Source organism: Pseudorasbora parva, chromosome 2 (genome assembly GCF_024679245.1).
Source record: "Pseudorasbora parva isolate DD20220531a chromosome 2, ASM2467924v1, whole genome shotgun sequence".
Lineage (NCBI taxonomy): Eukaryota > Metazoa > Chordata > Actinopteri > Cypriniformes > Gobionidae > Pseudorasbora > Pseudorasbora parva.
The window spans coordinates 61272401-61416579 of record NC_090173.1 but is presented as its reverse complement, the minus strand read 5'-3'; the positions used below and the strand labels follow the sequence as shown (position 1 = coordinate 61416579).

Here is a 144179-nt window from a genome sequence, read left to right as displayed (position 1 = left end):
CAGGAGCACATGCTCAACATAAAACCCACATGTGCACACAAGACAGGACAGGCATGTGACAGTTGCAGCACATGTACTAAATGGAACTGGTAACACTTTACAATAAGGTTCATTTGTTGACATTAGTTAAAATGAACTAACAATGAACTGCACTTATAAAGCATTTATTTATCTTTGTTAATGTTAACCCTCAGGAGTCTGTTTTCGGACCCTTTAGAAGTTTTGACATGCTCTGACATTTGTGTTTTTTTCAGTTGCTTATAAACACTTTAATGGCAAAAGTTTCATTACACTGTATTCACCACAAACTGGGCTATCATAATATGTGAGAAACACAAAGAATGTACATCCTTGTATTTTTGACAGAATGTGTATGCATAGTTTTTGGGAAGAAAAAAAAGGTTTTGTTTTAAAATGAACCTACAAAAACCAAAAAGCACATTAGATATGCGGCCACAAAACTTTTGACTAATGTATGTGTTTGCCTAGTTTTTGCTTCAAACTGATGTGAGAATCATTGTGCCTACTTATTCCCATTATACGATATATTGATTTACATTTTGTAAGACACTTTTTCTTTACAAAGGCCATATGTGAAGAGGGGTGAATGATCATGTATAATGCTGTGAGTCACACCTGAGAAACAAAGGAACCCATAATGCCCACATAATGAGCTGCATAATGAATGAGCTTCAGGTATCTGACTGAGTGCTAAGCAACAGGACAAAGGAAATATATTTTGTTGTAGTTTATTTAGAATATAGTCAACAAAGGCACATTACAAAGGCCTATTATATTTTAAATAGGGATGTCCCGATCAGGTTTTTTTGCCCTCGAGTCCGAGTCATTTGACTTTGAGTATCTGCCGATACTGAGTCCCGATCCGATATTTCTATAATACATTAAAAAAAATAAAGAAGAGCGAAAAAACGAACGAAAACGAGGATGTTCCTTATTTTTTATTTTATTCACCTTATTTTAACATTAAAGAACTCTAACAAACAGAGCACTTCTGTGAGGTAGCTTGAACAATCAAGTAATAAATAACATAAATTCTTCACTTTTGGATTTTAGTGCAACAGTAAATATAAAAAAAGTCTGGGACCGGATTAATTATGTTGGTGTGAAATAAACAGTTATGGAAACAACTTCACTCAAGAGAAGCCGTCGATCTCAGCTGTCACTCATGACATCACACAGCCGTTTTTATAGCATCAAATAACTAACTAAAACTAAACTTATTTAAAAAACGAACACTTGAACGGAAATCATCGTGACGATAACTGCCTACAATGACATAAATTAACTTTGGGGAAAAAATATTTGAAGTGTAATTTGATTGAAGTATAATTAACAATGCTTTTCAGGTTTTTATAGGTCTAGTTTTTAGGTAGAGAAATGGAATAAAGTAGGCTAATCAAATGTAAAATAGCTGTATATTTAACAGTTTAAATTAAAGACTAATCCTTACAAAAGCTATTCAATCAAGAGCAGTGAGTGATTCCTTATCTTTTGTTTGAGATTAAACAGACAGCAGTAAAGGCTACTGCTCCTTTAAGACCCAATTGAAGGCTCTGCGTCGTCTTTCTCGACTGTATAAAGTCCTCTTAAGGCGTATTAAGGCTATGTCTGCTTGGATACTTATCAACATGGACATGTTGACATACTTCTTGTGTGAGTTGGTCTGTTTAAGCACAAGACTTGAAAGAGAACTCAACATTTGCGCGCTGTGAGACGAGTGCGCGCTTTAGGATGATGCACAGACAGGGCTGGACTGGGGCTAAAATTCGGCTCTGGCATACCCAGCACATCTGGCCCATGAGTTTCCCGTGAATGTTTTTGCTGGGGTTGGGACCTTAAATTGGAGTTTATAAATAAAACTAGGACAAGGACAAATAATCATAGATATTATCAAATTTGCTGCAAATGCAGATAAACTTAATATAGCGTTTTTTTGTCACACAGATGATTTTGAGCTAGGATGCAGTAAAGTAAATTGACTTCTTTTAAATGCTGTCATCATTCACTCACTCTCATGTCATTCCAAACCTGCATGACTTCTGTGAAACACAAAAGAAGATGTTTTGAAGAATGTTGGCAACCAAGCCATTTTGGTTAGGCTACCCTTTGAATATTGTATGAACAAAAAAACAGACTCAAATTATTTTATTTTATGCTACACAGAAATAAATTCATTTAGGTTTGGAATGACATTAGGGTGAGTAAATGATCACATTTCTGGGTTGAACAATCATATTTTTCAAGAGTTAACACATCATTTAAGTAAGACACTGATATCTATCTTTCATGAGGCTATTAAATTTCATTAAATCTATTAAATCTATTAACAGTTTTTAGAACAGACTTTAAAACAGTTTTTAGAACAGACTTTAAAACAGTTTTATAGACTGTAGTTTAACTGTAGGCCAGTTTCATTTAAATGTAAGATCATGGTAGTCACAGGGTAAAAAACATAGACTGTACAAACCTTGCTCCTCATTATATGGCTGTATGGTTTCTAAAACTATATAAAACATATATAATAAACTATTATATTTGTAAGTAAAATGTAAACACCTGTAGAACATACAAAAACAGCCTCTAAAGGTGATTTATATTCTGCAATATTAATTTAAGTAATAGCAACATTTTTAATAAATGTTTCTTCCAAAATATCATATTTCTTCTCTGTTAGTAGCTGCAAGGTAAATTGTGGTTCTGCTAAAGTGAAACGTTTGTGTGTATTGCCGTTTTCCACTTTACCTCGTCTTGAATACATTCTCGCGGCTGTTTTCAGCTGATTCAACACAGAGCCTGTAATGTTCCCATATCATACGATTGTATAAAACTAAATTCGGAGTCAAAGTGCCGTATAGAGCAGCATTTAAACGCAGCGTACGTTCGTCAGCAGCTGCGCTGTGCGGATATTTGCCTTTTGCAGTTCCATGCGCTCAAATACTAGCCTAATAAATAAATAGAAAAATAGCGACTAATATGGAGGGGAGGTCTCTCTCGCATCGGCTTGTCAATTCAGAAGACAAACCAATGGGCCGCTGTCGCTGCGTGTTGTCAGTGGTAAAAAAAAAAAATACATTTTTTAAAACACTACCGGCCCCAAAGTGCGTCGGCCCACCGGGCAAATGCCCGGTATGCCAGATTACCAGTCCAGCCCTGTGCACAGAGACAGATCAACGCACGCGTTCTCATTAGCGTCTTCTGGCGAATATCCCCGGGTCATGACTGTGAAAATGACTGCTCATATTCAAACATACGGCAGCACTCGCATGAATTTTTTACGTTTTTCTTTTATTAGCGCTGTTGTAATGTATCACTGAGGAGCCAACACATCCATTTACAGAAACATACATAAAGCATTATTTTCAAGTTACAACCCATATTATTGATGCGTCATCAGATGTGAGATGAATCGCGGTGCAAGTGCGCACCTTTTACACGGCACCCCTGCTCATCTCACCCCAGAATATACATATATATCCGAGTCCTGATCGGGATGTAATGTCCGATTTCGATCGAGTCTGAAATCCCGATCGGATCGGGAAATCCCTAATTTTAAATTATCAAAAGATTTGATTACACTGCAAAAATTTATATTATTATTATTATTTTATTATTGTTTCTGAAAAAAATTAAATCAGGATTCATTCTGCCAATGGGGTACGAATAATAATCTTATTTCTGTTTGGGACAGAAACAAGATTTCAATTTTCAACAAGATTATTTTTCTAACCTGTTTTTATTTTATTTTTTAGACTAGAAACAAGACAAAAATGACAAGCATTTTTTGCAGTGTACTATTTTAATGTTTTTTTTAATGCAGTTGATATCGTGATATTGAACACAATTCAGTATCCAGTAAATACAAATAACTGAATAATTGGTAATGATGAATGTTATAAGTAAAATATTTGGGATTTAAAACAACATAATGCAATTATGATTTCAAAAAATATAGGATAAGTTCAAGTTGATTTGGTCATTTCAATGGCAAAATGTTCTGAATCATGTGATTTAGTAAATTGTATACACTGTCGTTTTGCGTTTAATATTCACAGACACTAACAGAATAAACTTACCTCACCATCATCGTTGCTCTTAGAAAAAAAACTGTTTTTTCTGAGGTAAATTATTCCACAATCATTCCTCACCGCATCTCAAACCGATGTAAAGTGTGTTGTAAATGTGTTTATTTGAGTTTAAGTTTAGTTGATGTGGGCGTCACTGTGTTCAGTATTTGAATCTCAAAAGAATGCATGCTCCGTAGGTGTGATGCATTGGCGGATAATTAGACTTTGTAAATTGTACTTCTCATTTTAGTGTAAACTCTACATAGTTGTTTAGTGGAGTGTTACGTATTGGTGGCCCGTACAGAAATGTTCTGTTTCTTTTTGGATTTTTTTTTACTGTAGAATTCTGTAAATGGAGGAGGAGACAAATGTAAATGTTGAAAATCTTACACCAGCTGTAATATTCACTGACAACCCTGAACATAATGTACCTGAAGTAAGTAAAGCTAGGAAGTCAACAAGTGCAGATTTCACTGCAGGCACCTGCAATGTGACCAGTGAAATATTATCTATGCTTATTTCATTGTATATATCAGGTGTTGATGTTGTTGATGATGATGATTGCTGTGTAGTGAATGTAAATGTGGTACAAACGACGCAAGCACAGATTGATAAGCTCAAAGTGGATTTATTGGATCTTAATTCAAAAGTTACATCCATTGAACAGGAATGTAAGCACTCGGCTGACACTGAAACTAGTTTCCGGGAGGCAGTGGACAATGGTTTAGCAGAGTTGGAGGATTATTTCTGGCACTCCATGGAAAAGTTGGAGAGAGCTGAGGCTGATTGTTTCTAGTGAAGAGATGTAAGAGGGGAAAATAAACTGAAGAAATTATGTTTCACCAGTACCCCTTCTCTCTCTAGATTATAGCCATACACACAAACTACCTCCATTTCATCCATTCACGAAGATAGAACTCCTATACCAGCAACTAGAGTTAAATTCCCCCCATCTCTGACTGACAATGCTATGTATGATATCTCTCATGTGTCTTCTCCACTCACTGATGTGCTTAACCCTCCGGTTATTCCAAGTTCAACATCCTTCTGCAGAGGCCCCCGATTCAGCTGGAGTTCCCCATCTTTGGTGATTCCTTTGAGACTTTGGATGTGCTCAACTTCATTGGCCAGTGGAAAAACCTTCTGGATATCAAGCTATTTTCCAGTGTGGAACTGGTTGGCACCCTGAACATGGTTCTGGGAGGAGCTTCTTTAAAAAGCAAGGTAACAGATTAGCAATCTTTCAAAGAGGTATTTATGGTTGCGTTTCTTCCAGATGATTACCTTACAGAGGAGGAACATAAGCCGAGGTCTCTGAATTCTCTTCTCTTGGTTCCGGTTATAGTTTAAGGTAAAGAAGTGAAGACAGTGTTGTATACAGGGAATACTTACACACTGATGCAGGAAAACATGTGGAAACTGCTAGGAGAATAGGCTTCATTTGACACACCTGTTTCCCCTCAACGATTCATCATGGCAGATGGAAAAGTGCACCAGTTATTAACCAGAAAACCATCAGCTATAAATGACATGATAGAGTATGCAGGGTTGAGACCTATATAATGAAAGATGATCACCTGGCCTTTCCCATTATAGCTCGATTGGATTTTCTGAGGATAACTGAAGTCATTGTGGATGTCAGTCAAGGTAGATACGGCCTGAAAACGGGGAAAGGATATAGTATATACACTATCATTTCTTAACTGCCTTGGTTAATTCGGCACTGTCTACAATGCCGGTGGGTGAAAGAGGATCCCATACTGTCAATGTGAGTCTTTACTATGCCTTACCTCACATCTGGGAACCACCACTTACTACCATGCACACTGAGGCTACTCCGAGCTGGGACTCCGACAATCAAGAAGAGTTGCTGAAGCTGATGGATACCTAGCCTCACACCACTTCTAATGTCTTTAGCAAAACATCAGTGGAACATCACACAATCATCCTATCTGATGAAATGCCGATAAAATCTAGAGAATATAGGCTCTCACCTTTCAAGAAAAATATTATTGATGACTAGGTCGACCAAATGCTAAAAGAACACATCATTAAGCCATCCTGCTCTCCATGCTCATCCCTGGTCCACCCAAACCTGATGGATCCTACAGGTTCTGTGTGGACTATAGGTGTCTATACAAGAAAACCACACCTGACGCTTATCCAATGCCACTTATTTATGACATCTTGGAATCTATGGACAGCACCACCTGGTTCAGCACATTGGATTTACAGCCAGGATATTGGCAGATGGATATGGAGGAAGGGAGCAAAGAAAAATTTGCCTTCATCACCAACCAGGGGCTATTCCAATTCCGCTTCATGCCGTATGGGTTCTTGAATGCCGCTGCCACATTCCAGAGGCTTATGGAGAAGGTGCTGGCAACACCTGTTTCGGAACATTCAGGAACATTCTGTTTCATATATATAGATAATATAATCATCTATTCATGATCATTAGAGAAACACATAAAACTCCTGAACTCCGTAATGCAAAGACTTGACCAGACATCTCTTACCCTTAACATGAAGAAGTGTCACTTCTTTAAAAGACAGTTAAAGTTCCATTGTCTCAGTGAAAGGAGTGGAGGTTGATAGTGTAATGAAAAAATGCTGCCGTTGCCCAGTCTTCCTCCCAAAGACCTCAAAGCTCTTTAACGCTTTCTGGGATTAGCCGGGTGGTACCACAAATTCATTCTCCATTTTGCTGACTTCACTGCCCCTTTGAATCACCGGAAAAAGAAGGGAGTAAAATGGGACTGGACTTCTGAGTGTCAAGCCAGCCTTGATACCATCAAAAAAATGCAACAACACCTTCCAGTATTGATGCAGTCTAACCTCAGCCAATCTTTTAAGGTGCATACTGACTCCAGTGATGTAGGCTTAGGAGACATTATCACCCAACAAAAACCTGAAGGGGAAAGAGTAATAGCTTATGCTTCTAGGACATTATGAGGAGCAGAACTAAATTACTCTGAAACTAGATTACCTCTGAAAAGTGTCTGACCATGGAAAAATGGAGGCATTACCTTGAAGGGAGGCAGTTTGACATTTACAGTGATCATGCTGCTTTAACATTGGCCTTCAATAGCCCCAAGACCTCCTCTCAGTGGACTAGAGCATGTGAGCCTGTGGAGAGAGATGCAAACTGTATGACCATAACGTCTAAAATACACACTAGCTGAAATTTCTATAGCACAAAGTGGTGACAGTACTATTGACGCCTGAAGTCAGACCCCAAAATCAGGAAGGTACAAGACCAACAGATTACCTTTGAGGTCCACCAGGGGATGTTATATCATCAGCTACTGGTAAAGAACAACAGAGACAAATTCCAATGGTTGTTCCTCAGGCATTAATATCTGGATTTCTACACTTTTTTCATGACAACTCTCTGGGAGGACATCTGGGTTGTCTAAAAACCCTGCTGAGGCTCTTGGAGGTGGCTTGGTGGCCAACGGTTCGCAGATATCTGGCAATATGTCAAGAGATGCGATATCTGTCAAAAATATAAACATGACAAAACACTTACCTCCTTGTTATAAGGGTTGGGCATCGAGAACCGGTTCCAACTTGGAACCGTTTAAAAAATAACGATTCCATTGGAATCGTTTAGAAAATTTGTTTTCGGTTCCGATCATCGGTTCCAAACGCGCAAGTTTTGGTTTCCATGGCCACCTGATTTACGGTGCTTGCGCGCCCGCTTGTTCTTTTAGCCTGGTAAACGGCGCTCTGAAGTGTGGATTTATTTCACTTTTAAAAAGCCTGGGTCGGCACAGTGCAACTAGTGTTGTCAAAAATATCGATACTGAAATATCTGAAAAGATACGATAGCCTGCTCAGTTTCTACAGTATCGATCCCAGCTGCACCCTCCTCTCCTCTCCTTCTCTGACCGACAGCGAGATGACGCGCAGCCGCACTCAGCCTGGTTACCCTCTGAACACGGCGAACGCGCGTTCTGCTGGACTTTTCCCTATGACAGCGTGTTAGTGTGTGTGATCGGTCTGAACTTCGCGCGGGATTGCACATAATTCTACGAATCCCTCAGATTTCAAGCTCACATCTGAAGCGCACACACACACATACCGTAATAAAGCCCCCTCTGACATACAAGTGCAAATATTTGCTTATTTTTCCAGCTTATTATTGATCAAATACAATCAACCAAATTCTCAGTGCACATTTTGAAGAGTATTAATGTAAACACAGTCGTAAACAATTCAGGAAGAAATGAAGAATGAGTAACAGGAACAGTGTTCAGGATCCATGAGTGCGGCAGTTCTTAAAGGGACAGCAGTCATTTGTTATTCAAAGTCAAACTACAAAAAGACAAACGATCACACTGCTCTTGACTGATCAACGTGTGTAACTTTAATGGTTTTATATGAAACTATTTAATTTTTTGCAAAATACATTACCCAATGTTATTTTCAATTTAATTAGCCACTTTGCGTTTTTTAATTCAGTTTCTTACCTGAATGTTAGACCTACCTGAAAAAATAAAGCAGTCTATTTCATTTATATATTTTATTCTATTTTATTTACTTGTGCTATTTTTTGTAATATGTTTATTTATTCTTATATAATTACTGTTTAGTCATCTTTTTAAATTCAATTTACCATTCAAAATCAAGCTTCCTTGTGCTGTGTGTAAGCTATTGCAACACAATTACCCCGTTGTAAAAAATACATTGAGTTAGCAAATATTTGTGAGAGAATTTTAATAGTAATTGATCAATGTTTATATGGGAGAAAAATCTTAAAAACTTTATCATATAAAGTGATCTCTTCAGAAGAAATGTTTGATTGCCTAGACTTTCAAAAGACAGACAAAAAAAAAATTATATAAAAAATATCTAATTGACAGTATATGCAGCGTTTCCCCCCCGTGGTATTGAAAATAGCAGTGAGAAGAATCGGAATCGAGAATCGAAAAAAAACGGAACTGAAAGTAAGAATCGGAATCAGAATCGTTCAAATCAAAACAATGCCCAACCCTACTTGTTATAGTTGATTACTCCACAAAGTGGTAGAGATGTTGCCCCTTAGGCGTAGCAAGACACAAAAGATTGTTTGAATTATAAGGGAATATGTCTTTACTCATTGGGGGTACCCAAATACCGGAGCACAATTTACCTCCAACATTCTGTTCGAGTTATGCAAAACCTGGGGAAGTATCCAAAAACCATCCAAAAAAGAACGGTAGAACGTCAGCAGCAAGCCAGAAGAGCTATATATTACAGTTCCAGATGGAAAGATGCGCAGTTTCAGTGGGGTGATATAGTCTGGATTAAAACTCATCCTCGAGAGGGAACCCCGAGAGTTCCCTTTCAAAAGCTTCACTTAATGACGCACTAGCTTTTAGCGCTTTGGGAATGAGAATACCCACGCCGCTGTGCATGATGGTCTCTGGACTCCTTGTGGTTGTGTAGGTGTGGAAGAAGGTGTGGTACAGGAATGCAAGAAGCCTCAGACATTAGCTTGCAACGTGGATGCAAGGACATGAGAGCCTGGCGTGGCATGAGCATCCAGAATTTAAAATCTAATGAATGTGTGCGGACCAAACTGCCGCATCACAAACACTTTATAAGGGGACATCCCTTGCTAATACAATAGAGGAGGGGACCCCCCTGGTGGAGTGAACCCTTAATCCTAAAGGCGACGCTTGAACGCGCGCCTCATAGGCAAGAGCAATAGCATCCCTGACCCAATCTGACATGGTTTGTTTGGTGGCACGGCTATGTCACTGGTGGAAAAAACATCTTTTGTCAGAAGTTTGTCAGATGCTGACTCGAGAGGTTCAAAGGGGTCTCAACCAAACCTTTGAGGACTATAACTAAGTCTCATTAAGGGATCTTGGTTCTTACAGGGGGCCTCAGTCGTCTGGCCCCACAAATGAAGCAAGCGAGCAGAGGATGTCTCCCATGTGGCACCCCATCAACCAGGGCATAGCAAGCCGAAAATGCTGCCACATAGACCCTAGAAGTGGTGTGTCTGCTGACAGCTTTTCCTGCATAAAATCCAGAACTGAAGCAACCTGGCAGTTGACTAGGTCTGCCTTATGTGTCGTGCACCATCTTTCAAAGACACAATTTATTGGCATATATTCTTCTTGTGGAAAGAGCTCTATTAATTAGAATAGTCTAAATAACATCAGATGAAAGTCCAGTTTCACTCAGTTTGTGACCCTCAGGGGCCAAACATGAAGGCTCCACAGGTCGGGCCTGGGATTAAATATCTTACCGCTCGCCTGAGACAGAAGGTCCTTCCTTGCCGTCAAGGAGAGACATTATCTCCAAGACATTATCTCTCAGACCCTTGTTGGCAAACCCTGGTTATAACTCCCGGGAGCAGAGCGACTGGAGGGAAGGTATACAGGCGCATTATGGGCCATGTATGGGGGCCATCGCATCCAGACCCAGCAGAGCTGGGTGACTGAGAGAGAAGTAGAGGGGACATTGTGCTGTCTGATAAGAGGTGAAGAGGTCCACTTCTGCTGTATAAAATTTGGTCCAGATCTGCTTGATCACTTCTAGGTGGAGTTTCCATTCCCCCATATGTAGATTCTGTCTGGACAGTAAGTCTGCCGCCACATTCAAGTGCCCCGGAATGTAAACTGCCTCACTATTTTGTTCAATTTGTGTGAGCGTAGACCTCCCAGGTGATTTATGTAAGGAACTGTTGCTGTATTGTCCACCAGCACAAGGATATGACAGCCCCTCAATTGGGGGGAGAAAGTATTTCAGGGCCAGAAATACAGCCATCAACTTGAGGCAATTGATGTGCCAACTGAGCTGATGACCCTCCCATTTCCCTTGGGCTGGTAGACCACATAAGATCGCACCCCAGCCCATCAGGGAGGCGTCTGCCATTAGCATTTTGCGACACGGCGCCCCTAGAGTGGGCCCCGAGGCAAGGAACCAAATCCCAAACTACCCCCAAATAAGTCGTTCTCTGGGCTTTTCTGCATAGAATCCAAATTCCATGGATCGGTATATATCCGTATACATCCGAAGTGATACCAGATCGGATGTATGTTGTTGCCGTATACTTCCATGCTACAGCCATTTGTTGCCATGGCAAGTAATCCCATCAGGGTTTTTTAGGAGACATTTTCACACCTCTGAGCAGCTTTGCCTCCCATCCCCTATTGGTCTTTCAACTCAAACTGGATTGGTTGTTATTTTAACCCTCTAGACGCCACGGTCGAGTTTACTCGACAAGATGCGTTACTGAATAAAACGGCTGACTTTGTCAAATAGGGTGTCAAATTTCATTCAACCTCCTCTCCACTAGATGGTAGACATGTTGTACTTCATCCCTGACTCATACAAACATCATGATTCTATACAAAATATACGAGCAAGAGCGCATTGCAATCAGTGTAAACTAGGGCCGGGACTTTAACGCGTTAATTAAGATTAATTAATTACGTGACTTTAACGCGTTAATTAATTACGCAAAAAAAAAACGTTTTTCAATGTTTTTCAATGAATGAGTTTCGACGGACCAATTATACTGGAACACCAACTAGCGCTCCGGAGTCACGACAACAACAAACCATGTGAACATGAACGAAGCTATGGAACGAAGAAGCTGATGAGACTGCTTTGCTTGGCCCCGTGGATGGGAAATTTTGATTTAAAAAATGAAAGAATGGAAGCGTTGTCAAGAGCATGGTTGTGAGCAAGCTACACAACAAGGAATTTGCGTATCACCGCAGCACATCGAGCCTCAAATATCACAAATATGCTTTTGCTAAACTTAATGGCAAACATTGCGCTGGTCTGCTGGACTGAAACAAATAAACAATATTTTGTTGATTAAGCTTATGTATTCAGTCATTATTCAATGGTATACTAAAAATACATGTGAAAAATTACTTCTCATTGTTCTCAGGTCAAATATTTATATTCAATTAAAATGCGATTAATTTCGAATAATTAATTACAAAGCCTCTAATTAATTAGATTAATTTTTTTAATCGAGTCCCGGCCCTAGTGTAAACAAAAGCGGAGCTGACGTGCGAGTGAGCCGTTTTCTCAGAGCATTGTCAACGTCAGCGAGTATTTGCATTAGATTATTATTACTATTATTATTTTCTAATGGCATCAATAAAGCTTACCCATAATGAAGTGTTGGGTCTTCTATTCGCGAACCCTGATTCTGAAGGGAAATATGAGATGACGGTGATTCTGACAGTGAAACTAAACCTAACGTTACACTAAAGCACAAACGGTGGATCATTTGCCCAATGTAGATGGTCCTTTGCCCAATCTCAGTGGTGAGAATAATGTTTCCCGGGGTCCGAGTGTTCATCGCGAAGTTAGCAGGTGTGTTAGTGTTGGGAATGAGGCGGCCGCAGGAGATTTTTGCCGCGCTCACCATGAAGCGCGCGTCTTCTCACCGCGCACCTCTCCGCGATCGGGGCGACAGTATTGTGGTGGAGACTTTATCTAACGCCACTGGGTATGTTAGAAGAGGTCGACGTATTCATAAGCAAGTTCAAGGGCAACGTGGAGGCAGGGTGGAGAGTCAAAATGACAATAACACTGGCCGTGGCTGTGCACACTCGGCGGCGCGTGAGGCAGATCTGGACGCGAGCAGACGCGCTGACATGGGGCAGAGGGGCTATTATGCATAATATATAATATATATGTGCCCTATATATGGAATCAGAGTGCTTACTGTATGTAGTAAATGGAAAATCTCTACAGCAAAAGGCAAACCGCTACATGCATTCGGTTTGTTTCTACCATTTATTAGTAATGATTTACACAGTTTGTTTAATATTTACCTGAATATTCAGTATTGTGCAATATAGCACACAGAAGGTGAGGGACATTTTGGGGGGAAAGAAGTGCTGCATTTTATCATTTAAACATGTGGCTTTTCATGAAAATTCTATAATCCAAGATTGCCACCACGTTATGACGTCATAATATGCAAATTAGATGGGAAAATGTAATCTCTACATAAACTTAGGGTCCTCCTAAATATTTTTCTAATTTACAGAAAGTTTCTATCTTTTATCACTTTTAAGATATAGCCTTTTGAAATTAAGATGTCAAAATCGAACGTTATAGGAAAAAAACTCTGGCGCCTAAAGGGTTAAAACCACTCCCAAAACCCAAACTGCTATTGGAGGACAGGACACATTTAAGACCCAGTAAAGTGATTTTATTGGTTACTTTTAAAACTAAGCCCACCCTAGGCCTTATAGCATAGTGATATGATTGGTTATAGGTCAGCTATGCAGATATTGCTCAAATATACACACCATAAACCCCACCCTCCTTTCCCCCTAAAGGAAAAATACAAACAAAGAACAATTTACAAAAATCTAAAATATTTATTGAGGTATATAAAACATTACCAAGAGTAGGGGTGTGCCATATCATATCGTCCACGATAATACCGGTATACATTTTTACATGATAAAAAAGTGGCATATCGCGATATCAATGATAGAGTGAAAGAGTGAAATTTCACGGGTGCCTGTATATGTCCATATATGTGAGGTTTCCGGGTATATCTAGAAATATACTGTTCCGTGTTACTCTGATACGCTTTTTCCCACATACGTCCAGTAAACCTCAAATAGCACCTATTTTACGCATTATGCAAATTAGCTTGCGCACGTTCTTACATTAAATACAGGATTGTTCTCAGTTTAATGCAAAGCTTAATGAATGAAAATTACTTATTTTAAAACGTAATTCAGAGACTGAATGTCTAGTTTGGCAGTTAGTGTACCCTGTGATTCTATAGTTGCAATAAAATGCAATAAAAATGTAAAAATGCAATAGCCCACCCATTGGTATCACCAGGGTTGGTTGGAGTGAGCCTTTTTTTTGATGCTTTCAGTCTTGATTCAGTATGAATTTATATGTAGTATATACTATTGTACATAATAGGGGAAAAAAATGTTGCATATTGAGCATTTATCATCTCTACTAATGGCTTAGTGTATAACATTGTAACTTTATGCTAAGTAATGTTATGTTAGCTATATTAGGCAGCTACATGTGGTCTTGATACATGCTTCATGAAAACATAAACCAAATAAATGTATAATCAAAATGAAAGATGACCTGTCCAGCAGAAATACAGCAGCAATGAGGCGTTTTTCAGGTCCCTCAGTTCTCACCATCGTCTAAAAGCCACGGAGATATTTACTCACGTTTGATTTCTTTGTTTATCCAAAGACTTTCTGTGCATTGCCTTTTCTCGTACTGTCTTCCTTTTTTGCATTGTTTGCCTTCGCTGACTGTAAAACCCGGCACTGTGAGTTTTGAATGCTCCTTCTCTGCCATTATTTTGCCGAGGTTTCTTGCCTCTTGAACTGCTCAAATCAAACGAGCGCGTGCATGTGGGCGGATCCTGGAGCGAAAGCGGTGGTCGCCATGGTAGCGAGAGAGAGTGACAGTCGCCCAAGCCAATCATTTGTTTCGTCCCGAACGGAAATAATGAGCGGTGTTTACTGCAGAGTAAAAAGTCCCTCGGTTTTATACTCTCCTTTTCAGAGAACTTACATTTCAATTAAGTATTGACATATAAAGAAAGTTTAAACAAATTCGGACAAAAGTGTTTTAGATCAGTCCTACCCTACCTTTAATTGACAATAATTATTGCACAAATAGTATTTAGTACCAAAATATCTCCTCAAAAGATTAAATACATATTATTTAACTAAAATAAAGAACATTTATTTATAAATAGTTACGGTCACACTTGACCATCAATGAGTATGAGTGTGAACAATTAGTGAGGAATACCTGAGGGCTAAATACAAGAATAACATTAATGTTAACAATGCTGCATCTCTATCACTCTCCATAATAAAACCATCCTGTGAATATGGCTGACTTAATAATCAATGCACACTATGCTGTATTGTTTACCAAAACGTGCTGCAAACATCTGTATAGTGAAGCTGTTGTGTATCCCCAAAGCGTGAAAATGCGTGATCGCCAATGCGTCAATGCGTGCGCCGCCGGAAGACGAGAGCATGTTGCAACTCACTTTTCAACGCCTCTGGCTTTAACATTAGCGCCAAAACACTATTTATTGTTTGAGTTTTACATTAAAACTTAAAAATAAAATAAAAGCTTAGCTTTCCCTTACGAAAGGAAAATATATTTACCAATATATCACTTGCAATATATTATAATATATTGTAAATACATGGAATAATATATTGATGGTATTATACAATATATTATACATTCAAAATATACAAATGATTGCCGCTTTCATATATTGCAATATATTGGAGAATATAAATATTAAATTCCATATATGTGAATATATTGCCTAATGTATTACATGATATTTTCCAATATATTGCAATTTGGCGTGAGATTAGGAGGGGGAGAGTGAGAGCGTGACACAGCCTGAAAGCGTGAGTCTCACGCCAAATACGTGAGAGTTGGCAACCCTGTATCATTATGGTATTTAGTACCAGCAAGATGGTTTCTACCCAGGGCCCAAAATTTGGTGCTACGCCGCTGGCCAACACTATTCAAAACATGTGTACAAATACAAGTGATTTCACAAGGAATAATTGTTTAAAACTATAAGTGTAGTTTGGGAGGGCTTGTCTGTTCTCTAATGTAGTGCCCTGAGGATGTAATCGAACTGATTTCATAGGCTGAATGAAATATGTAACGTCAGTGGACTGCTGAAATACTGCAGATAAAAAGCATTTGAATGGTTTTGCAGTTTTTCATTGTATGTGAAACAAGATGGACATAGTAAAATGGAAAGAATGTGTAGAGGTAATGCATGGATGTGTTATTACGGAAACTGCTGCTGATGTTTAGTTACTTTATTACAGCAAATCATTTGATCTTCAAAACCAGTTTAACCAGGACCACTTAAAACACACACACACACACACACACACACACACACACACACACGCTGTGTGTAGGTCATATGCCTTGGCATAAACGATGCCAGAGTGTGTATTTTGACCTTACCGGAAAGTGAAGCACAGAATAGTTTTTTGTTTTTTTTTTTGCTCTCAGAATTAGTGAGAAAGAAAAAAGAACTTAAATGGTTTTAGCAAATGGCTGCAATATAACAAAGAGTGAACTATTTAAAGGGGTCTGATCACTCTCCGTACCCACTGTATGTGTATATACACAGTGGGTACGGAAAGTAAATTGATCCCCCTTAAATTGTTCACTATATATATATATATATATTCCTCCTTAGTGCCTGCGCGGATTGGTCAAATGAGGTATCTATGTAAATATATATATGATCACGCTGCAAGTAATGGCGCAAGTATGTCACCTCACATTTCACCTCACCTCACCTTGATCATCTGTCAAATCATGACATAAAGAGGTTTAAATAAAATCATCAAAGTGAAAGTCTCAGAAGCACAAAATGACCAATGAAATCACAAAAAAAGTTACGATGAAACACTCACCTCAAATCATATTTGTAGAAGTTTCTTTCTGTTGCTCTGAACTGTTGTGTTGTAGTCTCTGAAATGTCTGTCTTTTCTATAGAACAAGGAAATGTTTTCAGGTAAAATGTGAGAATGAGAAAAATGTCAGTCAGATGGCGGCACTCGTAATCTCTCTGATCTGATTGGTTATTCAGAAAGGCTCACTGTTCTGGTAGAAGTAGTTTTACAAGTTTGTGAAAATGTGCTTTGTACAAAACAGGCGGGTCAGTGTGTGTTTTCTTATTTTGCATTTGAATTTGAAAAAGGCAGAAAAAAGAAAACTGCTGTTGTTGTGGCAGTTTTTTAATCAACTCTGAATAAACAACAAATCTTAATAAAGATGGTTTATTTTTTTCAAAAGAAGAGCCAACAGTCGAAGCGTTGCCTGCAGATTAAACTATTGAGTGTCCTTGTATACCCTTTCCAAGGTCAGCATCTCTGCCTCCTTCTGTACTTTTACACATACTCAAATAGATGTCCCTTCCATCTTGACACCTGGACCCTCAGAATTAGTTCTACCCTGAGACCCTAGGGTCATGTGACCCATATTTAGGTGGTCAGTGACCTCTAAGGTCATCAGTTGGTCACTGTGTTTCCCTCTGTTGATTTTAACTCAGTCAGGCATAACAAACAGAAAACACATGCATAATGATTATTTGATATATGGATAAATGTGAACAATAAACTCTCGTGCATAATGATTAGAATTAATTTTCTTCTATGATTACATTTTTTTTTCCACCACAGCTGTTTATTCACGAGTTTGTGTGCCCATATAATCGTAGTGAAAGTGGTGAACAGATTTGGCTTGCTGTCTGCTATAGAGGGGCTCGGAGAGGATATTCTACCCGAGCTCCGATTGCCCCCCATAATAGGCAAATTGAATGAATAAAATAATGAATGAATGAGGCATTTATATAGCGCTTTCATATGTACTACTGTACACCCAAAGCGCTTTACACTTGTGTCAGGGATCTCTCCTTAACCAACACCAATGTGGTATACAAAATTGTACAAAAGGAGGAGCAGGGGAGGAGGAGGGATGCTTCAGGAACTAAAAAGGGGAAGAGGTAAGCTGCTGGTTTTATATCTTGGTATTAATTGAAAGATTAGATGGGCGTACTCCTCCCGAAATTACGTTTATTAACTTCACTTTGTATTTATAGTGTAGTTTAGTTTGGGCATCGTTGATCCTGAATACCTTTTATTTCTACATTTTGCTTTGATAGTTTAGTTTAGTGGTGGTTAAATTTAGTTAGATTTGTTTTGTTTTGTTCATTTCTTTTATTTGGCCTCTACTCATGTTCGCCCTCCCACCTTGGTTCTTTTTTGTTCTGTTTGAGTGAGGTCTGTTCTTTTATTATATGTATATTTTTTTTGTAAAAATTATTGTAAATACTTTAACAATTTATCTTTTTTATTGGGGCGGCAGTGGCTCAGTGGTTCATGTAGGTTGTCTACAAACCGAAAGGTTGGTGGTTCAATCCCCGGTTCCACCTGACCAAGTGTCGAAGTGTCCATGAGCAAGACACCTAACCCCAGCTGCTCCCGACGAGCTGGATGGCGCCTTACATGGCTGACATCGCCGTCGGTGTATGAATGGGTGAATGTGAGGCAAAAATGTAAAGCGCTTTGGATAAAAGCGCTATATAAATGCAGTCCATTTACCAGTCCATCTTCTTTTGGCACTGAGCAATAAACCTTTTTCTTAAAGGAAAGCCGACTTGTTTCCATTTTATTGCCCTTCCTCATGTGGACACCCGCACAGCTGGTAATAAAATGTTATATTCCAGTTAACCCTAGACAAACAACAAAGGGATGTAACATCAGGAGATAAATCAAGTTAATTAATAGGAGGAATGGGCAGTATTTCAGATACATGTATTTGTGTCACAATTCACCAGTGTGAGTGCCCGTGATCACCACCAGAGGGCACTCCACCCCGGACTGTCACTCCAATCCAAACTACATTACCCATAATCCTTGGACTCATTAGCACTCCCTGTTTACACCTGTGTCTCATCACCTCATTACCTCTGCCTATATATACCTTGTTCACTCTGTCATTCATTGCGAAGTCTTGTTTAGTGTCACAACTGCATTTCTGAGCGTTTCCCTGTTTTCATGTATCTTGGTCTTTGATTTCTTGCCTTCTCTGTGGATTACCCTTTTGCCTGTTCCTTCTGTTTTGTTTGCCTTTTCGGTAGTGATGGGCAGACCGAGGCTTCGTGAAACACTGAAACAGTTGAAGCAAATGTGCCGAAGCTTCGAAACAACACCCGACACTCGTCTCCATGACGCCATCTAGTGGACACTTGCGTGTATTTATCTGAAATAACCTTGACAGTGATCTACTACTAACAAAACAAAAAACACGTTTTTAACATCTGTCTGACAACTACTTGGCTTTGTAACCTGTAGCCTCCTCATTGTAAATAACTTTAGTCTTTTGTTTTTGTTTTTTGTCATGAAAAATTAAGATTATTAAAAAAATAGAACGTGTCATTTGTTACATGTATACATTTTTATTCAAAAATATGAATTGCTCTGCTGGTGAAGGATTGGAATTATTAAAAAGATTATTAAAAGAAATAAAATGTGTCATTTGTTACATAACATTTTTATTCAAAAATATGAATTGCTCTGCTGGTGAAGGATTTAGTCAACTTGTGTGTGTGTGTGTGTGTGTGTGTGTGTGTGTGTATATATTTCAGCCTTTGAAAAAATTCTCTCACAAGACGGGACACTTGTTGCTGGCATGCACAATTTTTTTTTTTTGCAAGTACATACAAATGAGGGAAAATTACTGAAAATTAAGTTAATGGATCATGCATTCTGGGCTAATAAAATACACACTACACACATCTCACTTTATGTGGTGTTTCCAAATGGAAACGCTCCCACACCAGATGTAGTGTCTGTGACATCTCTTATGTGGAGCCTCCATATCTAGACTATCTATATATATCACTTAAGAATATCTTCTAAATCTATATATTCTATATTATATATCTATAAGTCTAACGTAGCCTATATGAATGTGTCACTAGCCTTTATCTATCCTAACTATCTGTCGCTGTCTATACCTATCAGTCAATATATCTCATTTAAATCTAGCTTAAATATAACTAACCAAAGTGCACAAATCTCACTTATATCACAAAATGTATCTTCTCAAAACCCATGAGGTGAAGATGGATTATCTTCACTTTTAAAATGTGGGAATGGGGTTCATTTAGCTGTGTGACTGTGTGGTTTGTTCCCGCCCCTTTTAATCAAAGCAGTCTCGACAGGCGCACCTGATGAAACACTTCAGTGCTTCGTTTAGCGGTAGTCACGTGACATGGGTGTGTCGAATCACAGCTCGGAGCAGCGTTTCGAAACATCTGCGCTTTGGGATCTCGACACAGTGTCGAAACGTCAGGTTCGCGTCAGCCATCCCTACTTTTCGGACTGATTTACTGTTATGACCTTTTGCCTGTTCTATGGACTACGACTTTGGATTACCCTTCAATAAATACTGCGTTTGGATCTCCAACCTTCTGTCTCAGAGCAGTTCGTTACAGAAGACTTCGCCAACATGGATTCAGCAGTATGTCTCGTCCGTCTATGCCAGGGAACTCACTCACTCGAGGACCACATCATAGACTTTTTGAACATTGCAAACTTCACCAACCTCCCGGACTTTATGTTGATTGACTTTTTTTGCCATGGACTCAACAAACAGTTACAAGGCAAACTCGTCCATGATGGTCCTCGAGGGTCCCTGAGTGAGTTCCTTGATTATGCCCTTCAGGTAAGCGGCTCTGCTTTCACAGTGGGTGTCATGGAGGAGGATCATGACATTTCCACTATATCTGCCACGCATGTGTCCTGTGACAAGATGGCCGCTGAACCGGTGTCATGGGACAAGATGGCTGCCGAGCTGGTGTCCTCTGACAAGATGGCCGCTGAACCGGTGTCATGGGACAAGATGGCTGCCGAGCCGGTGCCCTCTGACAAGATGGCCACTGAGCCAGTGTCCTGTGACAAAATGGCAGCCGAAGCTGTGTCTTTAGACACCACTCAAGAACCTTCAGCCATCATGGACATCAATGCAGAGTTTTCATAAACGACACACATGAAACCAGTAAGGTGGTCCCAATGCAAGTGAGACTGGCATCCAGCCTGGAGGACTCACCGCTGATGTCAGTGCGTGCAAGTGGCATCCCTAGATCAGCGCTTTCCAACACACAGGCTTCTGCGCTCTCAGACCTTCCAGAGCCTGGTGTCTTCTCAGCGGACCTTCCAGAGCCTCGTGCCGTCTCAGCAGACTTTCCAGAGCCTCGTGCCGTGTCAGCAAACCTTCCAGAGCCTCGTGCCGTCTCAGCAGTCCTTCCAGAGCCTCGTGCCGTCTCCGCAGACCTTCCAGGGCCCCGTGCCATCTCAGCAGACGTTCCAGAGCCTCGTGCCGTCTCCGCAGACCTTCCAGAGCCTCGTGCCGTCTCCGCAGACCTTCCAGAGCCTCGTGCTGTCTCAGCAGACCTTCCAGAGCCTTGTGCCGTCTCAGCAGACCTTCCAGAGCCTCGTGCTGTCTCAGCAGACCTTCCAGAGCCTTGTGCCGTCTCAGCAGACCTTCCAGAGCCTCGTGCCGTCTCAGCAGACCTTCCAGAGCCTGGTGTCGTCTCAGCAGACCTTCCAAAGCCTCGTGTCGTCTCAGCAGATCTTCCAGAACCTCCAGCCACTGACCCGAGTCCAGAGAGGGCTCCGGCCCGTGCCCCGAGTCCAGAGAGGGCTCCGGCCCGTGCCCCGAGTCCAGAGAGGGCTCCGGCCCGTGCCCCGAGTCCAGAGAGGGCTCCGCCTCCTGCCCCGAGTCCAGAGAGGGCTCCGCCTCCTGCCCCGAGTCCAGAGAGGGCTCTGGCTGGACCAGCTGCTCTGCCTGCCCCGCCATGGGGGTCTTCAAGACCGCCTGCGCTGCTGTGGTGGTCGTCTGCTCCGCCGTGGGGGTCTTCAAGACCTCCTGCGCTGCTGTGGTGGTCGTCTGCTCCGCCGTGGGAGTCTTCAAAACCGCCTGCGCTGCTGTGGTGGTCGTCTGCTCCGCCGTGGGAGTCTTCAAGACCGCCTGCTCTGCTGTGGTGGTCGTCTGCTCCGCCGTGGGGGTCTTCAAGACCTCCTGCGCTGCTGTGGTGGTCGTCTGCTCCGCCGTGGGAGTCTTCAAGACCGCCTGCGCTGCTGTGGTGGTCGTCTGCTCCGCCGTGGGAGTCTTCAAGACCGCCTGCGCTGCTGTGGTGGTCGTGTGCTCCGCCGTGGGAGTCTTCAAGACCGCCTGCTCTGCTGTGGTGGTCGTCTGCTCCGCCGTGGGAGTCTTCAAGACCGCCTGCTCTGCTGTGGTGGTCGTCTGCTCCGCCGTGGGGGTCTTCAAGACCATCTGCTCTGCTGTGGTGGTCGTCTGCTCCGCCGGGGGGGTCTTCAAGACCGCTGGCTCCGCTCCGGTCTGCGCCAGCCTGGTCATCTGCCCGGTCTGCGCCACCCTGTTCATCTGCCCGGTCTGCGCCACCCTGGTCATCTACCGGGCCAGCTCCATTCTGGCCTCCTGCTCTGCCTGAATCTCCAGGCTCTCTTCCACTACATGGGCCTGGCCCTCCATCCCGCCCCCATGTCCGCCTCCGCTCCACCTCCCTCCTGGACAATTTTAGGAGCGTCTGGAAGCCGCTCCTTTGAGGGGGGGGCTATGTCACAATTCACCAGTTACCCTTTTGCCTGTTCCTTCTGTTTTGTTTGCCTTTTCGGACTGATTTACTGTTATGACCTTTTGCCTGTTCTATGGACTACGACTTTGGATTACCCTTCACTAAATACTGCGTTTGGATCTCCAACCTTCTGTCTCAGAGCAGTTTGTTACAATTTGTCTCTTTCCCCACCATTTTCCTTCATTTGTGAGACTACGCTTCCTCGCCATAGACCGAACTGGAGAAACCAGTGACTTATGTGATGATCCTGTTGGTGGACTTCAGCTCAAGTATTCAACACCATCATTACAAATCTCCTCCTGTCCAAATTAACCCAACTCTATGTGCCCTCATCTAATCCGCACTTCGAATGCACTCTAGAGGACCAATCAGGATCAGCTTTCTTTGTCATGTCGCTGGACTGCTCTATGACAGCAGGAAAGAGAGCCAAAAACACGAAATCGCCGAAGATTAAACAATGCCACGCACTGCAATGTTCATAAGTGAAAGAATCCAAAAAAATCAAAGATATTTGATATTTGACTTTGAACAAAGACATATGTTTTACTGTGTTCCACCCCCCTCTCTCTTATCATAGGGGCCGTTTGGGATTCCTAAAGCCAGAGAGATGTTGAGGGGCTGTAGGCCAAATGGTGCCACACCTGTAGTACAGTGGGGGAAGTTTGCTCTGATTGGTCAGTTTGATTGTCTCAGGGTTTCAGTCACATGGTCAAGGGATGGATAAAAGAAGATTGCAACTGTTGCTTGGGGGCTTTTTCCTCTGACGCTGTCGCTTCTAGGGGCCTTCTTTGGCTCTTCTCTTTGCTCTCTCTCTTTCTATCTCTCTATCTCTCAGGTAACATTCTATAGATGCTGGGTACGATTAATGGTATAAGTTTTTATCATCTCATTCATAATAGTCTTGTGAAAAGTTGAATAACGTTAATACTTGAATTGTATCACAATTTCAAGTTTCAAGTGTTTCTATGTTGAATTTGTTTGTCTCCTAAGTGGAAAACTATATTTCCATATAGCTGAAGTAAAACCCTGTACAGGAGCATAGAATTGCCACTTTGGCGACAGTGTAATTTACACTTGCATGAACCATGAAAATGCTTTGATCACAGCAGGATTCAGTCACTCTGACTTTTGCACTTTATCATGCTCTCTAACACAAACATTGGTGGGGGGAGATGTTGAGCCAACCACACCTCACTCACACACTCATGCTGGCTGCCTGTTCAACAGGACCAAATTTGCATCACAATTGTAAACCCTCCTCACCATGTTTGGGGCATGATTTACACATAGCCACAGCTAAATGCGGTCACATAGATTTGATCTTCACACACAAAGTCAAATCTACATCTGCCTCACAAAAATTCTTTACATCTAGATTGTATTATAACTGTGAATTTCTTCCAGTTATTATTTGTTTTGTTTCTCTTTAGATTTACTAATTCAGTTCATTATTATTTGTCTCACCAAGTTAAATATCAAAATTTACGTTAGTATTTCTCCTTCTTACCTAAGTGCAAACATTTATTTGATTATTGTATTGTAACAATGAATTTGATTTGAAGCATTTCTGAAGCTTATTTGATGATTTGTATTTTGTCCATTTGACTTAAAACAATGTTTTTGGACATCCATTCAATGGATTCTCTGTATTTGGTTACACTGAATACTTTGTTGATACTCTTCATGAAAAAAGGGTTGAAAACCAGCAATGATTGTTGTTGTGTTATAATGCAATTTATTTTTAATGTTTCCAGAAACAATGTAAGAGCTTGTGAGATCTTTTATTCTCAACCTTGACCACTTTATTAAGTATATCGATTTAAGGGCTTATTGCCAGAGACCATTTGAATCTGACCATATCAAACTTCTGACCAATGACAAATGCCATGTATGCTTTTGCTCTTTGTGGTGCAATATGTTCTTTTAATCACAGGATCCCTCCTGGACAAGTTCACATCCTGTGTCCTCAGGAAGAGGGACAAGCGTTTGCTCTAACCTTCAGTGACTGTTCTCTCGAGGTGTGAAGTATTCAATGGACGTTTTGCATATCAAAGAAGGATGCAACACCATTTGATGGAGCCTTCCCATGGAGGACTGCATTGAGAAAAAAACTGAACTGGCAAACTGCTTTTGCAACATTTCTGGATGACAAGTCTGAAGATGACATCTACACACAACTGGAAGAATGTCTTTGTGTTCTGTGTCACCTTTGGACACTTTATGAACGTGGCCAAAGGTGCCATGGGAGGACTGAAAGAATCCAAAATAATCAAAGATATTTGATATTTGACTTTGAACAAAGACATTTGTTTTACTGTGTTCCACCCCCCTCTCTCTTATCAGTGGGGCCGTTTGGGATTCCTAAAGCCAGAGAGATGTTGAGGGCCTGTAGGCCAAATGGTGCCACACCTGTAGTACAGTGGGGGAAGTTTGCTCTGATTGGTCAGTTTAAAAGCCCCGTTTCCACCACAGGAACTTTACCCAGGAACCAGGAACCTTGGGTGGTACTCGGTGTGTTTAGACCGCAGGAACCAGGGTCTAAATGAAGTTCCGGGTAAATATTTCCCCCTCCAAACGGCCCTGCTCGCGGGGTAGTACTTTTTCAAAGTTCAGGAACTTTCGAGGGCGGGACTTGGGCGCTGAACATGCTGATTGGTTGAGCTCACGCAGCCTTTTATTTCAACAGGCATTTTTAAAAGTCTTTTGCGAGGTTCGGTCTACGTTCAGTAAATATCAGTCTTGCTCTCTGTCTGATGGCGCGCGCCACGTTCGTCTAAGCCATCTCACGTTCAATGTCCGTAATAGCTGATAATAATATACATTGTCATTTTAAATCTAGCTTTACAAGCTTTCTGAATATGCTGCATGCTGCTGAATCTGCATATTAGTGCTCTTTTCTGTCGTTGTTAATTACCTCTTAGTAAACCTATACATAACCAGCAAAAGCACCACAGCTTGAATCTCTTCCATACTCGTTATTAATTATTTTTCACCATGTAAACGACCTGACTGATTACTTTTAAGTGTGCGTCCTTACATGACGAGACAGCGCGCCGCACTCATGTTGACAAGAGAGGAAAGCTCATTTTTCTGAGGGGTAACGTTAAACTTTTTATTTCGTAAGTTATGAAGATAATGTTGGAGTAATGACACAGCGTATATTGCCCCGGGCAGTTTTTACTTTAACTGCGCCTGACAGAAGGAATTTTTTTTTTCTGAGATGATTATTACACTTTACAACAGATAAATAGCTTATATAATACTGTATTAGTCCTGGTGGCCGTTAAGAGTTGCTATGGCTACAGTTAACACATTCCAGCTGCTGGAGAAAACAGCGGCGACATTTTTGATGCGGCAGACAAACTGCATGCGACAAAATGATTGCGATTGAAAGTCATCACATGTAAACACCAGATCGGTTTAGATAACGTCTCGGTCGCGCAGTTGCCTAATCTTCTCGTAACTTTAGATCGGGGTGGAAACGCAGACAATTGCAGGTCTGGGGGGGAGAAAAGTTCCTGTAAAAAAGTTCCTGGTACAAATTGTTCCGGGTAATTTTGGTGGAAACGGGGCTTTAGATTGTCTCAGGGTTTCAGTCACATGGTCAAGGGATGGATAAAAGTAGATTGCAACTGTTGCTCGAGGTCTTTTTCCTCTGACGCTGTCTTTTGCTCTGGCTGTCGCTTCTAGGGGGCTACTTTGGCTCTTCTCTTTGCTCTCTCTTTCTATCTTTCTATCTCTCTCTATCTCTCTCTCTCTCTGTGTGTGGTAACATTCTATACATGCTGGGTACGATTAATGGTATAAGTTTTATCATCTCATTCATCTATTTTGTAACTATTTTAAGTGTAACCATAACCGGATTTTGTCATTAAATTCTTTCAATTATAAATGATTTGTTAACTAGTTTTGTTCTGGTATTGACTTTGAAGTGCTCCCTATGCAATACAATATAGTCACATTAAAGCAACGCTCTGCCACATATTTTGCTATTGTAACTGCGCTTATTTCCGTCGTTGGTATAAGTTGCAGTGGGTGGTTATAGACAAGAAAAGTACAGTTTTCTACCATCACGCTGATAACGTTTCTTTAGTCGTTCGGCAACCCTGCAGTCAGAACCACTGTAGGCCATCCACCCTTACATAAGAAACCCCAAGATCGACTGTTTTATTGATGATGTTATCAAGGACAGCAGCCCAAATTCCAGCCAAGTTCAGTCTTGTTTTTGCTTTGTTTTTGTTCTTGCTGAGGAGTTTATTTTCATATATTTTCATAGCCAGCAGCGCAAGCGTCCTAATTTCTAACATTAAGACGCAAGCACTAAAGAATAGGTTTGGGTTTTGTAGTGCTTGTATTGAGCTGTAGTTATAAAGCTCAACGGTATATCACTTTAGATTACAGTTTATAAACTAAAAAAAACCTAAACCTATTTACTCAAAATAGTGTTGCTACAGTATGTAGGGTTGCCAACTGTCCCGTATTAGCCGGTATATTGGGCTTAATTGATTTGTCCTGTTTATTGACTGATCTAACCACTGACTAAAGGCCCAGGTATACTTAAAGAGCATATTGCAGGTTAGAGACTCCATTGAGTCAATGTATAGAAAAATAATGTAGGAACTAGATTTTCTTTAAAATATACATATAAATGCGCTAATAAGGCTTTTGGAGTCGTTTTGCTTGTGAGAAACTTTTTACTTCCGCATCTAAAAACGCCAAAACCGGAAGTGACATAACGAGAGGGAGTGCGGTGAATTTCAGCGATAGGAAAACAATGGATCGCAATGACAGTTCGGACGCTGTGGAAATTATAAATGTTTATTAATACTCATATGGCAGACCACAGCCATGCAATTATGACACACAATAAGGGACAGGCCAGGATTAGACAGAACAACGAGAGGAGACAAATTGAGTTGTTGTGTGAGGTGAAACAGTGGAGAACAGAACAGGTTAGTGTTAGCTAATGATATATAACATTATATACGCTAGCTAACGATATGAAAACTGTGCTCAGATTACAATACTGGACAGATTATTATCATGCGTCAGACTATAGCAAAGCTGGTCTTGGTCATCCAGGAGTATCGATTCTTACCAATAACAGAAATAAGATTTGACCATCAGGCACAAGTCACACTCGTTAATATCCGTCCACACTAAACGTTTTGTGATATAACGTTAGCGGCGTCTCGTCACGACTGATTTGGTAGTCAGCAAATGTTCAAAAAACAAGACTTATGGGGTTCACACCAGACGCGAATAAATTGCACGTAGTTGGACACGAGAACATTTTGAGTTTACTCACGTCATCCCCTCTGCGGAACCACAGCCCCTATATTGTTATTATGTTTCATGTTATACTTTATTCATTAATTCTATGTTATGGGTTTATTTCATGTGTGTGTGCAACTCAGCAGAAAGTCTTGTCTTGAGATATCCTTCTCTAATATTATATCATTCTCTATCATTATATCCTTCTCTCAGCCGGAGAGTTAGACTGAGAAAGCCAGAGAAGAGAAGAGCAGAAGAAGATGAAGAGATGATGAAGTGATGTTAAGAGCAGAGCTTGTTAGATAATCTTAGCTGTACGTTTCAATGCTCTGACTTCATCTAGATGTTTCAATACTTTGTCTGAATGTTACACTGCGTCTAACCAGTGCGATTCCCACAAGTGTTATTATACCAAGAGCAAAACTATGGAGAATCACTGCCTCACATCATCATCATCCTGCGACGATAAAACCTTTTTCTGATCTCATTACATTCAACAACAATACAGTCAGAAAAACATTAAAACATAAAAGGACAAATTAATAATAAAAAATGATAAATCAAATGACTATTCAAATGATAATACAGTTAAATATAAAAACAAAGAAAATAAAATCATTGTGTTATCGCTTTTGTTTTTTTGTTGTTGGCTTACTCTCAATGTGAACTGTATTATTGTGTTATTAAATTATTTCACTAATACAATCAACTCTGAATTGTGTCATATTTACTTATTGTTTCTATGTACATTTCTATGTACTTCTGTGATTTTAGACGCAGCTTTGAACAGGACTTTTATTTTGGTCTCCATGTGTGACATCATCATGCTGCGTCGCGCTCCTGCTGTTGTGATTCTGCTGGAGAAAGGTTTGAGTTTTAAGCGTTTAAAGTCTATAAAGCGACACCGAATGAATGGTGTATTATTAAATGCAACACTGCTTAGCTTTATCTAACATGTATCCGCGTTGTGTGAGTAAAGTAACAGGAGGAGCGTCTCATTTCGCTCTTAATCGTGAATCAGTTCAATCATTAATTCAGTCTCTGGCGAGTGATGAGAGATAATGCCTATAACTGCTAATGAATGCTGATATCTTCAATGATATTACCCCTGGAGTTTCCTTTCGCACGGTTCTGCATTTACATGGCCATAGCCCTTAAACCTGACCAATGAGCTGAAATGTATGCTTTCGTGTAGAGCAACAAAACATAAAATCAGAGCTCTCTTCCAGAGAGAGATAACAACAATTCCTTACATAATACCATATTGGAATAATATTGTAAAGAATTTACAGTGGGAGAAAGTAAATGGTCTTTGTCTCTCATGAGTATCTGCTTACTAATAAAGTAAAATAAATAACATAAGCAAACATTTTCTGGCTCTAAACCTCTCTTTTCTCTATTCAAAGATGATCTAGAGAAGATATGGAAACTATCCAAAGCTCTGTTCATCCCAAAGCAAATAAAACCGTATTTCTATATTCAACCTTTTTGTCCTCATAAGGTGTAAATTTTTTAATGTTTTTTTTATGTTACCCTGGCAGTTTATCTGTATCTGTGTATCGTTTTGTCTCTTTTTGTTGTTTCCATGTGTATCTGTATTGCTTTAATATTGTGATGTTTTAAAATGTTAAATTAAAAAGTGATGAGAGAACAGTAGCTTTCTTTTTTTATTGTCAATTGATTTGCAGCAAATGGTTCAGTGATTCGAAGTGCTGCATTTCTATTTCTACAAATCATTAAATTGCTAAACTGATTAATATATTATGGATCTGTCTAATTTTGTGTTAGTTTCGAGTGTTTTTGTCTAATCAGGTCATCACATATACTCCAAATAAAACCGGAGTGAGGAGAGAAGCTGTTTGAAAAACCAAACACGGCGTCAAAAGGACTTGCGTGTGAAACTTAGATTATCGAAGAGGTGTTTTATTAATATCAAACTGCATCTAAGAATAAAATTGACACCACCAAGTTGTTTAAATAATTGGATAGTAAAATATTCAACAGAGCAGGCCTCCAAACATTTGTTTAAGATAAATCTCTTCTCCTCCAACTAATTTGGTTTGGGTTAATATTGTTCCCTCATTTGAATTGGGAATATATTTTGGGATTTTCTTAGTGGGTATTGTGTAATAAATAAAACCAAAGTGGGATTTAACATTGTTCACAAAATATATCCTGAGAAAACACTCTATAAATGTCTTGATGTCTAAGTGTTTAAAATGAATCTCGTCTTAAATCTGTTTTACTTCATTCAAATGAATATGATTTTTCCAACAACAAAAAAAAAAAATATATATATATATATATATATTAGGGCCGGGACTCGATTAAAAACAAAAATCGAATTAATTAGAGGCTTTGTAATTAATTAATTTCATTTTAATTGCATACAAATATTTGACCTGAGAACAGTGAGAAGTAATTTTCCACATGGATTTGTAGTATACCATTGAATAATGACTGAATACATAAGTTTAATCAACAAAATATAGTTTATTTATTTCAGTCCAGCAGACCAGTGCAATGTTTGCCATTAAGTGAAGCAATAGCATATTTAGAAATACAGTAAATTTCAGAAATTCAGGTAGCCTATAGATAGGTAGACCTTCTGTAAATAGTTTTTCTTAGTAAAACACAATACTTTCAAGCACTTTCAGAACATTGGAAACCCTGACTATTAGAAAACATAACAGGCCATAACAGACTAAGTCAAACTCACAATAACCTTGGCCAAAACATTAAATTCAACATAGTGTCAATTGCATCAACATCATAATAGATAGTTCAACATAAAGTGTACCATTTAAAATAAAATAAGTGCCAGTGATTGACCTCAGTCCCTATTCTTCCAATATGAAAAACAAATCTCTCTGTTGCTTAGGCCACTGTTTGATCAATAGCTTGCACACAACCATGCTCTTGTCGACGCTTCAATCCTTTCGTTTTTTAAAGCAAAATTTCCCATCCAGGGGGCCAAGCAAAGCGGTCTCATCAGCTTCTTCGTTCAACGCTAGTTGGTGTTGCAGTAGAATTGGTCCGTCGAAACTCATTCATTGAAAAACGTTCCACGGTGCGAAAATAGGTGTGGTTAAATATTTTTTTGTGTGTGTAATTAATCTTAATTAACACGTTAAAGTCCCAGCCCTAATATATATATCTATCACTCTCTGGCCCTTGTATTGACTGCTAAACTAGGAGAGATTTAGTGTGGATTTATTTTTCTTTCTGTGAATTATTCTCATCTTAAACAGGACATGCACTGAAAAACTGCCGGAGAAGTGACTGAGATCCACGTGACACTATTATAAAGATGGAGTTTATTAAAGAGGAGAGTGAAGACGTGAAGATTGAGGAAACATTCAGAGGGAAACAAGAAGAAACGGAGGAACAAACAGGTTGGGTTCATGATATTTCGTTCATCCCTATCTTCCTCACTAGCTGTCCAGCTACTTTCGGATCCTCCTCTTCACCTGTATATCCCATTCTTAGGCCTAGTCCACACGGACACGGGTATTTTTATAACCGGAGTTTTTCCTCCTGCGTTTAAAAAAAAAATCCCGTTCACACATGCTCGGTTTTAAAGAAATCTCCGTCTACATGAAAACGCAAAAACCCGCTATCAAGCGCTGTCAAGAGCATGCCACACCAGCAGGCGGCGATATCACCCTAATCGTAAAGGCATATTGGCCAATCAGAAGGCTAGAATTTCATTCTGACGCCTCTGTTCCACAATGTAATAATATACCTGAGCATGTTTCTGTGTCCATGATACAAGCAGCCCTGTTAGCACAGTTACTATCAGCAATATGTGGGCTACGTCCGCCATTGCACAGAATCGTCAACCATAGGGTCGTCAACAAAGCAGTCAGCGGCGAACAATCTGACGTCAAACACAGCGGATAACAGCGCACACTCTGACGTCGCAAGAAGACTTTCTGAAAATCCTCACCCTGGCAGGGGTTTTCAAAAATGTTCGGTTTCAGTGACCTATTGCCCCGTTTCCACCAAAATTACCCGGAACAATTTGTACCAGGAACTTTTTTACAGGAACTTTTCTCCCCCCAGACCTGCAACTGTCTGCGTTTCCACCGCGATCTAAAGTTCAGAGAAGATTAGGCAGATTAGTCCGGTGATGTAGGACTGCGCGCGACTGATCCTCCAAATCAGTGAAGGACATGTCTTACTGCAGTAATCATTTTTGTGTGTACCGATTGAAAGATGGACTATTTACATGAGACGTTATCTAAACCGATCTGGTGTTTACATGTGATGACTTTCAATCGCAATCATTTTGTCACATGCAGTTTGTCTGCAGCATCAAAAATGTCAACGCTGTTTTCTCCAGCAGCTGGAATGCGTTTACTGTAGCCATAGCAACTCTTAACGGCCACCAGGACTAATACAGTATTATTTATAGCTATTTATCTGTTGTAAGGTGTAATAATCATCTCAGAAAAAAAAATGTTCTGTCAGGCGCAGTTAAAGTAAAAACTGCCTGGGGCAATATACGCTGTGTCATTACTCCAACATTATCTTCATAACTTATGAAATAAAAAGTTTACCCCTCAGAAAAATGAGCTTTCCTCTCTTGTCAACATAAGCACGGCGCGCGCCGTCACGTCATGTAAGTAATCGGTCAGGTCGTTTACATGGTGAAAAAAAATTAATAACGAGTATGGAAGAGATTCAAGCTGTGCTGCTTTTGCTGGTTATGTATAGGTTTACTAAAGAGGTAATTAACAACGACAGAAAAGAGCACTAATATGCAGATTCAGCAGCATGCAGCATATTCAGAAAGCTTGTAAAGCTAGATTTAAAATGACAATGTATATTATTATCAGCTATTACGGACATTGCACCTGAGATGGCTGAGACGAACGTGGCGCGCGCCATCAGACAGAGCGCAAGACTAATATTTACTGAACGAGACTTTTAAAAATGCCAGTTGAAATAAAATGCTGCTTGATCTAAACCAATCAGCATGTTCAGCGCCCAAGTCCCGCCCTCGAAAGTTCCTGAACTTTGAAAAAGTACTACCTCGCGAGCAGGGCCGTTTGGAGGGGGAAATATTTACCTGGAACTTCATTTAGACCTTGGTTCCTGAGGTCTAAACACACGAAGTACCACCCAAAGTTTCTGGTTCCTGGGTAAAGTTCCTGTGGTGGAAACAGGGCTTAATACTGCGTTTCAGTGTGGACCAACAGCCGAACCGTGTATAAAAATACCCGTGTTCGTGTGGACAAGGCTTTAGAGCCTCTGATCCATTCCCAGTTTGGGTTCCTTGAGATTTAAAATTTGTATTTGTAATATAATTTTTTGAATTGGCTGCCATGAATCCACATCCCATCCGGGGCGAGAGCTGTGAATGAATGGTGCATGAGTGCAGATAAACATCACACCATTCTTAATCTGTAGGGTTTAATATGGAGTCGGCACACCATTTGTAGCTATAATAGCTTCAACTCTTCTAGGAAGACTATCCACAAGATTTAAGAGTGGTCAAAATTTCCATTCCCAAACATTCTTCTAGATGAGTTAAGAGTCATTAAGAGTTCATTTCACTGGAACTAAGGGGCCAAGCTTAACCCCTAAAAAACATCACTACACCTTAATCCCCCCTCCACCGCACTTTGCACAATGAAGTCAAGCAAGTACCGTTCTTCTGGCAACCGCCAAACCCAGACTCGATATTTTAACACTTCTGAAAAGATTGCAACTTTGGGTTGGCCAAAAGATGTATGGTCATTGTTGCAGTGCAAATTGGCTGGAAAAGCTTTAGAGATTTATTCAACCCTTGTCTTTAGAAGACAGCTGTAAGTACGGTATGGTTAAGCTAAAAATACTTATGATACTTTTTTAATACTTGAAAAAGGTTATGAGTTAGTCCCAGAGGCCTATAGGCAGCGGTTTCATACTCGTAAGAAAAACACCACTATATTGAATTCGCCCGAGACAAGAGGATTATTTTTGATGGTGTACTTCTAGCAAAGTGGAGAATTTTACATCGCTTAGAGAGTTTGTTACTTGAAGCCCAAATAAATGTGAGAATGTTTTTACGGCTGTAAGAGGACATGTTAAAGCAGAGTGTTTGCCCCTGAAGTGTGAGCAGCAAGCCCAAACAAAAGAGATTGCTTTTGTGAACGCGGTCGATAAGTGTGCATTTTGAACCGACTAAAGATGAAGTCAACAGTGTCTACCTACCATTTAGTTTCTAAAGGGGTATGTGTCGCTTTTAGGTAAAGAGGAAGATGCAGGTGTTAAGGGACACGAACGCTGCCCAGTCTTTTGTGTGTGCAGATGTTTGCCCTTTTCAGATCAAACATCAGTTGGATCCTGTAGACTTTTATGGCTCGTTTCCACTGAGAGGTAAAGTTTGGCAGAGAATCGTCCCTTGCGCGTGCGACAGGGGGATCGACAACACAAGAGGCGCCATTTTTAAATCACAAGATTGCAAAACAATGTCGTTGCACAAAACAAAAAGGTTTTTCAGCAAGTCTCTGAGAGAATGGCTCTCGAGGGGTTTCAGCGGACGTCCGAGCAGTGCCACATTAAAAGTAAGAAACTGCGGAGTGACTACCGTAAGGTGAAAGACCACAACAGCCGGAGTGGTGTTCAAAGAAAGAAATGGAAGTTGTTTGATATGATGGACGCCTTCTACGGACACAGACCACTTCGTTGCTGGAGTCGATGACGAAGTCTGTCGGTAAGTTCGTATAACTAGTTGTAACATAAAGTGTACAACGATCAAGGTAAAGCTTACTTTCAATGCACAACTTTAGAGCAGGCCGGTTGTTTGTTTGTTTTGCAAGCCAGTGAGGTATCAACTGAGAATTGCAAGCTATCAAGACGCTAGTTTATTAGCCAGCGGTGGACGGAGTACAAATCTAGAGACGTAACTTACTTAATACAGATACCCTAATACAGCGGTTCCCAAACTGGGGTGCCAATCCCGACTGCGTCAAAGCCCTTCCTTTTTCATTTTAGGTCGAAAAAAGAGTGTGTTTTTTCACTGAAGTTGTGCATTCACTGTGTGCGTGTGAATCCTGGAACGATCACATCCCACCTATCATTTGAGCGTCTGATTTTTTTTTTTTTTTTGCACCAGATTGATTATCTAAAAAAACACATAAATAAAACAATGTAGCAGTGATGGACGGTGTTAGCATAGAAATCTAGACACACCCTAGCGGCAGCAAGTTTAATCTGCCTGTGAGGGTCGTCTAGCAACTCTCAATACCCTTCTGAGCTGTAAACGCCAAACTTTTGTCGGGCCAATCATATCGTGTATAGAGTTGATAGGACGGTCTAGTTGCGTTTGCGTGCTTCTAGTAAACACAGAAGCTGGCGAACGGCGGCCTTTCGAATCAGCTTTGACCGCGACTCTGGAAGACTTGGAGTTAAGCTTTTCTCTGAGAAAAGAACAAAGAACGGCACTGAAGTCATTCTTAAAAAGGGAAGATGTGTTCGGAGTTTTGCCGACCGGATACGGCGAATGTTTAATCTGTCAGCGAGCTCTGCTTCACCTTCGTTGCTCTGGTTGGTTGTAGCGCTATCCTATCGCGTGCAGAGGGAGTTTGAAAGACGACCGTTTATCCCGCCCCTCAGATTGAGCCCTGTCTATGGTGAGTTTCCAGACCAAACATCTTGATGTGGGTCTGGTTTGTCAGGCTAGGACGGTGTGCTAAGATCCTTTAATTAAAAGTTAAACTATCATAGACCGGCTAAAACAATACATAGTCAACTGAAAATTACAGCATTGAAAGTGTTACTCCACCAGAGTGGGCACTTTCATTGAAAGCACAAAGTAAAACTAGCCAACAGATATAGACTAACTATTTTCGCAAAATTACAGGCAGCCATTACCCTCAACTAGTTGTATGATTTTTACAGATAAAGGCAGGTTTCACTGGCAGGGCTTATTGTACTTATTTATTCTTACTTTAGGGTTATTTAATTGATAAGAATATTCGTTAGTTAGCACATGACAGTACAAGAGACGGAATACTTTGTAATACATGACATACAAAATTTTGTTAGTTTAATCTTACCCTCCTGCGCCGTCGTTTTTGTCTTGCCTAGTCTTGACTAGTGCGGTTGTCCGTCTCGTCCTAGCTCCTTAACATTTCCAGAATTTCCCTGTATTTTTCGGCTGTGTTTTTCCTTGCAGACTGCAACCTTTTATCAAACAAAGCTCGTCTCCTCCTTGTTATAAACAGCCACATGCCGAGAAGCAAGAACAAGATCTGCTGTAAGGCCTCCATCGTTCTTCCTCGCACGCACGAATGACGCCAACAGATGCTTTTCGTCATACACCACGCCTATCAAGTGACGTTGATTACTACTTCATGGCATACACCACCTATCAAAAAGGGTACTTTTGGCAGTGGAAACACTCGTCGAATTCATGGTTTACCGAACCGTAATGTACTGTACTGTACCGCTCAGTGGAAACAAGCCATTAGTTTCAGCATAGAGGTTATTAGAGTCCCAGTTCAACCGTATTCATCTGTGGACAGACTTTATGTCTGGTTTTGTGGAGCTAGGTAATGATAAGGCAGGATGGAAAGTGATACCTTCATTAGAAGTAGTTGACTCCCTGTCGACAGAGCATAGTGCTGAATAATTTCTTCAGAAATATCCAAGTGAAGAAAGAAAGATCAGAATGGGTTATGCATCTATGGTCATGCATCTTTATTTGAGTCTTTCTTATGTGCAGATCAGGAGGTTGAGTAAAGGCCTGAAGACAAGTGTCATGTCAGTGATCAGGGGAATGAGGTTGTAGTGAGTGACCCATTGGCATTGACGGTAACTTGTAACAAAAACTTCCGAGTTGAAGCTCAAAAGAAAGGCGTTTCACTTGTAAAATGCTGTAAATTGGCTGACAAAACTGCACTTAATGTCTTATTTTTGATGATATATGGACTACTGATGCGGAAGAGGCATACAAATAATTTTATCGAGAATGAGTTGAATGTTGTTTATCAGGTTGTGCTTCCTTTCATTTTTAATCAGCAGGTAATGCCATTAATGCATGATCATTTGCAGTCGGGACACTTGGGGGTGACAAACTACAACCATGTTTTACAGCATTTTCTTGGTACGGTTTGAAGCGTGATGTGGTACAGTATTGCAAGACTTGTTTGTCATGTTTGCCACCAGGTGATTGGTGGAATCCAAGCCTCTTTAATCCCAGTTTAGATTCATATTCGGACAATCCCAGAATATATGCGTGTGGTCTCCTACCTTCCCACCCTCTAGCATTTCTCTGCTTCTGGACCATTAGCAAATTTTGATAATGCCAATAGATAATGACAAGGCAAGGCCAGTTTATTTGTATAGAACATTTCACATACACAATGGCAATTCAAAGTGCTTTTAAATTAATTGAAATTAATTAAAATAGTGATAACAAATGCATAAAAATACCACGTGTGAGAATTAAAATAAAAACAAAGATAATTAAAATAGTTATAAAGAGAATTTTAAAATAAATAAAATGGTGATAAATAGATCCCTATATGCCTGATTCTACATTTGGATACCCCTATCTGAGATGGAAGAGATGGAGCAGGTTCGCAATGTCTCCTGGACCTTACAAGTCGGTCCAAGACCGGCTTCTGTAGGGGATGTTACCTTTGCCCCGCAGGGCCTCCCCTTTCTTGGGTCCGCTTCCTTGCGAAGCACACTGCTCTCCTTTTCCAATCTCTTCCAGTCAGACAGCCCTTACCAAAAATAATCATCAACAGATGCATAAGAACTAAAAAATATTAGGGGTGTAACGATTCGTTTTAACAACAATTCGATTCGGTGATTTAAATTTTTGGCTAAAAAGTTACTGAATTGATTTCAAATCAATGAATCGTTTCGGATCATATCGTTCTAAATGAACCAATATCGTCCTTAAATCATATCAACAACCTCAAATCGTGATACGAATCGAATCGTTGTTAAACGAATCGTTACACCCCTAAAAAAATATAGAGTTGCAAAGAGAATTACAGGGATGCAAACAGCGCGCTTTTCGGCGCCTCCCGCTTTTTGGGGTGACTTTTGTGACTTTTGTGAATTGTGCAGATCCGACGAGTTTTTAAGGGGTATGTGTGTGTGTGTGTGTGTTGGGGTGCTCTGTGGGCAGGGTTCAGCTGGGAGTGTGTCTGTGAGCAGTGGTTGTTGTGGCTGCGTAGTGTTATCATTGTCGTTGTGGGGTTTGTCAACCGCATGTCCATTCATTTGCTGAAATAAAGTCCTGTGGTAGTCCATACTCTGTAAAGGTGTGTGTGGGTGCCATCCAGGTTGAGTGGGTTTACAGAGCCAGCTGAAGGATGATGAAGGGAAAAATAAATATTGTCCTTTAGCACTCTTGCACCAAGTTTGTTTGGGTGGAGGCTATTTAATGTAAACAGTTGTTTCTGACTCCAGAAGAGATTAAAGTTGTCGATGAAGTTCGCTCTCATAATGCTAATAAAATGTGCTAAAAAACATTTTTTTGTTTTCCAGTCAAACTCTTTGCATTAAAGACTATTGTTGTCCTCAATTGTCTTTTTATTGAGTGTATTATCTGCTGAGTCAAGTAATAGTCTGCTATATATGTGCGACATATGACTTTTATGTAATATATATTGCTTCTGTTTAAGCAATATAAGCAGAATGTTATTATGAAATACTTTACTGCATTAGTTGGGGCTTTCATAATTATATCCTTGTCTTCATGATTTGTAATATACACTCACCTAAAGAATTATTAGGAACACCATACTAATACTGTGTTTGACCCCCTTTCGCCTTCAGAACTGCCTTAATTCTATGTGGCATTGATTCAACAAGGTGCTGAAAGCATTCTTTAGAAATGTTGGCCTATATTGATAGGATAGCATCTTGCAGTTGATGGAGATTTGTGGGATGCACATCTAGGGCACAAAGCTCTCGTTCCACCACATCCCAAAGATGCTATATTGGGTTGAGATCTGGTGACTGTGGGAGCCATTTTAGTACAGTCAACTCATTGTCATGTTCAAGAAACCAATTTGAAATGACTCAAGCTTTGTGACATGGTGGATTATCCTGCTTGAAGTAGCCATCAGAGTATGGGTACATGGTGGTTATAAAGGGATGGACATGGTCAGAAACAATGCTCAGGTAGCCTGTGACATTTAAACGATGCCCAAATGGCACTAAGGGGCCTGAAGTGTGCCAAGAAAACATCCACCGCACCATTACACCACCACCACCAGCCTGCACAGTGGTAACAAGGCATGATGGATCCATGTTCTCATTCGGTTTACACAAAACTCTGACTCTACCATCTGAATGTCTCAGCAGAAATCGAGACTCATCAGACCAGGCAACCTTTTTCCAGTCTTCAACTGTCCAATTTTGGTGAGCTTGTGCAAATTGTAGCCTCTTTTTCCTATTTGTAGTGGAGATGAGTGGTACCCGGTGGGGTCTTTTGCTGTGCGTGTTGTGGCTTCACAAATGCTTTGCTGCATACCTCGGTTGTAACGAGTGGTTATATCAGTCAAAGTTGCTCTTCTATCAGCTTGAATCAGTCGGCCCATTCTCCCCTGACCTCTAGCGTCTACAAGGCATTTTCTCCCACAGAACTGCCGCATACTGGATGTTTTTCCCTTTTCACACCATTCTTGAAATGGTTGTGTGTGAAAATCCCAGTAACTGAGCAGATTGTGAAATACTCAGACCGGCCCATCTGGCACCAACTGCTATGCTCAAAATTGCTTAAATCTCCTTTCTTTCCCATTCTGACATTCAGTTTGGAGTTCAGGAGATTGTCTTGACCAGGACCACACCCCTAAATGCATTGAAGAAACTGCCAAATGTGATTGGTTGATTAGATAATTGCATTAATGAGAAATTGAACAGTTGTTCCTAGGGCTGGACGATATGGCCAAAATTTATATCATGATATATTTCTTAATTTTGGTCGATGCGATATAATTTCGATATCGATATGAACTATATAAAAGCTTTAGAAAAACTACCAAGATCTGCCACAAAGGATGTCTGTACCTACAAACTTCTGACAAATTAATTTGCCAAGTCTATGAAACCTCCTCCTATAAAACTATATAATATTTTAGAAATAAAAACGGTACAAATAAATTAATGTTCACCTTTTATTTGTATTTAGCCTTTATACGAACAAGAAATGTGAAATCACCGTCAAATAAACAAGACTCTCACTTCGCAGACGCAGTATATTGAGCATTTTCTTTTAAGTTTTAAATTTCAGTGAAGAACGATTCATAGCGCTATGGAGCCAGAATGGTGACTTTAAAATTTGGCATCACAAATTAAAATTGTCATTGAAAACAAAAGCAGAACTGAAAAAGGAAACATTGGCATTGAAACATTTGCATTGAAACAAGTATTGGCACTGAAAAAATAAAATTATTAAAATATTACAATCGTATTCTTTTATTGAATTGGGATTTATTTGTATTTTTCAATGACAATCTTCAGATTTTTTCTTCATGTCACTCTTTTTCAGTGACAGTTTTTTTTTACAATGTCAGTTTTTTTTCAATGTCACTGATTTTCAGTTTCAACTTTCTGTCACTGTTTTGGCGTGGAGAGGGGCGGGGTCTGAGGGGAGGGGTAAGTAAGAGGCGACTGCGTTGGCCAATCAGCAGTAACCTTAGTTTTACTATCGTATGAATCAGTGGAGGAATGAGTTTTGACTTGAACACAAGCCTTTGATGACGAATTCAACTGACGTTTTAAAAAACTTAATTGTAAAAATGACTATTGAATAAATGTTTTTTTGGATAAAATGTTGTTTGTTTTGCTTACTTGATTAATGTCACTTAAAAGTAGTTTATTAAACCGGTTTTACTTCATTTTATATTATATGATGAGTGTTTGATCAAACACGTATACACACACACACACACACACACACACACACACACACATATATATATATATATATATATATATATATATATATATATATATATATATATATATGTATACCTTTATACAGCAAAAACATTTGCTTTACCATTATTATAAAAAATAATATTACTTTTAGTTTGTATGTAGCCTACTTTAAATGAAAGTACAAAATTAGTATGACTTTAAAAGTGTCAGGAGACATTTTTATCTTTAAAATAATAATTAGTTTTTTAATTATTTTTTTTATTTATTATTTAGTTCAAGTACAGACATTTCAAGTTTAATGCAATAAAAACGATGAATACAAAGCATTGTAAATACAGCTCAAAGTGTGTAGATCAGAGAATAACAATAACAAGTATAAAATGAACAATACAAATAAATACACAAATATAAGTTTATGAATCAAGGTAGAAAACGTATTGTCTTGTGATCTCATGTTTGAAAGCGTTTCAAAGTATACTGTGAGATCAGTCTTCTAAAAGGTAATATAGGAAGGGTTCTTTCATTTGTGTCATGCTTATAAAACTTCAGCAAAATAATTTAATTATATAAAAAGATTACAGAAAAATACGGGTTTTGGAAACAAAGTAAAATGCCATGAAGTTCTAAAATCTAATACTTGGAATTTCTATTTTAGGAATATCTATTTTAAAGTCAGTCCAAAATGAAATAGAAAAAGGGCAATACAAAAATAAATGTTTAATATATTCAAGTGATGTGTTAAAAAAGTGCATTTATCACAAACAGTATGAATGTTTTTTTAATGATTGACTAAAAAAGTCGCGGTGGTGATGACGTCACGTAACCCGCGCCATACAGAAGGTTTCGAAGGTAACATACCCTGCGTCTCAATCAGCTCCCTAGTTCACTAGAGTGAAAGAAATGTATTTTGTCTTGTATAATTATTTGTGTAGTTATAGTGATTCAGTTTATGGCTCGCTTTTATGCGGATCAGGAAGCTTTTCGCGTCCTGGTCATAGACTGTAAAAAGACGAGAAGACCTCGCGGCACGCCCCATACCTCGCGGCACGCCCCATTTCTTTCCGACCTCATGGCACGCCCATTGCTCCAGTCTGCAGTTACCTCTACTTGGAAACCTGAAGTTTAATATCAGCTTAAGCCCCATTCGCACGGGACTCGTATTTAGGGTTGCCACCCGTCCCTTGAAATACGGAATCGTCCCGTATTTTCAGGAAAAATGACGCGTCCCGTATCAAAGCAATACGGGACGCGATTTGTCCCGTATTTTACATAGGTCCACCCGCATTGTGTGAAGACACGTCCTATTCTGCCCCTAATTGGGTCGCTGCCGTCGTTGGTTTGTTTGATTGGTTTGTTTCAGGTTCACGGGCCGTGAATCACGGCCAATCAGAGTCAGAAGAGGTATAGGTTCTTTTCTATATGGGCAGAATCCATTTGAAACGATGGCGGAGGCAGGTCCAAATACCTCCCCGCGTCCAGCTGTTTTAAAGGTTTAGAGCAGAAACGCAAGCGGATGCAGAGGTACAGACGAGAGTGGGAAGAAATAAATATTTGGCTGGAAAGTGTCCGCGGCAATGAATACCAAGTCAATTGCACAATAATTATTTGTCGGCGAGTGTTTTCAGTGGCGCACGCTGGCCTGTCAGATGTGAGACAGCATGCACCGGGAGAGCAACATTCACTAAATGCAAGAGCTCACCGAAATCAAAGCACTGTCGCACAGTTCTTCATACCTCAAGCATCTCCTGAGGCAGACAGTGTTATGTTTTTTTTTTTTTTTTTATCACCTCAATTTTTTGATTGATAACATTAGATTTCATAAATGCTGCCTATTAAGAAATGATGTTAATAATGTAGGCTACATTAATGATGTTATGGTATGATTTTTTTATTAAGGTTAAGTTGTATAGTCAGACACAAGCATTACTTTAATAAGAGATAAGATATATATATATATATATATATATATATATATATAGATAGATAGATAGATAGATAGATAGATAGATAGATAGATAGATAGACATATATTTAATCAAAATAGGACCTTTTAGGAATAAAATAAACAACTATTTGTTATGCTTAACAAATTTAAATAATTGCATCATCCAATACTATAGAATTAACAATAGACTATAAAAACGGAATAATACATAAATATATTTACTTAACTTACCAAAAATAAAAATGTTGTTTAGTGTTTTATTAAAATAAGAAATGATTGTAGATATTATATCTTTTACAGTTATTTAGGTGTGGTTTCACTGTTTGTATGGTGTTATTGCAAACAGTGACAAATATTTTAGTCAAACTTTGTTCACAACACTACAAAATTACTCGAGTTAATTTGCAATTTCTTATCCTGCTCCCCTCTAAGGTTACAGCAGCTGAGTTTGTTTTTCATTGTCATAGCTGTGTATTATACTGAGTGCATCTGTTCACACTGATTTCAATAGCAGATATCCTATTATAATGTCCATTGGTATCAATCTTAATATATATATATATATATATATATATATATATATATATATATATATATATATATATATATATATACAAATTAGGTTTTAAGTTATGATATACGACCACTGCACTGGCACACCATCGGGACTGTGGTCATCCTGGCCCCGAGGGGTGTGGCCACCGCTGCGGCAGGCGTCCCTTATTTTTCTGTATTGAAGGTGGCAACCCTACTCGTATTATCTGGGGACCTCTGGTGATTTGTAATAATTGCAGAGAATGTCTGTGATCTTAATCCCGTGCGAATCGGCCATGTCTGTAATTTGTAAAGTAAAAACTCCCCGGCAAATTAGCCTATACCTACCATATTGTCTTTATTAAGTGCCATTAAACTGGTGTTAATTTGCATTTGTCTCTTTTTGTCTTAGACCTGACGGGGCTGAAAGAGGAGAGTGAAGTACTGAATGAAATGGAAGAGAAATATCAATTTAAAAATAATTATTTCATAACTGGAGAAAAACCTTGTAGGTGCTTACAGCCTGCAAAGACTTTGTCACGAAAAAAGGCTAAAAATAAGGGAACTAGAAGTAATTTCACCTGCCAAAAATTTGGAATCGGATTCACTCTAAAAAGAATCCTTAACAGACACATGAGACTTCACACTGGAGAGAAGCCTTTCATCTGCCAACACTGTGGAAGGAGTTTTGTTTCAGGTGCAAGCCTTAAAATACACATGAGAGTTCACACTGGGGAGAAGTCTTACATGTGCCCTCAGTGTGGAAGAAGTTTCAGTAGTAAAGGAAACCTTAAAGTCCACACTAGAACTCACACTGGAGAGAAGCCTTACACATGCCAACAGTGTGGAAAGACTTTTGCTGAAAAAGGAAGCCTTGATAGGCACATGCGAATTCACACTGGAGAGAAACCGTTTAAATGCCAACACTGTGGAATAAGTTTCACTCAAAAACAACACTTTGTCGCCCACATAAGGATTCACACTGGAGAGAAGCCGTTCACCTGCCAACAGTGTGGAAAAAGTTTCAACCGAAAAGGAAGCCTTGACAGGCACATGAGTGTTCACACTGAAGAGAAGCCTTGTACCTGCCCTCAGTGTGGAAAGTGTTTCACTAAAAAACAACACTTTGAAGTCCACATGAGGATTCACACTGGAAAGCAACTCTACACATGTCCTCAGTGTGGAAAGAGTTTCACTAAAAAACAACACATTGAAAACCACATAAGGATTCACACTGGAGAAAAGCCGTTTACCTGCCGACAATGTGGAAAGATATTTGCTCTAAAAGAAAGCCTTAAACGGCACATGAGAATTCACACTGGAGAGAAGCCGTACACCTGCCAACAGTGTGGAAAGAGATTTGCTCTAAAAGGAAGCTTTAACCGGCACATCAAAACTCACACTGGAGCGAAGCCTTTCATCTGCCAAAAGTGTGGAAAGACGTTTGCTGAAAAAGGAAGCCTTGATAGGCACATTAGAATCCACGCTGGAGTAAAACCTTTCATCTGCCAACAGTGTGGAAAGACTTTTGCTGAAAAAGGAAGCCTTGATAGGCACATGCAAATTCACATTGGAGAGAAACCGTTTACATGCCAACACTGTAAAATAAGTTTCACTCAAAAACAACCCTTAGAAATCCACATGAGGATTCACACTGGAGAGAAACCCTACACATGCCCTCGGTGTGGAAAGAGTTTCACTCAAAAACGAAACCTTAACAGACACATGAGACTTCATACTGGGGAGCAACTCTACACATGCCCTCAGTGTGGAAAGAGTTTCAACCGAAAAGGAAGCCTTAACCGGCACATGAGAGTTCACACTGGAAAGGAGCCATTCACATGTGGACACTGTGGGAAAAGTTTTGGGTATAAAAAAGTGCTTAAGTACCACATGAGTATTCATGTATGAGAGAACTTGCTTTATATGCCATCAGTGTGGAATACATTTTACAGACAGGAAAGGCCTCATGTTTGAGAGACGGTATAATGTGCTGATTACAGACTGATCTCATTAAATGGCGTATGTATGACACGCCAATTCGTATACCATTTTGGCGTGCTATAAAGACGGATAATCGCTTTTTAGCGTGTTTATCAACGCCATTTCTTTCTACCCCCCTACACTGCCCCTACCCATCACACACACACAGCCCCTAAACCTACCCATCACACACACACAGCCCCTAAACCTACCCATCACACACACACAGCCCCTAAACCTACCCAACACACACAGCCCCTAAACCTACCCATCACACACACACAGCCCCTAAACCTACCCAACACACACAGCCCCTAAAGCTACCCATCACAAGAAACATTCTGCATTTTTACATTTTCAAAAAAACATAATTTAGTATGTTTATTAATCCATTTACCTTGTGGACACACACACATATTCAGACACATTTTGAACGCGTAACTCAAACTCTTTCCTAAACCTACCCATGTGTGTATTATAAAACACAGGATAACAGGCAGATACGACTGCAGGCACAATTTATTCAGAAAGTACAAATACTCCAAGTGTTCCGAGGCCAAACGATTGATTTGTGTGAAGAAAATCCCCAAAAGCGATCAGAACGTCGACTCCATCCGCCAAAGATTAATAATACATTTCAAATATTGCCGCCGGAAGAAATGTCAGGTCAGCTTTGACAGCATTGGCTGTCGTGTGTCTCGTGACTAATTGCGTCATTACGTCAGCTTTGATTGTAAAACGGCATTGGCCCTCCTGTTTCTCGTGACCGATCGTGTCATTTTCATCATTGTCGTCTCGCGTGTATCATTTGTATCCAACAGAAATCGAGTGCGTGTGTGTTCTGTTCACAAAGGTGCGCGATCATCATTTCAACGACTAAAACAATAATATCAACTCTGTTCTTCACATGAAGATATCGTATGACTTCAGAAGACTTGGAATAAAACATGAGTTAATACTTTTATACTGTTTTTTTGGTCCGTTTCGGTGGGCCGTAGCCAGCTGTATTCAATAACGTCCTTCAAGTGAATAAGGGTGTAACGGTACACGTATTCGTAACGAACCGTTTGAGTACAGGGCTTTCGGTTCAGTGCAGATGTGTAAAGAACCGTTTAGAATGCAATCTTTAACAGTTAACAGATGGCTAGCTTTAATTGAGGAACATAATGCATGTCTCAGCATATGCGAGTAGATGTTCACTATGGGCGACTACATAATATCTATCAGTAGCCGTTGACTATTACATTCTCTGATTTTACTCGCCTCTGTGTGTGTTAGAGGTTATGAATAAGTTTAGCATTAGATATATTTCCACTTGCTGAACACCTGAGTGCGTGAGAGTTTCTCAGCTCTGTCATCACTGCATCGGGTAGTTACAGTGTGTGTATGTGTGCAGTACACTTACCTCGGCATCACTGCATCGGGTAGTTACAGTGTGTGTATGTGTGCAGTACACTTACCTCGGCATCGTCGGTTCAGTGCTCTTTTCACACTGCATGACTATCTGGGGTATCATTCAGTCACTGCTGTGTTCACACTGACCGATGGTTTGACGACAGGAGTTCACACTGCATGACTGAACAAGAGGAAGAATCGCCAACAACGCTCTCTCTCTCCGGTGCGCAAACTACGTTTCCCAACTAAACAAACGTAACGTAACGTAAACAACGCAAGATAACAGTTGCGTCAGACCGGAGTTCTCACGCGAGACTTGGAATTGTTATTAAAAATGATAAACTGCACAACGTTTGCTTCAAATTATATGTGCGCTGATTTGTGGAGGAAAAAAAAAAGATTGTTGGAGAGACAGAGGGAGCCAGGATTGTGTTCTGCAAAGACAGTTTGAGGTAAGTAAACAATTGGATGGAAATTAGCCCTCGGCTACAATCCGGCATGTTTACATGCATGTATTCCATGTTGTGTTCATTAACATGCACTGTCCCAATCAAATAAATAAATAAATAAAATAAATAAAATCACTGCATCGGGGAGTTTCAGTGTGTGTGTGTGTGTATGTGCAGTACACTTATCTCTGCCTGGTCATCACTGCATCGGGGAGTTTCAGTGTGTGTGTGTGTGTGTGTGTGTGTGTGTGAGTGAGTGAGTGAGAGAGACACAGAAAGATTGCGGCAGCAGTTTGCTCGGTGGCCTGGAGAGCCAGATCTGTGGTGCGGCGCAGCTCAGCCACTGCCTCAGGGGACAGTCCCTCCCCCTGGTCGATGTCCCCCAGCAGTTCAGCCTGGTATGCCGGCAACACCAGCATCGTGTACAGGGCAGCACCAGCCTGGCCCGCTGCCGCCTATGCTTTGCCATTCAACTGCAAAGTTGTTTTTAGCTGTTTGGATGGCAAAGTCATTGCCAAACATTCCCATGCACACCCTTTTGCCTCAACATCAGCGAAACTAGCTCGCCGATGTCGGTGGATACGGGCAGAATTTGGGTTCTTCCAATGCTGCCTGGATCTCAAGCCCCAGGAGAAATGGATGGCTTGCCAGAGGTGCTGGTCTATGGCAGGGAACAAATCGATCGCCCAGCCTGTCGTGAGCAATCTCTCCCCCAGCGCACCGCCAAGGCACAACATCCAACAACTCTGCATATGCGGGGCAGGGGGGCTGAAAGAATTCAGGCTCTTCCTGATCGCCATCACGGCCATCTGCTCATCCACAGAGCACTTGCTGCAAAGCTCGGTGGAAGACTATCATCTATCCACCTAAATCTGCAGCTCACCCTGGCCGATCGATCAATCCGAGAGGTTTACACTCCTCTCCAGATGATCGGCAAGCTCCATCTGGGACCCCTATGATGCGCACCGTCGCTAGGTCTCAGCACGACCAGAGCCATGAGGTCCGGATGCCAACCCCTCTTCCCTCGAGAAGAGAGCCAGGCAAGAGTGGAGTGTTTTTAGGGAAAATAGCTCACAGTTTGCACAGGCAGTTACCTCGAGAACTTTGCACGTCGCACCAAAACAAAGTAGTTCTCAGTCTCTCAGTCTCAATCATCAATTTCCTTTACAGCAGTTCCTCTCTGCCCTTCCCAGTCGAGTCCCAGTGTGTGCGTCTCCAGCTCTCTCTCCCCTCTTGGTTTTTCCTCCTGGCATAGATTCTCTCTCCATGCCAATTACTGCAACAACAGACAGGTCTTCATCATTTGTACTTGATTCACTTAAGCCTAGTTCAGACTGCATGATTTTCCAACTTGCCGGTTCACTGATCTTTTCACACTGCATGACTATCTGGGGTATCATTCAGTCACTGCTGTGTTCACACTGCACGATGGTTTGACGACAGGAGTTCACACTGCATGACTGAACAAGAGGAAGAATCGCCGACAACTCTCTCTCTCTCCGGTGCGCAAACTACGTTTCCCAACTAAACAAACGTAACGTAAACAACGCGAGATCACAGGTGCGTCAGACCGGAGTTCTCACGCGAGACTTGAAATTGTTATTAAAAATGATAAACTGCACAACGTTTGCTTCAAATTATATGTGCGCTGATTTGTGGAGGGAAAAAAAAGATTGTTGGAGAGACAGAGGGAGCCAGGATTGTGTTCTGCAAAGACAGTTTGAGGTAAGTAAACAATTTTGTAATGCTGCTGCTGTGGCTGGATGTGCAAATGTTTGGCCTTCGTTTCTGTTTGATAGAGCTGTAAATATATCTATTAAAATACTGAAATTCTGCTCTATAACTCCTCCCTGAACCTCCTGCTGCCCTGTATCTCACTCTCTCATTGGCTGTCGGTCTTCGCCGATGTAATTCTCACGCCCGTTTCACACATACTCCGTCTGCAGTGCGTGTGCGGTGCGTGTTGCGTTGTGTATGCGTTGCAGGAGCCCCACACCCTGTAGTCCTTTCACATATGCTGCGTTCCGCAACTGATCCGCTTTTACATACCACAAACACAGCATTTATTAATGATTTTTTATTTAAAATCCAGAAGTTGTTACTGATCATAGCTCATCAGAATTGCAATTCTCTTTGTTTAATCTTTCTGAGTAGACAGGTTAATGTAGGCTACAAGCCTACATTTAAACAACATTTTTTCAATTCATTAATTCATATTTATATATAAATATACTTTAGATTTAGCTCACACAAGTGGCAAAACATTTAAACATAGGTTATAGCCTAAAATCATAAACATTTTAAATTAGAAACTTAGAATAGTATATTCAAAAACAGCCGACTCTCGTCTTTTCTTTCGTTTTTAACCCCTTTGAAAAGAAATCCTGCAGGTCAAAAAGAACTTTGCATTTCACCTCCAAGAAAGGACGAGTGCTCTCCATTATGGCACTTTTTTTTTTACCTAAATGCCAGGTAAGGTGTCGTTTTGTTGCTTTACTTGAGAAAAAAAGCCATGTGTTGACTTTGAAACAAGAGTATATTTTAAATGATATGCATCTGTGGTGAAATGACTAGATTTTCGGGTCAGTACATGTTTATTTTAATGCGAACGATCTTCTGTCGCTTTAATGCAGCAACGCAACGCAGCCCAGCGCAGCAAAAAATAGACTCGGTACGAAAACGATCCGTGCACTGCTGCAGACGCAACGCACCTGGAACGGACTGACGGACCGCATCCGCGTGCAGTGTGAAAGATGTCATCCGTTAACATGGGTACGGAAAAAAATACGCAACGCACACGCACTGCAGACGGAGTATGTGTGAAACGGGCGTCAGTCAGAAAGCTGTTCACACAGCAGGAGTTTCAATCGCCGACAGGTCCAGATATTTAGCATGCCAAATATCTCACCGGCGTCGGTGACTCGTTGGCAATTCTCTCTGATCACGTCTTTGATTATTCACACTGCGTGATTGTCACTCGCGTGCACGAGCACCGATTTGCCTGTGATCTCCGGCATTTGTCGCCGATTTCACGAAACCTGTCGGCGATTAAAAATCGGGGCAAAAATCAGGCAGTGTGAACTAGGCTTTACTCGTCCTCTGACTTTCATGTCACAGACTTCGCTAAACCCACCCCCGCCACAACCACATACACATTTACATTTAATCATTTAGCAGACGCTTTTATCCAAATCTGCTGCCTGTTTCTTGTCAAACTAGGATTAATGTGGAGGAAAAAATTTATACTGTTAAGTTAGCACTTTTAAACATCCGTTCACTTAAGAACAAATAATTTCTAGTCAATGACTTAATAACCACTAACAACTTTGATTTTTGGCTTCTAAAAGGAACATGGTTAGAAGAAAACTGTGGTGCAACAGTCCTCAATGAAGCAGCCCCTCCTAACTTTACTTTTATGAGTGTTTGCAGAGCAGTTAGGAGAGGTGGAGGTGTTGCTGCTCTTTTTAAAGATTTCTATCGATGTAAGCAAGTATCATTTGGTGACTATTTGTCTCTAGAATATCTGGGTATTGTGTTAAAAGGTGCTCCACGCATTCTGATTATTATTATTTACAGGCCTTCGAAAAATAGTCTCCATGAGGACTTTACAGAACTGTTATCAACAATTTCCTCAGAGGTTGACTGTTTTGCAGCTAGGTATCAGGAGATTTTAGAGCACTTCTGAACGATCTGTAAGCAACAGTCAGGTTTACTCACCATGGTATTACTGTGCTCAATTGGCCTGCCAACTCTCCTGACCTGAACCCCATAGAGAATCTGTGGGATATTGTGAAGAGAAAGTTGAGAGACGCAAGACCCAACACTCTGGATGAGCTTAAGGCCGCTATCGAAGCATCCTGGGCCTCCAGAACACCTCAGCAGAGCCACAGGCTGATCGCCTCCATGCCACGCCGCACTGAAGCAGTCATTTCTGATAAAGGATTCCTGACCAAGTATTGAGTGCATAACTGAACATAATTATTTGAAGGTTAACTTTTTTTGTATTAAATTTTTTATTTGGTGTGCAATGAATCTAAAATATATTAAAGTTTAATTTTTATCATTACATTATGGAAAATAATTCACTTTATTACAATATGCTAATTTTTTTAGAAGGACCTGTATATAGGTAATATAGGGAATATAGGTAAATGTTTAAAAAAATATTTAAAATATCATAGATTTGTTTGTGGTGGGGTAAATTAAACGCGATATGCGGTGACGTCACAATCGCGTTGCATTGTGGTATATGAAGCTACTTGAAGTGTACATATGAAGTAGACTATAAACTTCCCTTGTCCACTTCACAAAGCAGAACGCACTTCAAAATGGGAAGTGCTTTGGGAAGTTCGCAAGTGTGTGTCTTAAAGTGGAGTGGAATGCAGCATCGGTCTGCCCATCACTATCAATCAGTTATCGTCCAATTGGCATATATAAACTTGTTGTTTATGCCTCCATGGTCGATCCCGCCTCTTTTGCGTTGTTGTCACAGACTACGGAGGTATGTGTTTTTAGCTTTGCAGTTTACCTGTTTAAGTCTAGTGCTTTCCAGTGACATTTATGCAATTTTCATTTGTTTAGTGTGATGAGTTAGGGATGGCTCGATACCACAATTTTGGCTTCGGTACGGTACCACAATCTAATACCGAAGTACCGATATTAAATCAATACCACAAGGTCTGATATTAGCGTGGGTATATTCCACGCGAATGAGAACAATTATGCAAGTTTTGAGTTTATAAAGTGGGAAATTAACACAAATGTTTAGGCTATTAGTAAATTAATCAGCAAAGCTTATCACATCAAATCAGTCATTTGAAAACTTTCTTGTGAGAAATAATTTCAGCAAAAATCTCTCAAAATTAGCAAATTGCTTCTGGTTTCAAAAGACATCGCACTACACTAAAGCAATCTGCATAATCCGATTCAACATTTCACGCTCGTCTCGGGATGGAGAACGGAAATCATTTAAACACGCAAGAGATTTTATAGCATTTCGTAATAACAGTCAAACCACACACACACACACTCACACACACACGCCTGTCACTTAGTCACTCGCACATTACACATTAAGTTTCCTTAAACAGTCAAATACACAGAATTATGTACAAATGTCCGTCTTTAGTGAGTATTCACATAAACACAGGCGGGTGTGTCTAACGCGATGTAAATAGTGCAATAGTACGCGTGCAAATATAATGAGATCTAAATGTCATTGGTTGAAACGAACGCTGGAGATTGTGATATTCCATCTTATGTTAGGCTGTGTGTGCGTTGATCAGTGTTAAAAGAAAATAAATGTCTAAATGAGATGGTTTGAATGATCCACTGACCTGTCGATCTCTTCAGAAGTCTTAAAGTCAGGATAGTGACAGATGCTTCTTGGCTAGGTTTGATGGTTCTTCATCAGTTTTATAAGCAAAGTCATTACAAATGTCTCTTCTACTCCTCTCTTTATTCATTCGTTTTGGGCATCTTGAGTGAGATTCAACTGCTTTATCCATTTTGTCCGTCTATGTTGTTGTCACATTTGCCGGTTGTTTCGGGTCAGTTTGGGTAGAGCGCTGCCATCTAACGGTGAACTTCGGAAAAGCAGCATATACCGAAATGTGCCAAATCATGATATCGTACCGTTTTAAATAAAATGTATACCGGTATTTTTCCAGTACCGGTATACCGCGCATCCCTATGATGAGTAATTGTAAATCTGAATGCGTGTGATGTGCTACTTACTCCCAGGTAAGTTTAAAGCTGTGTCTGGTACGTTGTGGGAAGTCTGGCTTTATTGACTTCAGTTAAAGCCATTTCTTTCAGTGCGGTGTGCATTCAGGGCTTCCATTGGTGTGGCATTGCCACTTAATGTAACCCTGATTGGAGTGCCAGCTGTTACGGATCAACTGGGGATCATGTTATCTTGGAACGGGCTCGTGCACACAGCTAGTTTCACCTGGATTTCCAGCAGATGTTAGATGGTGACCAAAGCGAATTTTCCAGTGACCAGATCTGGAATGCTTTATATGTTATTGGTAAAAGTTTGCATCATTAAGGCTCTGTTTTGTCCTCTGTCACTGATCTGCTCTATGTTTCAGACGTAGTTTAAGAGAAGTTTTAATGTGGTTTTATTTCGAGACACAGACCACGCCCACATTTGTTATGTTCGTTTAGATCAAATTGGATCCAATAACTTTCATTCAATAAATTACATTGTGTCTTTGCAGTTAGTGAGTAATTGCAATTTTTTTTTATTAAGCATAGTTTGTGGCCTTATTTAAATTGAGCAGCAATATTGCTTTGGTTAAAGGACATGTCAAGCATTAGCCCATTTTTTTTTAAGTTAAAGCATAAAGGACACTCCATAAATTTTCCTAACCAATGATGAAAAGTGATAAGCCATTGTTATGCAAATATAATTTTAGAATTTGTTACATACAAGTAGAATCCAGTGAATTACCAACATTTATTTGGGGGAAGGTTCAAACATACATTAGCTAAAAGGTAAACAATTTGATAATAAAAGAAAAGAGAGAAAGATAGTACAAAATGCACCACGTCCTGCTGTGGAAGGTCTGCCCACACAGTCCCGATGGTACCACCTTCCACATTCTGTACATTCAATCTAAATGAGGAAGAACAAACAATAGAATAAGTTACATGTTGATGAAGTGTGTGTTTTGCTATGTATAAAATGCTCGTACCCATTGGTCAGTTTGGCCTTCTTGTGTATGTTTCTCTCCACTTGAATGACAGAGCTGTGAAAGGTCATCTATAATATGTAGAGGGAGTCATATCATGGCCAGAAAAACATTATAAATAAAAAGGTACTCTATAGGCTATCAAAATGCAAGGATTCTTTCTCACCAGTTTTTCTTAAAAGTCTTTTTGCAGTTTCCATGCAGATTAAAACCCTTCCTCATTTGAAGAAAATATAATTTCGTCCTCCATAAGAAGAAGCTCTGCAAGCTGATTGTAAGCAGTTATGCCATACATTGTTTTATCAAAAGACACTGTAAAATGCATAAATACATATACATTTCTTTACAAACAAGTGGAGCATAGGATGAGGAATCCTGTTGGGATGATGCACAACTGAGTGGCAACCCCACCGTGAAATGTCCAGACCTTTTGTCCTAAGGAAAGATCTGTGAAAAATAAGTTTTTGTGAGTGCATTGATCATTAAGCCACAATAATACATTATAATAACAGATACGTCACCGTTTTAAGAAGCTTTGCATATAGTACTTGCCTTGTAACTTCCTTACATTTTGAAATTGCAGATTCATTGCCACCAAAAGGGTCAATATAAATTGATTTAGCCAATTTTGGGAACAATGCCTAAATGGAAAAAAAAAACGAAAAAAACATTACCTGTCAGTTAGGTAATTTCTCTTAAGTCGCATTACCATGTATTCATGCATCTGCTTTGCCAGTTTAGAATGTTACTTACTATAAATGTCCAATGGTAGTCGTTGACACAAACAGCCCCGAAAAGAACATCATAACTGGATGGATCAAGCTACAAACAATACAATAGCATTTTAAAGTGCTGTCACAATAAAAAACTACTTTTAAGTGTGTGTTTAAATGCAAATACGTATTTTCAAGCCCTTTCGGCTTCCTTTCCAGATGTCTTTCATTTGGTATGAATCGATTAAATATATCTTTGATTTCTGACATATTTAATCGATTCTGAAGATTTAAAAGATAGGCATTTATTTTATTGTAAACAGGTTACAAAAATAATCAAAGTAAGGGATATTGGATTGCTAAAACAAGAAACCAAAACACAACAAAGGTAAACATAAAAAAAATTCAAATGCATCCTTAACCCTACCTTACTTTCTAACCAACTGCCTGGTGCCAGACCCATTAGGTTCTTAGTGTATAATTTGTAGGGGTCCATTTTGCTCCACAGCACTTCTTGTTTCTTTCCCTCCCATATATCACGTATCACTTAAAGAAGCACAGTGGATATACAGAGCAATATCCTGTGATATGACAGTGAAATATAGTCAAACCACTTAATATTTACCTCGTTCTTCTGAATATGTTTTCTGAATTACATCAGAATTACATCTTCCCCATTGTATTCTGAATTACATGGCTAGAAGTGGACTGAGTTGAGGAAAGAACCATCAGACACAGACGAGTGGGGCTTATTGTGGCTGACAGGCCCTTTGTAGCAGGAGATGGCAGGATTGCAGGACAAGGAGGACTGGCCGGAGGAGCAGCAGATGGAAGGATTACGGGACATGGAGGACTGGCAGGAGGAGGAGCAGGAGGAGGAGCAGTAGATAGAAAAAGGATTACGGGACAAGGAGGACTGGCTGGAGAAGCAGGAGATGGAAGGATTACGGGACAAGGAGGAATGGCCGGAGGAGCAGGAGATGGAAGGATTACGGGACAAGGAGGACTGGCAGGAGGAGGAGCAGGAGATGGAAGGATTACGGGACAAGGAGGACTGGCTTGAGGAGGAGCAGGAGATGGAAGGATTACGGGACAAGGAGGACTGGCAGGAGGAGGAGCAGGAGATGGAAGGATTACGGGACAAGGAGGACTGGCAGGAGGAGGAGCAGTAGATAGAAAAAGGATTACGGGACAAGGAGGACTGGCTGGAGAAGCAGGAGATGGAAGGATTACGGGACAAGGAGGACTGGCAGGAGGAGGAGCAGGAGATGGAAGGATTACGGGACAAGGAGGACTGGCAGGAGGAGGAGCAGTAGATAGAAAAAGGATTACGGGACAAGGAGGACTGGCTGGAGGAGCAGGAGATGGAAGGATTACGGAACAAGGACGAATGGCCGGAGGAGCAGGAGATGGAAGGATTACGGGACAAGGAGGACTGGCAGGAGGAGGAGCAGTAGATAGAAAAAGGATTACGGGACAAGGAGGACTGGCTGGAGAAGCAGGAGATGGAAGGATTACGGGACAAGGAGGACTGGCAGGAGGAGGAGCAGGAGATGGAAGGATTACGGGACAAGGAGGACTGGCAGGAGGAGAAGCAGGAAATGGAAGGATTACGGGACAACGAGGACTGGCTGGAGGAGCAGGAGGAGGAGCAGTAGATAGAAAAAGGGTTACTGGACAAGGAGGACTGGCTGGAAGAGCAGGAGATGGAAGGATTACGGGACAAGGATGACTGGGTGGAGGAGCAGAAGGACTGAGAGGGGTTGATGGGATAATTTTTTGGGAATGTGAGGCTCAGGCTCCACATATTTTATTAAATGATCCATGTTTAATGTCATTTTTTTCCCCTTTCGTTGAAACCATGTCAACCTTTTTTTCTTCAATTTTAAGGATAATAAATGGACCAAGCATGTCAGGGTTCATTTTTCCACCCTTTCTGTTCTCCTGTCTCCCATTCCTCACCAAACACTTTATCTCCAGCCATGAAGTTGTCCTCCTGCCCAACTTCCAGCTTTTGTTTCCGCACTTTCTCCTGACTAGTTGCCATGTTCTTTTCCATGGTCTCTCTCCTATTGCTCAACTCCTCAGTGAGCTGCTCACTTGCAACCATGGCTTCCACCTTTCCATGCCAGATCTAGTAAGTAGTAAGAAATTCACTATAAGTATGATAAGTGTCATTAGAAAAAGAAAGTACCAAAATCACTAACCTCATAATCCTTTGGTACCTGACATGGATACATGGCCTCTCTACCAAACATTAAATAATATGGGGAAAACTTTGTGGTGAGTTGTTTTTTATTTCTTATGGTCATATCCTTTTCTTTTGACTTAATTTCTGTTGAACCAACCTTGTTGACAAATTCTCTTCGCTGATCTGTGAAGCCGCTTCGGTGCTCCAAATTTGTAAAAAAAAAAAAAATTCTAGGATGCACCCCATTACTTCTTCAGCTCTTTTTGTTTTTAGAGGATAGGCCTCAGACCATTTTGTAAAATAGTCCACCATTACATAAATATATTGGTGGCCATTTTCAGTTGGAGTTAACTTTCCAATTAGATCCATTCCAATTAACTCCAGTGGTTCTGTGACATGAAATGAGAATCAATGTTTTAAACATTCAGGACTGAAGTCTACTACATATTACAAATGTTTGTAATATTAATAATTTTATACATACAACTATAGGATTGTATCCCGCCTTCTCCTTATTGTTCCTTGCCTGACCCTGAGGACATTAAGCTATCTGAAAAGAGAGGTGGGCCATGACCATATATATATACATATATATAAATATATATATATTTTTTTAAATCAATTAACTTACCCACTTGTGGATGTCCTGTTCCATGCCAGGCCGGTAAAATCTAAGAATTATGGCATTGTGTGTTTTCTCCACTCCACAATGTCCACCAAGCGTGCCTGCATGAAATTCTATAAACACACTGTGCGCCTCCTCAGGTGAAATGACAACCTTAGCCAAATGCTGACTCTTGTCTTTTTTTCTCCTCCAGAAGTAATGAAGCTCTCCATCTAATGTAATCACGTTATATTAGTAAATACAGGTCACAATTGTATTACTTTTTTAAAGTGACACTAGCTTAACACACGATTACCTTTCATTGTGAAATTTTTACATCTTCTCTTTATATAATAGCGCTCCTTTCTTGTGCAGCTATCAGGATATTTGTTATCCTGCAAAAAGGGTTTTATTTCTTTTACTTTATTCGGATCCATTTGCGGTCACAGTATATGGCACCAAAGACACCAGTTACAACAATAACATTCGATTCATAGACCTTTTCATCTGTACCTAATTGTTAGCAGACATGAGCAACTGAAAGCACATGATGTGCTGAATTAGGATAGATAATATGCTAATGATATTGGTGCCAGCCTTATGAAAAGAACTGGTATAATTCCAATTTATATAACATAAAAAGAGGCCAACAATTAAGGGCAACCCATTAAATTTGCTTCATACACTGACAGACCATTGTGTCTTATTTATTTGTTAAAGAGGTCAGCAAAAAGTAAACAAATAAATGCTTCTTTATGTTTGGGGAAAGGATTCAAAGGTGTCAGGTATGGTACAAACAAACGTAATAAAATCAGTAGAGTAAAATAAGCCGACATGTTTTTATATAAATATAATAGATCTATAATTCAATGTAGGGCTGCACGATATTGGAAAAAAATTACATTGCAATATTTTTTTCCCCAACGATATATATTGCGATACTGAGAGCCATCAATCCAGGCTAAAGTCAATAATTACTATTCCGTGATATTATTAATTTCAGTAATAATGAAGCTTCATTACAAGTAACAAAAAGAAATGAGTGAGTCACTGAGTCGATCACTCAAACGATTCATTCGAATGCTGAATCGTTCACGCTTGTTGCTGTGAGTGAGACGTGTTACGGGTCTGTTATGAACGATTTTCACTGCTGAAATAGAACAAAAACACCAAATATTGCATCTAAAATTAAGTGACTAAGTGAATGTTAATTATTTGTTTATGGAGCTGTTATATGAAATCAGTGTCATTTTCAGTCGTGATGGTGTTCAGGAAAACGCTCTAGTGTTATAATTTCTCCTCGAGAGGCTGCACGAGCGTCAACAGCGCGACCTTATTATCATCAGTTCATTATATATTATCCACAATCGATCGCCACTTACACTAAATTAATGCACAAACATTCTTGCATTTTGGTGATTCGCTAATTATTTAATGTTTTAATCCGGCTCGTGTCCGTCAGGCAAGTAAAATTCTCTTTCACTTGTCCCTTCAAAACACCCACATGTCCCGGACAAGCGTTAATGTCGAGTCCTGCTTTGTATTTGTCGTAAAGATCTTTGTGGTGCCGTTTTAAGTGATCAGACAAACTGGTAGTATTTTCTTGCTTTGTGGCCATAAGACACTCAATGCAAAGTACCTCTTTTTGTTCAACATCCTCCTTCTTGTAGCTGAAATAGTCCCAAAAAGATGATTTCTGGTACGAACCTTTTTTTTTTTTTTTGCGCCAGATCCTCTTCGTTGTGCAATTTAGCAGTGAATGTTTGGCCGTGAGCGGTGAGCAGCGGCGCAGCGAACCAATCACAGTGCAGGCACGCAGAACGTACACGCGTACCCTTCTCTTAATACACCATACCATAGACATCTATATGAAGTCTATGCACCATACTACCCTTCACATCGGATGTTCCAGCGATGTGACTATCGCACACGCGCACATCGCGATGTCGTTGTTAAAACAGAATATCGTTCAGCCCTAATACAATTATAGATGGAAACTAAATACAACCTGTTAAAAAATGTGAAGACTTTGCAATTCATGTGTCCTTCAAGTAGCCTAGCTTACTGCTATAACTTAATCTGCATCTGTTGTTATGTGTTTAAACATGACAACACTCTGAAGACACAATATGGTAATGCTGAGAAGAAAATTCTTACACGTCTTCTGAAGTTGAATTTGACAAGTCTGAGGATCCATTAACTGAATGTTAAAAATGGCCGTTTCTAAATTTGTGGGTGTTTATAATACAATATACAATGAAAATGATTCCCTTAAGCCGACCCAACCCTAAACCCTACCCACCCCACACTGAGATGTAATCAAATCAGGTACCGCAGTGAAAAACGCCTTCTGTTTATGGCCTCGCCCACTGATCTAGTAACTCCTTTTACTGCCTTGGGTTTCTAATAGGGGTGTAACGATTCGTTTTCACAACAATTCGATTCGACTGAAATAAATCAGTCACACTGATTAAAACTTTTGGCTAAAAAGTTACTGAATCGATTTCAAGTCACTGAATCGTTTCGGATCATATCGCTCTAAATGAACCAATATCGTCCTTAAATCGTATCGACAACCTCAAATCGTGATACGAATCGCATCGTTGTTAAACGAATCGTTGCACCCCTAGTTTCTAAGCTTGACACTAAAGTATGTTAAGCTTCTTTGAAATTGTGTCAAATACACAGGAATAGACACTGCAAAACAAAGTGCTTTATTATGCATTGCAGTGTATGTACAACTGGTGTTTTTAATCTGTGATCCGGGAAATGGGGTATTGGACGAATCTGCCGTCTAAAATCGGCTGTAAATGTAACGGATTCACAGAGGCAGGATTCAATTGCAAGTAACTCAGTTTAATAAGACAGATAGTGTCACAGAAGTCAAAACTCAGAACACTGAAGAAGTCCGGGTAAGACGGAGCAGTGAGAGAGGCTCTGTTGGTGACACGGGCAGGCTGTGAGCAGCTGTGACTCGGGAGATCGGTAGAGGTAATCCGGGAAGGGATCCAGCGTTTCACGGAAGGGGGAAACGATAACCAACACGGAGACACAAGGGGAAACATCCAACAACGCTCTGACAAAGACAAGAGAGAAACAGAGAGACTAAATAGTGTGAAGGTGATGAGTTGCAGCTGGTGCAGGTGATCAGCCACAGGTGCGTGATGAGCCAATCCCAGGCTCCGCCCTCACCTACATTCAACACGCACCCAAGAGTGAGACAGGGAATCCATGAACCGTGACAGTACCCCTCCCCCTAGGAGCGTCCCCTGACGCTCCCAGCCGACCTTACCTGTTGATTGTAATCATCAATAAGGGAGTGATCCAGAATGTCCCTAGCAGGAACCCAACTTCTCTCCTCCGGACCGTAACCTTCCCAGTCCACCAAGTACTGGAAACCGCGTCCCCTCCGTCTAGAATCCAGAATGCGATTAACCGAATAAGTTGGTTCCCCATCTACGAGTCGCGGCGGTGGGGGAACCGGGACTGGCGGATTAAGGTGGGAGTGAAAAACAGGTTTGATTTTGGATACATGGAAGGCGGGATGAATCCTCCTGTACGCCGGAGGGAGTTTGAGGCGGACTGTCACCGGACTAATGATCTTGGTGACAGTGAACGGGCCGATAAATTTGGGAGCAAGTTTATTAGATACGGAGCGGAGAGGAATGTTCTTGGTAGAAAGCCACACTTTTTGACCGACGACGTAAACGGGAGGCTTAGACCGGTGGCGATCGGCTTTAGCCTTGGTGCGCGCTCCCACCTGGAGCAGAGTCTCACGGGCTCTGGTCCATGTGCGATGACACCTCTGGATAAAGGCGTGAACAGAGGGGACCGCGACCTCGGAATCCAGACTAGGAAAAATAGGTGGCTGGTAACCTACACTACACTCAAATGGCGAAAGGCCCGTAGATGACACTGGTAACGAGTTATGAGCGTACTCAACCATAGAGAGTTGCTGGCTCCAGGATGAAGGATTCTTGGATACCAAACATCGCAACACTCTTTCCAGATCCTGATTGGCTCTCTCGGTCTGACCGTTGCTTTGGGGGTGATAACCCGAAGACAGACTAACCGTGGCTCCTAGTAATTTACAAAACTCCTGCCAAAATTTGGACACAAATTGGGAACCTCTGTCGGAGACCACGTCCATCGGGAGGCCATGTAACCGAAAGACGTGGTCTACTACAGATACCGCTGTCTCCTTGGCTGAGGGTAATTTGGGCAAGGGAATGAAATGTGCTGCCTTCGAGAATCGGTCCACGACGGTCAAAACGACCGTCTTGCCCTGGGAGGGCGGGAGGGCGGTAACAAAATCTAGAGCGATGTGGGACCAGGGTCTCGAAGGAACAGACAACGGCTGAAGTAACCCATGGGGAGGTTGGTTAGATGTCTTACCAACCGCACAGACCGAGCAAGCCAAAACAAAACTGCGAATGTCGCGAGCCATAAGTGGCCACCAAAATCGTTGCTTTATTAAACTGCAAGTGCGGTTTACCCCTGGATGACAAGCAATGTTGGAGCAGTGACCCCATTTGAGGACCTCGGATCTTAACCCCTCCGGAACGAACAAACAACTTGGTGGGCCGCCGGGCGGGGGCGTTACCCCTTCTAAGGCCACTTTGACCTTCGATTCGATCTCCCATGTGAGTGTAGAGATAACTATCTTCTCTGGCAAAATACACTCGGGAGTAACCGGGCGTTCGGAAGCATCAAAAATACGAGATAAAGAGTCGGGTTTGATGTTTTTAGACCCGGGGCGGTACGAGAGAACAAAGTCAAAACGTCCGAAAAAAAGTGCCCACCGAGCCTGCCTGGAGTTGAGTCTTTTAGCAGATCTAATATATTCAAGGTTCTTATGATCCGTCCATACAATAAAAGGTACCCCCGACCCTTCAAGCCAATGACGCCACTCCTCCAACGCTAACTTGACGGCCAACAACTCTCTGTTACCAATGTCATAATTGCGTTCGGCAGGAGAAAGACGATGGGAGAAAAACGCGCACGGGTGCATCTTGTCATCTGAGGGAGAGCGCTGTGAAAGAACCGCTCCTACCCCCACCTCTGACGCGTCGACCTCTACCACGAACTGACGTGTGGAATCAGGGGCGACTAAGATGGGAGCCGAAACAAAGCGGCTTTTGAGTTTGGCGAATACAGCCTCGGCTGTATCGGACCACCTGAACGTCGTTCGGGGAGAGGTCAAGGCAGTCAGAGGTGCGGCTAGTTGGCTGAAATTGCGAATAAAACGCCGATAGAAATTGGCGAACCCCAGAAACCTCTGTAGGGCCTTACGGGAATCTGGACTTGGCCAATCCATCACAGCCTTAACCTTGTCGGGATCCATGCGCATTCCCTCCGATGACACGATGTACCCTAAAAAAGGAACAGACTGTGCATGAAAAGCGCATTTCTCCGCCTTGACAAAAAGCCCATTCTCTAGCAACCTCTGAAGCACTCGTCTGACGTGTCGAACATGTTCCTGGAGAGACGAAGAAAAAATCAAAATGTCATCCAGGTAGACATATATGAATTGGTCGACCATGTCTCTCAACACATCATTGACGAGTGCCTGGAAAACCGCTGGGGAGTTGGAAAGGCCGAAAGGCATGACCAAATATTCAAAATGCCCCCTGGGGGTGTTAAATGCGGTTTTCCATTCATCCCCCTCCCTGATGCGAACCAAATGATAAGCGTTACGTAAGTCCAACTTCGTGAAGACGGATGCTCCCTGTAACCTCTCGAAAGCTGAAGACATCAACGGCAAAGGATAGGTATTCTTTACCGTGATGTTATTCAGCCCTCGGTAATCAATGCAAGGTCGCAGAGAACCATCCTTCTTCCCCACGAAGAAGAACCCCGCCCCCGCTGGAGAAGAGGAAGGGCGGATGAATTTGGAGGCTAGAGAATCAGAAATATATTTCTCCATGGCCTCCCTCTCTGGAATGGAAAGAGAGTATAGTTTGCCCTTAGGCGGAGACTTACCTGGGAGTAAATCTATAGCACAGTCATAGGGACGATGCGGAGGAAGAGAAGCAGCTCGGGACTTACTGAACACTTCCTTCAGGTCGAGGTACTCCGGAGGCACGTTAGACAGATTCACCGTCTCACTCTGAAAAACAGAACGAGAAACAGACGAACAAGCAGACACCAAACAAGACTCATAACATCTATCACTCCACGCAGACACAGAGTTTTGTCCCCAGTCAACCCTTGGATTGTGTAACTCCAGCCAAGGGTGACCGAGGACAACGGGAGCCAAAGGGGAGTCCAGGATGAAAAATGAAATGCGTTCAGTGTGGTTGCCGGAAGTGATCAGTGTAAGTGGTTCAGTGGTGAATGAAATGTCAGGGAGAACTTGTCCGTTGAGTGCGTTGACAGAAATGGTGTTTTTGAGTGCAATGATGGGTATGTTGAGTTTATGAGCGAGGGCAGAGTCAATGAAGTTACCTTCCGCTCCCGAGTCGAGGAGGGCGAGGCTGGAATAATCCTGAGCTGCCCACAGCAATCTCACCGGGAGGAGAGTGGAGGATGAGGTCTTTTCCACGGAGATCCCGCCCGACAGTAGCCTTCCTCTTACCGCCGGGCGTGGTCTTTTACCGGGCAGGAGTCTAGCAGGTGTCCGTTCCCGCCGCAGTACAGGCAAAGACCACGGGATCTCCGTCTTGCCTTCTCCTCCCGGGAGAGCCGAGCTCGACCCACCTGCATGGGCTCCGGGTCGAAGGTGTAGCTGACCGCATCCGTAGCGCTGGCCTGAGGGCATTCGACACTCCCAGGCTGAGGCTCCATCCTGGACCTCAGCCGACTCAGACGAGCGTCCACCCTCAACGCAAGGTCAATGAGACCGTCAATCCTCTCCGGAAGGTCGATGGTGAATATCTCCTTCTGGATGCGGTCAGCCAGCCCATGCAGGAACATGTCCCACTGTGCCTCCTCGTTCCACTTGCACTCGGCGGCCAGGGTGCGGAACTCGATGGAATAGTCCGAGACCGAGCGGTTACCTTGACGGAGCTCTGCGAGTTGACGTGCCGCTTCTCTTCCGGTCACCGCTCGGTCAAACACCCTTCTCATCTCTGCCGCCAGCGTCTGGAACGAGGAGCAGCAAGGATGTTGATTCTCCCACACCGCCGTTCCCCAAAGTGCGGCTCGTCCGGAGAGCAGGGTGAGGATGAATGCCACCTTGGATCTTTCTGTGTTGAAAGTCTGCGGTTGAAGAGCGAAAAACAAGGAACACTTGGTAAGGAAGGCTCTGCAATAATTGCTCTCACCGGCATAACTCTCAGGGGTAGGCAGACGTGGTTCCGGTTGCCGCGATGTAGATGGTGTGTGGGGAATCGGCGGTGGGTCGGGCACAGTGGGACCGACGAGTTGTTGCATCTGTTGGGTCAGCTCGGCCACCCGTGCCACCAAGGTGTGTACTGCCTGTTCTGTGGCAGTTAAGTTCGCCTCCTGCTGGTCCAGTCTCTCGTTGCTGCTGGTCAGTAGGGCGTTGATACTTGCTGAATCCATGGTTGGTCAGAGCGTTCTGTAACGGATTCACAGAGGCAGGATTCAATTGCAAGTAACTCAGTTTAATAAGACAGATAGTGTCACAGAAGTCAAAACTCAGAACACTGAAGAAGTCCGGGTAAGACGGAGCAGTGAGAGAGGCTCTGTTGGTGACACGGGCAGGCTGTGAGCAGCTGTGACTCGGGAGATCGGTAGAGGTAATCCGGGAAGGGATCCAGCGTTTCACGGAAGGGGGAAACGATAACCAACACGGAGACACAAGGGGAAACATCCAACAACGCTCTGACAAAGACAAGAGAGAAACAGAGAGACTAAATAGTGTGAAGGTGATGAGTTGCAGCTGGTGCAGGTGATCAGCCACAGGTGCGTGATGAGCCAATCCCAGGCTCCGCCCTCACCTACATTCAACACGCACCCAAGAGTGAGACAGGGAATCCATGAACCGTGACAGTAAATCCAGGTAAAACTAGCTGCGTGCACGCACCCGTCCCCAGATAACATGATCCCCAGTTTATCCGTAACATTGGCCGTTACTGTGTAACAAGGATATTGAGTGCTTTTGTAGATGCCGTCAAAGTATTACTTCACCGGATCATCGAGTAGGTGAACTGCTGGATAAAATCATTGCTTCATGGGGTTGGTAAATATTTTTTAATTGTTTGTAATTTTACAGTTTAATGTGTCCAAGGTCTTTTTTTGGACGTTGAGCAGGTTTCTCGATGCTTCCTCTCAACAATCTTACTCTTCACCTCTCACTCTTCGAGCCGCACTGCTGCTTTTGGCGTCTGGTTACATCGTTGTCAAATATAACACCAAGTGGGCTGGAAGTTTTATGTATTTATGTTACTGTTAATATCCTTTGTTTTCTTTGTAGACTTATTTGTATGAGTTTGATTCTGAGTTTAACTGCAACAGTCTGAAGGTACACACAGTTTGCTCTGTTTGGTGATTTATTTCTTGTGAATTTACATGCATTAGTTGTTTTCTTTCTTCAATGTGACTTTTCAGTATTTATACTTGGTTTATTCTGAGTGTATTGTAAATTGTTGCTTCCTTTATTTTGGGTATATTTGATTTAGTAAATTGATTGTTGTTTAATTTATTAATTTTCCTTTCTTCTCCTCTTCTTTAGGAGCTGTGGGCTTCCTGGAGCAGGCAGGTTCTTTACGTTATTCAAATAGCTGGTGAAACAAGTGTTAAAATCCAGGGGTGTTTCTTAAAAATCTAATAAAATAACCTATTACTAAAACAAAAAATGTTACAATGTCCAATGTTGCAGGAGAACCACCCCATATCTGCTCACATAGTTCAAAATAAAGTAGAACCACTCTGCCATGGCCGCTTTTCCGACCGGAATCCACCGCTTGCCTGTATTTACCCCGTATTAGAGTTTAGATTCTCTACCCGAGCCCGAACCTGACCCGAACCGACCCGCGGGCCGGGTCGGGCTGGGATTTCCCTGCACTATCCTCGGGTCGGGTATGGCCGGGCCCGTGATCAAGCGTTTGTTTTTTTAATCATTAGCCTACTTTACTAGTCTAATTGGGTGGGCAGAAAGCTATGCTATAATCAGAAATTATATGTATATTTAGCAAAGTAAGAACTAATACAACAACTAAGAAACAAATGTGTAGGCTACAAAGTCAGGATTAGTTTAAAAATGCGTGTTAAACTCACAGCTTGAGCAGTGATGGAGCGCAGCATTATAAACAGAAACGCTCTGTGTCAAGAGCTGCTCGCGTGAACACTGCACTTTGCTTAATTAAATATCTTCGAATCGTTTCGTTTAAAAGTGGTCATTTCAAGCTTTCTATATGCATATTTCTCATGTCTGTGAGGCAAGTATAGCCTGCTGAGTTTGGGTTTATTTATGAGACGCGCGCTCCAGTTCATGAGATGAAATGAAAGCAATCACTCCCACGACTTCACCTCGCGATTATAGTCTGCTATTTGCTTTTTATTTATTAAATCCAGGCAATTGGCCCAAGAAACCTTTTTTAAAATTAAGATACAATTTAAACAAAACGAAATAAATGCTTTCTACAAAACAAAACTTAATATTAAACTAAATATAACCACCAAAATCATTTCTGACCCACTCGCATCTTTTCACTCATCGTAATCAGATGAAATGTAAAAATAATATTATAATATTTAAACATAAATATGAAGGAAAAAACACATTGTTTAATGGCAACAACAAAGTAAGCTACAGATAAATGTCTGAGCTGGATTTGAGCAGACATCAGTTTACCGGTGAGCGGATCATGAGCGTGCGTCTGCGGATTATTGAGCGGAGTCGGTCAGCTTTATTTATAGTCTATAGCGTATTTTATATTTTACAATGATGATTGTTTCAAAGCAGCTTCAAAGTGTTAAACATGAAAATATTGCAACAAAATGTTATTCGGCTGTACAGTCGCTGTGGAGAAAACTGAAAACTAAATGTAGTTTTATCATGAGCCTCACCAGTCCGCGTCGCTGCGCTTTGCTCATTACAGGCTCGTTCTCGTCAAAACGCCCACGTATTGAACAATGGTCGGGTTTAAATCGGGCTCGGGCTCATAATTACAGTTAATGTGTCGGGCCGGTCCGGGCTCGGACACAACGTGCACGGGCTCGGGTAGGGTCGGGCTTGATTTTTTGAGCCCGATCTAACCTCTACCCCGTATCGCCTTGTTGGTGATGATGGTCCTGGTTATATCCTCTTTACGATGAGGAAACTCTAGGGAAATCTCAGAAGGGTACTGCTCTAGGAACAGCGCTAGGATGTCGGCGTACTCGGACTGGCAAGACTCCCAGTCTACGTTTTCCTGAGTTTTGCTAACTTTGTATTCAAGTGCGACAGTAAGGAACAATTGAACTTCATCATCACTCCAAACATATGACTCCCCCTTTCCTCTGTGTGCCATGTTTGTTCTTACCGGAACTGGTAATAACTTCTTGTTAGGCTTCTGATTGGCCAACATAAGGGGTGTAACGATTCGTTTAACTTCGATTCGTATCACGATTTGAGGTTGTCGATACGATTTAAGGACGATATTGGTTCATTTAGAGCGATATGATCCGAAACGATTCAGTGACTTGAAATCAATTCAGTAACTTTTAAGCCAAAAATTTAAATCAGTGTGAAAGTTTTATTTCAACCGAATCGAATCGTTGTTAAAACGAATCGTTACACCTCTATTTCCTTTCATTCTTGCTAGTACTTTTATCACACAACAGACCTGACACTTTTCTCCACCCATTCCAACCTGCCTGCACACGCTTCTTCACCACTTTTCCACACTCCCCATTGCTCTGGACTGTTGACCCTAAGTACTTAAAACCCTGCACCTCATTTACCTCTTCTGTAACCTCACTGTTCCACTTGGTTCCCTCTCATTCACACACATGTATTCTGTCTTGCTGCGACTATCCTTCATTCCTCTTTTCTCCAGAGCAAACCTCCACCTCTCTAGACTTTCCTCCACCTGCTCCCTGCTCTCACCACAGATCACGATGTCATCCACAAACATCATAGTCCATGGAGATTCCTTTCTGACCTCACCTTTCAGCCTGTCCATCACCACCGCAAACAAGAAGGGGCTCAGAGCCGATCCTTGATGCAGTCCCACCTTCACCGTGAAGTCCTCTATCTCACCTACGGCACACCTTACCACTGTCCTACTGCTCTCATACATATCCTGCACCACTCTAACATACTTCTGTCACTTACGGCACATCTTACCCCATCCTACCGCTCTCATACATATCTTGTACCACTCTAACATACACTTACAGTCCAAAGGCACTTACAGTTGCAAATAATTTGTGTCTGGTATTAGATTCAATATGAAATAATATAAGCTGAGAGATTTGTGCTCACACATGATATAAATGTACTTTTGCGCTACAATAATGCACTCTCGACATCTGACAGGAAAATAATACCATAGATTACTTTCTAATTTACAGTCTTTAGCTTCGACTAACAGGAAGTCCGATAATTGGTTTGAATGTGGATTGTGTGATAAATCAGGCTCTGAGTTTTTACGTTCTCCATGTAGGCGATTCATTCAATCTCCATGGCGAGGGACTAAATAAGGACAAAAAAAGGAAACAGAAATTGTCTCATATCTTGTAAAATCATTGTTTGATTTAAATTAAATTAAGATTGTATGTTCGGTGATTTAACCTGGATGAATTTAAAATGAACATACTATTTTTCAAATCAAAATATTGATTTTATTTCTCTCTCTCTCTCTCTCTCTCTTTCTCTCTCTCTCTGCCCTTCCCTTCAATCTACAAAATGAGCAGAATTGTGCTATTTTTAAACAAGGTTGGATACATCCTTGAGAAAGGTAGTGCTCTGCATTAAAGGATAATAAACTGAATAATCTTATTCTGGGTTTGAATTTTAAAAAAAAAAAATGTAAATCTTTTACATTTACAAGGACGATATTGGTTCATTAAGAACGATATGATCTGAAACTAGGCGTGTAACGATTCGTTTTAACAACGATTTGGTTGAAAAAAAACAGTCACACTGATTTAAATTTTTGGCTAAAAAGTTACTGAATTGATTTCATTTGATTTTAAATGAACCAATATCCTCCTTAAATTGTATCGACAACCTCAAATCGTGATATGAATGGAATCGTTGTTAAAAGAATCGTTACACCCCTAGTTAATACAAATATAAAAAGACCTTAAAGGGGGGGTGAAATGCTGTTTCATGCATACTGAGCTTTTTACACCTTTAAAGACTTGGATTCCCATCCTAAACATAGACAAAGTTTCAAAAACTAATGTTGGACGTTTGATGGAGTATTTCTGTGTTAAAAATACTCCTTCCGGTTTCTCACAAGTTTCGTAGAGTTTTTTTCGAGTATGGGTCTACTTGACGTTAAATAGAGCGGAAGGTCCTTGTATGGGCTGTACGGGCTCTTCTCCCGGTAGGGTGCGCGCGCGCGTGACTAGAGGGAGAGAGAGGAAATGCACGCTGTAAACAGTCTCTCAGGTGCAGATCCAGTCGTCCGTGAACACTTATGTCTCGCGCCGCGCTTCTCTTTATTCCTATGGGTGACGTCGAACGACTTCAACGCTTCAGCACAGCATTCCGGGAAGGCAGCGCTGCATTTGAACCGATTTGAACGCAGAAATTACGGGAAGCTTCAAGGCATCGCTTCAGTCGCGTCGCAAAGTGGATTTCCACGGTCACTGCTGTCACAGGACTATGTATGACCAAATCATACCAAAGAAGTGTGTTTTTGACAGAGCGGTCCTGCTTTGGAAGCAGCCGGTGAGTAAATCAACTTCAAATGTCTCTGCTATTGGCTACCGTCGCGTGAGTAAACATCAGTAAACGATACGATCGCGTGCTTCGTCATTCAAATGCGCTAACGGTTACTCCATTGTTGTTCTGTATAACGTTACACTATTCTGACTCTGACGTGCAAAACCGTTTTGCTTGCTACCTCTAAGGTCTAGTCACATACAATAGTCCATAAACCGAATCATGTCCTCATAAACTGCACACAAAGGCCCCTAAATACAGTACATACCACAGAGACGGACATCCTGATGTTGCCGTTTCTCCTGTTCAATTTATTTCAGCCTCAGATTTGATTGTGGATCATTATCTGTATTAGCTGAGATAGATGGGTTTCTCCACGCTTTGAGGACATCACCGCTTTGTGCACATTCGGCATTCTTTAGCTCCGCCCACACGATACGCCTCTAGGCGCTCGGTTTTTTCCGGAAAGACTCGGTACAGCCCATATTTCTTTTATAAATATAATAAAACTAAAGACTTTTCGGAGATATGAAGGGATGCAATACTACTCTATAGGTACTCAAGATTGACATGAGATTGACTGAAACTGAGTGTTTCACCCCCCCTTTAAGGTAAATACTAAAGTCAACTCGGTCAACATGAAACAAAGACACTGAAGATGCTAAATTGTGAACGGATATCGGATATCTCAAACAGTGTTGCCATGGTGAGCGATTAAAGTGATGGCAACAAGGTAAACAGGAAGTCTTGTTTAGTATAAAATCATTGTTTGATTTAAACTAAATTAGGATTGTATGTTTGCTTATTGCCACTGATTTTTTTTTAGATTAATGTACTATATTTTACATCAATATGTTGGTTTTCTTCAACATTCCGATTTGGAGATTAATTCTTGACACAAAAATTTATTATTCACAATTTACTTCTATAAAAAATATTACTAACAATAAAAAAAACATTGGAGTGTGTGTAACATAATGAAAAGCAGATTATTGTGTTTGAGGACAAAAAAAGAGAGCCAATGAGAAGGTGGGAGTATAGCCTTTTTTATGAACCAGGTTGGATATGTCCTTGAGAACACTGTTTTGAAGATGAAACTATTGATGTTATTGCAAAACAATGTTTTCAGACAATGAAATAAAAACAACTTTCTTCCCATTGTTTAGATTGTATTTTTTTTCAAAATCTGACTCTGGCTGTCCTTCCCCTCCCCCTCACTTTCTTATGCTCACTCTGTCAATCAGTTAGCCTGACAAGCCAGACCCACATCAAGATGTTTGGTCTGGAAACTCACCATTGACAGCTCAATCCGAGGGGCGGATAAACGGTTGTCTTTTAAACTCCCTCTGCACGCGATAGGATAGCGCTACACCAACCAGAGCAACGTGAAGGGGAGCTCGTTGATAGATTAATCATTCGCCGTATCCGGTCGGCTAAACTCAGATCACATCTTCCCTTTTTAAGAATGACTTCAGTGCCGTTTTTTGTTCTTTTCTCAGAGAAAAGCCTAACTCCAAGTCTTCCAGAGTCGCAGTCAAAGCTGATTCGAAAGACCGCCGTTCGCCAGCTTCTGTGTTTACTAGTAGCACGCAAGCGCAACTCTGGTGTCATTATGTTAAGCCCTGCCCACCGACTCTATACATGATCTGATTGGCCTGACCAGAGTTTGGTTTTTACAGCTCAGAACTGTATTGGAAGTTGCTAGACGACACTCGCGGCAGATTAGATTTGCTGCAGCTAGGGTGCGTCTAGATTTCTAGGCTATGGGTTGATATCACCACCTACAAAATTTCACCAAAGTGCCCCCACCCGCTACGTTTCATGTACTGGAATGAAAATTCTGTATACACATGTAACAACAGTCCAATACCTACAAAAAAGTCTCTTGGTACGAAATCTGAAACACAACAGGAAGTCAGATATTTAGAATTATCTTTGCCAAATTGTTGCAAATGTTGCCATTTCCTGATATTGGTGATGTTCAATTTGGAAGACCTTAAGTTTTCCATGAAGGGCGTGTCCTCACAAAGTCTGATGTTTCGCCATGACACAGGAAGTTGTTGTAACTCGGACATGCAACGTCCAATCTGGTCCAAACTTCACATGTTTAATAATAGCCCTGGATGAAGACATCTACATGCCAATATTCAGTTATAGTCAAAGCACCACCTTCTGGCAGCAGGAAATGTGGCACATTGTAGTGACTTTGCCATATTTCTCCTATATTGATCAGCCCAATATTCACTGTTTTCCCTGAGGCCACCGGGTGGCGTTGGTCCCATGTGCAAGGTCCCTTTCATCACTGCTTGCAGCTTTAAATACATTTATTGTTGAATCAATTTAAGGAATCCTCGCTGAATGAAACTATCATTTTCTAAAATTTTCAATTTTTTTTTAAAGGAATTGTACTGAACCAAACATTTGAATGGTAGTGTAAATATACAATATTCTATATTAATTCTAAAGAATTATAATAAAAAATAAATTAAAAACAAGTTAAATGTTAATGCAATTCAAATATTTTTATTTTCATTTTACACATGGATCTGTTTTCACTTAATTAGCATCAAACAAACAATATTATCCTTATTCTCAGTGAATAAAGAGTACTTATTAAAAGAAAACATTGAAAAAATTATTGCACAACATATAGGTTATGTTAATCACCATTAAACAAAAGAAGAAGAGGAAGTATGGCATGCTTCTTCTTATGCTGCCTTCACACCTGACACGATTCGCGTGATTTACATGTTACGTCAATGCAGAGACGCGAATTGGTATTCTGTGGTGTGTTTCGCGTGGCGCCAATCACGCAAATTGAGGATTTTGAACGTGTGATTCGTGCAAAACATGCAAATCGCTCAAGTTGAAAAATCTAAACTTTGGCGGATATTCGCGCCGCATTACCCAATCAGGAGCTTGCTCTAGTAGTGACAACAATGAGGAGAAAGTCTGGTTTATATGAATCATATATTAATATCTGGTTCAGACAAGTGTGCATATTATTATCGCTCTGATAACATAAAATTACATGAAACAATTCAGTCTTTTTTTGTTAAATGCAAGTTATGCATGTTAAATGCATTTATATGTGATCAATAATACAAAAGTAAAAGTATAATAAGCTATAATAAAGCAAACAATTCAGTCAATCATTCAAAGTTAGTGCTAGTAGGCTACAGGTAACGTAAAGTTAAATAGACTAAAAATAAAAATGTAATGAAACTTCACTTTGCACTCAGCCTCGATTTGCCAGGGAACAAACGATAGATCCATGAGACCAAAGATCGCCCGTTACATATGCACAAGACATCAGAGTCACACACATCAGAGCCAGTGGCAAATGTCTGAAGGACATAACTACATTATCGCCTGAAAAAGTATTAAAACTACGTTTTGTCACACATTAACAGTAGAATTTTAGCAAAAAAATATGTGTAAACAGAGCCCATGTCAGCCATTTTTCCATGAGACGAGCCACATCGCAGAAGCCCTCCCATGACGCAAATTCGCATCTGTTGTGTAGTTAGTCACACGCGAATGGATTCAAAATGTTCACGCGTCCAACTTACTCCCGGACTCGTTTTCCGGAAGCAGCATACCTCGAGTAAGCAAGATTTGGGTTTATGCTGGCAGGTTTTTGAGCCTGTAAGTTCCGACTTCAAACCACGACTCATGACTTTGTAGCGGTCCAGGCAAAGTCACGCCAAACTACTGGAATTACAGTAGCGAGATGTAACAAAGCATGGCGGACCGGGCGGGGTTATGCTCATTTACAATCATTTTTATTGCTTACTCCTCGCTTATTTGAAGGAAACGGAGGAGAAAAAAACGGCACATAAGGCAAGAGAGGCTGTTATACCTTTTATTCAATGTTATTTTTATATTTGGAAATGTATTTGGTATTAATGTATTCGTGCACTCAATGGACTGAAAACTAGCTAACGCTAGAAAAGCTGCTGATAAATAATAGCTGCTATGCATAACGTTTGCTGATGAATAACGTTAGAGCAATACCTTATTTTATTAAACAATTAGGTTTTTTACGTACAACTTTTAGAAACACCGCATCCATAGGGTCCCCAGATAGCAAAATACACTCGGGCCAGTTCCGGTTTGATTCTCGCCTGCCGAATAGTTACCTGTCGGCCCGCTTCCGTCTGCCGCACTCGGGCCGTATGCCTGTTTACTCACTGCCCGATTCCGGGCCGAATCAATCGGGCCAGATGCGGCTGCCGTTATCCTGCCGACGCTGCCGCAATCAAGCCGGAATCGGGCCGTCACTAATGCTTAATGCCCGCCAAAGCTGGCCCGATTCATTCTTGCCGTGTTATTATGAAATGTCTACCTTTATTGATGTTTCTTGAATAACCTTTATACTACTTTTGTGTTGAGATGACAGCAAATGGATAGTGATACAAAACGTTTAGCCTAAAATACAACTTTTAAAGAAAATTCTAACATACTTTAAAACATTATTAATCCGAATATTGTTGCAAATGATATAAAAACAAAGACCAGAAATATGAAAAAACTATATTTATTTAGAAAATTGCACGTTTATCAAGAAACAATTTAAAGCACAACCAAAGAAAATAATCAAAGTGCACAGGTATAAAGGGACTAACACAGCACAAGTTCAAAGAAACTTGAATAAAAATGTTTTGTTAAAAATGCACAAGCAAAGAAACATCTTAAAATGGCTACTTGAATATAAATATATATATATAACGAATATAAAATTATACAAGTATGAAGAAACATCTTAAAACACCTATTGAAAATAAATACATAAATATTTAAACTAGAATATATTGGGGGAAAAAATTAAACTGCACAAGTATCAAGAACTATCTTAAAACAACTATTTGTCAAGAAAGTTTAATCTAAAAAAAGTTTAATAAAAAAAAAGCATATAAAAAATAGTGCAAAAAGGAAAAAATATGAAACATCCTAAACATTTAACACGTTCGACTTCGCTCTTTCCTTCCTTCCTCCATCTCTGTCAGGAGCAAGTTGTAGCCATCTTGTTATATACCTTTCCACCTCTTTATCAGTGGAGCTCTTGGTATGGGCATTTGTCCTCACTGCATCTGTAAATAGCAAAACATATTCAAAAACAGTTAGTCATACAGTTATACTATGTTGCGCAACAAAGAACAGATGTTGGTAAAAAATATATATATAATACACCATCAACATTCATATGAAAGTAATCTTACATGACAGATGTATACAGCAATCAACTTACTGACTACAATAGTCCTGAGGGCCAATGCACGAAATGCCACTTTTTGGTTTGCACCACTCCAGTTAATTATTTTTGCCAAGGAGTTTGTCAAAAGCTTTCCCAGGATACGCCACACAGCTTCTTTAGTCGAAAACCCACCAATAGTTCCTAAATAGGTTACCTTTGAAGAGGAGATAAAAAAAACATTAAACAGTATTACAGGCAAAACAACTATACAACAGTAACTGAGTATCAATGTGATTATAATATATACAAGACAAGACAAATTGTGTGAACAATGCAAGGACTTTAACTTACCAACTTCTTCATTTGTTCTGGCTGATCCTTTATTTGATTTTCAAGCCTTTCCAGATCAGATAAATCTGACAAAGGGAGGTTGAATGTGGTGATGTCTGGAAGTTCATCACTCTGCGACTGAGCACTGTTCTGTTTCTGCTGATTCTTCAGAATGATGGCAAGTTGTTGTTTGATGACCTCTTGTGCTTTTAAAACTTCAGTGAGCAGGGCTGCAAAAAACAAATAAAAATAAGCATACTTGAAGCTTGTTTTTGTATATTTTTGTATAGTGTTTTGGTAGGTAGTCAGTTGACTCTTAAATCCCTAGTTAAATTAGGCCTTTAAAAAGATGAAGTTCATACTTACAAACACATGATGAGCTGCAACATGTTCTGTCTCCATCTCCAACTGCACTGGGACATGGGCGTAAATTATTCCTAGAGGTGGTAGGACTTGCAATACCATCTGTGTGTCTGGATGGAGTCCTCAGAGGTTCTACCATAGTCCTTGGTGGTGAAGGTATTTGGGGTGCTGCAAAAACTTCTGAGTGATCCTCAATCCTGACTGTTTTTTCCAGTCTCTTGCTTGCAAAGTAATTCTCTTCATCATCCTCACTAGAGTGGTTTCTTTTATTTCCCCTAATCGTATACATGAAGAAAAAACAACTTTAAATAGCAAAACTTGCAGATTATAATGCATCAGCACAATATATGTACAATTTACATATAAGACAGTTACCCCAAAATAAAAAAATCTGTAATTATCTATTCCCTCATTCTGTTGTCGCTAACAGACTTTTCACTTTGTGGTTAACTACACTGTTTATATGAAAAACACCTGCAGTAAAATTAAATGCTTAATGCAAACAAACCTGTTCTTTCTTTTTGTGTATGCTGGACGATCATCATCATCATCCTCTGTCTGCAAATCAGACATCAGAGTTGCTTGTGGAAGTTTGAGCCGAGCTTCCTGATACGTGTCTATAAAACATACTTGGTTGTTAACGTCCCCAAAAATGTATCAATCATGAAATAATCACAGTTTTTTGAAAATATTAGTACCTGTGCTGTGAATAATCCGCACCCTGAAGGCAGACCAAGTATGATTAGGGGATTCATGGAGTGTTACAGCCTTCTGGATCTTAGCCACAGATTTGTAAGTCGGCCAAGCACAGGTACCATTCTGCACCCATGAAGATGGCACAACTTCCACTTCAGATGATTCGATGAACTCCACAATATGGAACATTTTCCCAAGAAATCTTTAAACAAAAAAAAACAAAACAAAAAAGAGCAATTTGTTCCATTGTACACATTTTACCTATACATTAAAAAAAATCTAGAAAAAATTTGTTATAAAATTTAACTAATGCTTTTACATAAAAATAAACAAATACTTTCACATTACCTTATAAGGGCAACATTATAAGGTAATCACCTGGCTTGGAAACAGTGCAAGATTATTTATTTTATGCATGTAAAGAGCATGTAAACAAACATTTGTAAGAGTATTTTGTATGATTATGTACACAACAGTGTGTGTAGCACTATGTGCCTAGTTCACAGAGAGAGTGTGTGTTACCGCAGGTGGTTTGTACAGGCCCACTCACCTGTATGTAACACTCCCAGAATTGCACATTAATCCGTCTATTTTCAAAAATACTGTTATGTTACACTACACGAGCCTGAATGTGGGATTTAGTTGAATTGTGTTTAAATATATCTATGCTACATTTCAAACCTAAGACCACACACTTGAACTGCTGTTGATGTCAATTTAAATGCAGTAAAGGTAGACAGGCAAACTTGTTTTGAAAAGGAAGTATGACATATTTTTTAAGTGTCCCGTCAATTTTGGCACATTTAAATTCTTTAGAAAGATCAGATACGAGATAAGCTCCAAGCCTGCAAGAATCAATTGGGTAGTCATAAAATCTACGGACAGACTCAAACTCAGCATATACGATGTAAGCATCATTGTTCTGAATATAGATGTTCTGTACCAACCCAATATTGGAACCAATTCGGACACAGTTATCGCCTTTAGAAATTTTTAGACAAAAATCAGGGAAAAATATTTCTTTATACTGTCTCACTTCTCCATTAACAAACTGCAAAATAGGACCATCACAATGCTCTTTTCGCACATAACTTCTGGAAGGGTCGATCTTAGAACCACCACTAGATATTTCAGATATCCTGCGTACAATCTGGGCAACAGGATGACATGGCCGTCGGACCAATCTTTTTAACTGCCCTAAATAATTCTCAAATGGAAATGCGGAAATGTTGTCAAGTGGACCATGGCATTTCACATCATCAGCTAAGTGAACAAGGCCATGCACATTATATACCACATATTCCTTGCCATAGAGCTTCGTGAAGTGCTCCACAAAAGCCACTAGTAATACCTTTGCATATTCACACATTACAGAACACAGGGTTGGATCAATAAGAATTGAAATCGCAACTGAGAGAAGCATAAAGTTATTGTAAACAGGAGTGCATACAACATCATGAAGAACTACTGATCCTGTGTAGAGCAAAAACTGTCTTAGTTCAGTAGCCTTCCATCTGTTTTTTTCTTCAATCGACCTTGGTTTACGAGCAAATTCTGATGGGACATAATTCTTAATGGAGAGTAAGTTCTGAGATAATTTGACTACTTTCTGTGATGGCAAACGAGTCTTGAGAGGACCACTTGTCCATAGATCTAATAACCTTCGCATCACACCAAGACAGACTAAATGCATATAATCATGAGGGAAACATGATACCATGTCTATATCTAGTTCAGTAAATGGAGATCTAGTTATGTGGTGGTCTTCATCACACATGCTTCGGAATGTTTCATTTGTTCTTAGGGCAGCATTAGTTTCAGGAAAAGTCATGCGCTTTTGTATGTAGACACCAGACTGTACACATTTACCACATGACGAATAACCTGTATGAGACTTAACTCCCTTAACATATGCACGAGCAGGGACATCACAAACTACAGAACAAATGCTTAGGAGTAGTTCCTTTCCTCTGAAAATAAAGCCTGACTGCAGGACCTTAACTTCATCAATTAAGCTTTTTAAATACTCTGCCAATATTTTTGGTTTTGAAATGCCACCAAATATTGCTATTAGAAAAGGCTTTTTGGCTGTGCCTTGTAATATGCCTAAAATAGGCCACAGTTGCATATTTGAACTCTTGTGCAACGGAATGCCATCAAAATTCAACTGCAATCTCAGCGTATGTCTGTTTGGTAACTGGGGCAATATTCTTTCAAGAATACCAGACAATGTATTAAGAATGCCAAAATAGTAGAAAGAACCTCCTGCTACTGGTTCTATTCTATATATTGTGTTAGTCTTAAGCAATGTTCGAGCATCTTTTGGAAGGCTGGGATGCATACTACGCAAGACTAACAGAAGAGCTGTTAATGCAACCATTGTGATTCTGAAGTCTATGGCCCAGTCAGTTAGAGTGTTTCTAAAAGCTTCCTCAGGACTTTCCTCCATATAGTCATCACTATTCTCTGAATCACTTGCAAAGTCTTCCGACATCACTGCATCATAATCATCTAAATTACCAGAGTCTTCCGACACCACCACATCATGATTATCAAAGTCCTTATCTTTAGTGGCTATGTTTTTACTTGTACAAATATGTTGATTATAAGCAGTGTCATCACTAGCCTTAGAGTTAGGAGTTTGCAAAGACCTTAAAATCTGAGCAACATTTGCCCTTGCCTTTTTTTGAATGTTCGAATTCACAGTATAAAACTCATAGTTTTCAGACATGACTTACACAGAATGGCCACTTCTGTGCAGAGCTTGGCAACTTCAATGATCTTGTCGTGGTCTGTCAAAACAAAAGCACAAAAACAATGTTTAGCTTTGTTAAAATCAATGTAATGCACAAATACATTTCAAGAAACCCCAGATATAAACATAATCTCTTGAGCACAGGGCACCACTTAAAGAGCCAGAAGAAAGATCAGTACCCAGCAGTTCATGGCTTGCAATAGCCCATTAACACCATTAACACAAACAAAACATTACTATTCACATTTGTATTCTAAAACATTGACATTATAATTTTGTCTTTGTGTTGATCCATGCTGATGTGCTGTTAATTGCCCAGAACTTGTACTTTTGTTTTCTTTACATTTAAATGTACATCTTTTTATACACAAATCAGGATCTGTTCTACCATTTTTTTTTCAGAACTGTTAACAGGGGCCATTAAATAAACCAATCATTAACCGTTAACTGACGCCACATAAAACTATAATTAAATAAATATGGATAAGTGTTTGGAGCCCATTAAAAACAGTCTGTACGGCATACAATGAAAATTACAATTTACCATTGTGAATAATGTTTTAAAATAGTAAGTCACACATAGTCAACATTCAACTGTACATTTATAATAAACGGTACTTCTAAAGCATTTATTAATCTTAGTTAATATAATAATATCAACATCTACTAATGCATTATTAAAATCAAAAGCTGCATTAGTTAATGCACTGTGAAATAACAAGAACAAATGATGATCAGCTCTATTTCTATTAACCAAAGTAAGCAAAGATTACCAAATACAGTAACAAATGTATTGCTCATGGTTAGTTAATACTACGGTTAACTAATGAACCTTATTTGGAAAGTGTAACCAAATAATGTCCTAAAATACTGTTAAGTTACTAAACACTGTTACAAATTAGATTTAGATTTATGCATTTGGCAGACGCTTTAATCCAAAGCGACTTACATTGCATTCAAGGTACACATTTTTACACATTAAAATTAAAAATATATATATTTACATAAGAACTACTTTTACCTTGTTTACTAGTGTTAAAAGAGCCAATTAGTATAGACCTTTTTAATTGCTTAGTAGTATTTTTAAGGCAAGTTATTTTAAGAAAACTGACTGAAATAATTGTTATTAAACAGGTACAATTTATCGTTGTGAATAAGGTTTTAAAATAGCAAGGCCCACAGGATTAACACTCTACTATTTTACCTTTAAGTTAGCTCAGCAAAAAAAAAAAAAAAAACTTTTACCACCTTTACTAGTGTTGTTAACAGAGCTAGTACTGTTACTAATTCGTTCAGCATGGTTTCTAAAAATATATTGACCTAAACATTTTTACGTTACTAAAAACAGTTACAACTTAATTGTGAATAATGTTTTTTTAAAAGCAAGACACTCTACAGTAGTTCAATCGAATATACAACCCATATTTAGTGTTAACTGAGTCAAATTGCATGTAAACTTTGTTAACTTCAAATCGTTGAATTGTTTTCTTAAAATAACTTGAAGTTAGCAATTACAATTTAACATTGTGAATAATATAAAATAGCAAGTTAGTATCAACAGTAAATCAAGTAGTAAAAAGAGCAAATTAAGTAGTAAAAAGCCTTACCTTTGCGATTGAAATCAGCGTCAAATGTTGTCACAGCCTCTGTTGTGAATTCAACTGTTGTGAAACCTAATCTCTTAGCATCTTCTTATCGTCCATTCAGTGACCGTCATCCAATCAGTATCGACTACGGAAATACGTCATCATTACGCAAGATTTGAAATTTGCCGTGTATTGCTCTAGATGCTATGGGCCTTTATTATACATTGAATAAATATTTATATTAAATAAAGTGGTAATAACACAATATATAATGTAAGAATAGAATATGGCACTTACTGAGATAGTTTTAAAGCCGTCATTGGAATAAAAAAATCGATGTGTACTGGTTTATCTGCATATGGATATTGCAATTTTTTTGTTTTTTTTGGTATTAATGAAAACTGGTATCACTTAGGCGATATAGTTTTAAAACATTTAAAAACAACAGGTTTTTTTGTATTAATGAGCACTGCTATCACTGCACATTTCCATGCAAGAAAGTTGCTAGCTAGCAGCTGCATGTGGTTAGCTTCAGTCCCACACGTGCTGTTCACATAAAGTTTGTCCCTTTCAGAGTGTCTGCTACATAAAATACTCGAAAATAAAAGCGCATCGATGATTTCTTATTTTTTCTTACCATATTCGTAAGCCTATGTCTTGCTAAATAATCCATTGTTTTGTTGTCGTCCAAACCACGATGATCACCGCAGTTACAATGAAACCCCTCCCACTGCTGTGAGTGACGAATCACTGGCTGCATGCATGTTTAAAAAACACATACCTTAAAGAATGCCCTGTATTTATTACAACAAAATAGATTTGCTATATTGTTATAAATATTAAACTTCTGTGCAAAATGAACTGATTGTTTCAATTTAAGTTTTACAGGAGATAGTATGTTTTGGACAAATTCACAATATTTAACAAGTAGCTAAAACAAGATAGCCTACTGTCAGGAAATTAAGCACTTTTTAAAACTATTTCATTAATTATTGCTAGATGCAAATAGAACATGCCGAGTCATTGCCAGAAGTGGCCCAGGTCTCTACTGTCAGAATCGGACCAGTTACGGTGAACAGGAATCGGGCCAGTGCTTTTCAGCCGTAACAAAACTGCACGTGCCAGAGCGAGCTGCGGGCCAGAATCGGCCCGGTTAACACACGCCGACGCCGAGTCCGAGCCGCCGGCGCCGCGGGGCAGCCGAGCTCGGGCCGATTACTACATGCTATCTGGGTCTGCCATTGTTGTTTCGAGGGCTATGTGACGTCAGAACTCGTAATTGGGAGTAAATCGATCTAGTGTGAGTTCATGAGTGGGAAGTTTGACTGCTGTTCCAGTGCACGTTCACCGGGAGAAGATCGAAAAAACACGGGTTATGGGGTGCCTGGAACGCGACATAATTAAAGTTCATGGTAAATGTGAGTGTAAGTTAACCTTGCTTTCTGGAATACCCCCAAGTGCAATGACAACAAGTGTTCATTTACCAAGGGACAAACAATGGCAAATTTCACAACACTGTACTGTGACGTTAAAAACCTTAAAATGAAGACATTCTCTGATAAACATCCCTTCCAATCACACACTCCTATGATTAAACAAACATAGAAAATAAACAATAATGTAAAATATAGAATGAATGAATGATGAATCAAATAACAATTTTATTTGTATTTTTTAATTTGTCATTTTAGACTCAGCAGAGTGTGAACGGGACTTTTATTTTGTCATCCAAGTGTGACGTCATAAGCCCGCGCCACGCTCCCGCATCTGTTGAGATTCGGCTGGAGAAAGGTTTGTGATTTTTAGCGTTTAAACTGTTTAATGCGATAGAAAACGACTGAAGTGAAGCAGAATGAATGATGCAGTATTAAATGTATCACTGAATGACTTTATCTGACATTTATCAGCGTTGTGTGAGTAAAGTAACATAATAAAATCCTGAGTAACATAAGCGTTGAAGCAAACGTGCCGCCCTTGCATGTGCTGATCTGAAATAACATCGACAATGATCCAAAAAATAGTTTTTAACCCTTGTGCACCCTTCAAATTCACTACCCTCGTGGCTGAAAACAGCCACTAAATTAAACTGCTACATTTTGTTGCATACATCAATTAATCAACCTCAGTCCTGATCACACACACACAAAAAAACCCTTTTTTTTTCAATCAAGACTTTAACTCTTTAATTGCCACTTTCATAAATGATTTGGAGAGGGGGAAAAAACACAAAATGACTTATTTTCAATACAAAACGTGATTGTGGACTGGATTTATTTGACCTTTTATCACAGTCTTGGACATTAGAAATAACATTGACTTCGATGCAATGTTAGTTTTTGTGCAGCATCAGATTTTAATGGTTCATTTACTCCTCGTGGCTGTTTTAGCACCATTGACAATTACTATCTATATTTCTACAAATCACTAATAACTAAACTGGCTAATATAACAATTACATTGTATTAGTTGTGTTAGAGCTACTGAACTACAGCTTTGAGGCTTCACTTTCTTTCTGTTAATTATTCTCATCCTAAACAGGACAAACGCACTGAAAAGCTCCTGGAGAAGCGACTGAGATCCACAAGGACATAAAGATGGCGTTTATTAAAGAGGAGAGTGAAGATGTGAAGATTGAGTTTATTAAAGAGGAGAGAGAAGACATGAAAATTGAAGAAACATTGAGAGTAAAACATGAACAAACTGAGAAAGAGGAGAGTGAAGACGTGAAGATTGAAGAAACATTGAGAGTGAAAGATGAAGAAACTGAGGAACAAACAGGTTGGTTTCATTCTCAAAGCTGAACTCAGTCTTTTGGTCTTTATTAAAATCTCCCGCTCTACAGAAATTAAGGATATTTTTAAAGAATGTCATGTGAGTGTCATAGTTAAAGTGCTATTATTTATTGACCAGACGTTCGAACACTAACCACCTTCAAGTGAACCTGTGAAGATCTGACTTCCATTCATTATAATATCAAATTAGGACAAATAATTCAGCAATAGCCTATTATAATAACTTGAGTTATATTAAACACAAAATCTACTTGTGAAATCTCTTACCCTTTTCCCACCAGAATGAACCGGTGCTAGTTCAGAGCCAGTGCTAGTGTCAGTTATAAGTTGGTTCAACTTGAGAGCTTTTAAGAACCGGTTTGGCTTTCCACAGGCTAGAGCCAGGTCTTATTGATCTTATTGGTCTTGTTGATCAAGCTGATGCAAGCAGTTCTTACTTCTAGCCCAGCAATGTTTTGGTGCTAGTTAAGAATCACTTTTCCTGGCTCGGAGCTGGTGCTTTGGGTGTGGAAAGACAAAGAACCCAATTGAGGTACATCTAGCACCAGAACTGCCTTGGTGGAAAAGGGGTATCTGCTTAGCTGACATGTTGTATTATAGGAGATTTAGTTCATAATCCGCAATGTCATTGAAGATTGAATTGATCATTGATATGGGGATTATGTGTGTAATCTGGAGGAAAGTGAGTAAGGGAAGTGTGTAATCAATTGAAGTAAAACACTAGAAGTAAAAAGAGTCCAGCATGTGGGAGAGTAAAACGCTAGTATTTAATGAAATGAGTGGGTCAATTGAGCTTGTCATTTTAGGCTGCAGGACAGGAATCAATAGACAACATTAATATTAAAGATTGCACCGTGTAGCCATGAGAGGTAGCCTAAACGTTTAGTCAACATTTAGCGTAATGTAAGAACATTTTTTTCCAGTAGAGGTCACAGAGCTGAGACGTCTTAAAGGGGTACTTCAGCGCTGGGAAGATGAATCTGTATTTAAACTGGGTCATCAATGCAGTAGAAATGTGAAATTATTTTTGAATTTGGTGTCTTCTAGACTGAGAAAAGACAGAAAATGTATTTTTGTCCCATGGGGATGAAAGACTACAATTCCCAGAATGCTTCGCTGCCCTGTGAGGCCATTCCCAAAGCCACCGGGACTGGATTACAGTGACTGAGTTGGATAAATTAAAATGAACAATTAAAAACTAAACGTGTCAGTTAAATTTTAGATTCATTGCACACCAACTGAAATATTTCAGGTCTTTTATTGTTTTATTGGCCAATTGAGCACAGTAATACCATGGTCAGTAAACCATTTACCAGTGGTTTTGGCACTGTGAGCAGGTGCCAGGTCGTGCTGAAAAACAAAATCTTCATCTCCGTAAAGCTAACGAAGTGGTAAAAAAAATTATAATACTAATTTTTTTCATGCTAATTAAACATTTCGCCCTTCTCTCGCGGTGACTACAACCCTAGGGAACGGTAATTAAATAAATGTTCTAAATAAATATGCACGTAGCCTTATAATAATGATGATAAACAATTACACAACTTTAAATAAACTCAAATATTCTACAACACGTTGCTTATAGACAAACTACAATACCATAAATGATGGAGTAGGCTATATTTCAAGTTGTTAGGTTGTACTTTGCCTAAGGGAAAAATCCAAACTTCAGTCTATTTTAACGACATAACGTAAGACAGAAGATAGAATATATCAGAAATGATCAAATCTAATATCAAATATCAATCTCAAAGAGATAATTTTTGGAATATAATATTAAAATGCACAATCACAGTGACACCGACTGAGTTAAGCATTTGCCGTTTCTGAGGGGAAATATTGCAGTGCCTTGATCTGCCAGTCTCTTCAGGAAGATTACAATCAGGGAACACTACAGTGGTTAGCTTGACGATGTGAGTACAGGAAGCTTTTACTGTAATTCCTAGATGTTTTGTCTCCTAGCTGCTTCTTGATTCTAGCGCCTAGTGAGCTGGCTGACAGGCGTTTGTCATTAGGGGTGTAAAGACAGGGTATCCGCGGGGTCTTGAAAAGTATTAAAAGGTGATAAATCAATTTTGGGAAAATTAAGACCCTTATAAAGTATTAAAAAGTCTTATCACGGCTTTATAAAGTCTTAAATTTTGAAAGTATTTTGTTCAACCTATGTCAAAAGAGTTTGACTCCAAAAAGTATTTATGAATATATTTCTTTTCATCACCATAAGTATTAAAAAACAACGGGGTGCTCAGTCTGAGATTGGCTCGGAGCGCGCGCGCCAGGAATGGAAATTAGCACCGCCACCAGCCAAATGCGGCTGATTTAGAGTTGTGGCGGGTAAACTCGCTTCACCTACCGAGCTGTTTCACCTCTTTGTAAACTTTGTTCAATGCACGCGAGTGCTGCCGTATGTGCGCATATAACCAGTCGTTTTCTCCGTCATCACTTGTGTGAAGACGCGCTGTGAGACTCGCGCGCGCTGAGAGAAGATCTGACGCTGTGCATCATCCGAGAGCGTGCTCGTCTCACAGAGCGCAGATATTGAGTTCTCTTTCAAGTCTTGCGCTTAAACGGACAAACTCACACAAGAAGTATGTCAACATGTCCATCTTGATGAGTATCCTAGCAGACATAGTCTGAATATGCCTTTAGTGAACTGTATAGTATGCACAGTTGAGAAAGACAAGCTTATCCCTGCATCAGGTCTTAAAGGCGCAGTAGCCTTTACTGCTGCCTGAGTGATGTTCTTATATTTAGTTTGACATTAAACAATGCTCTTGATTGAATAGCTTTTGTAAGTTTAATAAGGATTAATCTTTCATTTAAACAGTTAAATATGCAGTTATTTTACATTTGATTACTTTATTCAATTTCTGTACTTTTCTGCAGGCCAGTAGGCATGTACATTATTATTTAATGTACACGAGTGAGGACGAGTTAAACATTTTAGTTAGAATTTTATTTTTCGGTTTTCGGCTTTGGTTTCTTCTTTTTTGATTTCGGTGCATCCCGACTGACAATGTTCTGCTCAGTATGTTGTCAACACGCTTCAAAGATGCCAGAATGAATAGTTTCCTTCTTGGGACTAAAAACCATAAAACTGGAAGCCATAAAAGACCACAAATCATCGTGAAAATGTCAGTATTTCATTGAGACTTGAGATTAAATAAACTGCTTAAGTATTATAGAGCTTGTAGTATTAATTTTCACATGCAGTTACACATTGTCAGTTAAAAACTAAAAAGTGTCTGGTAAAAACATTGAGTGGTAGACTTTGAAAAAATTAATTTCCATCCCTGGCGAGCGCTGTCTTCCGGTGACATCATGTATTTTGTGAAATGCGCAGTTAGGTGATGTGTCGCACTCCTGACGTTGCGAAACAGATATGCAAAATAAACGATACAAAATTGGCCTACGATGGAGATTTTAAGTCTACATTCGACTACAACTGTTTATTAAAGGTTTGTTGCCGATTAGAACTTGAAGTGCGATGAGGTCTTAAACTATTTTGAGAAGGTCTTTAAAGTCTTAAAAAGGTATTGAAATTAACTTCAGGATTCCTGCATATACCCTGAACGATTCGTTTTAACAACGCCAATTATATAACCACGTTCCACTAACATCCCGTAGTTACATATATCTGAATAATATGAGGGGCCCACCAACTATTATCTTAACGCTGCCAAAACATAGCTTATTATTTTTTTCCAGTATATTGTCACAAACGATAGGTGACCAAATGCAATTCTTTATATAAAGAAAACGTACACCAGAAAATAATCAACGTAATACATTTTCATGAAAATGAAAATAAATTGAAATAATACCAATACAGCAAGTCAAAGAAATATAAACACCAAGATGGTCCGTGATACAAATCAATATATAAAAAAAATGCATAGGAAAATGAAAATATGAAATCTTTCTCAGATTAGCTCAGGGTTGTAGATGAGTGATTATTAAGGTATGGCATCACTACATTGAAAGTTGAAAATTACAGTTAAAGACGATGTCCAAATCCTGATGATGTTAGAAAAACCTCACTCAAACCAAACGAATATGAAACTCTTCAAGTGTTCTTCAGATAATCCACTGAAACATTAATAGTCCACAGAGTCAGGATTTGACATTCCATCAGGAAACCCAGTGAGAACCATCCATGGGTTAGGAGTCACTTGCTATCCATATCTGTGGACTTGTTTTTAATTCATACAGACTCACCAAAACAATATACAAATATGGTAACCTTTATAGAGTTAATATGATTGAACAGGAAACAAAGTCGGTTGAAATAAAACAGTCACATCGTTTCGTATCATATCGTTCTAAATGAACCAATATCGTCCTTAAATCGTATCGACAACCTCAAATCGTGATACGAATCGCATCGTTGTTAAACGAATCGTTACACCCCTATTTGTCATGACAAAGACGTAGTTTAAGGCGGAAAAAGTTTGTGTTTATTTACACTGAATCAAAACCGTTTCAGCATCGCCTTTGATACTAGGGGCTGAGGTGGGTCAGACCCGGCATATTTTAAAGGTGTGGTTGGAAGCAATTTGACTTTTTTAACTTCAGTTAGTGTGTAATGTTGCTGCTTGAACATAAACAGTATCTGCAAAGTTACAGCGCTGAAAGTTCAATGCAAACGGAGATATTGTCTTTTAAAGTTACGGCAGTTTATCGCCTACAAAAATGGCAGGTTTGGACTACAACAAGCTTCTTCCTGGGTTGGTGACATCATAAACCCTCGCTAGTCTCCGCAGATGTGACTTCTGCCCGTAATGGGAAGGGGCGTGGCCTTAACCTGTGCTTGGCACTTCAGCCAATAAAAATGCAGGAAACTGCATTTGGCCATCTGACCAATCTAAGACCATTGCGTTTTTCGGAGGAATGGGCTTCATAGAAGCAGGAAGCAAACGAACCGTTAATAGCACAGTGGAAATAGCGGTGCGAAATAAAGGTCAAATATAAGAAAAACAGTAGTATTAAGACATGTTTTACTGTGCCCCATAAAAACAACCAACCCTAGAAAAAAAACACAGAACCACCCCTTTAAGTCTGCTTTTATGCGCCATTGTGTCTTTACCAAGTGGCAACCTCCCGCGATCTCTCTTGAAGCCAATATGGAAGTAATGTAAACTGCAATTTCTCAACTGGCCACTAGAGCGGCTCCAGAGGAGCAGAATCTCATTGAGCCCCATGATAAAATTCTCAACTTTACAGCAGAAAAAAACATGTTTGCAGCCTGGTACAAATTGTGGTTTTGGTCTATACGGCTAATTTTGACCTTCATGACAACTGTAAGGGGGGTGAATGTTTTTATAACTCATTAGTTTACGTTTTATAAAGCCTTAAAGTTCTGCATAATTAAGGCCGTGGTTACAGGTGGATAGCCATTTATCCGCCGTCAATAGTCATTGCATCACCTCAGCTCTGCGCACATCTTGCCTTTTTGCCCATTTTCTGTTATCCGAGCATGACACGCGATTACTCGCTCGCAAGATGGCAACGCCCAGCTCGCCCCTACTTTAATGTTCACAGCGGCTTATCAGAATCCTATGGGTGACGTCACGGACACTACGTCCATATCTTTTTACAGTCTATGGTCTTTACACAGAATTTTAAGCAGACACAGACCCACTTTAGAGCCGGCTGTAGTTATTTTTACTTTTGTCCACCCAAGGACACTAAGTAAGGTAGTGATTGGTACTCACGTCACCGCTGAGGTTGTGATTTTGGATCACACGTCACTTAAGGTGTGGTTATGAGTACATCAGATGACCACCTTCCCCCCTGTTAGTTTGGGACACTAGTCAAGGCCTTTTACCTTGGCTGTATGAGAACACTCCGCACAGGAGGCTGCCCAGTCATTTATAATGAATGTAAAGGGGGGAGAGTTGGTCAGCTGATTTATCTGAAAGATTGGTGAGATTTCTAACTTGTAGAGCCTTTTCTGCTTTATCAGCACAAGGAAGACACAATTGTAATAAAATAGATTTTATTAACAAAAGATAAACAGAACAATTAACACAACTACTAAATGAATACAATGAATGATAAAGGGATAAAGTGCGTAAAATGCATAAAATACATGTGAGTAAGTTAAGTGTGTCTATAGAAGAGTTACGTTATCCTTTGGAAAGATAAACTGTTGTTTCTCTGAAACTAAGGTGAAGAACCTTATTGTGCATTAAACAAATAAACGAAATATTATTTGTTATTAACTAGCATCAGTTATATTACTTGTAATGTAAGTTAGAAAATCATATACTGATAATATACAACAATGCCAAGGTCTCTAGAAAGAGGTTTGGTTAGGTGATAGTTACGTTCCACGTGGTTGAGTAAGCAGTCCGATGGTGATGACTTCTTCCACTGGTTTTGCTGGGAGACAATGCAGTGAAGAAAGGAGCTGGAATCTGTTTCAACAGCCTGATCTCCTGGGGCACCAAAGGGTCCTAAAATCTGGAACACGCAGATGAGGCCCTGAAGTAGGTGCAGAAGGTCTTTAATCTGGCACACGCAGACGAAGGAACCTTGAAGTGAAGGTTTGCTCTCCTGAGCTTAACCTTGTTGCAAATGTCTCTGTGTGTCTTCTGCCTCTTTGGACCAGACACTCGGAAGTTGGTCAATCTGCTCTGGTCTCTTTAGCATGGAGACTTGGGACGTATTATAGTCGTCTCGCTGGACTAAAACTCTAAACGTAGTGTTGGTTAATGTCTCTTTCCTCCAGGCTGGAGGCTCAGAACGTTGTCGTATCTGTTACTGCCTCACAAGCTGTAGATCCAGATCCTCGGATCTTGTGTTGTCTCTGGTTAAACCAGAGGCTCAGAACTTGGTTGCTCTGTCACAGTCTAATCCTTGGCGGACAGACTCATAACTTGGTGAACTGTTTGTCTCTCGGATGAGGAGACTCAGAACAAGGAGTGTCTGCAATTTGGTGCTTCTCCATTCCAGTGTTGCTATTGGCTGCTGGCATCAGAGAGGGCACACAGTGTGGCCCACCCTTCTTTCCCCTGTGGAACTCATTTGCATACTGTATACAGTTAGAAGTCTTTAAAGTGTCTTTAAAGTTCATCAATGAATTTCTCACTTTCCAAACCACCATCAGAATACCCTTGGCAATATACTAAACAAATAGACACCAAACATGATGGAAAAAGATTGAACTGTCATGTGTTCATTCATTTGTTCATTAACAGCTGAATTTGTGGAAGATGTTGCATTACAAATATCTGTCACTGAGAATACTTTTTTCTCTGAATAATTATGAAATGGATGTGTGTAGTTTACATCAGTCTTAAGGTTTCCAAACATAGTTGTGAATGGATTTGGATGGATCAGTTTTAGTCTTTCTTTGTTTCACCCACTACTGCTGAGGTCCTGAGGAATGTTTATGGCCGTCACAAACCAGGACATTAGGGATCCGTCTCTAGGTGGGTGAAGGGCAGAAACTGCATGTGGACCAATGAGAAGTCCTGTCCTTCCTGGGCTTGGAACTAGAGGTCTTCTTCTTGCCCTCAAAGAGGTGTCTGGATGTTGTCCAAGCATCTTTATCTGATGGCGTTGGACATCTTGTTTGTGCTAGTCCAACAAGATCCAATCAAAATGTAGCAAACCTTTGTCCACTGTTACGGGCAAAGAGGGGCCCGGCCATAAACTGGGCCCTGGAATGTGCTGTCCACTACAATGCCTTTAAATGTCTTTAACTCACCTGCAAGTTCCTCGTAACCCTGAAGACTTTGATGAGCCAGATCCATGTGGACGAAACGCTAATACGACACAGAATGTATAAGTGAACAAATAAAAACGTCTCCGTGTGGACCACTTGTCTATATTATCTATAGTAGGTTAATACTCTCTTTGACTAGAAGAAGAATAAAATCCAAACACTTATTTGTAGCTGTGATCAGCATGATTAGGGACTCCAACAACCTAAAGTGTAATGGATAGGTTTATTGGCTACACTAAACACTCAAACTGTTGTTACATAAATACATAAAGCACACAGTTTGAGTTTGGTGTAGGAAGGTGGTTTAGACTGAAGCTGAGTAAATTCATGGAGTTATGACGGTATTTGATGTTCAGCAAACCTCTGCGTGCATGCCATAACTCTGTCTGACGCTCCCTCCGCTAGCCTAGCTTAGCACAAAGACTGGAGGTAAACGGATCCAGCTAGCTACTGCTCAATAAGAGACAGAATAACGCCTACACTTTCATATTTACATGGTGTGTGATGTGCGGTCTATAGTCAGTGTGTACAACAAGGTTATACAAGACAAAGATAATCTTATAAACGGGTACATACTGGTGACTATATTCTTAGAAGGCAAAGCACTTCTCTACTTCTGCAGAGCGCATTGTTAAATCCGTCAACGTGACTGTTGATTGTGGCTGACTTTAAGGATTTGTAGAGTTATGGCACGCACAGAGATGAGAGTGGTATGTATGGTCTTATCTAATTATGGGGGACACGGGGAATAAGATAAAGTCCCAACAAGTCAGCGTGTTCCTTTAAGCAACAGCCAAAATGCCTGTGTGCAAAGTGACGTCAACAACCATCGACACTTAACTTTATCCATCCTTGTGATTTATTGACTGATTAAATGCCTGAACTGTGTTATTTGCATTGACTAAGTCACAATCATTTGTATTAAAATCCTATCAAGCCGCATTTACCCTGCATGGTTCAAGTGGCCCAATTCAGATTTTTTTCCCTCTCATGTGGCACAGATCGGATATGACATGTGAACGTGTAAGCAGTAAAAAAACACATGGATTCCGATATCCTCAGATCGGATTCAGGCCTCACACATATGTGGGAATAAATCCGATATGAATCGGATGTGTGCATTAGCGCCTGCCATGTAAGCGGTCAAATCAGATATTCCCCAGTAAATGCGAGTCGTACGTCACTGAGAAAGGGACGTAGGCGAATGAGGTCAACTCAGGTGGACACAAACAGCAATCAAGGGCCAGTGTTGCCAAGTTCTTAAAACAGTTACAATTTATCTTTAAATCATATTATATTAAACATCGTGCAGGTTGAGTTGTGTTTTTTTTTTTTTCTCCTTAGAGCTATTGTTGCTGAAAGAGGAGAGTCAAGATCTGGAGGAAATGACAGAGAAAGATCATGACAGAAACTTGACAGAAACTTATTTGACCTGCTTTCAGGGTGGAAAGAGTTTGAATCAAAAACAACACTTTGAAGCCCACATAACAGTTCACACTGGAGACAAACCTTTCACTTGCAAACAATGCGGAAAGTGTTTCAGCCGAAAAGGAAGCCTTAATGTCCACATGAGAGCTCACACCGGAGAGAAGCCTTACACCTGCCAATGGTGTGAAAAGAGTTTCAACAGGCAAGGAAGTCTTAGCATGCACATCAGAACTCACACTGGAGAGAAACCGTACACCTGCCAATGGTGTGAAAAGAGTTTCAACAAAAAAGGAAGTCTTCATTGCCACATGAGAATTCACACTGGAGAGAAGCCGTTCATTTGCGATCTCTGTGGAGAGAGTTTCAGATATAAAGTCACCTTTAAGCACCACATGAGGATTCACTTATGAGAGAATGAGTTGCAGACAGACAAACCTTATGGTTCATGTGTTAACTCATACCACAGAGAACCATTTCATGTGCCAACACCAGCCCTCAACCCAGTTGCTGAACTCAACTGCTCACACGCTGGCAGAAGAAGAAGATGAGTGTAAACAAAATGATTTTAAATATTTTGAAAATAAAATATTGAGTCTTTGGAAAATTGTCTCTCAAACTTTATTCAAATTCCATCATTTCAGATGTGTTAGAACATTTTCAGACTTGAGCATAGTTTTGCTAGTTATTTATTTACACTTTTTTACATGACTAGCCTGTGTAGTGTGAGGAAATAAGCACAGAAAGACCAGATCCAGAGGTGTGTGTGTATGATCACACTCCTCATCCTCCTCATCACAGTAGTGGTGTAATCCACATCTGGGTGCCAAGTGTTGTTCTTTGCTTGGGTTTTAACAAAAAGGAAAAGTTTAAATCGCTTAAAACAGGCGTCATAGCTGTTTCAAACGAGTGATGTTCCACGGCGGCATCCATCTCAGTAATGTACAAAATCTGCTTCACTGTCACTGTGCTGTCGTCATCGTGTGAAGTAGGGGTGTAACGATTCGTTTTAACAACGATTCGATTCGGTTGAAATAAAACTTTCACACTGATTTAAATTTTTGGCTAAAAAGTTACTGAATTGATTTCAAATCAATGAATCGTTTCGAATCATATCGTTCGAAATGAACCAATATCGTCCTTAAATCGTATCAACAACCTCAAATCGTGATACGAATCGAATCGTTGTTAAACGAATCGTTACACCCCTAGTGTGGAGCCTTGACGTTTTTGATTGGTGCCACGATTTCGACGGATTAGAAATGGGTTTGAATGATCTTTTTTGCCAGATTACTTGCAGAACAAGTCTAAATTTGCTGGAAATTGTCTGGGTTTTCCCAGGCCAGGTACTTACCAACACCATCATAATTTTTGAGAGAAATAGTAAAGGTTAATGCATATATGAACAAGTTCTCCGTTTGGGATTAGAACGGATTTAACCCAAACGCGCTCTGGTGAATTGGGTGATTACGTAACTGTTGATAATCTGACTAATTTTCACTAATTCCATTCATAAAGTGAATCTTGTATATTCGTTCATTACACACAGACCAGTGCTTTAAGTGGGCCGGTACACGCTGGTACTCAGTACCAACACTTCCAAAAATAGCTCTTGAGCGTACCGCCACCTCTCCGTGCGCCCAGAACGTGACTTTAGCGTACCGGTACGCTCATTTGCACATCTTCCAGGGCGCCCTTCACAATGCACGTTTCCTAATTCGTCCCACCGAGAATAACCGTTCGCGGAAGGCTTTAAGACCTGGCAGAATCCTCTGCTGGTGTTCTCTATGCGCGCTAACATTTTATTGTTTTATAAAATGTTTTATTGGCTGAAATTTCAAAGTCCAGTTATTATGCCTTCAAATTGTATGCCATCTATGTATCTTCCTGAGAAAAAAAAAAACCTTTTACGTTTTATAATTTTGAATAGAGGTTGATGGTATTTAATATCCCTTTAGTGTAGAAAATAAATATTCAGTAATTTGAGCATGGAGTCATTTTGCCTAATGGACTGAAGCATAGGGCCATTAAAATTAAGGTTACAAAAGAAAATTGTATTAAGAACGAAAATATAGAAGTATATTGAGATTAGTTTAATACTAAACTATTAAATATAAGAGTTCCACGAACAGTATGGGAAAAATATTGATGGCACTCAGACAGCAATGTTCAATTGTGTATCTAAAAAAAATGTATTTAAAAAAATATGAGACCATTGAAAATGGTTACCAATTAACTCTTATTAATTGAGCTAGCCTGACAAGCCAGACCCACATCAAGATGTATGGTCTGGAAACTCACCATTGACAGCTCAATCTGAGGGGCGGATAAACGGTTGTCTTTCAAACTCCCTCTGCACGCGATAGGATAGCGCTACAACCAACCAGAGCAACGAAGGTGAAACGGAGCTCGTTGACAGATTAAACATTCGCCGTATCCGGTCGGCTAAACTCCGAACACATCTTCCCTTTTTAAGAATGACTTCAGTGCCGTTCTTTGTTCTTTTCTCAGAGATAAGCTTAACTCCAAGTCTTCCAGAGTCGCGGTCAAAGCTGATTCGAAAGACCGCCGTTCGCCAGCTTCTGTGTTTACTAGAAGCACGCAAGCGCAACTCTGGCGTCATTATGTTAAGCCCCGCCCACCGACTCTATACACGATGTGATTGGCCCGTCAAGAGTTTGGCGTTTACAGCTCAGATGGGTATTGAGAGTCGCTAGACGACACTCGTGGGCAGATTAGATTTGCTGCCGCTAGGGTGCGTCTAGATTTCTAGGCTATCATTGAGCCACATTGAGATCCCTATGTCTCTGGAAATTAATGGGCCTTAAAATTAAGGAACCAAAAGTAAAAAGTGTTTTAAGATTTGGAATCTAAAAGGATATTAAGGTATCTTCTAAATGAATTACAGGCGTGCAAACTTAATAAAAAAAATCAACAAGTGCTTTTTCCCTTTTTTTTTTAAATGTCACTGTTGGCTTATAATGCAACAAAGATTTCTAAGGTCAACAGGTTTCACTAATAGACCTACCAATCTCTGTGTGAAAATAAAATGATGATGCCATCTTTCTAAAGTCAGTTTTACACCCCTGTGAAAAATTGTCATTCTGACCCCCACTACAAAATATTGAAGTACTCGGTAAAAATACATCCATCACATTAAATATTTTGTCTTTTTTTCTTAATCTATGACTGTCTTTCTTCAGAAACAAAATGAACAAAATCTGGGAAATTTTCAGAAGTTTGGCAGATTTTGACACAGAATGACTCAAATGTGTTTGTCTGAGAGCCTTTATACACACACTCAACTGCAGACACTGAAATAACTACACTGTGTGGGACAGTACACATATTTTGAGTGTCCCTTATTATGTCCCTTATTTTCCTAAATAACCACGATTGTTCCTTATTTTCTTTTCCAGAAGTTGGCAACCGTACGTATAAAACCCCTTCAGTATAGTTGTTACCTCAGGGGAGGAGAGGAGTCAGCAAAAAATAAAATAAAAATAAAATAGAGTACCGGCACTTCTTTTGTGCCACTTAAAGCACTGACACAGACTGATATATTTCAAATGTTAATTTCTTTTAATTTTGATGATTTTGACTGACCACAAAGGAAAATCCCAAATTCAGTATCTCAGAAAATTAGAATATTTGAAAAGACCTGGTGCCACACTTTAATTAGCCAATTAGCGCAAAACACCTACAAAGGCCTTTAAATGGTCTCAGTCTAGTTCTGTAGGCTACACAATCACAGGGAAGACTGCTGACGTGACAGTTGTCCAAAAGACGATCATAGACACCTTGCGCAAGGAGGGCAAGACACAAAAGGTCATTGCAAAAGAGGCTGGCCAAGCACATTAATAGAGAGGCGAAGGGAAGGGAAAGATGTGGTAGAAAAAAAGTGTACAAGCAATAGAGATAACCGCACGCTGGAGAGGATTGTGAAACAAACCCCATTCAAAAATGTTGGGGAGATTCACAGAGAGTGGACTACAGCACAGACGTGTGCAAGACACGAGTTTCAGCTGTCGCATTCCTTGTGTCAACCCACTCTTGAACAACAGACAGCGTCAGAAGTGTCTTGCCTGGGCTAAAACAAAAAGGATTACTGAGTGGTCCAAAGTTATGTTCTCTGATGAAAGTAAATGTTGCATTTCCTTTGGAAATCAGGGTCCCAGAGTCTGGAGGAAGAGAAGAGAGGCACACAATCCACATTGCTTGGGGTCCAGTGTAAAGTTTCCACAGTCAGTGATGGTTTGGGTTGACATGGCATCTGCTGGTGTTGGCCCACTGTGTTTTCTGAGGTCCAAGGTCAACATAGCTGTATACCAGAAAGTTTTAGAGCACTTCATGCTTCCTGCTGCTGACCAACTTTATGGAGATTAAATTTTCCATCTGCACACATTGCCAAAGCAACCAGTACCTGGTTTAAGACTATAGTATCCCTGTTCTTAACCCCCAGGAGTCGGCTATTACGCCGGCGCGATATCCTCGCTTTTTTTCTTATCAGTGCCAAAAAGACTTAAATATTTGTCGTTTTTTATCATTCAGGCAAGTGTTGTAGATCATTATAATCTGTTAAGTTATTTTTACCAGTTTAGAACTCACAAAGAGCTCATAAAATGTTCAAATCATTCAAAACGGCACCAGGATTACCTCCGTTGTATGCAGAAACGAAGATCTGCTGCAAAGAGATGGCATTTGTGTCATCTGTACCGACTAATGAGAAGAACCATGTATGCTTTTTGCGTTTTTTCGAGCATTATACCTCCACGTTACTTTACGTTTGCCCTCTACTCGTTTTGGATAAACTGAACTTTCCCCATTGTCAAATCAACTGACTTATAGTGTCACATCTTGTGACATCACGTTCTGTTGTTGGTTTGTTTATTTGGCTTTGGTCCGTGTTCTGTTCAATATCAATCGAACCGCACCAGAGTTCGTTTGGAAGCGGACCGACACCCATCTTCTTAGCGGTCTCGGTCCGCTTGTTTGGTGCACACCAGCAGAGGCGGATTACGGTGGTCAGGGGCCCCTAGGCAGCTCTTTGTGGGGTATGCTCCCCCTTGATTTTTTTTGTTTCGTAAAATAAATCATTAAATGGCACTTTCTGGAGAGTTTTGTGCAAAGAAATTGAGACATTGAGTCTTACATGATATGTGAAATCCTGCAAGGTTAAGAGAATATACATTGCAAGTTTGCATTGTTGTAGTATCAACAGGTAGCCTATTAGGACATCTAGCATTTACCTTACTGTTAGTCAGTCATCACTTGATTACACATTGCATTACCTTATGTTGTAGTGATCCATACAATGTGCCAAACAGAATATGCTACATGAAGAGACAGTACAGCATATGACAGTAGCAACAACTGAGAAGATTTTCATTATATTTAACACTTTTAAGACAGGAGTACACTTTTGTGTAGTCTGGATTAAAATGTGTCTTTTACTTACGTTTTTTGGGGCACTCTTCGTCTACAATTGAGCTACTGTTAGATACATTACACTTAACTGATTAATTCGGTTTGGGAGAAGATATAAAAGCCCGCCCACACTGACAGTTGATTGGTTGACTTACCAAAACAGCCCAATCAGGATAGTGTCTGTTTTCCATGTGCTTCATGAGGCACGCACAAGGTTTCTCGCTCCCTCTCCCTCTCTCCCGTGCGCGCTATATGATTTGAGTCTTGTCTTGCATTGCATGCGGCTGAGCCCCGGCCCAATTTAACCACTAAACGGGCATACACACACATTGAGACGTCTAATATTACCATGTTTAAAAGGAGCTTGCGGGCTGCCGTTTCTTTGCGTGTATCTGTGATTATCTAACAGATTTTTATCTTTACAGATTTACTGCGCGTTTAAAAATGGCATTCAATATTATCCAGTAGAATGCGTGTAGCGATATCACGACTCGGGATTTGTCACTTGTCTGTGGCCTGGTTACGTTTCTTAAAAGAAATACCTGATCGCACTCCATAAAGCAATAAATAGAACCGACCAGCCTTAAAGAGCCGATGCTAGCTGGCAGCCCTCCTGCTGTGGATCTCGTCTTCGACTGGATGAAGATTCAGCAGTCTTAAAGTATCCAGGGATAAAGTATTATATAAATATTAAATTATTTAGGGATTTTTGTTCTCTGGTTACGTCGTTCTTTCTGTTTTTGTGCTCTACTATTGTACTTTTTTTTAGCAATAGCAGCTGATTGCACAGACCCAAGTCACATGTATTCAATCACCTGCTTTTTTATGTTTCTTTTGGGCCAGTGAGGGTTTTTTCTTCCGCTGAAGTAAGTACATAGTTATAAAAAAATAAAAAGTCTGGCCAATCCGGGGTCTCCGCCAATCCCTAAACTGCAGCCTAGGCAAGTCTGTGCGTTAATCCGCGCCTGCACACCAGGGTTCGGAGGGCAGCGTTCACATATGTACAAATGAATCGCACTAACCGAGCTATCGCACCAGGGTTCCTTTTAATCCAACCAAACATGACAAGTGTGAACGCACCCTTAGAAAGATCAAAAACTAATGAGAATTCTGCTCTCCTTTTTAAGTGGTCTTATCAAAGATATCTGATCCTCTCCCCCAAAACCAGGTGTTTGTGTTGCAAACTCTTTTGTTCCAGTCTTGAGTATTTAAGTAAGGGGAACAGAGCTACCCCCTAGTGAAAAAAAGTATACTTTATTGTATTTCAAATATATTCTCTTTTCCAATAGTATATTAGAAATATACTAACAAAAAATGTACCATTTCTAAATATATAAAAAATATATTAGCATCATATTTCACAATACAACTTTTAACACACTTTAAGATATTTGTATTTTAGTATATTTTCTAAAAATATATTTTAGAAAAATATACTTTAAATGAAAGTTCAGTGTACTTTTGTAAAGTGTACTTATTTGAACATTACTTTAAAATATATTTTTTATATATTTTAAACTTATGCACTAAAAGCATATTTTAAAAATACATAATTAATATCATTAAGCTGTATAAAAAGTTATAAATACTGTTTAAGGTTATTTATTCATGCTTAACTGTTCAAGCTTAAGCATGAATAAATAAGTGATAATAAATTATTATTATATAAATAAATTATTGTATGGACTAAAAGCCCATTTTTAAATATATGCAGTGTATGCTATAAGCCCTACTTTAGTTATGATTTAAGTGTTAATATGTTTAATAAGTTTACACTGGCAAAGAAGAATCCAACAGCACACTTAAAATACAACGCACGAAAATATGAGTTAAATAGTTGTTTCTTATCGGAATTCAAATGTCTCTTCATTGGTCTGTGACCAATCAGATTGTGTTGCTCAATGCCTGCAGCCAATCAGAGGCAGAGCTGCTGACGCTACTCGTCTGTATGACGCTCACTCGCGGGAAGTTTGCAGCCTTGCAGGTGAAGTACAAAGTTGCGTTACATTAATTATTTAATAAAACACTGAGAGCGGAATATAAATTGCTCATTCTTCGGACCAGTACAGTTACGTCACATCGCTGCCTGACCTTGATGGTGATGATAAACTGTTTTGGAATAAAATGGCCAAACGTTACGCGATCCCGAAAAGCACCGGAAGTCCTTCTGTTTGGAGGTAAGTAGCCTAATATGTAATGTCACTAAACGGGAATAAAAAGTTGAATGAACATGCACCTGACCTTATCTCGTATATTCTGTTAACAGATTGTGTTCTTCACGAGTGTTTGCTGTCCACTGTCCCTGTGTAAGCGGCCATCAGACGCAAGTGTAATGAGCAGCTCACCAGAAAATGTAATATAATGTGTAATTTATATGTATGTATAGAGATGGTCAGTGGAATTAGTTCAATGATAGGTTTTCCAACAACTTCCAGTGTTAATTTAATGAAAAACATAGTAAGTTAATTTTGTTTAGCTTTGCTGAAACCATGTGAAACCATTTATAAAAATCGGTGGGCTTTGTTAATGAAATGTCTCTTCATTAGTTATGTGTGTTAGATTTGATTAATTTATTGTAATGTCCTTGAAAACAAATGCATTCAACATTGGGAAAGTTAATCAGTAAGTAATTCATTAAAATGTAAGGTAGCACGTTAAAATACTGTATTGTGTGACATTATGTAATTCAAAGTATATTGTACAATGTATAGCTAAGTAATAACACATTGTATTGTTTTTGACTACAAAGTGTATATTTTTAGTCATTTGAATGAGTCAAGGTAAATAAAATATATATTATATTCATAGTATATTGTTTGTGTGTTCTGAATATACTGGTAATTAATTTGTAATTTATTAAAACACAAATAAAGTATGCTATAACACAAAGTGTACTTATAATACAAATAAAGTGTACTATAAAACGAATAAAGTATACTTATAATACAAATACAATATACTTAACACAAATAAAATATACTTATAATACAAATAAAGCACATTTAATATCACTAAAGCATGTAATTAGTCATTATACTTAAAGTGTACTAAGTATACTTAAAGTTGTTCCAATTTAGCACACAAAAGTACACTAAATACACTTAAAGTTGTGCTTTAACACAATTTAATTACAACTTAAATATACTTAGTACAAAATTAGTTGTGTCAAAATAGCACACTTCAAGTTAACTAGTCATTAGCACACTTCAAGTTAACTAGTCATTAACACACTTCAAGTATACTGAAAATGAGTCTGGCCGCAAGTTTACTTAGTATACTTTTTTTTCACTAGGGCCATTTGGGAAACATTAATAATATGTTTAATTTTATAGCACCTTTCAGAACCCAAGGTCACTTTACAATGGAGTACAAGAGTGTAATCAATTTTAATCAAAAGCCAGTCAGCCTGTTCATTAAAATTATAATATATTATAACTATTCATTATTACATTCTGTAGTCTGAACCCCCTTGTGGTGTTGGGTGACACACACTCACACTGCATGTGTTGTGCCAGACATGACTCCTTGAAATTGTTTTCATATTACTTTGCTATTGTGTTTGTTTTTACACTGATCCGTTGTGTACAAAGAGACTTAATCTGGCCACAATAAATGTTAATCTGGATTTATTATGTTTTACTCCAGTAAGACTGGAAAAAAACTAGCAAATACGGAATGTCTAACTGAGAAAATGAAGGAAATTAACATCTCACGCCCCATTCGAGAAGCAAGTATCAGCTAATCGACATCATTCTCTGTTGAACCGTCGGCTGCTGACTGCTGAGGACACGCAATCCTGCTTGTGTACACAATTCAAATTGGTTATTTCTTGAAAATGTTTGTAAAAGTATAAATGTCATGCACACAAACCAGTAAAGATAGTTCGATTGCCATTAGCACATCTTCGCCAGCACTGGAATGGACATACAAATAGCTAAATTTTAACCCACAACAAACAATTTCACCAAAATGTAAGGACATTCTTACATGTTGATTTACTAGCACAAAGTAGCATACCCATTCTCTGGTTGGGTGAGTAAATCATTCAGTTGTTCAGAGTTTTCTTTAGTTGTGCTATTTGCATGGAATAAGAAAAATACAGTATCTTTATTTTTCAAAGCTAGCCAATGCTTAATTTAAAGTTCGATATGAACACAAAATCTGCCATTCACATCATTTTGAGGGGCAGTGGCCCAAACCAAAAAAAAGGGGAACTATAAGGGGGTTGAGTATCATCTTAATATAGAGAATGAATAACAAACCTTTTCCAATCATACTGTAAATACAATTGTTAGGCTTTAGTGCTAATTAAATTTATGTTGTTCTAATTATTCTTCCAAAAAGTTGATTCTGGAATAATTTGATCTCTTTTCTACTTAAATTTTTTATTGGAGATTTAAGTAGCAAATGAGAATCACTAAAATTATTGAATATATTTTGAGACAAAGGTCTTGTTTATGATTTATGTAAATCATACGCAACAGTTTTTTAAATAAAAGAATATGTAAAAGTATATGGTATTTAATAATAAACACCCGACTGACTTGGGTGTCCATCTTAGAGATAACAAAACGTTATTAAATTATTATGGGATCTCTCATTCATTCAGATTTAGATTATTTACTTAATGTGTTTCTGTATTTACAAAATATTTTTATATTAACATTTTAATATTAACTAAACAATAATTATTTTTTGATCAAAATAAACAGATACTGCAGTACTGCAAACGTTGCTAGAGATTTTTTGCACAAGTATGCACTTTTTTAAAAATGAGCACATTTTTCTTAGGGTGTGCTTTAGCCCCATTGTACCCTGATACAACTCATTTATATTTATAATAGCCTTTATTACCTTTTTTTTATCGTGTATATGATTAATATGGTCTAAATAAAATATAAATATGACGTATGTTATAGATACTAGTATTAACTCATAAAATTGATTATAATCTGAACTATTTTACAGAATCAATCAAACTTTATTTATAAAGCACTTTAAAATAACTGAAGTGGACCAAAGTGCTGTACAGCAAAAAAAAAAATTATTTAAAAACAAAAAAATCATCCACAATCTCACAATACATAAAATGCAACTAAAACAGATTTAAGACAAACCACGATACCATACAAACAATAAAACAAAATGTCAACGGCCAGGTGTGAAAGGCCAAGAAGTAGAAGTGGGTTTTTAGATGCAGTTTAAAAACAGACAGTGAAGAGGCCTGTCTAATGGGCAGTGGCAGATCATTCCAAAGTTTAGGAGCTGCCACAGCAAAGGCACGGCCCCCTCTCAGTTTACGCTTGGTTTTGGGCCACTCAGGAGCAGTTGATCAGCTGACCTGAGAGAACGGGTGGGTGCATAAGGGTGTAGCAGCTCAGAGATGTAGGGTGGGGCAAGACCATTCTGGGATTTAAAAATAAATAAAAGAACTTTGAAATTAATCCTAAAATGTACAGGCAGCCAGTGGAGTGAGGCTAAAATGGGTGAAATGTGCTCATGTTTGCGTGTTCCAGTTAAAAGACGCGCTGCAGCATTCTGTGCTAACTGGAGACGGGCGACAGAAGACCCACTAACCCCCACATATAGTGAATTGCAGTAATCTAGCAGAGTGGTAACAAAGGCGTGGCTTATGGTCTCAAAGTGTTGCCTCGGAAGAAAAGGCTTTATTTTGGCCAGCTACCTCAATCGAAAAAAGCTTGATTTAACGACTGCCCTGATCTGACAGTCGAGCTTAATGTCAGAATCAATTTTAACCCCTAAGTTTGTGATGTTTGGCTTCATGTGTTTGGCCAATGCAACCGATTCAACAGGAGGGGTCCCAGTGGTACCACCGAAAACCATCACCTTTGTCTTATTTGCATTAATGTCTTGGATAAAGGCCTGGATGTCTTAATTTTTTATGTCATCAAGAATATCGCGTAAGGTTCTGACAGTGTAGTTCTTTTTAAGAGGGACATAAATCTGAGTATCGTCCGCATAACAGTGGAATGATATGCCATGCTTCCTAATTATAGAGCCAAGCGGGAGCAGATAAAGAGAGAAGAGAAGAGGACCTAAAACCGAACCCTGTGAGACCCCACAAAAGAGAGAGGAGGACTCAGAGTCACAACAGCTGACACTGAAAGTCCGACCTTCCAAATAGGACCTGAACCATTTGAGAGCCATTCCCTTGATGCCCACCCACTGTTCTAAACAAGAGATCAGGATTTCATAGTCTACTGTGTCAAACGCTGCAGTTAAATCCAGAAGCACAAGAATATCACAATCACCAGAGTCAGTAGCTGAGAAAATATAATTAAAAACTTTCAACAGAGTGGATTCTGTGCTGTGCAAAGTTTTAAAACCGGACTAGAAAGCCTAGAGAATATTGTGGTCTTTCAAAAAGGCCATTAATTGACTGTAAACTATCTTTTCAAGAATTTCTGAAATAAACAGTAGTTTGGAGAGGCCAAAAATTGCTGAGATCTGCAGGATCCAGACCAGGTTTTTTGATCAGAGGTTGCACTACTGCATGTTTAAAATTTTCAGGGACCACACCTGAGGACAGACTACTATTAACAACTGCAAGAACAGATGGCCTTACAGTGGGGAAAACCTTCTTAAAAAGTCTAGGAGGCACAGCATCATGTGGTGAGCCTGAGGCCTTCAAATGACCAACAGTCTCCTGTAACACAGACAAAGTCACAGGCTCAAACTTGTAAAAGACAGCAGAGCAGACTGAGGGGTTATAAGCAGAAGGTGAGATTAGTGCCCTAGTATAAGTGACCTTATCAATAAAAAAGTAAAGAACATTTTCACAGACAGCAGAGGAGGTATCGACACAGACGGTTTGCAGGGGATTTAAAACAGAGTCAATAGTTTTAAACAAGACACGAGGCTTGTTACAGTTTGACAGAAGAATATCAGATATACGTTTTCTTTTAGCATCTTTCACAGTTGTCTGTTTCACAGTAATGACACCAGCAGTCCCTTAGCATTTGAAACGATACATGAAGTTTGTCCTCCTTCCATTTGTGCTCATCTCTACGGCACTTGCGTTTGAGAGCACAAGCCGTGTCATTCAGCCAGGGCTCAGATTTAGTTTTAGGCAGCCTGTTTTTCAAAGTCTGGTTACACTCCAAATCCACCAAAGCCTGATACGTACCCCCCTTGATACTCACAGGTATCTGGTAGAGGCCAGCTTGATCAGGGGCAGCTTGTGGCGCGTCAGGGACCCGGACCCGCCGCCCCTAGTGGCTGGAAGTGGATCCATTAATTGGCGTGGAGAGAGTGCCAGGGATGAAGAAGCAGGAAATGGGTCTGGGTTCCCTCCCCCTCCCTCTGGCACCCTGGCTCGGGACCTGGGATGGGGAACAGGCTTAGAGAGAGAAGGGGCAGGGGAAGAAAGAGATAGAGAGGAGAGAGAGAAGCTGCTGGAAGGGGCTCGCCGACCCCGTGACACGTCACCATCTAGTCCTCCACCAATTGGAGAGCTTGGTTCAGCGACGTCGAGCAGTGGCACTGGACCCGACAAACTGCTCCAGCATCACGTGATCGATGACTTCCTCGGCGTCGCTTTCCTCGGCCATCAGCCACTTGCAGCATGAGTCCCGGAGCTGGTGTGCAAAGACGAAGGGCCGACCAGACTCTTCCAGCGCCAGGGTCCGGAAACGCTGACGATGCTGTTCCGGGGTCCGGCCGACCCGCTGCAAGATGGCGTGCTTGAGATCGTCGTAAACCAGGAGGATCTTGACTGGCAGTTGGTGTGCGGCTACCTGCGCTTCTCCGGATAACAGCGGCAGGAGCCGCATGGACCAGTAATCTTTAGGCCATTCCTGAGCCTCAGCGGACCTCTCGAAGAGGTCGATGAATGCCTCCGGGTAGTCCATCGGTACCATCTTCTAGAGTGAGATGGTGGCGGCCGAGTCGCTGGCGGGTCTGGGACTGGCCCGAACCTCCCGGTCTATACAGCTCCGGAACAGCTTGCCGTCCTCACGTTGGGCCTGGAGGAGCGCCTCGAACCGTTGTTGCTGCTCCTCCCTGATGGCCCGCAGATCTTGATGGGTTTCCTGGTGGAGGCCCGGGAGCGATTACACAAGGTCAGCAAGTCGGGTGCGTGACGGAGACTCCATGTCGGCGTGAAACTTCTTCCCTCCCGGGTTTCAGCACCAGTGTAGTTCTGTTCGGAAGTGTGTGTGTGTGGAGAAGGAAGAAAGCGGGGTCAGCGTGATTGGGACCGATTTTGTTACTCAATCTCAAAACACAAAGAACGCACATGGGCGTTCAAACCACTCAAACACTCTTGTTTCTTTTCCTCTCAACAACAGCTCAGTCTTTTCCAGCTCAGTCAGCAGCCACACGCAGTCCCAGTCCAAGTCTCTTCTCTCTCTGTCTTCTCTCTCCCGTCCGCGGGCTTTATGCAGTCTCTCCACGCCAATTACTGCAATCAGACACAGGTGTTATTCATTTGCACTTGACCCACTTACGACTCCGACTCTCTCCCTCCACAGACTCCGATACCCCCCTCCCCCCGCCACAAATTCATGCATTTCCATGTAATTAGATTTCACAAAATTAATTCCTATCGATCAGCTCACTTAACACAGCGTTTTCTTCACATCAATCCATAATCAAATTACAATCCCAGATGGACTCCTCAATGAACTATCCAACCTAAAAAAACATAGTGGAGATGCAAGTTGAAAACAACAGTGTAGCCATAGCTGCCCTGGAAGGGGAATTTGGAGTGAGGGGACCTCCAAAGTTTCTTATTTCCAGAGAGTATAATGTGAATCTTGTATGCATGCATCTGTCTCTCCCATGTATTGCCCAGCTTCTTGGTGTCCCAACAAGGACTAATGGGGATCTGAATAAAAAAATTAATAAAGAAAAATCTAACCTTTCCTCTGTGACATCAAGATCTGGGACATCGCAGTCGTCCATGAGGGGCTGCAGCTTTAACATTCTGTTTGTTTATTAAAGTCTGATTAAAGACATCTAAATCTCAATTAGGGTTTCCTCTTTGAGATAAACAGAACTGCATCTTTAAGACCACAAGCCAAGGACATGAGATGGCAGCACTCAAATGGTTTCAGGCCAGTCCTTTGAGCAAATTCAGTACTAGCATTACATTGGTCTAGCTTACGCATAACTGTTGTTTACACCCCACATCCTTTTTTTTAACATGGATGGCAAAATAAATGCCATTGCAAAGTAAATGCCGTTCTTATGTGATAGCCTCTTTAACTGGTGTGCTTTCTTCTAATGTGAACACACAAGTTCTTTTTGTTGAATTCCATATCACAGCGGTCACATCTGATTTTGTTCTTCTTTGGTTGAGGATGATTTCCTGTTAGTTGCTCTGGTGAAACATGGACAGAAGAAATAGTCGGAGATGAAAATATTTGGAAAATAAGTGGAGCAGTGGCTGCTGGGATATGCAGGAGTGGAGATTGAGCTTCCTGGCCAGGAATAGCCAACTTGTTTTTTTGTTTTGTTTTTTTTTACATTTTTGAAGATGAAAAACTAACTGCACTTTTCTTATTACTGCAGCAGGACAGTAACAGCAGTGAACATGTGCATTTTCTCTACAGTGTAAATTGCACTTTACAATTCACAAAATCTGGGGGGAAAAGTTACACACATGCATTACTTTGATCAAATTTTATAAAGTATATATTAGTATATTATTAGAGGTGAAATTATACTCACCATCATGATGTACTGCCAATTTTAGATGATTCTCTACATGTTTATCAATGGACAGTAGGCATTTAACGGTACAACACTGACTCGGTTTTGAAGTCACGGTTTGGTGAATTCCAATTGCAGTGGCTCATTGAACATAGAATTAGTGTTGGTATTTGGTTTTATTCTTCTTCCACACCCTTCCACAAACTTCAGTATAGAAAAATAGCAGACAATCTCTGTTATGTCCCTGACCAGTCCAGCTCTTGAATAAGTCATATATGCACTTTGTTGCTTCTGAATTCATACTCAATATTTTTTTAGATCATATTTTGGTTTGTGGATCGGATTTTTTGGTTTATTGGTTTAGTTGTTTTTTACACTTAAGCTAAAGAATATTTCTCTTGAGGGTAGTTGCTGTAGTTTGCTTAAATCAGCTTAAGTCACCCTTCTCATTTTGTTACATGGCTTTAACAAAACATTAAAAAAGTGAAGCTGATATAGATGTTCTACCAGGTGTGTGTGTGGGGGGGGGGGGTGCTACTTTGTAATAAGCATAGTAAGATTTTTATATAATTAATTAATTAATTACATTGCAATATGTGAGATCATGTTGGGCACTGAAACACAACTGCGTGAATCTCCTTCCATAAAACAGTATATATATATAGTACTATAGGATTTGTCGACAAGCAGCAAATGAGGGGAGTCCAAAGCTAATTTCTGCACAAATCAATCTTCAGTAACTTCATCTCGATGACTGGCTGATCCTTGCCCAGTCGCGAGACCAGTTGTGCGAACCCACGGACATGGTGCTCAGTCACCTCAGCCAGTTGGGGCTTCGGGTCAACTGGGAAAAGAGCAAACTCTGCCCCGTGCAGAGCATCTTTTTCTCAGGATGGAGATGGATTCGGTTGGCCTGACAGCGCACCTCACCGAGGATCATGTCCAGTCGGTGTTGAACTGCTTGAATTTGTTCAAACGAAGGACGGCGGTCCCACTGAAACATTTTCAGAGGCTCCTGGGGCATATGGCAACCACAGCCGCAGTAACAGTCTCAGTGACAGTTGCCAGTTGTTCTATTCCTTGACCGAGGGAACTCTAGGCACGGATGCCCTGGCACACAGCTGGCCCTGGGCCCTACGCAAGTATGTGTTTTCCCCAGTGAGCCTTGTCGCACAGACACTGTTCAAGGTCAGGGAGGATGAGGAGCAGATCGTGTTGATAGCTCCATATTGGCCAGACAGGACTTGGTTCCCGGGAACTAGTGCTCCTCGTGATAGCACCTCCTTGGCCCATTCCTCTGAGGAAGGACCTCCTGACTCCCTCTGACACCCATGTCTGATCCCTGGACGGGACGCGGAATTTCTAGGTGACCTGCCACAGGCTGTGGTAGACACCATCACTTCTGCTGGAGCACCCACTACGAGACGACTCTATGCGTTGAAGTGGAACCTGTTCGTCGACTTGTGCTCTTCTCAACAAGACGACCCCCGAAGATGTTCAGTCAGTGCCGTGCTTTCCTTCCTACAAGACGGGTTGGAGAGAAGGCTGTCTCCCTCCACCCTCAAAGTTTATGTTGCCGCTATCGCCGCTAATCATGATTTGGTAGGTGGAAAGTCCATAGGGAAGCACGACCTGATCGTCAGGTTCCTGAGGGGGGCGATGAGACTAAATCTGCCTCGCCCTCCCTCTATACCCTCTTGGGACCTGTCTTTGGTGCTGACCGCACTGCAGAGACCTTCCTTTGAGCCTTTGCCATCAGCAGAGTTAAAATTTCTGTCTCTGAAAACAGTACTCCTGACTGTATTGGCCTCTATCAAGAGGGTATGGGACCTGCAGGCATTTTCGGTCGACGAATTGTGCCTGGAATTTGGGCCGGACAACTCTCACATGATCCTGAGACCCCAGCCTGGATATGTGCCCAAGGTTCCCACAACTCCCTTCCGGTACCAGGTGGTGAGCCTGCAAGCGCTGCCTTCGGAGGAGGCAGAACCAGCCCTGGCTTTTATCTGACCCGTCTGTGCCCTATGGACTTACGTGGACAGAGAACAAAGCTTTAGGACCTCAGAGCAGCTCTTTGTCTGTTACGGAGGCCAGCAGAAGGGAAAGGCCCACTGGATAGTGGATGCCATAGTCTTGGCACATTAATCCCAAGACGTGCTCTGCCCACTCGGGGTTAGAGCGCACTCCATCAGGGGTGTGGCTTCTTCCTGGGCGCTGGCTTGTGGCGCCTCGCTGACAGATATTTGCAGAGCTGCAGGCTGGGCGACACCCAACACGTTCGATAGATTCTATAGCCTACGTGTAGAGCCGGTATCTTCCCGTGTGCTTGCTTCCCATATTCAGTAACACTGAAGTGCCCATTCTAAGTCTCGGCTTGCAGCGCCACTCCCTTCCGCATGGAACAGATACATGCGCTTATCTGCTTCAGTCGAGATCCCCTTAAGAAGGCCCACCCTGTCGAGTCCTCCGCAACCCGCAGCAGTCAGGCGTGGCGGAGCGTCTGACGCCTGGTCTAACACTCGTATGCATTGGTGGAACTTGTGTTAGGCTGGGTTCCATATGTTGTGACCCCTACGGCGTTCCCATGTGTGTATTCTCCATGGTAGTGCTCCCTACGTCAAGCCCTTGTCTTTTCCTCTGCAAAGCCGCTCGGCCGTCTGTCTGGTGTTGCTCTACAGTGGCCGGGGCCACCCCTGGGACTTCCATATGTTGTACTGCCCACGGCCATTTCATATGTGTGTTCTCCACATGGTAACGTCCTCTGGGCATGATGTGGCTTCCGCAGCACGGTTTCCCAGCGTTATCCAATAGTCTGCTGAGTGGGTCTTGCAGAACAGCAGCGTGACTCTCCCTGCGTGAATTTCCCTGCCCGAAACAGAAAGGGGTCTGAGGGGCTCTCACGGGGCGCTGGAAGTGGTAGTAACTGTGCCTTTTTCCAAAGGGACCCCAGGGAATGTCTCGGTTACGTATGGTAACCCTCATTCCCTGAAGAAGGGAACGGAGACTTGCGTCCCGTTGCTGTACCATCATCACTGCAGGCCGAGTCAAAAGTTCGGCTCCTCAGTGAAAAACAACAGTGTGTGGCAATCGCTTCCAGTTTATACCCGCGTCACGCCATTGGGTGGGGTGCTATGTGAAAAGCACGCATGCCAATGTTCATTGGCCCGTTTTCAAACTAAACAAAGGTTGTTCTTGCCAGTACATTCCATACTTCACAAGAAAAGCAGGTGCCTATCATCTGTGTTTCTCCGCATTAACCACACCCACTTTAAATGTCTGACCAATCACACAATAGTTCTTGGACAACCGCAAAAAAAAAGTTCTGCTCAGTCGATGTGCCGAGAACAAGCTGCGAGAACTCTTAAAAGCAGGGCTGCAAGAATCAAATGATGTCATTTTGTTCTTGCAGCCCTGGTAGCGAGGACTTTTTTTCTCTGTTCTTGCGGAGTATGTTGCAGCCTTAACCCTGCAGTAAATCGATCTTGCAAGAACTCCAGCACTGTACCGACTGGGCAGTTAACTGGGTCCAGCTGATGACCATTGCATGCAGAAGTGAAAATTTTTGCCCACTTAAGGGCATACAATTTACTCGTAGACGAAGTTCTGGATTGAAGAATGGTCTCCACAACCTCAGTTGAGAGACCTGACTTTATGAGCTGGGCCCCCTCAGTGGCCAAGCCCACAGCTTCCACAGATCTGGACGGGGGTAAAATATTTAGCCCCCTGCTTGAGACATAAGTTCCCTCCTGATTGGAATCTCCCATGGAGAGCCGTCGAGGAGCGACACAAGATCCAAGAACCATTCTACCCGGCTACTTCAGGCTATGAAGATGAGCTGGACCACGTTTCTGCAAACTCTTTCCAGGACTCCCGGGAGCAGAGCAATCGGAGGAAATGCAAACAGACATTTCCAGACGTTGGTCACGTCTGTACCATAACATCCATTCCGAGAGGAGCTGGATGCATGAGCGTGTATAGTGAGACGTCTCTCGAGACACAAACAGATCCACTATTGTCGTCCACCGACCGGACTTCATGAGAGCGAGAAAGACAGCCAAAATCTCCAGACAGTTTTTTTTGCCAGGAGAGATGGTGTCCCCTCCAGACTCCACTCCTTTGTTATTTTAGCTGTGAGCTTAGGGTCATTGTCTTGTTGGAAGGCCTTCGGCCCAGAATGAGGTCTTAAGCACTCTGGAGAAGGTTTTCATTCAGGATATCCCTGTACTTGGCCCCATACAGCTTTCCCTTGATTGCAACCAGTCGTCTTGCCCCTGCAGCAGAAAAACACCCCCTCAGCATGATGCTGCCACCACCATGGTTCACTGTTGGGACTGTATTAGACAGGTGATATTTTTCTCCACACATACCGCTTAGAAATAAGGCCAAAAAGTTATTTTGCCTAAAGAGTTAAAGTTTTCTTATAAAGCCCGACTATATACAGTCTTGTTCAAAATAATAGCAGTACAATGTGACTAACCAGAATAATCAAGGTTTTTCGTATATTTTTTTATTGCTACGTGGCAAACAAGTTACCATTAGGTTCAGTAGATTCTCAGAAAACAAATGAGACCCAGCATTCATGATATGCACGCTCTTAAGGCTGTGCAATTGGGCAATTAGTTGAATTAGTTGAAAGGGGTGTGTTCAAAAAAATAGCAGTGTGGCATTCAATCACTGAGGTCATCAATTTTGTGAAGAAACAGGTGTGAATCAGATGGCCCCTATTTAAGGATGAAGCCAACACTTGTTGAACATGCATTTGAAAGCTGAGGAAAATGGGTCGTTCAAGACATTGTTCAGAAGAACAGCGTACTTTGATTAAAAAGTTGATTAGAGAGGGGAAAACCTATAAAGAGGTGCAAAAAAATGATAGGCTGTTCAGCTAAAATGATCTCCAATGCCTTAAAATGGAGAGCAAAACCAGAGAGACTTGGAAGAAAACGGAAGACAACCATCAAAATGGATAGAAGAATAACCACAATGGCAAAGGCTCAGCCAATAATCACCTCCAGGATGATCAAAGACAGTCTGGAGTTACCTGTAAGTACTGTGACAGTTAGAAGACGTCTGTGTGAAGCTAATCTATTTTCAAGAATCCCCTGCAAAGTCCCTCTGTTAAAAAAAGGCATGTGCAGAAGAGGTTACAATTTGCCAAAGAACACATCAACTGGCCTAAAGAGAAATGGAGGAACATTTTGTGGACTGATGAGAGTAAAATTGTTCTTTTTGGGTCCAAGGGGCACAGGCAGTTTGTGAGACGACCCCCAAACTCTGAATTCAAGCCACAGTACACAGTGAAGACAGTGAAGCATGGAGGTGCAAGCATCATGATATGGGCATGTTTCTCCTACTATGGTGTTGGGCCTATTTATCGCATACCAGGGATCATGGATCAGTTTGCATATGTTAAAATACTTGAAGAGGTCATGTTGCCCTATGCTGAAGAGGACATGCCCTTGAAACGGTTGTTTCAACAAGACAATGACCCAAAACACGCTAGTAAACGGGCAAAGTCTTGGTTCCAAACCAACAAAATTAATGTTATGGAGTGGCCAGCCCAATCTCCAGACCTTAATCCAATTGAGAACTTGTGGGGTGATATCAAAAATGCTGTTTCTGAAGCAAAACCAAGAAATGTGAATAAATTGTGGAATGTTGTTAAAGAATCATGGAGTGGAATAACAGCTGAGAGGTGCCACAAGTTGGTTGACTCCATGCCACACAGATGTCAAGCAGTTTTAAAAAACTGTGGTCATACAACTAAATATTAGTTTAGTGATTCACAGGATTGCTAAATCCCAGAAAAAAAATGTTTGTACAAAATAGTTTTGAGTTTGTACAGTCAAAGGTAGACACTGCTATTTTTTTGAACACACCCCTTTCAACTAATTGCCCAATTGCACAGCCTTAAGAGCGTGCATATCATGAATGCTGGGTCTCATTTGTTTTCTGAGAATCTACTGAACCTACTGGTAACTTGTTTGCCACGTAGCAATAAAAAATATACTAAAAACCTTGATTATTCTGGTTAGTCACATTGTACTGCTATTATTTTGAACAAGACTGTATGAGTGTCACCCATACTTAGGACCATGTGATATTTCTTTTTTTCTTTTTTAATTAATCTGCAAAAATGTCAACTATTCTGTTTTTCTGTCAATATGGGGTGCTGTGTGTACATTAACGATAAAAAAACTTATGATTTCAGCAAATGGCTGCAATATAACAGAGTGAAAATTAAGAAAAATAAGTAAGGGTCTGAATATTTTCCGTACCCACTGTATTTCAGAATCATAGTGGTACAACAGCTGCATCCATCCATTTGGTAAAAGTGTTGGGTGATAAAGTAGGCCGAATGGAAGAACGCGATATTGGTATGCTTCGCCCCCAAAAGTGAACCTCAGGAACTTCCTGTGTTGTGGAAGGATGGATATATGAAAATATTAGGGATGCACCAATTTTTCGGCCACCGAAGATTTTCTTCCGAAAATGGCCCAAAAGCACATTTTCAGCCGAAAGACTTTTTCATGATATTGAAATAAGTTGCAAAAAAAGTGTTGTTATAGCAAAACAGCTTTAAGAGCTATTTTTGTAATAACAAAAATAACTGAATGTTTAAATTAGGGCCGGGATTCGATTAAAAAAAATTATCTAATTAATTAGAGGCTTTGTAATTAATTAATCGAAATTAATCGCATTTTAATTGCTTATAAATATTTGACCTGAGAACAATCAAGTAATTTTTCACATGGATTTTTAGTATACCATTGAATAATGACTGAATACATAAGCTTTATCAACAAAATATTGTTTATTTATTTCAGTCCAGCAGACCAGCGCAATGTTTGCCATTAAGTGTAGCAAAAGCATATTTGTGATATTTGAGGCTTGATGTGCTGCGGTGATACGCTAATTCCTTGTTGTATAGCTTGCACACAACCATGCTCTTGTCGTCGCTTCCATCCTTTAGTTTTTTAAAAACAAAATTTCCCATCCACGGGGCCAAGCAAAGCGGTCTCATCAGCTTCTTCGTTCATGTTCACTCATGGTTTGTTGTTGTCTCCGGAGCGGTAGTTGGTGTTCCAGTATAATCGGTCCGTCGAAACTCATTCATTGAAAAACGTTCCGCGGTGCAAAAATAAGTGTGGTTAAAATTATGTTATTTATTTTTTTGGGTAATTAATTAACGCGTTAAAGTCCCATAATTAACGCGTTAAAGTCCCGGCCCTAGTTTAAATACAATAATACAATGCACCAAAAATATATACAGCTCTGGAAAAAATTAAGAGAAATCAATGTTAAGTGGTAATTTTTTTCATAGCTGTAAAAGTACAATTTTCAAACAGATTAATCAGATTAAAGTGCAAAATAATTAGGCTGTAAAGAACAACAGGTAACAAATTAATATAAGGGCTCATTATTTAATGCATTAACTAAGATTGAGCAATAGCTACATTTGTTACAGAAAGTATAATGTTTTTGGTAATGTTAGTTAAGAAATACTGATCATTGTTAGGTTTATCTTAGGTCCATTCAAAAAGTTATTTTCTTATTAAACAGTAACTAAGAAATTAACATTACTTAGAATAATAAATTCTTTATAAGTATTTTTCATTGTCAGTTTGGTAATAATGAATTAACACGTTAACTAATGAAGTCGTATGTCTTTTGGACAAATAATCCAAAAAAATCTAATCATTAGGGCATGTTGATGGCATAGACAGTAAAAGAAATGGGCAGAGCTATCCCGTTGACTTCAACGGTGGAAAATGAGACCAAACAGAGGCACTCACTTCCTGATGGCTGAGCGAACTGCGCCGGCTCAGACTGAGCTTGAGGACGTAGATGTGACGTGAGCCTCCTGTCTGACAGCTGTAGGTCTTCTAGTAGTTGTGGAAAGAAAAATCTGAATCATGTTGTTTAAATATTTTCTCCCGTTGCTTTTGGCTCACTATGGGCTTCTCCCCATTCTTCCCCCTTGACTTTATCAGACTTTATGTCTCCACATCCCCCCGACTGCCTATTAAGCCCTATTCGGACGGGATTAGATTAACATGGGGACATGGGGGTAAAGTCATTTTACCTCAGGACTTCTGTAATATTAATGGCCAATTCGCACGGGATAAGACATCTCAGTAAAACTAGCAGAAGTGGGAGGAGTAACTCGCTTTACGCACCTCCTTGACGTCATGTGCGTATGACGTTACCGTTATCACGTGAGCAAACACACAACCTGAGCTGAGCGCCAGTCTGAACTCCGTCTCCAATATATATGTGTTTTAATAAACAGTTAGGTCCAGTCTAACGATTCTGATTGGATTGTGTTGGTAATAGACACTTTCCTAGAGCTAAAATGTGTTGTGCCTCTAATAAGTGCTTTTGATCTTCTTTTTGCTTTAAATGATATGCGGAAAATACTGGACATTTTCCACAGATTTGTCCCACCACCTACAACGCAACCGAATGCTTCAAGCGCCTCCAAGGTCGCAAAATGCGCTTTTTTAACTTTTAAACAGGAAATGACGGAATTTTACCGTACATTTTTACAGCTGGTCTATTCGAACGGGATTAGTATTACCCGAGGTCATTTTTCCAGACCTTTTTACAGAAGGTAAAAGTATCAGTAATCTTTACTGACATTTTTGTGACATTTTGTGACTAAAATCACTGAGAACCTCTGGTAATAATTACTTTACCCCCACGTCCCCATGTTAAACTAATCCAGTCCGAATAGGGCTATAGACTGACGCAATCGTTAGCCTATTTTTACAAAAACAGCTTATACGGGGCGATAGTGTAAGATACAAGGTAACGGAGCCTTTTATGCATTGTCGTGTTTCTTTAGAAATAAACAATGGACAAATGGAGTCTTTAAACGCCTCAGATGTAAAGTTATTCACTGTCAAAGTGACTCAAAAATGAATGGGAGTCAATGTAATGCTAACAGCAGGTGATGGCTTGGTTAGCAATGGCCGCCCCTATGGGTGGAACGCTTTCCAAATGCTAGATTACCCCCTTGGTTGATGGTTACACAACCATCCTGACTTCTGGTTGAAAGGGCACGCTGGCGCGTTTGGTTGCCGCTCCTCTCCCGTTTTTAGTAGTTTCTTTTTATGAGCCAATGTCATTTTATTCGTTCGTGATGTGGAATTATGCATCGCATGCTGGATTATTGCTTTTGTAGCAGTATGCACGTTGTTGGTAGGAGGAGTCTCCTTATTTGGTAGCATATAAGAGTGGTCACAATGACGCTATGTGTGTGCGTCTTCCTCCACGTTTGTGAGCGAGCCACCGTACTTCCGGCGGGGCATGTGTGAACGTCTGAGAGGTAGGAACTGCTGTCCGAGATTGCGTTGTGATCTGTTTTGTTTGGCCAGCATACAGGGTTTCAGGGTTTTATTTCGTTAAAGGGTGGACTGAGGAGCTTTTCGGGATGCCTTCGGCAACAGCCGTTTCTATGGAAACCCGTGCAACCCGCATTTTCTGTGTTATGAGTCGCCAAATAACAGGTAGGCTTGGGTTTTTGGTTTAACTGTATCAATGTTGGGGGCTTGGTTGTTAAACCTGTCTTATGCTGTCTTAAACAACAGGTTTAGGTCAACGTGCAAAGGACGTTGCAGTGGGCTTTTGGTCTTATCCAAACGGTCGTTTGAATTCTGCGTTTCTGCTCTGCTTTACATCATCGGAACTTTTATACTGATTTCCATTGCTCTTGGGACATGAGGGGAGCGAGTGCGCGATCCACGGCTGGGTTAAATCGGCGTATCCACTCGTCTGTTGCAGTTTGAGGGGTTCGCTGCACCATAGCGTTTCATTCTTTTTTTACATGTGCATGTCTGTAGCATTTTCAGTGGTACAGGATCAGCTGACCCGCCGTTCTGGGCCTGTGACGTGGTGCTTCGACTTTTAGTGAAACTCAACACTCGTGAGTAACAAAAGTGACTCAAAGCCATGAATGGCTTGCAATAAACAGTCAGCCATTTAACTGTCACCAGTCATTTTCCCCTTCAGAATTGAGGCAGCTAGCTGCAGATGACTAGCATCTTCCTGTGTTGTGGTGGTGGGTTTCCATTCCTGAGTGCCGTGTTCACAGTGAGGTGTGCTGTGGTGTGAGTGTGCACGTATGATCGCTGTGTTCATCCTGCTTGGGAGTGTTCACCTCCAATTCTGAAGTGGTATTTTTTTGTTCTTTTTTGATTAGTGTTTGTGTGTTGAAATAGTTTAATGGGTTTTAAATAAAGTTATCTTTTTGTACTCAACCCATGTCTGATACCTGACTCAGCCGTAACGAACCTGTGAGCTTTGCTCAATTATTAAGGATTGTTCCCCGGGAATGAGATCACTCGGGGTGGCGTAGTTGGTGTTTATGTAAATCTTTATTTTGGGGTCTATTTATATCCAGGTCTGACGTCCTGTAGAAAGGTATTGAACCCCTCTGCGAACATTCATTTAAAATTGCCACACTTTTATCTCTGAGTGTGGTATACTGGAATATACTCTACTGTTGCCTGGCCCAGGACGTACACTGTTTACACCGCTGTGGGGCTGCTGTTGGTGTGGATCCTCCCCGAATGGCTCTCAGGTACACTGCTCGCCAGTTGTTGAACCTGAACGGACATTTAGATGTCACGAGTGACATACGTGCTCTCTGCAGTAATCTTGGAATACTGGGACATAAGCGTTACATACATCGCTCTTCAAGGTGTAGTTTTTTATGCTCAATATCGAAAGCTGTCGCCTACCTGCGATTTCTGTGCAAACCCCATAGACTGCAGTTAAGACCTACAGGGGTTAATTTTTATAACTCATCGGCACTCAGGCGTGCGGAGGTTGCTTCGGATTCATCTGCTCACCCGCATCTGCTGAAATCAGCACTGTTTAACGCGCGCTCTGTCAACAACAAAGCCGTTATTTTATTTGACATTATTTTAGAACACAAGCTCGACCTTGTCTGTTTAACTGAAACATGGCACAAAGAATCTGATGGTCTTCTTTTTAACGAACTGACTCCGGCTGGCTATGGATTATTTGATCTCCCGCGTACCTCTGGTAGAGGTGGGGGTATCATTGTGTTGCACAGTCAACAGTTCAACATGTGTCCCGTGTCTGTCCCCAAAACAGACTCATTTGAATGTCTTGCTTTGAGTGTTTCTGCGTCCCTCTCTACTGCAGTGGCTACAGTCTACAGGCCTCCTAGGGCAAATAAAGACTTCTTATCTGAATTATCAGATATGTTGTCTTTTCTTTGCCTCAGGTTTGAAAGAGTTCTTCTCCTGGGAGATTTCAACATCCATATGGATATAAAAGACTCCACAACAACAAAAGGCTTTTTGTCCATTTTGGAGTGCTTTGAACTTAACCAGCTCGTGGACTGTCCCACACATGACAAAGGCCACATTTTAGACCTTGTGATTACCAATGGTGCATTTGTGTCTCAGTTGTCAACCTCGGACTTGTATCTTCTCATATCATTAACTATCGCAAGTGGAGATCTATTGAGCCCAGTGATTTTTCAGACTTTATTGACTCTTCTTTAAGTTGTGTTTCTCTTTCTGATGATCTGGATGATAACGTTTCTGTGCTGAATTCTGTTCTCTTGTCTGGCCTTGACACGCTGGCTCCATTGAAATCACAATCCATTTCTTTTCTGCATTTTCTGGTGTTTCTCTCTCTAACTTTGCTATTCACGACTCCTAGTCTCTTTCTACTTTGGTTTCAAAACTGAAAGCCTCAACTTCCAGAGTTGATCCTATTCCATCTTGTCTTTTTAAATCATGTTTTGATTCCCTCTCTCCTGTTGTTTTGAGAATCATTAATAACTCTCTGTGCACTGGTATCGTGCCAGCAGCACTTAAAACTGCTGCTGTCACCCCTGTACCAAAAACAGACACCATTTGGATTCTGATCATCTGAATCATTTTCGTCCCATCTCAATCTCTTCCATTCCTCGCCAAAATTTTTGAACAAACCGTGGCTTCTCAACTGCTTTCTCATCTTTCATCCAATGACCTTTTTGAGCCACTACAGTCTGGATTCCGCAAACTCCACAGTACTGAAACAGCGTTAGTTAAGGTCACTAATGGCTTCTGATTCTGGTCGTCTGTCTTTACTGATTTTTCTTGATCTTAGTGCTGCTTTTGACACTATAGATCATTCCATTTTAATCACCCATTTACAGACTGTCTTTTGAGTTTCTGAAACTGCATTACAGTGGTTTAGGTCCTACCTTTCTGATCGCAGGCAGTTTGTTGTGATTGGTGATTGCAGGTCTGAGGTCGGTGTAGTGCACTCGGGTGTCCCCCAGGGATCAGTTTTGGGCCCTTTACTTTTTAATATTTACATCTTTCCACTTGGCCAACTTTTACGAACTCTTGGTCTTAACTTTCACTTTTATGCCGATGACACTCAGATTTATATACATTCAAAACCTGATGTCAATATGGCTGTGTCTTTTCTTTCTCAATGTTTTGCTTTGAGATTAGAAAATGGATGTCTGAAAATGTTCTCTGTCTAAACAGTGACAAAACTGAAATAATGCTTATTGGTTCACCTCATCAGTTGCGTAAAGCAGAGTCCATAACCTTTAGTGTGGATGGCTCTGCTTTACAATTTCAAACTAAACTGAAAAATCTGGGGGTGATATTTGATGCCAACTCACATTTGACCATCAGGTTCGTAACACAGTCAAAGCATCATTTTTTCATCTGAAAAACATTGCAAAATTACGTCCCATGTTGACTTTCTCTGTGGCAGAAAATCAACACCTTTGTTTTTTCGCGCATTGATTACTGTAATGCATTGCTGGCTGGAGTTTCTAAAGCTACCCTGAGCAAATTAAAGTTGGTACAAAATTCAGCTGCTAGAATTCTAACTAGGACCAGTGCAAGGGAGCACATCACTCCAATCCTGGAAAAATTGCACTGGCTTCCTGTTAGTTTTCGTATTGATTTTAAAATTCCTAATGCTCACATATAAGGACTTGAATACTTTGGCCCCTCAATATTTGTGTGAGCTTTTAACCCTCTATACGCCAACACGTGGTCTATGCTCCTCTGAAGCTGGTCTTTTAACTGTCCAAACAGCACGGTTGAAAACTATGGGTGATCGGGCTTTTTCTTCTTTGGCTCCTAAATTGTGGAATTCCCTGCCCTCTGAGATTAGGAATGCAGAATCCCTTATTGTTTTTAAATCATCACTTAAAACATATTATTTTAGGATAGATTTTATGCGAATCATTTGTCTACTTTGTTGATTTTTTTTTTTTTTTTACTGCCTGCAATGTTATGTGTATTTTTCAATTCATATTTTTATGTAAAGTGCTTTGAGATGTAACATTTAAAGGCGCTATATAAAATAAAGTTTATTATTTATTATTATATTATTATTATGTTGTAGTCCAGATTAAAACATAATGTTTAAGTTTGAAAATAAATAGCCTATTAAGTCTTTAAGTATTAAGTATTTGGTGCTGAGCCTGTGATGAACAACATTGAGATTACAAAAACGAATGGCTGTTTTAAAAACTTCTTCACTAGCGGTTACTTTTGTTTGCGGGGTTTCCAGGGTAACCGCTCCATTCTGCTGTTCCATCAGCGCCCTCTGCTGTCACTGAGCGCCACTTCAGTCATGTGAAAACGCACGTGAGGCTTGTTTACATCTGAGCGCGTGTCCGTCACTTTGATGCAGAATACAACATGTATAAGGTTGATGGGCAAAGTATTCTTGAGTGCATCATAAAAAAAAAATTGTTAATAAATTATTATTTACGATATTTCATTATAGTGATATATCGCATTAACGAAAATCGGCACATGCCTAGTTTCGGCCAAGTATTTGTATTTCGGTGCATCCCTAGAAAATATGCATCCTTTGAGATCTATTGTGATGAACCAATTCTGATTTGTGGCACAATATGTCTCAATTTTAACTGCACAACAGACTTATTCAGAACCTGCAGATCCAAAATGGGACACATCCCTCCATCCTTCTTAAAATACCGGTTATAAAACCTGGTTTCCCTGTCTGTAGGAAGTAAAGTTGTGGATGGCAGAACATTTTGGTAATTATTTTTGGTAACTCAGCTTGAAGCAAGATGGTAAACGATAATTTAGGCACATGGAAGATCTATCTCCATGATCAAGTAAAGAACTCGTATCTGATCTTCAGATAAAGATGTATTTTCCAGCCAGGGACCTGGACAAAGTTTTTTCCCATCTAGATTATTGTAGTGCTCTTTATGTTGGGACTTATCATAAACATGTTTCTCGCTTGCTGCTGCAAAGTTTTTAATGAATGCTAGGAAATTAGATAATGTTACTCCCGTGTTGTTTATTTTGGGATGGCTACCAGAACAACTTAGGATACATTATAAGATTTTGATATGTTTTCAAAGCACTTTCCGGAATGGCAACAGAATACCTAGCTGAGCTTATTAAGCCCCACAGTCCAAGAGTAACGCCGCATTCACACGGGGCATAGGCGTTAACGCTTGACGGAGGGCGTGGCTGAAGCTTGGTGCTGACGCGATCGTTATAGTGACAACGGCCAATCACATTAACTTATTTGCCACATGGACCACAACACACAAAAAAAAAAAAAAAACGCCTTTTTATGACAACTAGTCTGTGAGACGAAATGGATGCCGATTTGTTTGTTTGTGCGAATGCGATTGCTCGTGTAGTTGTTGTCAGTGCACTGCACAGGTGCTCGAAGCTGTTGAGTACCTTCACTCCTGAAAAAGCGCCGACAGCAGGGAGAATATCACGTTCTAGTCCGGGAGCTGCGTCTGGATGGTTCACTATTTGAGCAGTAATGAACGCAATTGGCTAGCGTATGCTGTAGGATATTTGCATACAGCGTTCTGATTGGATGACGCCTGCGCTGACACTTGAAAAGTTGAGAAATAACTTCTGCCGCTTGCGTAAGCGCCGCAGATGGTGGAAAAATTATAGAAATTATCATTCTTTCTAAGGAAATGTGAAATAAAGATATGAGCTAAAGCCCCAGAATTGTGTGTTGTCCTGTGACTCCAATTTAAACAGAGACTGAATAAGCATACTCCCTCTTTTGTGGAATATTAGTAAAACCACTGTATGATTCCTGTGCAATCCTGACAAAAATAAACTAATTAAAATTTAAAAAAAAATTTAAATTATTATCAATGTATTAATATTTTTGTAAAATAGTGATAAAACTGATGCTTGAGTTTTAAATCTTTAAGTAAAATAACAAAAAGGCAAATATTTATGTTCATTTTGCAATCGTTCTAGTTTCCTGTCTAATAACACTTCCCTTTGATGGTGAAATGATCAGGGCTTGACATTAACACTCGTCAATCCGCCAAATGCGGGTAGATTTCAGCTGTGGCGGGTAAGGCAGCCACTCCCACTAGCCACTTTGGCGGGTTGAATATAATTTCAGCCTACAGCCAAATGAAATGCGAAGACCGTCGTATCACAAAATTAGAATTGTCTTACAATTCTTTATCGATCAACTTGCAGTAAGTGAAGGAGGGATAGGCGGAAATCGCGCTGAATGACAACAAAAGCGTGCAGAAGCTCTGTCACACGCACAATCAGTTCTCCTTGTCAGTGTTGGGCAGTAGCATCGCTACATTTCTGAAGATCAAGCTCAAATTGGAAACCAACTGCCAAGTCGCGGATATACTTCCCTTTCTACGTTCCTTTCTGCCTCACGCACAGATGCGCGCGAGCCTTTCAAAGGACTCCTTTGGCAATGAGCGCGGAAAGACGGGTTCGTCGCGTGTACCGGATACGCGCACTATCTAGTAGTTGACGTTTGTTTACCGAGCGCTCAGTTTGCTGTTTCACCAAAAGAAAAATCGTCTTCAAGTTTTAAAAGAATCTGTTGTGTCTCTTGAATAAACACCTCTTTTTAAAAGCATCGGGGTCCAGCCTGGCCACCTCTTGATATGAATGAATGAAACTTTTCCATGGAGAACACACACACACACACACAAATATAGGCACGTTTTGTTTTTTGCCATGTTGGTACTATTTGGAGCAGGTCTTAATTCTTTTGCTACTGTAGCTTACTTTGAGCTGATCTGAGTTGAGTTGTAAATTAACTTAGTTTCCTGCTAAAGTGCCCAAGTCTAAATTGAGCATAAATGCAAACGCATATCATACACATAGGCTACAGATGAGCATACACACACTCTCAACACCTGGTTTTGTTAATATTATGGATCACATGTTTTTGTTGCCAAATCGAGTTCGACAATTTTTGAATAGCCTAACTGAAAAAGTATGCATGTCTATCTGCTTTTTTGTCTATCGAATTTTATTGATCACAGAGATAGCGTTGATTGGAATGAAGTTGGTTCAATGTAAAATTAAATAAATAAAAGCTAGCTTAGATGTAGTAAACTACTTTTGCCAAGTTACTGTAGCTTAGCTTGCTACATTTCCTATAGGGGGGTAGCTTCAGTGTAGCGAAGCTTAATTTAACATAGAGTAGGCTATCTCACTCGGCATGTGAAAGTTTGAAAGGGTTTTAAATCTTCAAAATGAAGTAAAATGACTCAAAATCAAGTAATTTAGGCATGCCAAAGTCAACTTTAATCATATAAAATGTAATTTCCAAACTCCAAAATTGTGGCCAGTGAAAATGCTGAGTGGCTAGTAACTTTGGAAAACCACTAGTCATGTGGCTGGTGAGCAAAAAAGTTAATGTCAAGCCCTGGAAATGATTATACCGTTATACCACCTCTCAAACATGAGGCGCTTTCGGTCTTTGAAATCAATTCCACAGTGATGACATACAGTATAAAGCCAGTTCTCTCATACATGAATACTCATGTGGTACTCCAGGGCTTTTTTATACCTAAAACTTTTCCCACAATGTCCACATGTAAACGGGTTTTCTCCATTGTGAATTTTCATGTGCCTGTCAAAGCTTCCTTTTCGGTTGAAACTCTTTCCACACTGTTGGCAGGTGAACGGTTTCTCTCCAGTGTGGATTCTTATGTGGTCTACAAAGTGTTGTTTTTGATTCAAACTCTTTCCACACTGTTGGCAGGTGAACGGTTTCTCTCCAGTGTGGATTCTTATGTGGTCTACAAAGTGTTGTTTTTGATTCAAACTCTTTCCACACTGAGGGCATGTGTAGAGTTGCCCCCCAGAGTGAAGTCTCAAGTGTCTGTTAAAGTTTGATTTTTTAGCAAAACTCTTTCCACACTGAGGGCATGTGTAGGATTTCTCTCCACTGTGAACTCTCATGTGAACTTGAAAGTGTTCATGTTGGTCAAAACTCTTTCCACAGTGTTGGCATGTGAAAAGCTGCTCTCCACTGTGAATTCTCATGTGGTAATTAAGGTTTCCTTTCAGGTTGAAACTTCTTCCACAGTATTGGCAGGTGTAAGGCTTCTCTCCAGTATGAATTTTCATGTGCCTGTTAAGGACTCCCTTTTCCGGAAAACTCTTTCCACACTGTTGGCAGGTGTAGGGCTTCTCTCCAGAGTGAATTTTCATGTGCCTGTTAAGGCTTCCTTTTCGGCTGAAACTCCTTCCACACTGTTGGCAGGTGAATGGTTTCTCTCCAGTGTGGATTCTTATGTGGTCTACAAAGTGTTGTTTTTGAGTTAAACTCTTTCCACATTGAAGGCATGTGTAGAGTTGCTTCCCAGAGTGAAGTGTCATGTGTCTGTTAAGGTTTGCTTTTTTTGCAAATCTCTTTCCACACTGTTGGCAGATGAAATTACTTCTAGTTCCCTTACATTCAGCCTTTTTTCGTGACAAAGTCTTTTCAGGCTGTGAGCAACTAAAAGTTTTTTCTCTTGTTATTAAATCATTTTGATTCTTATATTGATCTTTCTCTTCCATTTCATTCAGTACTTCACTCTCCTCGTTCAGGGCCATCAGATCTAAGACAAAAAGAGACAAATTCAAATTAACACCAGTTTAACCCCCTAGACACCAGAGCAATGCTGCACTTCTTTCCCCCCCAAATCTCCCTCACCTCCTGTGTGCTATATACTACATACTATATACTGTGTGCACAATACTGAATGTTCAGGTAAATGTTGTAGCCCATCCGCCTACAACCGGCTTCACAAATGCTTAGCTGCATACCTCGGTTGTAACGAGTGGTTATATCAGTCAAAGTTGCTCTTCTATCAGCTTGAATCAGTCGGCCCATTCTCCTCTGACCTCTAGCATCAACAAAGCATTTTCTCCCACAGGACTGCTGCATACTGGATGCTCTTCCCTTTTCACACCATTCTTTGTAAACCCTAGAAATGGTTGTGCGTGAAATCCCAGTAATTTAGCAGATTGTGAAATACTCAGACTGGCCTGTCTGGCACCAACAACCATGCCACGTTTAAAATTGCTTAGATCACCTTTCTTTCCAATTCAATGCAATAGCTGCATTGACTCGTGATTCTTCAGCCCCGCCCACACTATACGCCTCCAGCTGCTAGTTTTTTTCTGTCTTTCTTTTATAAATATAGTAAAACTAAAGACTTATCGGAGATATGAAGGATGCAATACTACTCTATTTCAGCCCCCCCCTTTAACACCTGCACTTCTACCTGAACTTCCCTTCTTGATCATTTAAATACAGTACCATCCTCTCTGGAAGACACTTTAAAATCTTCAAGTAACAAACTCTCTAAGCGATGGAGCTGGCGTTGACACACATTTACCCAGTTGCAAAGCTTCTATGAGTGTGATGCTTTGGGCAATGTTCTGCTGGGAAACCTTGGGTCCTCCATCCATGTGGATGTTACTTTGACACGCTCCACCTACCTAAGCAATGTTGCAGACCCTATTCACCATGGGTCTCAAACTCACGGCCCATGGGATGATTGTGTGGCCCCCATTTGACATGTTAGTGCGGCTGATTGACAGGAACAGAATGTGAGGCTGATCAGACAGTCGAAACGAATGTCTAATGGCGCTCGTCAATGTCAAAATGATTGAGATGGCCAATCAAATCAAAATAGGCTAAATCAATCTATCGCTTAATGCCGTTGCGGAGAGATTCAATTCTTTCCTTTGTAATCATAAAAAAAATGCACACAAACGTGTCCCAACTCTTAATATACAATCACTGATGAGCATCTTTGATTTGAATGAAGAAGGAAAACAATTATATGAGAGCGGATTAGAACCCAGAACCTTTGAGACGGTTAACAAAAACTATCACTAGACCACTAGGGAACTCTATTTATGTATTTATTCACTAATGCGTAAAAACTCAGGACTAATAATCTATTTGACACAAATTAATGTACATATTGTTTGCAAAACAGTCTCAAAAAGATTATTTCCCCCTGTTCTGTTTGACCTAGTTACGGCCTTGCTTCGAATTAGTCTATTTTAAATTAAATTAAAATTCATTATTACTAGGGGTGTAACGATTCGTTTAACAACGATTCGATTCGTATCACGATTTGAGGTTGTCGATACGATTTAAGGACGATATTGGTTCATTTAGAACGATATGATCCGAAACGATTCAGTGACTTGAAATCAATTCAGTAACTTTTTAGCCAAAAATTTAAATCAGTGTGAAAGTTTTATTTCAACCGAATCGAATCATTGTTAAAACGAATCGTTACACCCCTACATATTACATAATAATTTAATTTCTATAGACTATATTTAAAAAAAAAATTGCTCATTCATGTTCAGAAGGACAAGAATCGTCAAATTAAATTCAGAAGAACAGCTCATGTTCAGAAGCGTTAATAATAAAGATTGAGAAGATTGGATCAGTTGTGCTCCAGACAAAGAGGGAACTGCGTCATCTTTTAAGAATAATCTTTCTGCGAATCCGGCATTAAACTGATTGAGATTGAGGAAGCTGTCCTCAGCAAAATGTGCTGCACATAGTTTTAAATTGTGATTATAATTTTCCGGAACCGAGTTAACCATAAACTGTAGCCATTGATCTCTACGTACAGCGTCCGTGGGAAGGCCAAACAAAGGTGATTTGACTCCGGGATGAAAATAACAGTTTCAATGGCATGACGACAAACACACTCTACAAAAACAACGCTTCCTATTCTCGACCTGCGAGAGCAAAAGGACAACGCCCCCGAATTTGCGTGTTCTTGTGGGCGGAGGGTTCGTCAACTAAGGTTTTAGTGCCGTCATTACAGCAGGAAGTGCAGCGGTGTAGTCCAAACCGGCCGCTCGCTGTAGGCTTTGAAAGGGAACTTCTGTTAAATAAAATATCTCGCTTGGCATTGAACTTTGAGCTTTATAATTTTACAGTTATTATTTATGCTCTAACAGCAACATTACACATTAACTAAAGATTGAAAGATGGAATCGCGAAGAACGGGACCTTTAAGGTTGTCGATATGATTTAACGACGATATTGGTTCATTTAGAACGATATGATCCGAAACGATTCAGTGATTTGAAATCAATTCAGTAACTTTTTAGCCAAAATTTTAAATCAGTGTGACTGATTTATTTCAGTCAAATCGAAGTTAAACCGAATCGTTACACCCCTACATATTACATAATAATTTTAATTTCTATAGACTATATTTAAAAAAAAACTAGCTCATTCATGTTCAGAAGGACAAGAATCGTCAAATCAAATTCAGAAGAACAGCTCATGTTCAGAAGCGTTAATAATAAAGATTGAGAAGATTGGATCAGTTGTGCTCCTTTTTGTGGAACACTTGACCCCGAGTCTACCTCTAGCGGCCCCCAGATAGGTTGAGTTTGAGACCCCTGATGTTCAGCCTTTGATGGAAACGGTATTCTGGTGGCTGTGGCTCTTCCAGCAGGATAATGCTCCTGACACAAAGCACAAATGCTTCAGGAATGGTTTGAGAAGCACAACAACGTGTTTGAGGCGTTGACTCGACCTCCAAATTCCCCAGATCTCAATCCAATCGAGCATCGGAAGTCCGATCTATGGAGGCCCACTTCGCAACTTACAGGACTTAAAGGATCTACTGCTAACATCTTGGTGCCAAATACCACAGCACACCTTCAAGGGTCTAGAGGAGTCCATCAGAGACGGGTCAGGGGGACAAAATTGAGCTTTGAGAATGAACCCAACCTGTTTGTTCCTCAGTTTCTTCTTGTTTCACTCTGAATGTTTCTTCAATCTTCACGTCTTCGGTCTCCTCTTTAATAAACTCCATCTTTATAATAGTGTGTCACGTGGCTCTCAGTCGCTTCTCAGAGAGTTTTTCAGTGTGTTTGTCCTGTTTAAGATGAGAATAATTCAAAGAAAGAAAAATAAATCCACACTAAATCTCTCCTAGTCACAGCACTGGCAAGAGAGTGATAGTTTATATATTATTATTAAACTTTCATAATGGCAGAGTTCAACAGCAAGTTTCTTTACACATTTTCACATTCTGAAAGTATAAATTGAAACAAAACAATTGCTATAAATAGAAACAATAAAAGTTGAATAAAAAATTAAAGCGCATCACAAACATGTTAAATTAATTTCAGACTTTGTTGAAAATGAGCAAAATTGTGTTTTGATTTTTTTGATTGATTGATTGTCCATGATTTCTAAAACAAATATATATATATATATATATATATATATATATATATATATATATATATATATATATTTGTTTTAGAAATCATATTCATTTGAATGAAGTAAAACAGATTTAAAACTAGACTGCATTTCATTTGAACACTTAGAAATCTCAAATCTAATGTGTTTTTTAGGATATGTTCTGATGTGTTAAATGACACTTCTTTGGTTTTATTTATTACACAATTCCACAATTTCTAAGAAAATCCCAAAATATATTCCCACTCAAATGAGGGAATCTTAACCCAAACTAATTTAGATGGAGGAGTAGAGATTTAAACCAAGAGATCTAATCGATTGGATACTGCATTTATCATTGATTAAATCAAGTTTATTTAAAAAACAAATGTTTGGAGGCTTTTAATTATTCAAAATAACTGCTCTGTGGAATATTTTGCTATCCATTTATTTAATCAACTTGGTGGTGTATCAATTTTATTCTTAGATGCAGTTTGATATTAATAAAACACCTCTTCGATGATCTAATTTTGACACGCAAGTCCTTTTGACGCGGTGTTTGGTTTTTAAACAGCTCTCTCACTCCTTTTTTATTTACACGTGTCACGCACACCAAAGACCAGTGGTGTTAAACGTACGGCCCGCTAGGGGGTTCGGTCCGGCCCGGGGGGAACCCCGCCCCTAAACCTACCGGTCAATAATTCGTACGAATTATAATTGTTTTTGTTGATGTTGCTGTTGTTAAATCGTTTTTTGAATTGTTATTATTTGCTTTTATATTTGTTCAATTAAAAAAAAATAATACGAATTAGCCACCTCTGAAAACACATACGAATTGGTCGTGAGTGAGATAGCGTTGAGCAGATCTTCACGGTCTGAGTGCCGTTTGGTTGCTTTTTTTGTTGAAAAGTGTTGGATTTTTCACCCTCATCGTCAAAATGTCTTTGTCAAAAAAGAGAAAAGTGGACACAGTGTGTTGGATTTTTCAAGAAAAATGGACCTCTTCCTATATGTTCACAGAGCATGCAGCAAGTTTCGGTGCTTAAGGAATATAATATTCGGCGCCACTATGAAACTCTGAATGGCGAAAAACACAACAGTTGTAGAAGGTAAATGAAATGTTGGTGGGTCTGAGGAAACATCAATCTGTATTCACCCGGAGCCGAGAGGCCAGTGATGCTGCGGTGAAAGCCAGCTGCCTAATTGCTAGGGAAATCGCATTAGCATCAAAGGGGAGGGGGAGTTCGTCAAAAATTGCATGATGAAGGCTGCCGAAAATGTGTGTCCTGAGAAACTTTTGCCAATATTAGCTTAACGAGAAATACCGTGGCAGACAGGATTTCGGAACTATCGGCAGATTTTGACAGCCAACTGAAACGCAAAGTGCAGTCATTTCTGGCATTTTCTGTTGCTATTGATGAGAGAGCTGATGTTACGGATGTCGCTCAACTGGCCATATTCATTCGTGGAGTTGACCATACTTTGACTGTCACAGAGGAGTTTCTAGAGTTGGTGCCTATGACCGATACCACAACAGCTGAGGACATTTTCCGCACCGTCGTGGGAGCGCTGGACAGAGTCGGGGCGGACTGGTCTCGCGACGCAAGCATGGCTACTGATAGCGCCGTCAATGATCGGGAAAAAGGCAGGTGTTGTGACAGTTCAGAGAGAAAATACAAGCTGCACATGGGGGATTTTTGGACATTTCATTGCATTTTGCATTAGGAGGCGTTATGCTGCAAGTTGTTAAAAATGGATCACATCATGGAGGTGGTTGTCCGAACTGTTAATTTCACTGTAAATCGCTTCTTTGAGCTACGTGGGGAAAATCGGACATTTTATGGAGGGAAAAGGTAAACCTGTTAAGGAACTGCCCACTATGGCTGCAGGACTTTGCATTTATGGTTGATATTACAGAGCACTTGAATAATCTGAACAAAAGGACGAAAAATTGTGACAGTATTATGACAGCATGCGTGCATTCAAGTTAAAGCTCACGTTATGGGAGACGCAGATGGCAAGCGGTGACCCTGCTCATTTCCCTGTCTAATGCTGCGTTCACACCGCACGCGAATGAGTGATTTAGATGTTAATTCAATGCAGACGCGAATAGGCATTCTGCGGCACGATTCGCGCGAATGAAGCGGCAATGATCACGCAAATTGAGCGTTTTGAACGCGTGATTCGCGCGAACCGCTCAAGTTGAAACTTTGGTGGATATTCGCGCCGCGTTAACCAATGAGGAGCCTGCATAGTGCTGTCACGTGGTGAAGTGACGGATGGGAAACCCATAGGGGAACCCCGAGGCCAGAGTAATTTAAAAATACTACTCTATTGTGTCACAAAATGTACTTTTAATAGTTTTTCAGGCGAGAATGTAGTTGTTTAAAGCTCAAATATGTTATTTATTTATTAAGAGAGCTCCTATTTGAAAATTTGATCTGGTGTTTTCGGAGGTGTGAGACCCAGGCGATCACCGGAGCTCAGCGCTCATCAACCCCGGTGAGAGCAGCCTTAACTCGGATAGTCCGACTGCCGCTGCCTGGCAGAAACCCCTCCCATGATGCGAATTCGCGTCTGTTGTGTAGTGAATGTCACACGCGAATGAAGCGAATTTCACGCGCGAATGGATTCAAATTGTTCACGCGCCCAACTTCGCGCGATTTATTCGCGTCAGAGATGTGTGCGCAGAGATTTATTATGCGCAGAGATGTGTGCGCAGCAAGTGTTAATCCTGACCTGAGACAGTACGGAGACAAGATTTCCGGGTTGCTGAGAGAGTTTGAGAAACGATTTCAGGTCTTTGGCGAACTCAAGACAGAATTCGCAGTTTTTCGCTCACCATTTACAGTCAGCGCTTCTGATGTGCTCGTTGACATGCAACTTGAAATAATTGATTTGCAGTGTGATGAAGAATTGAAGGACAAATTTGCTTCTGTGGGCTTGGACACCTTTTATCAGTATCTCCTGCCAGGCTATCCTAAATTAACAGCACTGGCTGCAAAATGTTGTGCATGTTTGTGAAGTTTTCTCAGTAATAAAACGAAGCTGCGCTCGAAGCATAAGCACCTAAATGAGATTCTGAAATTGGCTGCCGCTCAGGACATGATGCCTGATATTGATATAGATGCAAGTCAATTCATGTGTTCAGAACTGTTTCCCAGAAGAGGAAAATGGATTTTAAATCATTTCTATATTTTGATATTTGATTTATGTTAACATGCAGGACAGTGTTTTTAAGTTCCACAAAACTGTGACTAAATGTTTTGTGACTTTGTACAATAACTGTGATAATTTTTATGCAAAATGTATTTGTAAATCTGAATAATAGTGTTTTTGAAATTGCACATACTACTTGTTGGTTTGTTCATAATATATTTTGTAAAAGGACAATTCATTTAATATAAAGATTTTTATAATTTACTTCTTTTGACTAACACAAAGAAAAAAGCTGACTTATTGTTAGTTCTATGTAATTTTGCTATAAGTTCACTGGTCCGATCCCCTTGACATCAGATTAAGGTTTATGCGCCCCCAGACCACAATGAGTTTGACACCCCTGCCAAAGACAATCATTTTTTTAGACATTGTTTTGAATCATTACTTATTATTATTTGGTCAGTTATCTTAAATTCATTTGTCATATTTCTGTGAAAGATATTGTATTGTCATGAATTCTATTTTTGCCAGTTATCAGTCAAAGAGTTAATGGACCTAAATGACCTGATTAGACAAATACTCAGAACTACTAACACTATAAAAAAAATAATGCAAATTATGCAGATCCTTGATATATTAGGTAGTTTAGTTATTTAATGATTTGTAGAAATCGAGATAACAGAGCGCTTCGAATCACTGAATCATTTGTTGTGAATCAATCGGTTCAATTGACTCGTAAGTCTCGTCACTCGCCAGAGACTGAATTCATGTTACACGCGCGTTTATTGTGTTACTTTAATCACACAACGCTGATGTATGTTAGATAAAGCAATGCATCGTTACATCTATTAATACACCACTTAACGCTTAAAACACAAACCTTTCTCCAGCAGAATCACAACAGATGCAGGAGCGCGACGCAGCTTGATGATGTCACACACGGAGACCAAAATAAAAGTCCTTTTCAAAGCTGCGTCTAAAATCATGTAAGTGCATAGAAATCTACATAGAAAAATAGATACAAATAAGAAAATATGACGAAACTTGGAGCTGATTGTATTGATGAAAATACATTTAATTTGTCCTTTTACGTTTTAATATTTTTCTGACTATATGTTCTATTGTTGTTGAATGTAATGAGATCAGAGAAATGTTTTATCGTCGCAGGATGATGATGATGTGAGGCAGTGATTCTCCATAGTTTTGCTCTTGGTATAATAACACTTGTGGGAATCGCACTGGTTAGACGCAGTGTAACATTCAGACAAAGTATTGAAACATCTAGATGAAGTCAGAGCAATGAAACGTACACAGCTAAGATTATCCAATAAGCTCTGCTCTTATCATCACTTCATCATCTCTTCATCTTCTTCTGCTCTTCTCTTCTCTGGCTTTCTCGGTCTAACTCTCCGTCTGAGAGAACAAGACAAGACTTTCTGTTGACAGGTTTGCTGGGTTACACACACACACACACACACACACACACACACACACACACACACACACACACACACACACACACACACACACACACACACACACACACACACACACACACACACACACACAAACACACACACACACACACGGATCATCAGGGACAGTATTATTTTTACATTTTTGGTCAATTTTGTATGTGCAAGCGCTTCACATACTTTTTCTTGCATCTGTACACATTATATTGCACTATATTGCCTGATTAAGTGCTCAAGAATTACCCAGTAATACAACTGGAGAAAAAAAAGGAAAGATACTTTAAGGATTTCAATTATTATATATTTTATTTTAATTTGTTTTTCCTTTTCAAGATACCATGTCTTTATCAAGAAAGTTACTTCACCATGTTGAAGGAAGACACTCAAAAAGGAAAACATTAAAGTTGATTAAGTGGCTTCAGAAGAAAAACCAGAGGAAGAGGTTGAGGTGTCTTCGCTGCAAGAGAAACATGAAGTTCAAATCTACCTCCAGTAAAAGTGACTACTACTCATGGTATGTAATTGATGCTTTAACGGCGCTATGATATGAAAGTGTCCTATCTTTCTTATCAGGGCTGTGGGGTTACTTCTGCAAATGTATAAAATACGAACCTTTTTTAATCACAGGAACTTTAAAAGTTCAAGACATCCTAGAAGAACCTGTCATCACACTATTAAGACAAGATCTGTTTTTGAGAATTCTAGGCTATCTATCTATCTATCTATCTGTCTGCCTGTCTTGTCTATCTATCTATCTATCTATCTATCTATCTATCTATCTATCTATCTATCTATCTATCTATCTATCTATCTATCTATCTATCTATCTATCTATCTATCTATCTATCTATCTATCTATCTATCTATCTATCTGCCTGTCTTGTCTATCTATCTATCTATCTATCTATCTATCTATCTATCTATCTATCTATCTATCTATCTATCTATCTATCTGTCTGCCTGTCTTGTCTATCTATCTATCTATCTATCTATCTATCTATCTATCTATCTATCTATCTATCTATCTATCTATCTATCTATCTATCTCTGTTTGTCTGTCTATCTATCTATCTATCTATCTATCTATCTATCTATCTATCTATCTATCTATCTATCTATCTATCTATCTCTGTTTGTCTGTCTATCTATCTATCTATCTATCTATCTATCTATCTATCTATCTATCTATCTATCTATCTATCTATCTATCTATCTATCTGTCTGCCTGTCTTGTCTATCTATCTATCTATCTATCTATCTATCTATCTATCTATCTATCTATCTATCTATCTATCTATCTATCTATCTATCTATCTATCTATCTCTGTTTGTCTGTCTATCTATCTATCTATCTATCTATCTATCTATCTATCTATCTATCTATCTATCTATCTGTCTGCCTGTCTTGTCTATCTATCTATCTATCTATCTATCTATCTATCTATCTATCTATCTATCTATCTCTGTTTGTCTGTCTATCTATCTATCTATCTATCTATCTATCTATCTATCTATCTATCTATCTATCTATCTATCTATCTATCTATCTATCTGTCTGCCTGTCTTGTCTATCTATCTATCTATCTATCTATCTATCTATCTATCTATCTATCTATCTATCTCTGTTTGTCTGTCTATCTATCTATCTATCTATCTATCTATCTATCTATCTATCTATCTATCTATCTATCTATCTATCTATCTATCTATCTATCTATCTATCTATCTATCTGTGTGATGGCCAGTCTTTGTGTATAGATGCCAGATATATATCTAATATTGTTTATCAAGTGAGAACTAACTAATCATATCTTCATCAGGTTTTCACAAGGGCTCAGGCTAAGGCAGATTGACTTAATTGCTGATGGTATTGCTGAAAGCAGTAGACCATTGAGCAGAATGGCAAAAAAATGAGGAAAGTCTGCATCCTTTCAATGAAAAGACTGAAAGCAAGGAATAAACTCATGTGGGTGGAAGAAGCGAATTTGTGGTAATAGATGAGAGCAGCTTCCGACATAAGCGGAAGGTTTGTTGTAATTCTTGGCTGTACTACTATAACTTTTTTTTTATTTTTTTTTTAGATAATTGAGTTCAAATTATTAAATGCAGTTATTTTAGTTCAAGGATGAAATTTATTGCAGGTTTGAATCTTTATTTGAGGATTAAAAACAAACGCGGAAGAGAAGACAATGCTGAATAAAGTCGTAGTTTTTGTTATTTTTGGACCAAAATGTATTTCCGATGCTTCAAGAGACACTTTAAAGCCTCACTGTGTGATATTTTCCCCCATCTAGCGGTGTAAAGGTTTATGACCAGCCAGTGAATAATAGTGTCTGTTCTTCTCAATTCTGATTTCGTTTTAACTCCTACGATTTAGTCCAAGATTAACATGGCTTCCAGTTCGACCTCGTCCATGAGTGCTCCTTCAAGTGATGAGGTTACTTTAGGAAACTATTACGTTGCCATCTTAATTCTCTTTTTTGCTTCCTTGGCGACTCTAATACATATCCTCGAGAATAAGAGTGATCCTTCATCAGCAAAAGACTTTCAAAAAGGCTTTCAGGTTTTCAAATTGCAGTCTCAAGCAATCCCCCTCTTCACATTCAGCACAGTGTCATCGAGTGTTAAAACGTGAAAGGCGAAGCTTGAATTTACGGGTGTGTCCCTCTTTGGCTAATGTACTTTCAAGATGGAGGAGCAACATGGCGACCGGCATTCGAACCCCTCACCCGTATGTGTTTTCAATGGTATATTATAAACTTACGAGAATACTTTATTACTTGAAAGAAGTAAATATACATTAATGAGCACATATATTTTTGAAAGAACTAAGTGTTTTTAGCTAAGAATAAACTAAAAAAGTTACACAGTGTAGCTTTAACTGATGTCTCATATGGACTACTGTGATGATGTTTTTATTCCCTTTCTGGACATGGACAGTATAGTGTGCATACACTTGCACACGCTCTCGGACTAAATATAAAATATCTTAAACTGTGTGTGAAGATGAACGGAGGTCTTACGGGTGTGGAGCGACATTAGGGAGAGGAGTTAATGGACAATTTTTATTTTTGGATGAACTAACCGTTTAATAAAGTTTACTAAATACTGTAATAATGTATTGCTCATTGTTAGTTCATGTTAGTTAATACATTACAATAAAGTCTCATTTGCTAACATTAGTTCAAGTCTTACAACTCACATCACATAAACTTCTTCAACACTTCCGCTTCAGAACTGAACCTGTCCTCATGGGATGAACCAGTCTGCGGCTGAACCTGCTCTTCTTGCGTGGTCTTCAAATGTTTTCATGAAGATCTTTCTGTGGAAGAAAAGAAAGTCAGAAGTTTTATTTAAAAAAAATATTATTATTTTTAACCAAATTTAATCATTATTAAAAGAGATTATTATAAGAGTATTATTTCAATTGTGATACCACATCAAGGTTTAGTTAAGACTAGGCCTGTCACGATAACAAATTTAGCTGGATGATAAATTGGCCAATAAATTATTGGGATAAACGATAATATTGTCGTTCTGAGACCATTTTCATCTAAAATAATGATAATGGCATAATAATGCAGGTACATTTTTCAATGATCAATAAACTTTTATTTCTAAAGACTATTTAACAGTGAAAACATTTTAAACATCTACAATAAATTAACTAAACGACCAAAAACAATAAATAAAATGGATGAAAACTGCAACAGATGAGTTGCATATTAGGGGTGGCACGGTTCACAAAATCCACAGTTCGGTTCTTGTTTTTGTTTTTTTCTTTTAATCGTTAACACTCCAGAAATGTACTTCATCATATGATATATATCTTAATTATCAACAATTTAGGATACAGCAGTAAAAAAAGTTACATATCATGTAATCATGCACAAACTGAACTTGACCATCTCTGAGGAAAGCTCGGTGAGATTTTGATTCAGAAAGAGAGAAGACATTGATGACATGCTTTTCATTTATTTGGCAAAAAAAGGAGAATGTGTATCGCTATCTCTACAGGAACTTATGAGCCTTTTCAGCACACAAAGATTGAACTGATGAATTTACTTGCATTTATCAAACTGCCCGTCCGCACGAGCGCAACGGTGTGTGCGGCAAAAATGACTTTAACGCCGGCTTCACACTGCACGCGTAAGCAGCGCGTATTTTTTCCGGCGCACACCGGCAGCAGAGGCGGCGCAGCGGCGCGGAGCAGGAGCAGAGCAGAAGCGGCAGTGCCGTGATCGTTTCGGCGCCGGCTCTATTTTTGACGAGTTGCTCACGATGAATTAAAGCCACAGTACATTGTTCTGATCAAAATTAACCTGGTTAACATGAAAAATAACACATTTAACCATGAAATAATTTAGTGAAGTGTTGCGTGTGTTTCTCAGTCACCATGACATCCGGCGCTGTGGAAGAAAAAAAAGAGTTCTACACAAAAACCGAAGTCACTGCCATAAGTTTTTTTTTGCCTGAACTACAAAACTAATTTTAAATAATTTATGCCAGTTTAGCTTATATTAAATATGATTTAAATTATATATTATGATATTAAATTATATATATTATATGTATATATTCTATGCTGGCATAAAACAGAAACAATAAAAAAAAGCACGTGGTGTCACAGGCAGTGTGCACCTGAAAGACAGCAATGGACGACACTCGTCTCATCGTGGAGGTCGAGAAACAAAAAGTTCTCTATGATCCAAACAATTTGCTGTATAAAGACTTACAAGTGAAGGAGAAAGCATGGGAGGAAGTTGCAACGGCTCTTGGTGCTGATGGGAAGTCATTTCAAAGTGTTTTTGACAATCTTTCGTTGTCTCACGAACGAACAACTAAATATGGATAGTTAAATATAATATACACACATTAATATAGCACACATACAGTATAGACATGTAGATAGACTATGATGTGCCTTATTTTGTCAATTTTAAAAATCATTTTTTAGATAATTTGCTCATGTAGCCTACAATATATCATTAAGAAGTTATTACAGTCATTTATGAATTATCTTTAAGAGGTTTATGATGGGTAAGCATGTAAATTTGATGCTTATCCAATTTTTCAAGACAATTTCCTGAAGTTTCTCTTTTTAGCAGTGTGCTTTTCATGGACATGAATAATGTGTAAAACATTTAAAAAGTATATAATAAACATAATTCAGGGATTAAAATATTCAAAATTTATTTACTCTAATTAATAAACAAAATAATGTCAAAGTACTTATCTCTGGTTTGACCGCAACCTCAAAAGCCTGTGACTTTCCTCTAATAAATGTGTATGTTTAGCACAAAACATTTTGTATGGGCTTCAGCGATATATACAATAATCTGTACTATTCTTGTATGATTGTATTTTTTCGATAAATGACAAAGTGATTAATTTGTAGTATTTATTTACAATTGGTTAATTACACACAATAAATACACATATATGAGAAGATGATACATACTTATACACACACACACACACACACACACACACACACACACAAGTAAATGGAGGTTTCAAGTTAAGCTAGAAGTTATGCTATTAACAATTTTCAGTATACAAAATTGTACTGTGCATTAAATTGGTTTGTCAGAACGTCCTCTACACCATATTGTCTTGCCAGGACACTCTACCTTCAGGGGAGCTGAAAAATGTGCAAAGTTTTTCACGCGCATTGTAAGCTTCCCTGGCTCCCCTATTTCCACCCATGCTTCTTACAGGTGGTAGAACTTCCCCTTTTTCTTCTGCCTCAGCCAGCCACCTCTGATTTTCCGATGAGCTTGTTAGGTAATTATGTAGGATGCATGTGGCAGTGACTATAGAGTCGGCATTGTCTGGCTTCACATTCATCCTAGTATGGAGAACCCTCCACCTGGATGACAGAATGCCAAAGGCGCATTCCACAACCATCCTTGCCCGTGACAGTCTGTAATTGAACAGTTTTCTCCATCGTGGAAGTCTGTTCCCAGGAAAAGGTCTCATCAAATAAGTTTTTAGTGGGAATGCAGCATCACCCACCATGGTGTATGGCATTGGGCCTTGTACACCAGATCCCGGCAAAGGGCAGTCTGCAGGGACAGACAAAGTCTTGGCCTCCATGGCTCTGCCGAGAGCAGAACCACTGTACACCCCACCATCGCTTGTTCTGCCGAAGTCTCCGACCTGGACAAACGTAAATCTATAGTCTGCATCTGCTACTGCGAGGAGAACTATAGAGAATGTCCTCTTGTAGTTAAAAAACAAGCTACCAGAATGTGCATGTGACACAATAGTATCATGTTTCCCGTGAATAGAACCTAGGCAGTTTGGGAAGTTCCATTTTTCCCAAAATGTGGATGCTTTGGCTCTCCACAGTCAGGAGGCACAGTCAGGGAATGGAAGCACAGTCAGGGAATGGAAGTATGACAGAGTGATGTCATTTCTGTTGCCATACATGCAGCCTAGAAGGTAAGTTTGTCAGTGTTGTGGACCTCTTATTTTACATTTCTATGTAGGTTTCTTAATTTCTCATATGGACAATTAGTACAAAATTATGTTTCAGTGAGCATTAGTATAATGGTACTTGTGGTGCGTAATGTACAAACATAATTATGCTTTGGTGATATCATATTTTAATTAATTTGTAGTTCCAGACACACTTTGCAGAGCGAGCTGGAACCTCTGGAACCTCTGGACATGACTGTGGTTGAGGAGGATGCAGAAGCAGAGTTGTCTGAATTGACTACAACTTTCGGTCCCCTTCCTGCCATTCAGAGGCCTGCAACACCCTTACTGGCAGGAGAAAGATCAGCTACCCCAACACCACTGCCTAGCACCTCCACACCTCACAGAGCTGACTCCCAAACCCCCACCATGCACCCCAGGGTTCAAGCACTGATGACTGACAGTCAACAACAAAGGCAAAAACGTAGAAGAACAGTTTCTCCAACTATAACAGAGCAACAGTTATTGGACATTATTACACAACCCACTACTCCTGCACCACCAAATGTCCCCAGACAGGAGGATGAAATGTACTATTTCGCCCTCAGTTTGGTTCCAAAACTGAATTGTCTGCTTCCCAGAAACCGTACCAGGGCACAAATACAGATCATGACATACCTGGCTGATGTGGAGTTAGAAGATGAAGGTCAGAGGCAACACAGTGTTCCATAGCAGAGGTAGCCAGCACCCCTAAACATCTGGATTTCAGCCTGTTCACCCCACACCCTCCTACCATGAGAAACAAACCCATCCCCCCCACCCACCCATTCTCACCTCCCCCAATGGCCAACATGCCTGAACAGCATTCGTCTGTTTACCATCAACTGTAGTATCACAGTTTGTTAAAAAGTTGTTAAATTGCTTTTTTATTTATTTATTTCAACCATATATTTTAAATAGTTTGGCACGGTTGGTGTAATAGTGTGGTTATTTTTGGTACTATTTTTCTTGTAAACATATTGTTATGCATGTAAGCTTGATAACTTTCTAACTTTGTTGTGATACGTGTTCAATTTATTTTAATAAAAAATTGTTTTACTTTATATTCCCTAGTCAAATGTATTTATTTACAGTTTAGAACCTGTGCAATATGTGTTTTACTTTACATTTATTTATTAAAACTCTATTTATGCACGCTCTTAAGGCTGTGCAATTGGGCAATTAGTTGAATTAGTTGAAGTCAAAACTATTTTGTACAAACATTTTTTTTTCCTGGGATTTAGCAATCCTGTGAATCACTAAACTAATATTTAGTTGTATGACCACAGTTTTTTAAAACTGCTTGACATCTGTGTGGCATGGAGTCAACCAACTTGTGGCACCTCTCAGCTGTTATTCCACTCCATGATTCTTTAACAACATTCCACAATTCATTCACATTTCTTGGTTTTGCTTCAGAAACAGCATTTTTGATATCACCCCACAAGTTCTCAATTGGATTAAGGTCTGGAGATTGGGCTGGCCACTCCATAACATTAATTTTGTTGGTTTGGAACCAAGACTTTGCCCGTTTACTAGTGTGTTTTGGGTCATTGTCTTGTTGAAACAACCGTTTCAAGGGCATGTCCTCTTCAGCATAGGGCAACATGACCTCTTCAAGTATTTTAACATATGCAAACTGATCCATGATCCCTGGTATGCGATAAATAGGCCCAACACCATAGTAGGAGAAACATGCCCATATCATGATGCTTGCACCTCCATGCTTCACTATCTTCACTGTGTACTGTGGCTTGAATTCAGAGTTTGGGGGTCGTCTCACAAACTGCCTGTGGCCCTTGGACCCAAAAAGAACAATTTTACTCTCATCAGTCCACAAAATGTTCCTCCATTTCTCTTTAGGCCAGTTGATGTGTTCTTTGGCAAATTGTAACCTCTTCTGCACATGCCTTTTTTTTAACAGAGGGACTTTGCGGGGGATTCTTGAAAATAGATTAGCTTCACACAGACGTCTTCTAACTGTCACAGTACTTACAGGTAACTCCAGACTGTCTTTGATCATCCTGGAGGTGATCATTGGCTGAGCCTTTGCCATTCTGGTTATTCTTCTATCCATTTTGATGGTTGTCTTCCGTTTTCTTCCACGTCTCTCTGGTTTTGCTCTCCATTTTAAGGCATTGGAGATCATTTTAGCTGAACAGCCTATCATTTTTTGCACCTCTTTATAGGTTTTCCCCTCTCTAATCAACTTTTTAATCAAAGTACGCTGTTCTTCTGAACAATGTCTTGAACGACCCATTTTCCTCAGCTTTCAAATGCATGTTCAACAAGTGTTGGCTTCATCCTTAAATAGGGGCCACCTGATTCACACCTGTTTCTTCCAAAAATTGATGACCTCAGTGATTGAATGCCACACTGCTATTTTTTTGAACACACCCCTTTCAACTAATTGCCCAATTGCACAGCCTTAAGAGCGTGCATATCATGAATGCTGGGTCTCATTTGTTTTCTGAGAATCTACTGAACCTACTGGTAACTTGTTTGCCACGTAGCAATAAAAAAATATACGAAAAACCTTGATTATTCTGGTTAGTCACATTGTACTGCTATTATTTTGAACAAGACTGTATATATATATATATATATATATATATATATATATATATATATATATATATATATATATATATATATATATAAAATCATTAATTGGCTCCGGAATTTAACATGTTGATCTTACCTCAGTGTAACTGCAAGCCGTTGCTTGGGTTCAATGGACTGCCTGTAGTTTGTTGTTTGCCTGGTTAGGAGGCATCCAATCTGTGATAGAATGTTATCCATTTGCTCTGCACTCATCCTGAAGTAGTTCATGTGCCGGTCACCGTCAAGACGGAGTTCAGAGACAAGATGATAATATGCACCATATTCTTTTCTGCGACGGTTCATAGAGTGAACCCAAAGTCTACGTCTCATCCTTCTCCGTAGTCGTCGTAAAAGCACATACAGTGCGATGGCCTTTCTTCTATCCAAAACTCGCACTAAACGAAATAAAAAACATCAGAAACAAGTGTTACATAAACGATAAAAAAAAAAAAAAAATTAGCTTCATGATAAATCTTTGCTTTGCAAATACATTAAAGAGAAATGCAAACTTACCCATGATAGAGTAGGTCTACTCTGTACACAACCCGCGGTTGAACTGCGCGCGACAAACGCTGCCTGTGTGAAAGCAAAAAGTGCGCGCGCTGCTACTGCTTCACACACGCACTGCTTCAGCGCTGCCTAAGCCCTGCTTACGCGTGCAGTGTGAAGCCGGCGTAACGCGGCGTGAAATGACTCCATTTCGCTTGGCGCGGTGCACGTCAAATTTTGTAACTTTGCATGCAGCTCCGCAACCGAAGAAGCACGATTTCAGGCGAATCTGGCCGAGCATGACGTCTCATAACACCGGCACCCGGTCTGTGCGTCGAGTATAAACACCTCCCCAAACTATCGCGCCTGGAAAAAACTATCGAGCTCATTTTTTTTATTGTGCGATTATTTGATTTATTGACTATCGCGACAGACCTAGTCAAGACATAAGTTGCATTTGGCTTAAATCAAAGTAAGCTGTATTTTGATAAAACAAGTTTACAATTTTTAAAAGCACTGATCCATAATTACATCTGCATGACAATACAAAATCATCAACTTTAAGTCACTCAAACAGACAATCAAAACATTTTTTTTAATATATGAAAAGCAGCAATTCCTCATGTATTATGAACTTATTGTAATATTTTTATTATGTATATTTTTAATATACTGTTAAATAATTTAACATATTTGTTATTCACAAAAGGAAATATATTTTCTTTGTGTTAGGGTTACCCAGTTGTATTCGTTTTACTTGCTA

The 144179-nt window shown here is 40.1% G+C and overlaps 3 protein-coding genes and 1 long non-coding RNA gene across 9 annotated transcripts; 1 reads left to right on the top strand and 3 right to left on the bottom strand.

The window, feature by feature from the left end:
- Window positions 1-4716: 4716 nt before the first annotated feature.
- LOC137047961 (uncharacterized) lies at window positions 4717-16613 on the bottom strand. 3 transcript variants are annotated; one of them, XR_010899296.1, is made up of 5 exons: window positions 7357-8114; window positions 7115-7214; window positions 6924-6996; window positions 6605-6807; window positions 4717-6474 (listed from the first exon to the last, which is right to left on the bottom strand). It is a non-coding gene; the product is annotated as an uncharacterized lncRNA (long non-coding RNA). The 3 variants fall into 3 exon arrangements; XR_010899295.1 differs by lacking the exon at window positions 7357-8114 and adding an exon at window positions 16529-16613 and having other exon boundaries at window positions 6605-6996; XR_010899293.1 differs by having other exon boundaries at window positions 6605-6996.
- Window positions 16614-28386: 11773 nt separating this feature from the next.
- LOC137047870 (oocyte zinc finger protein XlCOF6-like) lies at window positions 28387-84593 on the top strand. 2 transcript variants are annotated; one of them, XR_010899278.1, is made up of 4 exons: window positions 30845-30947; window positions 65597-65623; window positions 82361-82460; window positions 83208-84593. XR_010899278.1 is itself a non-coding variant. In XM_067425777.1 (3 exons), exons 2-3 carry the CDS (start codon window positions 30863-30865, stop codon window positions 44837-44839), a joined length of 1584 nt encoding a protein of 527 aa, XP_067281878.1. In that variant the 5' UTR covers window positions 28387-28419; window positions 30804-30862; the 3' UTR covers window positions 44840-45059. The 2 variants fall into 2 exon arrangements, 1 of the variants encoding a protein (XP_067281878.1); XM_067425777.1 differs by lacking the exons at window positions 65597-65623; window positions 82361-82460; window positions 83208-84593 and adding exons at window positions 28387-28419; window positions 43341-45059 and having other exon boundaries at window positions 30804-30947.
- Window positions 74075-80784, bottom strand: LOC137047921 (uncharacterized). Of its 2 annotated transcripts, XM_067425858.1 has the most exons (8): window positions 80691-80784; window positions 79067-79120; window positions 76331-76530; window positions 76141-76249; window positions 75636-75907; window positions 75291-75499; window positions 74994-75153; window positions 74075-74835 (listed from the first exon to the last, which is right to left on the bottom strand). In XM_067425858.1, exons 3-8 carry the CDS (start codon window positions 76515-76517, stop codon window positions 74696-74698), a joined length of 1077 nt encoding a protein of 358 aa, XP_067281959.1. In that variant the 5' UTR covers window positions 76518-76530; window positions 79067-79120; window positions 80691-80784; the 3' UTR covers window positions 74075-74695. The 2 variants fall into 2 exon arrangements, with proteins under 2 accessions (XP_067281959.1, XP_067281966.1); XM_067425865.1 differs by lacking the exon at window positions 80691-80784 and having other exon boundaries at window positions 79067-80174.
- Window positions 84594-124287: 39694 nt separating the features above from the next.
- On the bottom strand, window positions 124288-133302 carry LOC137047910 (gastrula zinc finger protein XlCGF57.1-like). 2 transcript variants are annotated; one of them, XM_067425845.1, is made up of 2 exons: window positions 133267-133302; window positions 124288-125604 (listed from the first exon to the last, which is right to left on the bottom strand). In XM_067425845.1, the coding sequence occupies exon 2, from the start codon at window positions 125597-125599 to the stop codon at window positions 124523-124525; it is 1077 nt and encodes a 358-aa protein (XP_067281946.1). In that variant the 5' UTR covers window positions 125600-125604; window positions 133267-133302; the 3' UTR covers window positions 124288-124522. The 2 variants fall into 2 exon arrangements, with proteins under 2 accessions (XP_067281946.1, XP_067281939.1); XM_067425838.1 differs by lacking the exon at window positions 133267-133302 and adding an exon at window positions 128769-128906.
- Between the last annotated feature and the right edge of the window lie 10877 nt (window positions 133303-144179).

Coding starts and splice junctions, on each gene's coding strand:
- LOC137047870 (XM_067425777.1), top strand. CDS start 30,863: ATGGAGTTTATTAAAGAGGAGAGTGAAGACGTGAAGATTGAGGAAACA. Junction 30,948..43,340: donor AGAAACGGAGGAACAAACAG/GTTGGGTTCATG, acceptor TTTTTGTCTTAG/ACCTGACGGGGCTGAAAGAG.
- LOC137047921 (XM_067425858.1), bottom strand. CDS start 76,517: ATGTTCCATATTGTGGAGTTCATCGAATCATCTGAAGTGGAAGTTGTG. Junction 76,250..76,330: donor GCGGATTATTCACAGCACAG/GTACTAATATTT, acceptor TATGTTTTATAG/ACACGTATCAGGAAGCTCGG. Junction 74,836..74,993: donor CCTCAGGACTATTGTAGTCA/GTAAGTTGATTG, acceptor TGCTATTTACAG/ATGCAGTGAGGACAAATGCC.
- LOC137047910 (XM_067425838.1), bottom strand. CDS start 128,853: ATGGAGTTTATTAAAGAGGAGACCGAAGACGTGAAGATTGAAGAAACA. Junction 125,605..128,768: donor AGAAACTGAGGAACAAACAG/GTTGGGTTCATT, acceptor TTTTTGTCTTAG/ATCTGATGGCCCTGAACGAG.